At 46.8% G+C, this 144,179-nt stretch overlaps 2 protein-coding genes across 11 annotated transcripts in view; both read left to right on the top strand.

The window, feature by feature from the left end:
- Positions 1-14,150, top strand: part of LOC134945649 (uncharacterized) — a 77,559-nt gene extending 63,409 nt beyond the window's left edge. For 8 of the 9 annotated variants that reach the window (XM_063935087.1, XM_063935086.1, XM_063935085.1 and 5 more), the window contains exons 10-12: positions 9,981-10,012; positions 11,177-11,235; positions 12,647-14,150. In XM_063935087.1, the coding sequence (XP_063791157.1) occupies positions 9,981-10,012; positions 11,177-11,235; positions 12,647-12,680 (125 nt within the window). In that variant the 3' untranslated portion in view covers positions 12,681-14,150. The remainder of the gene's footprint in view (positions 1-9,980; positions 10,013-11,176; positions 11,236-12,646) is intronic. The other variant, XR_010182138.1, reaches the window with a different exon arrangement.
- Positions 14,151-55,766: 41,616 nt separating this feature from the next.
- Positions 55,767-117,523, top strand: LOC134945648 (uncharacterized). Of its 2 annotated transcripts, XM_063935078.1 has the most exons (11): positions 55,767-55,944; positions 66,134-66,172; positions 83,812-83,850; positions 85,692-85,732; positions 86,069-86,131; positions 89,417-89,699; positions 96,295-96,480; positions 104,224-104,258; positions 104,744-104,773; positions 111,440-111,490; positions 115,738-117,523. In XM_063935078.1, exons 1-11 carry the CDS (start codon positions 55,926-55,928, stop codon positions 115,750-115,752), a joined length of 801 nt encoding a protein of 266 aa, XP_063791148.1. In that variant the 5' UTR covers positions 55,767-55,925; the 3' UTR covers positions 115,753-117,523. The 2 variants fall into 2 exon arrangements, with proteins under 2 accessions (XP_063791148.1, XP_063791149.1); XM_063935079.1 differs by lacking the exon at positions 115,738-117,523 and having other exon boundaries at positions 104,744-104,778.
- Positions 117,524-144,179: the final 26,656 nt, after the last annotated feature.

Genomic DNA, 144,179 nt, shown 5'->3' with positions numbered 1-144,179 from the left:
AATGTTTAGGTCGACCACTATAGGTCGACAGTCACTAGGTCGACATGGATGGAAGGTCAACAGGGTTTCTAGGTCGACATGTGCTAGGTCGACAGGTCTAAAGGTCGACATGAGGATTTTTTTTTTGATGTCGTTTTCTTCGTAAAGTGACCGGGATCCCAAATTAGTGCACCGCGTCCCCTCGCATGGCTCGCTTCGCTCACCATGCTTCGGGCATGGTGCCTTCGCTCCGCTACCGCTTCCCTCGGCACACTTTACCGTTCCAATCGTAGTCCACGTGGATCGTTGAGTATGGAAAAAAAAAAAATAATGTAAAAAACTCATGTCGACCTTTAGACCTGTCGAGCTAGCACATGTCGACCTAGAAACCCTGTCGACCTTCCATCCATGTCGACCTAGTGACTGTCGATCTATAGTGGTCGACCTAAACATTGTCGACCTAGACACTGTCGATCTTCAGACCGGATCCCGTTTAAATATGTAGAACCGCGCACATGAGAGGCCATGGGGGTCATTCCGAGTTGTTTGCTCGCAGCCGTTTTTCACAGCACAGCGAACAGGTTACTACGCGCATGCGTATGCACCGCAATGCGCAGGTGCGTCGTGCAGGTACAAAGCGGATCGTTGCTGGGCGATGAATTTAATGAAGAATCCATTCACAGTCTGGTCTTGTTTTACACAAAACTTTTTTGCATATCAGGTCTGCACAAATGATTGCAGCCTTGCTATGGAAAAAACCCACCCCCATAGGCGGTGTCTAGTTGATCGCACGGGCTACAAAAAGTTGCAGCGTGCGATAAACACGGAATGACCCCTCCTTGTCCAGATGAGGATTTGCCTCTGCCATAGGGCTGTAACGCTTTCTGATGATGCGTCTGATGGTGCATTTAAAGACACACCGAGGCGGATTTACAGTGCTGCTAGAGGGCGTCTCACTATGGACACAATCAGCCACAGCATTAGCATAAGAACTCAGAATCAGGACCATTGGCCCTCATTCCGAGTTGTTCGCTCGCAAGCTGCTTTTAGCAGCTTTGCACACGCTAAGCCGCCGCCTACTGGGAGTGAATCTTAGCTTATCAAAATTGCGAACGAAAGATTCGCAATATTGCGAAAAGACTTCTCTGTGCAGTTTCTGAGTAGCTCCAGACTTACTCGGCATCTGCGATCAGTTCAGTGCTTGTCGTTCCTGGTTTGACGTCACAAACACACCCAGCGTTCGCCCAGACACTCCTCCGTTTCTCCAGCCACTCCCGCGTTTTTCCCAGAAACGGTAGCGTTTTTTCCCACACGCCCATAAAACGGCCTGTTTCCGCCCAGAAACACCCACTTCCTGTCAATCACACTCCGATCGCCTGAACGAAGAAAAAAGCCGTGAGTAAAATACCTAACTGCATAGCAAATTTACTTGGCGCAGTCGCAGTGCGAACATTGCGCATGCGCACTAAGCGGAAAATCGCTGCGATGCGAAAAAATTTAACGAGCGAACAACTCGGAATGACCCCCACGGTGTTTTTCGGTGAGGAACCATTAGGATGATGGATGCTGCTTAGCCCAACAGCCACATATACTGTAGCTCTAACGTGATGGCGTCACAAGAACTGATTCTCACTCCAGGGTCATTACTAATGCTGCTCCAGGTCTGGGAACGTGCTGTGCTCGTTCTCGTATCCTTGTCTTAGCACTTGTTACATTATGTGGTCAGCAGAAAAGACTGGGATAGTTCCAGCGCATTCACTTGAATTTTTTTATGATAAATTGTAAATAAAGTATTTGGCCTGATTGGGAGTCACATGCAGTGACAATGGAGCTCATTCCGAGTTGATCGCTAGCTGCTGATGTTCGCAGCCCAGCGATCAGGCAGAAAATCAGCATTTGTGCGACGTACGGGTACAAAGCCGTTTGTGGTTTTGCACAGGTTCTAGCAAAGTTTTCCTTCGCACTGGTGGCCGCAAGAAGATTGACAGGAAGGGGGTGTTTCTGGGTGTCAACTGACCGTTTTCAGGGAGTGTTTGGAAAAATGCAGGTGTGTCTGAGAAAACGCAGGCGTGGCTGGGCGTTCGCTGGGCGGGTGTATCACGTCAAATCCGGACACGAATTGGCTGAAGTGATCGCAAGCACTGAGTAGGTTCAGAGCTACTCTGAAACTGCACAAACTGATTTTGCACAGCTCGGCTGCACAAGCGTTCGCACTTCTGCTGAGCTAAGAGGGCGGCGGCATAGTGTTTGCACGGCTGCTAAAAACTGCTAGCGAGCGATCAACTCGGAATGACCCCAAAGTTCACTTCTGCTCACAAGCTCAGCTCTGTTCTCTCCTGCTCACTCCTGCTTGCTATTGATCCCTCTTGTTTGCAGCTGCTCCCACCTGCTCTTTCATGAGCCCTACCACTCCCTCCTGTTCTTTCCTGGTCTCTTCTACTCTCTCCTGCTCGCTACTACTCCTTTATGCTTCCCCTGCTCGCTTTTGCTCCCTACTATTCCCTCCTGCGCTCTCCAGATCCCTCCTGCTCCCTACTATTCTCCATATCTATACTGCTTTCTCCAGATCCCTCCTGCTCGCACCTGCTCGCTCTTGCTCCCTACTATTCCCTCCTGCTCTCTCCAGATCCTACCTGCTCCTCACTATTCCCTCCTGCTCTATCCAGATCCCAACTGCTCCCTACTATTCTCTCCAGATCCCACCTGCTCGAACCAGCTCCCTATTTTTCCATCCTGTTCTCTCCAGATCCTTCCTGCTCTCCTGCTCCCTACTATTCCATCCTACTCTCTACTATTCCCTCCTGCTCTCTCCCCATCCCACATGCTCCCTACTATTCCATCCTGCTCTCTCCAGATCCCTCCTGCTCACTTCTGCTACATACTATTTCCTTCTGCTCTCTCCAGATCCCTCCTGCTCCCTACTATTCTATCCTGCTCTCTCCTGTTCCTTAATACTCCATCCTGCTCTCTCCAGATCTCTCCTGCTACCTACTATTCCATCCTGCTCTCTCCAGATCCCACGTGCTCCATACGATTCTCTCCAGATCACACCTGCTGGATCCAGCTCCCTACTATTCCCTCCTGCACTCTATACAGATCCTTCCTGCTCGCTCCTGCTCTCTCATATTCCATTCTAGTCACTCCAGATCCCTCCTGCTCTCTCCTGCTCCCTACTATTCCCTCCTGCTCTCTCCAGATCCTTCCTGCTTGCTCCAGCTCCCTACTATACCACCCTGCTCTCTCCAGATCCCACCTGCTCCCTATTATTCCCACCTGCTCCCTACTATTCCCTCCTGCTCTCTCCAGATCCTAACTGCTCCCAACTATTCTCTCCAGATCCTTCCTGCTCACTCCAGCTCCCTATTATTCCATTCTGCTCTCTCCAGATCCCACCTGCTCCCTACTATTCCCTCCTGCTCTCTCCAGATCCCACCTGCTGCCTACTATTCCCTCCTGCTATCTCCAGATCCCACCTGCTCGATCCAGCTCCCTACTATTCCATCCTTCTCTCTCCAGATCCCTCCTGCTCCGTACTATTCCATCCTGCGCTCTCCAGATCCCTCCTGCTCCCTACTATTCCTTCCTGCTCTCTCCAGATCCCACCTGCTCCCAACTATTGCATCCTGCTCTCTCCAGATCCCTCCTGCTCACTCCTGATCCCTACTATTCTATCTTACTATCTCTAGATCCCACCTGCTCCCTACTTTTCCATCCTGCTCTCTCCAGATCTTTCCTGCTCCCTACTGTTCTCTCCAGATCCCACCTGCCTAATCCAGCTCCCTACTATACCCTCCTGGTATCTACAGATCCCACCTGCTTGCTCCCGCAACCTACTATTCCATCCTGCTCACTCCTGCTCCCTACTATTGCCTCCTGCTCCCAGCTAATCCATCCTGCTCTCTACAGATCCCACCTGATCCCTACTATTCTCTCCAGATCCCACCTGCTCGATCCAGCTCCCTACTTTTCCTTCCAGCTCTCTCCAGATCCTTCATGCTCGCTCCTGCTCCCTACTATTCCCTCCTGCACTCTACAGATCCTTTCTGTTCCCTCCTGCTCCCTACTATACTTTACTGTGCTCACCAGATCCCTCCTGTACCCTACTATTCCCTCCTCCTCTCTTTAGATCCCACCTGCTCCCTACTATTCTTTCCAGATCCAACCTGCTTGCTCTTGCTCCCTACTATTCCCTCCTGCTCTCTCCAGATCCCTCCTGCTCTCTCCAGATCCCTCCTGCTCCCTGCTAATCCATCCTGCTCTCTCCAGATCCCACCTGCTCCCTACTATTCTCTCCAGATCCCACCTGCTTGATCCAGCTCCCTACTTTTCCTTCCAGCTCTCTCCAGATCCTTCATGCTCGCTCCTGCTCCCTACTATTCCCTCCTGCACTCTACAGATCCATTCTGTTCCCTCCTGCTCCCTACTATACTTTACTGTGCTCACCAGATCCCTCCTGTACCCTACTATTCCCTCCTCCTCTCTTTAGATCCCACCTGCTCCCTACTATTCTTTCCAGATCCAACCTGCTTGCTCTTGCTCCCTACTATTCCCTCCTGCTCTCTCCAGATCCCTCCTGCTCTCTCCAGATCCCTCCTGCTCCCTGCTAATCCATCCTGCTATCTCCAGATCCCACCTGCTCCCTACTATTCTCTCCAGATCCCACCTGCTTGATCCAGCTCCCTACTTTTCCTTCCAGCTCTCTCCAGATCCTTCATGCTCGCTCCTGCTCCCTACTATTCCCTCCTGCACTCTACAGATCCTTCCTGTTCCCTCCTGCTCCCTACTATTCTATACTGTGCCCTCCAGATCTCTCCTGTACCCTACTATTCCCTCCTCCTCTCTTCAGATCCCACCTGCTCCCTGCTATTCTTTCCAGATCCAACCTGCTCGCTCCTGCTCACTACTATTCCCTCCTGCACTCTACAGATCCAACCTGCTCGCTCCTGCTCCCTACTATTGACTCCTGCACTCTCCAGATCCCTCCTGCTCCTTACTTTTCCCTCCTGAACTCTACAGATCTAACCTGCTCGCTCCTGCTACCTACTATTTCCTCCTGCACTCTACAGATCCTTCCTGCTCGCTATTGCTCCCTACTATTCCCTACTGCACTCTACAGATCCAACATGCTCGCTCCTGCTCCCTACTAATCCCTCCTGCACTCTACAGATCCTTCCTGCTTGCTGTTGCTCCCTACTAGTCCCTCCTGCACTCTACAGATCCAACCTGCTCTCTCCTGCTCCCTACTATTCCCTCCTGCACTCTACAGATCCTTCCTGCTCGCTATTGCTCCCTACTATTCCCTCCTGCACTCTACAGATCCTTCCTGCTCGCTCCTGCTCCCTACTATTCCCTCCTGCACTCTACAGATCCAACATGCTCGCTCCTGCTCCCTACTATTCCCTCCTGCACTCTACAGATCCTTCCTGCTTGCTCCTGCTCCCTACTATTCCCTCCTGCACTCTACAGATCCTTCCTGCTCGCTTTTGCTCCCTACTATTCCCTCCTGCACTCTACAGATCCTTCCTGCTCGCTTTTGCTCCCTACTATTCCCTCCTGCACTCTACAGATCCAACATGCTCGCTCCTGCTCCCTACTATTCCCTCCTGCACTCTACAGATCCTTCCTGCTTGCTGTTGCTCCCTACTAGTCCCTCCTGCACTCTACAGATCCAACCTGCTCTCTCCTGCTCCCTACTATTCCCTCCTGCACTCTACAGATCCTTCCTGCTCGCTATTGCTCCCTACTATTCCCTCCTGCACTCTACAGATCCTTCCTGCTCGCTCCTGCTCCCTACTATTCCCTCCTGCACTCTACAGATCCAACATGCTCGCTCCTGCTCCCTACTATTCCCTCCTGCACTCTACAGATCCTTCCTGCTTGCTCCTGCTCCCTACTATTCCCTCCTGCACTCTACAGATCCTTCCTGCTCGCTCCTGCTCCCTACTATTCCCTCCTGCACTCTACAGATCCAACATGCTCGCTCCTGCTCCCTACTATTCCCTCCTGCACTCTACAGATCCTTCCTGCTCGCTATTGCTCCCTACTAGTCCCTCCTGCACTCTACAGATCCTTCCTGCTCGCTATTGCTCCCTACTATTCCCTCCTGCACTCTACAGATCCTTCCTGCTCGCTATTGCTCCCTACTATTCCCTCCTGCACTCTACAGATCCTTCCTGCTCGCTCCTGCTTGCTACTATTCCCTCCTGCACTCTACAGATCCAACATGCTCGCTCCTGCTCCCTACTATTCCCTCCTGCACTCTACAGATCCTTCCTGCTTGCTCCTGCTCCCTACTATTCCCTCCTGCACTCTACAGATCCTTCCTGCTCGCTCCTGCTCCCTACTATTCCCTCCTGCACTCTACAGATCCAACATGCTCGCTCCTGCTCCCTACTATTCCCTCCTGCACTCTACAGATCCTTCCTGCTTGCTGTTGCTCCCTACTAGTCCCTCCTGCACTCTACAGATCCAACCTGCTCTCTCCTGCTCCCTACTATTCCCTCCTGCACTCTACAGATCCTTCCTGCTCGCTATTGCTCCCTACTATTCCCTCCTGCACTCTACAGATCCTTCCTGCTCGCACCTGCTCCCTACTATTCCCTCCTGCACTCTACAGATCCAACATGCTCGCTCCTGCTCCCTACTATTCCCTCCTGCACTCTACAGATCCTTCCTGCTTGCTCCTGCTCCCTACTATTCCCTCCTGCACTCTACAGATCCTTCCTGCTCGCTCCTGCTCCCTACTATTCCCTCCTGCACTCTACAGATCCAACATGCTCGCTCCTGCTCCCTACTATTCCCTCCTGCACTCTACAGATCCTTCCTGCTCGCTATTGCTCCCTACTAGTCCCTCCTGCACTCTACAGATCCTTCCTGCTCGCTATTGCTCCCTACTATTCCCTCCTGCATTCTACAGATCCTTCCTGCTCACTCCTGCTCCCTACTATTTCCTCCTGCGCTATACAGATCCTTCCTGCTCCTTACTTTTCCCTCCTGCTATTGCCAGATCCCACCTGCTCCCTACTATTCCATCCTGCTCTCTCCAGATCCCTCATGCTTGCAGCTTGTCATTGGTGAACCTGTTACTGTTTCCATGGTGTGTGCACGATGGGGCAATGTAACAAGAACAGAGTTGTATAATACCACATAACGGGGTATATTTACTAAGGTCCCGATTTTGACCGAGATGCCGTTTTTTCTTCAAAGTGTCATCTCGGTAATTTACTAAGCAAAAATCACGGCAGTGATGAGGGCATTCGTAATATTTTGGAAGTCCTAGGAAAAAATCACGAATCAATACACCATCGGTCAAATACGCCTGCAATTTGCTAGAAATCAGGAATTTACTAAAAAGTGCAAAACACAAACACTGCCGACAATAGCCAAACACTGCCGTGATAAAATACAAATCGTGAAAAAGTGCTAAAAAAAAACAGACCTGCTTTTTTATCCCGTGTTTGTATAGGCATGCACGGATCCATGAGATCCGTGCATGTTTTTCAGTGGGAAGGGGGGGGAAATGTTATAAATTTTCTGAAAAAAAATTGCGTGGGGTCCCCCCTCCTAAGACAAACCAGCCTCGGGCTCTTTGAGCCGATCCTGGTTGCAGAAATATGGGGAAAAAATGGACAGTGGTTCCCCCATATTTAAGCAACCAGCATCGGGCTCTGCGCCTGGTCCTGGTTCCAAAAATACGGGGGACAAAAAGAGTAGGGGTCCCCCGTATTTTTGAAACCAGCACCGGGCTCCACTAGCTGGACAGATAATGCCACAGCCGGGGGTCACTTTTATACAGTGCCTTGCGGCCGTGGCATCAAATATCCAACTAGTCACCCCTGGCCGGGGTACCCTGGGGTAGTGGGGACCCCTTCAATCAAGGGGTCCCCCCCCCAGCCACCCAAGGGCCAGGGGTGAAGCCCGAGGCTGTCCCCCCCATCCAATGGGCTGCGGATGGGGGGCTGATAGCCTTTGTGATAAGTGTTTGATATTGTTTTTAGTAGCAGTACTACAAGGCCCAGCAAGCCTCCCCCGCAAGCTGGTACTTGGAGAACCACAAGTACCAGCATGCGGCGGAAAAATGGGCCGCTGGTACCTGTAGTACTACTACTAAAAAAATACCACAATAAAGACATTACACACTCACCTTGACAGTATAACTTTAATACATCCATCCACACCTCCATATACACATACTTACCTTATGTTCCCACGCAGGTCGGTCCTCTTCTCCAGTAGAATCCATGGTGTACCTGTGGAAAAAATTATACTCACATAATCCATGGCTGAAGGCTCCTCGGTAACTCCTTTTGTAATCCACGTACTTGAAAAAATAAAAAAACGGATACCCGACCACGAACTGAAAGGGGACCCATGTTTTCACATGGGCCCCCTTTCCCCGAATGCCAGAAACCCACTCTGACTGATGTCTAAGTGGGTTTCTTCAGCCAATCAGGGAGCGCCACGTTGTGGCACCCTCCTTATCGGCTGTGTGCTCCTGTACTGTCTGACAGGCGGCACACGGCAGTGTTACAATGTAGCGCCTATGCGCTCCATTGTAACCAATGGTGGGAACTTTCTGCTCAGCGGTGAGGTCACTTTCGGTCAACCGCTGACCTGAAAGTTCCCACCATTGGTTACAATGGAGCGCATAGGCGCTACATTGTAACACTGCCGTGTGCCGCCTGTCAGACAGTACAGGAGCACACAGCCGATCAGGAGGGTGCTACAACGTGGCGCTCCCTGATTGGCTGAAGAAACCCACTTAGACAGAAGTCAAAGTGGGTTTCTGGCATTCGGGGAAAGGGGTCCCATGTGAAAACATGGGGCCCCTTTCAGTGCGAGGTCGGGTCTGCGTTTTTTTATTTTTTTCAAGTACGTGGATTACAATTGGATTATCCGAGGAGCCATCTACACAGGATTTGGTGAGTATAATTTTTTCAACAGGTACACCATGGATTCTACTGGAGAAGAGGACCGACCTGCGTGTGAACATAAGGTAAGTATGTGTATATGTTTGTGTGGATGGATGTATTAAAACTTTACTTTCAAGGTGTGTGTGTTTTGTCTTTTTTGGGGTATTTTTTTAGTAGTAGTTCTACAGGTATCAGCGGCCCAGTTTTTCCGCCGCATGCTGGTACTTGTGGTTCTCCAAGTACCAGCTTGCGGGGGAGGCTTGCTGGGACTTGTAGTACTGCTACTAAAAACAATATTCATTACTTCAAACAAAGGCTATCAGCCCCCCATCCGCAGCCCATTGGATGGGGGGGGACAGCCTCGGGCTTCACCCCTGGCCCTTGGGTGGCTGGGGGGACACCCCTTGATTGAAGGGGTTCCCACTCCCCCAGGGTACCCCGGCCAGGGGTGACTAGTTGGATATTTGATGCCACGGCCGCAAGGCACTGTATAAAAGTGACCCCCGGCTGTGGCATTATCTGTCCAGCTAGTGGAGCCCGGTGCTGGTTTCAAAAATACGGGGGACCCCTACTCTTTTTGTCCCCCGTATTTTTGGAAACAGGACCAGGCGCAGAGCCCGATGCTGGTTGCTTAAATATGGGGGAACCCCTGTCCATTTTTTCCCCATATTTCTGCAACCAGGATCGGCTCAAAGAGCCCGAGGCTGGTTTGGCTTAGAAGGGGGGACCCCACGCAATTTTTTTTTTAACATTTAAACTATTTTTTATTTTTTAACAAGGTGCACAATGAAGCCCAGCACGGATCTCTCAGATCCGGCTGAGATTCATTGTATTAAAGTCGGCAGTGTTTTACAATTCACTCACGTAAAACACTGCCAAAAAAAACGAATGACATCGACATCGGAAAACCCGAAAATGCAGAATACGGCAGCTTAGTAAATTAGTCGTAATCAATTCAAAAAGTTGCAATTTTACACTTTCGATGTCATTCGTGATTGAACTTTGACCTCAAACGGGAAAATACGAATCTTAGTAAATTTACCCCAACGTGTCTTACATTGATATCACACATTTCCTTCTGATCTGCAGAGTCACACAAGCAGGATGAGATTCCTATATTGGTGAGTTGGAGACACATTTTTCACTTGTGTATGTCTAACTACAGTATCATTTCAGGAATATCCATAATTATGTACAGTAATGTGTATATGAGTACCACTGCTATACCTGTTGTCTGTATGTAGAAATAGTGACTAGTGATGTCATCAACTAATATATAATATATGTGACCAGTGAATGTCCAGTATATATTCAGTGATGTCACCACCTAATATACAGTACGTACACAGTGATGTCATCACTTATCATACATATATACTCAGTGATGACTCCCTATATACAGTACGTAGTGATGTCAAACCTAATATACATTCAGTGATGTCACCACCTAATATTTATATCCTCAGTGAGTAGATTTTGGTATTAAAGAATAAAGTACATAAATATAAACTTTAATACTTGGACGGAGATATCAATCATCCAGTGAATACTTTATTTTGGGCACTGTAACAAGTGACCGGTATATAAGACAATCTCCGTATAGGCTCCTATACCGTCCCGTGTGCCCTGTTATTACACTATATCATTAGAAGGAGCTTCTATCCTGGAAATTATTCACTCCAAGATGAAAACAATAATGACATTACATAGGACATTTATGTCTGTAGGAGAGATATACTGTAATATATACTGTAATATATTGTATATAGACACCCATCAATATAATGTATACATGAACCAGTAACATAAATATATGTAAAATGTCCTGAAAAGTATATCCACCTATATTCTAGTTCCCAGGAATCACTGTGTCTGTCCGCACGGTGTCCACAGCTGGAGAGGAGGTGATCATGTCTCCGCCTGCACACGCGTGTATCATGTCAGGGGGCACCGGTTACAGTAAATTCTGCCTCGGTGATGAGGACAGAAGGATGATGTCACTGAGGCACAGTCATAGGGGTAAATTTACTAAGATTGGAGTTCTATTTAAGATGGGATGTTGCCCATAGCAACCAATCACATTCTACTTCTTATTTATCTAGCACCTTCTAGACGATAATGCCTGGAATTTCATTGGTTGTCATGGGCAACATCCCATCTTAAATAGAACTCCCATCCTTGTAAATTTACCCCATACAGCGTGTTATACAGTCTTACTGACGTATCGGGCATTTCACTCCTCCATAATCACATGACATTTACACTTTTATTATTGTGTTTTATAGACTCCGTTGGCTGTGCGCATACTTCAGCATATTGCTCATGTGACTGAGCACACTGTCAGGTAAGTAAGAGGTGCACAGTGTGATATATAGCTGCCATATGTATAGCCAGGCTGTGTATGGAATCAGTAAGAAGCTGAAACTATTCAATATTCTTATATCCGATAGCTGACAGATGCATAGACCACACAATGGGGGAAATTCAGACCTGATCGCTCACTAGGGGTTTTTTGCACTGCTGCTAACAGATAGTTGGCGCCTACAAGGGGAGTGTATTTTCACTTTGCAAGGGTGCGATCGCGTGTGCAGCCGAGCTGTACAAACAGATCTTGTGCAGAGTCTGCGCAGCCCAGAACTTACTCACCCTCTGTGATCACATCAGCCTGTCCGGGACTGAAATTGACGTCAGACACCCGCCCTACAAACGCTTGGACATGCCTACGTTTTTCCAACCACTCCCTGTAAACAGTCAGTTGATACCCACAAACGCCCTCTTCCTGTCAATCTCCTTGCAATTGGCTGTGCGAATGGATTCTTCACACAAACCCATCGCTGAGCGGCGATCCGCTTTGTACCTGTGCGACGCGCCTGCGCATTGCGGTGCATACGCATGCGCAGTTCTGACCTGATCACAGCGCTGCAAAAAACGGCAGATGTAACATGTGCAGAGAGAGTTAGATTTGGGTGGGTATATTGTTTCTGTGCAGGGTAAATACTGGCTGCTTTATTTTTACACTGCAATTTAGATTTCAGTTTGAAAACACCCTACCCTAATCTAACTCTCTCTGCACATGTTACATATGCACCCCTGCAGTGCACATGGTTTTGCCCAAATGCTAACAAACTTGCAGCTACGATCAGGTCTGAATTACCCCCTAAGAGGTGCCCTGCTGCCATAGGGGAATGCACAGCTCCATAACTCGGGACCTAGGCCCGGTGAAAAAGATACATAGTATTTCTTCACTGTGTCAGGGGATCCATCTACTAACTTCCGTTACATGAAGAGATCCTCAGGCTTTATACCTGGGGCAGCTGTTTGGCATCGATAATATGCCCAATATATATCTCTATAATACAGTGTATATTAAAGTCTTTGGCATCATTTTCTGCTAAAGATATATAGGTCCCATTAGTCCGAGCTGCCAGAGGACACACAGGGAAGTGAGCATCTTTACTTAGCACAATTTCAGTGTCCTTGTGTCCAGAGGCCACACAATATATCCCCACCCAAATGTAATATTGTGCAAGAATGAGTCTTGATGGCTATAAAGTAACACAACGAGATAATGGATTCATCTATGGTTAGCTACCACATACATGTAAGACGTTAGTGCATTCTTGGGTGTTAACATTGGATTCTTCACAAAAAATCTGTCTCTAACCCAAGTTAATGGCTCAGTATGTGCCGAGTGGAAATAATGTTTCCTTTTTGTGTTTAAGATTTCTGGAAATGCTTTACAATCTGTTTTTCAGGCCTATTGCGGAGCGTTTGCAGATCCTCCAGTGACGGAGTGCGTTGCGTTGGACGAGTTTATACCATTCAGCATTACGGACCAAGAAAACCACGTTATTCACTGGACCGATGCCTGCTTTACCTGCCCTGGACTGATCAGTGGTTTATCACTCCCAGAACAATGCTTTATATATATACCTTCACGTATATTGGACCTGATTCAGTAAGGATTGCAAATTCTGGTAAGTAGCAGAATTTGCAATCCTTTCGATCGCATGCTGGGGGCCGCCCATCTTGCTATCACCCCCCTTTCCTGCCCTGATCGGCGCTGTCCCGATCACACCCACGCCACGCCCCTCGTTCTTGCTGTCATGCTTTCGTTGCCCAGTCGCCGCCACCGCAAAGCTCCGTCTCCACCTTGGAAACTGAGTATTGCCGCCCTTCTCCCACGGGGGCCCTGCGTATGCGCCCATGGGGAAATTGTAAAATTCCGGTTGGATCACTATTTGCGATCCAACTTGAATTAGCCCCATTATGTGTCGCTAGGTCCCAGGCAGTATAATAAATCCCCTGTAATTCTATGTATCTGAGGGGTTTGTGACAAGAAATCATTATTTGGAAATTGTAAAGACGCATTCTAAGAACCAGGGAAAGGATGTAATGTGCCAGTGGGTTATTAATGAAATGATTTACTGTGGGCAATACAGTAACCTGTGCGGTGTCTGTACCATAAACCATATAACGTGGAGGGTGTCACTGTATGAACAATGTGGGTCATTCCGAGTTGATCACTAGCTGAAAATGTTCGCTGCGCTGCGATTAAGTAAAAAACCGGCACTTATGCGTGCGACGTACTTTCACAATGGCCGATGTTTTTTCACACAAGGTCTAGCGAAGCTTTTCAGTCGCACTGCTGGCCGCAGAGTGATTGACAGGAAGAGGGCGTTTCTGGGTGTCAACTGACCGTTTTCAGGGAGTGGTCGAAAAAAACGCAGGCATGCCAGGAAAATCGCAGGCGTGTCTGCGCGAACGCAGGGCGTGTTTGTGACGTCAAATCCGGAACTGAACGGTCTGAAGTGATTGCAAGCGCGGAGTAGGTCTGAAGCTACTCAGAAATTGCACAATAATTTTTTGTAGCCGCTCTGCGATCCTTTCGTTCGCACTTCTGCTAAGCTAAAATACACTGCCAGAGGGTGGCGGCTTAGCGATTGCACGACTGCTTAAAACTGCTAGCGAGCGATCAACACGGAATGACCCCCAGTAAACCTTGATTTAGCCATGACATTTTTGTTTTGTTTTTTGTGTGTTAGGATTATTTAGAAACTTCAGATGCGTCCTCATACACCTACAGTAGCCGCAATATGTCATGTGGTGCAAACACCGCGTGCAGCAGAGACGAGAGGTCACTCACAGCACTGTACAGACGCCGGACTGCATTGCTAATGAATATTCTTATACAATATGTACAAGTTCAGTAACTTTATATAATAGCAAAAGGAACCAATAAATCATCAAAACTACAAACATTCTGGCAGGTGTGAGTTCTTTTTATTTTTTATTTTAAAAAATATATATTTTTGTTGAATTTTCAGCAGTTTTCAAAAAAGGAAGAGATGCGATTGTACAATACAGTAGGTAGATACAGAGTCATCATCTAGAAAGAAGTCCATGTTACATTTTATAACAATGTTAACACACAGATTTTTAAAGATAAGGGTAAACAACGTACATTGGCAATTAAATCATTAGAAATCAGGATGATGAGGATAGTAATTATGGAATATGCTCATCAAGGTTCATTGATCCAGAGAAAACACTGCAGGACCAAACCATGTGCAATTCTAGAATCAATAAGAGAACACAGAAAAAGAATATTGGGAGGGGGAGATGGGGGCAGGCGAAGGGAAATACGGAAGGGGGGTGAGGTAGTAAAACATAAAGGACTGAGGTTCAGATGAATAAGCATATGCATTACATCGCCAGTGTGTAATGTAGCCATAGAAGCGCCCCCCCCCCCCCCTCCTGAGGTGAGAATCAGGGGCACAACCCGTCAGAAGATGAGGAATAATTTTAATTACGGAGCATCTGACCGTTTTCTCAGCTACAACCAGTCGTCGTCTTCCAAAATGTTTGTAATATGATTTTGAGCAGATAAATCTAACTTATAATATTCCCATTTTCCATAGAACTTCTCCAACCCTTTTGTTGATATCAAAAAGAGTAGAACATCCATAAATGTAACTTTGGAAACACCTAAAATCCCATTGAAAAATCAGTAAATTTGTAGACAAACCCCTTTTTGAAGAGAAGAAAAGTATCAATTCCTGCTAACACTGTAATGAATAAATGTAGCAGGGTGTTCAATGATGATACATAAGTGTCTCGATCAGTTCCTGATATAAGCTGCAGAAAGTATTATCATCACATATATTGACCAGTGTGTGTTTTCCAGTAATAAAAATCCCCATTGCAGGGTAAGGTAGTCAGACAGCTGAGATTTTATTGCTGTGTCATAGTATTGGCCATGCTATGCTAGACCTCCACCAGTTGTTAGCAATTGCTCACCATGGGAAGTCATCTGCTCAAGCAGTTACCTGCGACGGACAGCAGATTACACCCCCCCCCCCCCCCCCCCGGCCAGTGTCTAGCATTACTAACCAGGACTTGCTATGTTACCACATGATGTGTCTGATTGGGCAATAAACAGCTGACTCTACAACTTGTGGATGGAAAAGGAATCACATAACCTTATTTCAAAAATCTTTAATTTTTACAACAAATCCCACATGCAAGGCATACTGTAAGGTTAGCTTTAGACAGAGAACATTTTTTCCAGATTCCCTTGGGACCATGTAACTACGCTGAGCCAGAGTGATGTAAGCTCTGGAATGTCAGCTTTACATTTCATAGGCTAACTATACTGAATCAGAGCCAGATCTATGAAGCTTTAAAAGAGAAGTGATAGACTTTCGGTGGGCGGACCCCCAGCTGGCCGCATTTTACAGGAGCTCTCCGTTCCCTGACACTCTGAACCCGATTTGAGGGGCTATATACTGGGACCTGCGCCCCAAAAACTACACCAGGGGCCAGCGGAGATACTGGTGGGCAAGAGGAGACCATCTTCCCGGCTTCCCACCGCCTCTTTTCCCCGGAGTTTGAGTGCCAGTTGTGGCGCCAATTGCCCGCAGCCGCCATCTTGGTAGAGGCCGGGCGCTCTGAACCTTCCCTCCCCACCCCGACTACCCGCGTGAGACGGCTGCGGCTGGAGGCCTCGATCGGCTCGCCGCCCATCGAGCCCTGTGCCGCTGGTGCTGGCGGAGAATAGCGCAGCGGAAAGACGCCGCGGGTGCCCGTCTGAAGAGAGGACGTGAGTGCACCACGCCGGATCCCCCCCTTCCCCGCTACCTCCACTGAGTGACAGACCCAAACACGACATACTGCACCCCCGGACCATCGGACGCCTGGAGTCAGCTGTTGTTGCACAAGGTGGAACTGGGCTCATCTTTACCCACTAGCCGGTCCCGATTAACGCTGTGGTAGTTCCCGGGAGCCACTGCATAAGTTCCCGCGGCCATTTCTCTGCACCCCAGATGATACCAGTTCTTAGTGACTGCACACTCGCATCTACTCCCTGCAGGGCAGGATATTTTATTAAACCTACTTTCTCACTGAGACATACCACTACTGTGCTTACATGGATAAATACGTGGCTAAGCCTCAGAGAGGGGGTCGCAGCTTCGCACCAGCAAAGACTAAAGATACCAGGGCATCTGTCTCAGCTGCCATTAATTCACCGCCCTCATCGCCTAATGCTAGTGTCTTAGATGGCGTACCAGATTCTGCTAGATACACTATGGATGCGGTGGCCAGGGCGCAGGAAATCTCTGATATACTCTCGCCGCTGCTAGACAAGAAACTCGCGGGGTTGAAGGACGCCATCGATTCCACCATGACGCAGATAAAGGAACATAGCACACGGCTAGATGAAGTCGAACAACGGGTCTCGAACCTAGAGGATGATCTGACCAATGCCGCTCCGTCATGGAGTCCCAAGCGTCTTCCATTTCCGCGATACAGGAGAAGCTGGAAGATTTAGAAAATCGTAATCGTCGAAATAATCTTCGCATGGTAGGCCTACCCGAATCCGTTAGACCTAAAGAATTGATGGCTCTTGTCTCCTCCTGGCTGCCAATTGAGTTGGGCTGCTTGGCAAATGATGAATCCTTGGTAATTGAAAGGGCGCACCGAATTGGTCCTGACTTCCAGACAGACCGTCGTAGACCTAGACCGGTCATATTCAAATTCCACAATTATACTAAAAAAGCCAAGGTGATGGACGCGTACCGCAAAGCTCAGGAACTTTTTTACCATGGAGACAAGCTACTCCTGTTCCAGGACTTTTCTTATGGTGTGGCCATGAAGAGGAGGGAATTCTCTCCCACTTGCAAGATCTTGTTTGACGAGGGCATACGATTCGCCCTGCTCTATCCGGCGAAGCTCCGTGCTCAACATAACGGCAATACATATCTGTTCGACTTACCCTCGGAAGCAAAGACATTTGCAGAATCCGTACGGAGCCACTCTTCATCCGCCTCCAAAGACAGAGACTGATCACAAACTTCATCATAGAATAAACACCTGTATCATCTCCCTTATGGAGGTAGTGATTGTTAATGTATGGCTGACCACTAATGTTCTTTATGTTCTGTTTACCAAAGTACTACTTGTTTTTGAACATGAAAATTGCTGGGCCTCTCCGCCCTTTCTTCTTTTCCTCATTATTTTTCTCTTTTTGTCCCCTCTTTTCTTTCCTCTCCCCTTCTCTCCTCTCCTTCCCCTTACTCTGACCGGAGTTATATTAATAGTTTATAGTGAGTCACCAGGACCACTGTTGTGGGTTCAAAAAAGTATGGAAAATGGATTTACTGTATCACAATGTTTGCAACTACTCTTGTTATCAATGATAGGGCACAGGTTCATCGCCCCTGTTATAGGCTGGGCTTCCCTACTCGCTGGGATATGGGGAGCCCCACGATTGATTTTATTGCTGCTTTATTTGTCCGACAGGACGGGTATAGGTTAGATTTGGAACTAATATGGCGGTCTCCACAGAGATTAAGATGAGTCTAAAATTCCTTACTTGGAATATGGAAGGTCTTAATACCCCGATTAAACGAAGGAAGATATTGCAGCACCTTAAACGCCTGCGGCCGGATGTGGCGATGTTGCAAGAAACCCATTGGAAATCGGGGGACCCCAATGTGCTTAGAGACAGTTGGATCCAGGGTTTTAATTCAGCATCATTTACCTCCAAGAAGCGGGGGGTGGTGATTATATTCCACAAATCCCTTAGATACAACATATTAGATACTTTGGAGGATGCGGAGGGTCGGTTCCTGTTCCTAAAAATACAATTAGAGGGGGAGCTGTACACCTTAGTGACCATATATGCACCGAACTCGGACCATAATGCTTTCTTTACTGACATTTATGTCTGACTTCAGGAGTGGGCTGAGGGTCACCTAATCATCGGAGGCGATTTTAATTCCACATTGCAGCCGGCCCTGGATAGGTCAGGCACTCTTAGTGGACACAATTATTCCATACCAGCTTCTTTGCAATTCTTGCTGTCCTCACTTCATTTAATTGACCCATGGTGACACCAACACCCTGCTGGTAGAGAATACACCTTCTATTCCCATCCACACGCCACGTCAACTAGAATAGACTATTGGCTGCTCCCAGCAGGACTGCTCTCAAGGTTATGTGAATCCAAAGTAGAAAATATTGCCATTTCTGACCACGCACCTACATGGTTCACACTTGAACTGAAATCTCCTAAGACGACCTCCTTTAATTGGAGATTTCCCTCCCACCTATATAACTCCCCTGACTTCAAGTCATATTTGGAGACTAACTTTCTTAACTACACCAAAGACAACGCACAACACATGGATGATATCGGTCTTTTCTGGTCTGCCTCCAAGCCGGTAGTGTGAGGTTATATCATTGCGTATGTCGCTGCTAAGCGTAAACGTCTCAATCAAAGGTTTCGTGATCTCGGCCTGGCATTAACAAATTCTGACGCAACGCTGTTAACTTCCCCGACAGAAGACAACCGCAGAATCTACATAGAGACTAAACATCTTCTTTATGACACCCTTTGTACAGAGAGAGCCCAATATGCTTTAGATTTTCAAAAACACAAATACTTTAGGTGGGAAAATAAAGCCGGCAAACTCCTAGCGAGTGTGATTCGTAGCCAGATCCCCACTTCACACATTCTCTCTCTACAATCAAGTACCCAGCTATCCTCTGACCCGGCAGTCATTGCTGACTCCTTTTTATCCTACTACAAGGGATTATATACGGCACCGCCAGATGATGCTATTAGCGGCATGAACTTCTTGAGATCGGCAGGGTCCCCCACGCTGACGGCAGAGGATCGAAGCTCCCTTATGGCCCCTATTACTGAACTGGAATTGTTGACGGTAATTAAACAATTAGCTAACGGAAAATCCCCAGGCCCAGATGGACTGAGTGCAGAGTATTACAAACTACTGATACCCCACATCACACCCCACCTTCTGACCATACTTAATTCCATTTTGGCCGGCAATGCTGCCCCGCCCACCTTTAATCATGCGTGCGTGATAGTATTGCCGAAACCAGGGAAAGACCCTACCTTAGTTCAATCGTACCGCCCGATCTCCCTCTTAAACCAAGATTTTTAAATCTTAACAACACTCATGGCACACAGGCTACAAGTAGTGCTGCCCACGCTACTACATCCGTCACAGACTGGTTTTGTGAAGGGGAGGACGTCAGTACACAATATAAGACAGCTGGTTGCCGTTTTGACCATGTCGGCCCAATTGCCGGGTGGGGCTTCCTTGGTAGTGAGCTGTGACGCTGATAAAGCGTTTGATCGCATGTCGTGGTCTCACTTGCTGAGGGTGCTTCACTGGCAAAGATTTGGAGCTGATTTCGTCAAAATTTTCCGTACCATCTATGACTCGCCTTCCGCGTTTATCACTGTGAATGGACTAAACACGGACACATTTACGCTACACAGAGGCACGAGACAGGGGTGCCCCCTATCCCTGCTCATTTTTGACCTAGCATTAGATCCGCTCATCAGGCACTGTCACCTGAGTTCTGACTGGCACGGGATTGGAATTGTTGGTCATGACCTTAAGGTCACGGCATATGCGGACGACTTGTCATTGTATTTCTCAAACCCTCAAAACGCATTCCCCAGTCTGTTATCGCTGTTGGCGACCTTTGAATCGATCTCAGGGTTTAAGATTAAGAAATCCAAGACAGAAGCTTTGGCGCTGCATCCAAAGGCCACATACGGATGGAACTCTCAGTTCCCCTTCCGATGGGCGAACCGATCAATTAAATACTTAGGTCTCCAGATACCTGTTCATCCATCTGATCTGTACAGATACAATTTTCCACGAATAATAGCACGTACGTTAACTGATTTTCAGGCATGGAAACATCTGCCCCTGTCTTATTTAGGACGCTGCCAATTAATCAAAATGATCTCCTTCCCGAGACTGCTATACCCAATCCAAATGCTGCCTTTATTAATATCAGAAGCAGACATAAAGACTCTAAATAAAGCCTTTAGTGAATTTATATGGGCATGTAAAAAAACGAGAATTTCACTGTTTAAATTGAGCCAATCACAAAAATTGGAGGGTGTTAACCTGCCCTGCATTAGAAGTTACATGTTGGCTGCGAACTACCGATACACTATTGATTGGATACATGAGACAGAGACCTTTGCTAATACTGGCTTGGAGCAGGCCTTCTGTCCTGGGCTCAGTCTTGTCAGCTTGCTGCACATGCGTCCATCGGCCTTTCCTCCCCTGGTTAAAAGTAATATATTGCTGACTTCGACTTGCGCGGCTTGGAGGCAGACACGCTCAAGGATGGGTGTCTTCAGCTATAACACAACTTTTCTTCCCCTGACTCACAACCCAGACTTTCGTGGGACTGCGGCACGCACCACATTGACCGCCCTGTCGGGCGGCGGCGTTAGGTTGCTATACCAGTTGATTTGTAGAGATACTCGCCAGGTATACACATACTCACACCTCTGCAAAAGTTTCCCACAATTTAAAATTCCGTTATTTATATACTTCCAGATCCGTAGTTACATAAACAACCATAGCCTTGATGTCCACAGAAGACAGGACTAACGCCCTAGACATTACTTTGCAACTGACGCCTACCGTGCATCCCTCCACTGCATTGCTCTATACGTACATTAAAAAGCCCATCGAATGGGAGTCTACCCAGACGGGATTGGTAAAGTGGTTATCAGACTTCCCAACTATTGATGTCTCCACTATGCTTATTGCCTTTAATAGGATCAATAAAACTCTCATATCAGCATCTTACGCTGAGATGAATTACCAGATCTTGCACCGATCCTACATCACACCAAAATTACGGCTTCAAATAGGAGCAGCCCCTGATTCTAAATGCTTCAAGTGTGGCATGATAGATGCCGACATTTACCATTGTATGTGGAGCTGCCTTGAAGTACGCAAATTCTGGGGACTAATTCAAACCTATGCTAAAGACAGACTACATCTCAACATAGATGTCTCCCCGGAGTGGGTTATTTGGGATTTACACTTGACACCCTCTGCCTCCAAGCCACCGTTTGGCCAGCGCCAATTGTTAACTAAAATAGCAGCAGCAGGCAAGAAAACGATACTGTCGCAATGGATAGCTACCGACTCCCTATCCCTAGCTTTATTCTTGCCAAGACTGTCATACTTATTCCACATGGAATGGCTAGAAATGCTACTTGATTAAGAGAATAAAATAACTAAGTTCTTTGACATATGGCTCCCTTATGTACAGATACTAGAGGACCCTGTTAAAATCCCTTTACGCCAAGCCATATCGCATACTACATGGTATAACCTTGAAATTTTAGATAAGGGACATCCGCCCTTTTAAAATGATAACTGTTATGATACCTTATGATCTGACTTGACCTGACCTAATCCGATTGTTCTGTTATATTTGGCCTATCTCAGCTATATGTAGGCTGATGTGATACTGTGTCTATATGTCTTACGAAATTGTATGTAAACGTTATACAGTTGTCCAATAAAATATAAAAAATAAAAAAAAGAGAAGTGATATAAAACACGTTTTCACTTTTTGTGAAGAGTGGTGATCACCCAATTCAATTGCAGGTGAAGATAATATACGATAATTCTCCATGGGAGAAGGTGAAAAGTTGTGGAAAATCCCTATTTTAAGGTAAAAATGTTGGGACCTGGGTCAGAACCACCGGGATACCCCCATTATGACTATTTGGCCACTTAGAATTTTTTGATAGTCTTAATTTGACCAATAATGATGACATGTCATTTTGGGGGTCAAAATGTGCAGGAAAGTGTGTTCATTGATGTGAGTAAGGAATATAGAGGTGTTGTATGAATGGGACAGGTGTTTTTAAGATTTCAGGTGGGCAATAGAGGTGTTTTTTGAAAAATTTTAAACAGTGGCTTCCAATTATACAAATACATATTCTTACACATTCTTATGCATCACAAATTTAAGCAGAGCATTTCTTGTGCAGAAAAAAACACTTTCTATTATTGTTTTGCTATTTTAGAAAAATGCTTAAAACAGCCAGTTGACACAATTAAAAAAAACAAACCTCTTGTATTATGGCAACTACAGTGCCTTGCTAAATTATTCACCCCCCCTTGGCTTTTTACCTATTTTGTTACATAACAACTTGTAATTTAATTTTTTAATTTTCATTTTAATTTAATTTTTTTTTAATCTGAATGTTATGTGATGAATATGCACAAAATAGTCTAAGTTGGTGAAGTGAAATAAGAAAATTTTATATAAAAAAATATTTTTTTAAATAAAAATGTGAACATTGGCCCTTTGCTATGAAACCCCACAAAAGTTCTGGTGCAACCAATTACCTTCAGAAGTCACATAATTAGTGAAATGAAGTCCACCTGTGTGCAATCTAAGTGTCACATGATCTGTCAGTATAAACACACCTTTTCTGAAAGGCCCCAGGGGCTACAACACCACTAAGCAAGAGGCATCACACCATGAAGACCAAGGAGCTCTCCAAACAAGTCAGGGACAAAGTTGTTAAGAAGTACAAGTCAGGGTTGGATTATAATAAAATATCCAAATCTTTGATGATCCCCCGGAGCACCATCAAATCCATCATCTTCAAATGGAAAGAGCATGGTACCACAACAATCCTGCCAAGAGAGGGCCGGCCACCAAAACTCACAGACCGGGCAAGGAGGGCATTAATCAGAGCTGCAGCACAGAGACCAAAGGAAGGTAACCCTGAAGGAGCTGCAGAGTTCCACAGCAGAGACTGGTGTATCAGCGCATGTGACCACAATAAGCCGTACACTCCATAGAGCTGGCCCTTATGGAAGAGTGACCAGAAAATAGCCATTAAGTGTTAAAAATAAGAAGGCACGTTTTGAGTTTGCCAAAAGGCATGTGGACAACTCCCCAAATGTATGGAGGAAGGTGCTCTGGTCAGATGAGACTAAAATTATCTTTTCAGCCACCAAGGAAAACACTATGTCTGGCGCAAACCCAACACATCCCATCACCCCAAGAACACCATCCCCACAGTGAAACATGGTGGTGGCAGCATCATGCTGTGGGGATGTTTTTCAGCAGCAGGGACTGGGAAACTGTTTCGAGTCGAGGGGAAGATGGATGGTGCTAAATACAGGGATATTCTTGAGCAAAGCCTGTTTCAGTCTGCCTGTGATTTGAGACTGGTTCACCTTCCAGCAGGACAATGACCCGAAGCATACTGCTAAAGCAACACTCGAGTGGTTTAAGGGGAAATATTTAAATGTGTTGGAAAGGCCTAGTCAAAGCCCAAATCTCAATCCAAGTGAGAATCTGTGGTCAGACTTGAAGATTGCTGTTCACAAGCGGAAACCATACAACATGAAGGAGCTGGAGCAGTTTTGCCTTGAGGAATGGGCAAAAATCCCAGTGGCAAGATGTGTCAAGCTCATAGAGACTTATCCAAAGCAACTTGCAGCTGTAATTTCCGCAAAAGTTGGCTCTACAAAGTACTGACTTTAGGGGGGGGGTGAATAGTTATGCACGCTGAAGATTTCTGTTATTTTGTCCTATTTGTTATTTGCTTCACAATAAAAAAAAAAAAAAACATCTTCAAAGTTGTAGCCGTGTTCTGTGAATGAAATGATGCAAACCTTCAAACAATATATTTTAATTCCAGGTTGTGAGGCAACAAAACATGATAAATGCAAAGGGGGGTGAATACTTGAGCAAGGCACTATAATACTCTGCTATCTTGTTATCCAACATTATTATTTTTTTGGGGGGGGGGGGGCACAGACAGATTTCCTCATTTTCACATATACTCAGCACATGACAAACCAGCAATAAGTATCTTATGAACTGCTTAACACCCATTTTCTAATTAGATTGCACGATAAGTTAACACCCTATAACAGGCGATAAGTGAGATGATCGCACAATAGGTCTATGAGGTTAACACTTGAAAACCTATCACATCTAACTGAATTCCCCTCAATGTAGTTGTGGCCGAGGCCACAGTCGTGTTTGAAGATACATATAGAGGAGCTGTCAGGGAAGGTGACATAGTGGTAGATCTGTGTAGGAAAGGAATCTACCACCAAGGTCAAATACTTTAGAGCAGGGATGGGGAACCTTCGGCCCTCCAGCTGTTCTTGAACTACACATACCAGCATGCCTTGCTACAGTTTTTTTTTATTTGGTCATGCTAAAACTGTTGCAGGGCATGCTGGGATGTGTAGTTCAACAACAGCTGGAGTGCCGAAGGTGCCCCATCCTTGCTTTAGAGGAAGAAGATAAACCTTTAGGTAGAAAGTTAGTTAGAGAGGAATTCCCCCATAACGGAACGCAGGGAGAAGACAGGTGATCCGTATGAAGGGATTTACGGATTGTGACACGAGTGTAATAAGTAGCCTTAAAAATAATGTGATTAAGAAAATGGCCAGGGATATTTTTGGGGTCTAAGGCCCTCATTCCGAGTTGATCGCTCGCTACAGATTTTCGCAGCACAGCGATTATGGCAGAACGGGGCTAGTCTGCGCATGCGTATGCACCGCAATGTGCTCGCGTGTCGTACGGGTACAAAGGGCATCGTGGTTTTGCACAGGTTCTACCGACGCTTTCAGTCACACTGGCGGACGCAAGGAGATTAACAGGAAGTGGGAGATTCTGGGTGTCAACTGACCGTTTTCTGGGAGTGTTTTGAAAAACGCAGGCGTGGCCGGGCGTTTGCAGGGCGGGTATCTGATGTCATTACTGCATCACTCTTCGCAGCAATCATCGCACAGAATAAGTAACCACAGGGCTGGTCTAGTTCTGCACAAAATGTGTTTGCTGCCGCGCGCCTGTACAAGCGTTCGCACTCCTGCCAAGCAAAAATACACTCCCCCGTGGGCGGGGATTATGCGTTTGCACAGCTGCTAAAAGTAGATAGCGAGTGATCAACTCGGAATGAGGGCCTATGTACTAAGCCTTGGGGAGAGATAAAGTGAGTGAACGGAGATATAGTACCAGCCAATCAGCTTCTGTCATGTTACAGGCTGTATATGAAAAATGACAGGAGCTGGTTGGCTGTCACCATTATAGAATGAATTGTTGCACCTAAATAATCAGACACTTCCATCAGATAACAATATTTGCTTTGTTCCCTGAACGTTGGAACCGATATTTACAGCAGCCAACAAAATGCTGATTGTGTTTTAAATGCAAATAGATGTGAACAATATACATATTTATTATGGAGATGGAGACGTCTTCCCCTTCCTCATTCTTCTGTCACTTCCCCTCTGGTTTCTTTTTTTTTCTTCTTCTTCAGACAAACAGTACTACAGATCTTCACCCCTACACACTTACCTGTACTGTACACACTTACCTGTACTGTACACACTTACTTGTACTGTACACACTTACCTGTACTGTACACACTCACCTGTACTGTACACACTTACCTGTACTGTACACACTTACCTGTACTGTACACACTCACCTGCACTGTACACACTTACCTGTACTGTACACACTTACCTGTACTGTACACACTCACCTGTACTGTACACACTTACCTGTACTGTACACACGTACCTGTACTGTACACACTCACCTGTACTGTACACACTTACCTGTACTGTACACACTCACCTGTACTGTACACACTTACCTGTACTGTACACACTCACCTGTACTGTACACACTCACCTGTACTGTACACACGTACCTGTACTGTACACACTCACCTGTACTGTACACACGTACCTGTACTGTACACACTCACCTGTACTGTACACACTTACCTGTACTGTACACACTCACCTGTACTGTACACACTTACTTGTACTGTACACACTTACCTGTACTGTACACACTCACCTGTACTGTACACACTTACTTGTACTGTACACACTTACCTGTACTGTACACACTCACCTGTACTGTACCCACTTACCTGTACTGTACACACGTACCTGTACTGTACACACTTACCTGTACTGTACACACTCACCTGTACTGTACACACTTACCTGTACTGTACACACTTACCTGTACTGCACACACTCACCTGTACTGTACACACTTACTTGTACTGTACACACTTACCTGTACTGTACACACTCACCTGTACTGTACACACTTACTTGTACTGTACACACGTACCTGTACTGTACACACTCACCTGTACTGTACACACTTACCTGTACTGTACACACTCACCTGTACTGTACACACTTACTTGGACTGTACACACTTACCTGTACTGTACACACTCACCTGTACTGTACACACTTACCTGTACTGTACACACGTACCTGTACTGTACACACTTACCTGTACTGTACACACTCACCTGTACTGTACACACTCACCTGTACTGTACACACTTACCTGTACTGTACACACTCACCTGTACTGTACACACTTACCTGTACTGTACACACGTACCTGTACTGTACACACTTACCTGTACTGTACACACTCACCTGTACTGTACACACTCACCTGTACTGTACACACTTACTTGTACTGTACACACGTACCTGTACTGTACACACTCACCTGTACTGTACACACTTACTTGTACTGTACACACTCACCTGTACTGTACACACTTACCTGTACTGTACACACTCACATGTACTGTACACACTTACTTGTACTGTACACACTTACCTGTACTGTACACACTCACCTGTACTGTACACACTTACCTGTACTGTACACACCTACTTGTACTGTACACACTTACCGGTACTGTACACACTCACCTGTACTGTACACACGTACTTGTACTGTACACACGTACCTGTACTGTACACACTTACCTGTACTGTACACACTCACCTGTACTGTACACACTTACCTGTACTGTACACACTCACCTGTACTGTACACACTTACCTGTACTGTACACACGTACCTGTACTGTACACACTCACCTGTACTGTACACACTTACCTGTACTGTACACACTCACCTGTACTGTACACACTTACCTGTACTGTACACACTCACCTGTACAGTACACACTTACTTGTACTGTACACACTTAACTGTACTGTACACACTCACCTGTACTGTACACACTCACCTGTACTGTACACACTTACTTGTACTGTACACACGTACCTGTACTGTACACACTTACCTGTACTGTACACACTCACCTGTACTGTACACACTTACTTGTACTGTACACACTTACCTGTACTGTACACATGTACCTGTACTGTACACACTTACCTGTACTGTACACACTCACCTGTACTGTACACACTTACCTGTACTGTACACACTCACCTGTACTGTACACACTTACTTGTACTGTACACACTCACCTGTACTGTACACACTTACTTGTACTGTACACACGTACCTGTACTGTACACACTCACCTGTACTGTACACACTTACTTGTACTGTACACACTTACCTGTACTGTACACACTCACCTGTACTGTACACACTCACCTGTACTGTACACACTCACCTGTACTGTACACACTCACCTGTACTGTACACAACTTATTACCACACACATCAGGGGTTGAAATGATCAATCAGTGGCTTTGGCTTAATACAGACTTTCACAAACGCCGCCATTACTGTCCAGGTATTAAGGATATTTATAATGAGCACAGCTGACTAAGGGGGAGATGTACTAAGCAGAGATAAAAGTGGAGAAGTGAGCCAGTGGAGAAGTGGCCTATAGAAACCAATCAGCTGCTCTGTATATTTTTGTTGACTGCAAATTAGAAATGTTACGTCAATGCTGATTGGTTGCAATGGGCCACTTCTCCACTGACTCACTTCTCCACATTTATCACTGCTTAGTACATCTCCCCCTTACTTAGTACCTCATTCAATTTGATTTACTCATTGAGACTCAAACATGGATATCCTTAAAACCTGGACTGTAATGGTGGAGTTTTGGAAACCCTGGCTTAATACATATACTCATATACATAACTAAATGACACTCTCGAAAAAAAATACTAGCGGTTCCAGCGCCACAGTTACCCGGCTAGGATTGGATGATATAATTATGAGGTAACCTACACTGCTAGATTGCCTACTATAGTAATCCCTGTGGCAATCCCCTCTGGTTATGGATTCGGGGGTCACACGCCCCATTTTTATTTAATGCTGTATCTCTTACCGAGTCTTGATGTAATTTCAGTGCTGTTGAAATGACAATGAGACATCTGGTGGTAAGAAAAGGGTACTACACGTACAAAAACAAATACGTGTGTCCCCATACAGCCAGCCTGTATTCGCCACGCCGCGCAGGATGCCTGACATGAGTGAGCAAAAATGCATCTTAGTCGCAACGATGTGACTACTGTTAGAGAGAAAACCCAAGTGCCAAAATATTTCATTTTTGCCTATACAGCAGAGGTTCCCAAACTGTGTGCCGTAGCTCCCTGGGGTGCCTCGGGACACTTGCAGGGGTTCCCTGGGTTGGTGGTCCAGGACCAATTCAAATTATTCATGGTCAATATAATAGGCAAAACCAGTGCTGGTGGCTGCCAGTCATAAAATATGTGGCCAAACAGAAGCAAATCTTGTCCCTCGCCACACAACTGACCCTAAGGATGACATATAAACACGATCTACTTAATGTAATATTTCTTTCTAACCTTCTCAATAACACATTTTTGGCCTAGGGGTGTTGTGAAAAAAATTCTGATATTCTAGGGCGCGTGATTCAAAAAAGTTTGGAAACCACTGCTATACAGTATAAGTCTTTTTAACCTCTCCAGGTCTATTTTCATAGCAGGAGGACCAAACCAATCCTAGGTTTCCACAGTCTCAGGGATCACAACGATACATGGAGTAGACGCAACAATATATGAAGTAACATGTTTAAAACAAATTTATTACACATTCATACAAAAACATTTCCAAAAATGAACCGCTTATTCAAGTATAAGCAGTGATCTGTACAAGGGTAATACTATGCATTACAGGTATCTCTGGGTGTTCCCCAGGTTTCTATTCCACCTTGTAGCCACAGGCCGGTCTTCTGTACACCCGTGTCTGTATTCTTACTGGCACCGTCAGTACCCTGGCAGCTAGTGGCAGTGTCCTGCTGCATAAACGCTACTCCTGATAGGAGGGCACCCAGAAAGCAAGGCAACCTGTTGGGGGGGGGGGCAGATATGGGACCGCTTTCCTTCCTTTCAGTCATTGTTACTGGTGCTCATCTATCCCGGGATCCTGCGCTGCCACGTCTGTAACCCTTATCTCACTCACCCCAATAAGTGAGCAGCAATGTCCACTGTGTGTTGTCTATGGTGTAGGAAGGGGAGTGCTCCGCGCTGTCTCCCTTTGTTACATTCCATGACCTCTGACCCCGATTCCTAGTGCGCTACATTGCCTGCGCTGCGTCTGTGCGCTTCTTCTTAGTATTTCCTCCATGGTGAGAGGACCTGAGCATCTGTGCCACATACCGGAGACTGTGCTGTGTACCGGAGATAGTGCTGTGTACCGGAGACTGTGCTGTGTACCGGAGACTGTGCTGTGTGCCGGAGACTGTGCTGTGTACCGGAGACTGTGCTGTGTGCCGGAGACTGTGCTGTGTACCGGAGACTGTGCTGTGTACCGGAGACTGTGCTGTGTACCGGAGACTGTGCTGTGTGCCGGAGACTGTGCTGTGTACAGGAGACTGTGCTGTGTGCCGGAGACTGTGCTGTGTACCGGAGACTGTGCTGTGTGCCGGAGACTGTGCTGTGTACCGGAGACTGTGCTGTGTACAGGAGACTGTGCTGTGTGCCGGAGACTGTGCTGTGTACAGGAGACTGTGCTGTGTGCCGGAGACTGTGCTGTGTACAGGAGACTGTGCTGTGTGCCGGAGACTGTGCTGTGTGCCGGAGACTGTGCTGTGTACAGGAGACTGTGCTGTGTACAGGAGACTGTGCTGTGTACCGGAGACTGTGCTGTGTACAGGAGACTGTGCTGTGTACCGGAGACTGTGCTGTGTACAGGAGACTGTGCTGTGTACCAGAGACTGTGCTGTGTACAGGAGACTGTGCTGTGTACAGGAGACTGTGCTGTGTACCGGAGACTGTGCTGTGTACAGGAGACTGTGCTGTGTACCGGAGACTGTGCTGTGTACCGGAGACTGTGCTGTGTGACAGAGACTGTGCTGTGTACAGGAGACTGTGCTGTGTACAGGAGACTGTGCTGTGTGCCGGAGACTGTGCTGTGTACCGGAGACTGTGCCACATACCGGAGACTGTGCTGTGTACAGGAGACTGTGCTGTGTACAGGAGACTGTGCTGTGTGCCGGAGACTGTGCTGTGTACAGGAGACTGTGCTGTGTACCGGAGACTGTGCTGTGTACCGGAGACTGTGCTGTGTACCGGAGACTGTGCCACATACCGGAGACTGTGCTGTGTGCCGGAGACTGTGCTGTGTGCCGGAGACTGTGCTGTGTACAGGAGACTGTGCTGTGTGCCGGAGACTGTGCTGTGTACAGGAGACTGTGCTGTGTGCCGGAGACTGTGCTGTGTACCGGAGACTGTGCTGTGTGCCGGAGACTGTGCTGTGTGCCGGAGACTGTGCTGTGTGCCGGAGACTGTGCTGTGTGCCGGAGACTGTGCTGTGTACAGGAGACTGTGCTGTGTACAGGAGACTGTGCTGTGTGCCGGACACTGTGCTGTGTGCCGGAGACTGTGCTGTGTACCGGAGACTGTGCCACATACCGGAGACTGTGCTGTGTACCGGAGACTGTGCTGTGTACTGGAGACTGTGCTGTGTGCCGGAGACTGTGCTGTGTGCCGGAGACTGTGCTGTGTGCCGGAGACTGTGCTGTGTACAGGAGACTGTGCTGTGTACAGGAGACTGTGCTGTGTGCCGGAGACTGTGCTGTGTACCGGAGACTGTGCTGTGTGACGGAGACTGTGCTGTGTACCGGAGACTGTGCTGTGTACAGGAGACTGTGCTGTGTACCAGAGACTGTGCTGTGTACCGGAGACTGTGCTGTGTACCGGAGACTGTGCTGTGTGCCGGACACTGTGCTGTGTACCGGAGACTGTGCTGTGTACCGGAGATAGTGCTGTGTACCGGAGACTGTGCTGTGTACCGGAGACTGTGCTGTGTACCGGAGACTGTGCTGTGTACCGGAGACTGTGCTGTGTGCCGGAGACTGTGCTGTGTGCCGGAGACTGTGCTGTGTACAGGAGACTGTGCTGTGTACAGGAGACTGTGCTGTGTGCCGGAGACTGTGCTGTGTACCGGAGACTGTGCTGTGTGACGGAGACTGTGCTGTGTACCGGAGACTGTGCTGTGTACAGGAGACTGTGCTGTGTACCAGAGACTGTGCTGTGTACCGGAGACTGTGCTGTGTACCGGAGACTGTGCTGTGTGCCGGACACTGTGCTGTGTACCGGAGACTGTGCTGTGTACCGGAGATAGTGCTGTGTACCGGAGACTGTGCTGTGTACCGGAGACTGTGCTGTGTACCGGAGACTGTGCTGTGTACCGGAGACTGTGCTGTGTGACGGAGACTGTGCTGTGTACCGGAGACTGTGCTGTGTACCGGAGACTGTGCTGTGTGCCGGACACTGTGCTGTGTACCGGAGACTGTGCTGTGTACCGGAGATAGTGCTGTGTACCGGAGACTGTGCTGTGTACCGGAGACTGTGCTGTGTACCGGAGACTGTGCTGTGTACCGGAGATAGTGCTGTGTACCGGAGACTGTGCTGTGTACCGGAGACTGTGCTGTGTGCCGGAGACTGTGCTGTGTACCGGAGACTGTGCTGTGTGCCGGAGACTGTGCTGTGTACCGGAGACTGTGCTGTGTACCGGAGACTGTGCTGTGTACCGGAGACTGTGCTGTGTGCCGGAGACTGTGCTGTGTACAGGAGACTGTGCTGTGTGCCGGAGACTGTGCTGTGTACCGGAGACTGTGCTGTGTGCCGGAGACTGTGCTGTGTACCGGAGACTGTGCTGTGTGCCGGAGACTGTGCTGTGTACCGGAGACTGTGCTGTGTGCCGGAGACTGTGCTGTGTACCGGAGACTGTGCTGTGTACAGGAGACTGTGCTGTGTACCGGAGACTGTGCTGTGTGCCGGAGACTGTGCTGTGTACCGGAGACTGTGCTGTGTACAGGAGACTGTGCTGTGTACCGGAGACTGTGCTGTGTACCGGAGACTGTGCTGTGTACAGGAGACTGTGCTGTGTACCGGAGACTGTGCTGTGTGCCGGAGACTGTGCTGTGTACAGGAGACTGTGCTGTGTACAGGAGACTGTGCTGTGTGCCGGAGACTGTGCTGTGTACAGGAGACTGTGCTGTGTGCCGGAGACTGTGCTGTGTACAGGAGACTGTGCTGTGTGCCGGAGACTGTGCTGTGTACAGGAGACTGTGCTGTGTACAGGAGACTGTGCTGTGTACCGGAGACTGTGCTGTGTACAGGAGACTGTGCTGTGTGCCAGAGACTGTGCTGTGTACCGGAGACTGTGCTGTGTGACAGAGACTGTGCTGTGTACAGGAGACTGTGCTGTGTACAGGAGACTGTGCTGTGTGCCGGAGACTGTGCTGTGTACCGGAGACTGTGCCACATACCGGAGACTGTGCTGTGTACAGGAGACTGTGCTGTGTACAGGAGACTGTGCTGTGTGCCGGAGACTGTGCTGTGTACAGGAGACTGTGCTGTGTACCGGAGACTGTGCTGTGTACCGGAGACTGTGCTGTGTACCGGAGACTGTGCCACATACCGGAGACTGTGCTGTGTGCCGGAGACTGTGCTGTGTGCCGGAGACTGTGCTGTGTGCCGGAGACTGTGCTGTGTACAGGAGACTGTGCTGTGTGCCGGAGACTGTGCTGTGTACCGGAGACTGTGCTGTGTGCCGGAGACTGTGCTGTGTGCCGGAGACTGTGCTGTGTGCCGGAGACTGTGCTGTGTGCCGGAGACTGTGCTGTGTGCCGGAGACTGTGCTGTGTACAGGAGACTGTGCTGTGTACAGGAGACTGTGCTGTGTGCCGGACACTGTGCTGTGTGCCGGAGACTGTGCTGTGTACCGGAGACTGTGCCACATACCGGAGACTGTGCTGTGTACTGGAGACTGTGCTGTGTACAGGAGACTGTGCTGTGTACAGGAGACTGTGCTGTGTGCCGGAGACTGTGCTGTGTGCCGGAGACTGTGCTGTGTGCCGGAGACTGTGCTGTGTACAGGAGACTGTGCTGTGTACAGGAGACTGTGCTGTGTGCCGGAGACTGTGCTGTGTACCGGAGACTGTGCTGTGTGACGGAGACTGTGCTGTGTACCGGAGACTGTGCTGTGTACAGGAGACTGTGCTGTGTACCAGAGACTGTGCTGTGTGCCGGAGACTGTGCTGTGTGCCGGAGACTGTGCTGTGTACAGGAGACTGTGCTGTGTGCCGGAGACTGTGCCACATACCGGAGACTGTGCTGTGTACCGGAGACTGTGCTGTGTACAGGAGACTGTGCTGTGTGCCAGAGACTGTGCTGTGTGCCGGAGACTGTGCTGTGTGCCGGAGACTGTGCTATGTACAGGAGACTGTGCTGTGTACCGGAGACTGTGCTGTGTACAGGAGACTGTGCTGTGTACAGGAGACTGTGCTGTGTGCCGGAGACTGTGCTGTGTACCGGAGACTGTGCTGTGTACCGGAGACTGTGCTGTGTGCCGGAGACTGTGCTGTGTGCCGGAGACTGTGCTGTGTGCCGGAGACTGTGCTGTGTACCGGAGACTGTGCTGTGTGCCGGAGACTGTGCTGTGTACAGGAGACTGTGCTGTGTGCCGGAGACTGTGCTGTGTACAGGAGACTGTGCTGTGTACAGGAGACTGTGCTGTGTACAGGAGACTGTGCTGTGTGCCGGAGACTGTGCTGTGTACAGGAGACTGTGCTGTGTACAGGAGACTGTGCTGTGTGCCGGAGACTGTGCTGTGTGCCGGAGACTGTGCTGTGTGCCGGAGACTGTGCTGTGTGCCGGAGACTGTGCTGTGTGCCGGAGACTGTGCTGTGTACAGGAGACTGTGCTGTGTGCCGGAGACTGTGCTGTGTACCGGAGACTGTGCTGTGTGCCGGAGACTGTGCTGTGTGCCGGAGACTGTGCTGTGTACAGGAGACTGTGCTGTGTACCGGAGACTGTGCTGTGTACAGGAGACTGTGCTGTGTGCCGGAGACTGTGCTGTGTGCCGGAGACTGTGCTGTGTACAGGAGACTGTGCTGTGTGCCGGAGACTGTGCTGTGTACCGGAGACTGTGCTGTGTACAGGAGACTGTGCTGTGTGCCGGAGACTGTGCTGTGTACAGGAGACTGTGCTGTGTACAGGAGACTGTGCTGTGTACAGGAGACTGTGCTGTGTGCCGGAGACTGTGCTGTGTACAGGAGACTGTGCTGTGTACCGGAGACTGTGCTGTGTACCGGAGACTGTGCTGTGTACCGGAGACTGTGCCACATACCGGAGACTGTGTTGTGTGCCGGAGACTGTGCTGTGTGCCGGAGACTGTGCTGTGTGCCGGAGACTGTGCTGTGTACAGGAGACTGTGCTGTGTGCCGGAGACTGTGCTGTGTACCGGAGACTGTGCTGTGTGCCGGAGACTGTGCTGTGTGCCGGAGACTGTGCTGTGTGCCGGAGACTGTGCTGTGTGCCGGAGACTGTGCTGTGTGCCGGAGACTGTGCTGTGTACAGGAGACTGTGCTGTGTACAGGAGACTGTGCTGTGTGCCGGACACTGTGCTGTGTGCCGGAGACTGTGCTGTGTACCGGAGACTGTGCCACATACCGGAGACTGTGCTGTGTACTGGAGACTGTGCTGTGTACAGGAGACTGTGCTGTGTACAGGAGACTGTGCTGTGTGCCGGAGACTGTGCTGTGTGCCGGAGACTGTGCTGTGTGCCGGAGACTGTGCTGTGTACAGGAGACTGTGCTGTGTACAGGAGACTGTGCTGTGTGCCGGAGACTGTGCTGTGTACCGGAGACTGTGCTGTGTGACGGAGACTGTGCTGTGTACCGGAGACTGTGCTGTGTACAGGAGACTGTGCTGTGTACCAGAGACTGTGCTGTGTGCCGGAGACTGTGCTGTGTGCCGGAGACTGTGCTGTGTACAGGAGACTGTGCTGTGTGCCGGAGACTGTGCCACATACCGGAGACTGTGCTGTGTACCGGAGACTGTGCTGTGTACAGGAGACTGTGCTGTGTACCGGAGACTGTGCTGTGTGCCGGAGACTGTGCTGTGTGCCGGAGACTGTGCTATGTACAGGAGACTGTGCTGTGTACCGGAGACTGTGCTGTGTACAGGAGACTGTGCTGTGTACAGGAGACTGTGCTGTGTGCCGGAGACTGTGCTGTGTACCGGAGACTGTGCTGTGTACCGGAGACTGTGCTGTGTGCCGGAGACTGTGCTGTGTGCCGGAGACTGTGCTGTGTGCCGGAGACTGTGCTGTGTACCGGAGACTGTGCTGTGTGCCGGAGACTGTGCTGTGTACAGGAGACTGTGCTGTGTGCCGGAGACTGTGCTGTGTACAGGAGACTGTGCTGTGTACAGGAGACTGTGCTGTGTACAGGAGACTGTGCTGTGTGCCGGAGACTGTGCTGTGTACAGGAGACTGTGCTGTGTACAGGAGACTGTGCTGTGTGCCGGAGACTGTGCTGTGTGCCGGAGACTGTGCTGTGTGCCGGAGACTGTGCTGTGTGCCGGAGACTGTGCTGTGTGCCGGAGACTGTGCTGTGTGCCGGAGACTGTGCTGTGTACAGGAGACTGTGCTGTGTGCCGGAGACTGTGCTGTGTACCGGAGACTGTGCTGTGTGCCGGAGACTGTGCTGTGTGCCGGAGACTGTGCTGTGTACAGGAGACTGTGCTGTGTACCGGAGACTGTGCTGTGTACAGGAGACTGTGCTGTGTGCCGGAGACTGTGCTGTGTGCCGGAGACTGTGCTGTGTACAGGAGACTGTGCTGTGTGCCGGAGACTGTGCTGTGTACCGGAGACTGTGCTGTGTACAGGAGACTGTGCTGTGTGCCGGAGACTGTGCTGTGTACCGGAGACTGTGCTGTGTACCGGAGACTGTGCTGTGTGCCGGAGACTGTGCTGTGTACAGGAGACTGTGCTGTGTACCGGAGACTGTGCTGTGTACAGGAGACTGTGCTGTGTACAGGAGACTGTGCTGTGTACAGGAGACTGTGCTGTGTGCCGGAGACTGTGCTGTGTGCCGGAGACTGTGCTGTGTGCCGGAGACTGTGCTGTGTACAGGAGACTGTGCTGTGTGCCGGAGACTGTGCTGTGTACCGGAGACTGTGCTGTGTACAGGAGACTGTGCTGTGTACCGGAGACTGTGCTGTGTACCGGAGACTGTGCTGTGTGCCGGAGACTGTGCTGTGTACAGGAGACTGTGCTGTGTACAGGAGACTGTGCTGTGTACCGGAGACTGTGCTGTGTACAGGAGACTGTGCTGTGTACCGGAGACTGTGCTGTGTACCGGAGACTGTGCTGTGTACAGGAGACTGTGCTGTGTACAGGAGACTGTGCTGTGTACAGGAGACTGTGCTGTGTACAGGAGACTGTGCTGTGTACCGGAGACTGTGCTGTGTACCGGAGACTGTGCTGTGTACCGGAGATAGTGCTGTGTACCGGAGACTGTGCTGTGTACCGGAGACTGTGCTGTGTACCGGAGACTGTGCTGTGTACCGGAGATAGTGCTGTGTACCGGAGACTGTGCTGTGTACCGGAGACTGTGCTGTGTGCCGGAGACTGTGCTGTGTACCGGAGACTGTGCTGTGTGCCGGAGACTGTGCTGTGTACCGGAGACTGTGCTGTGTACCGGAGACTGTGCTGTGTACCGGAGACTGTGCTGTGTGCCGGAGACTGTGCTGTGTACAGGAGACTGTGCTGTGTGCCGGAGACTGTGCTGTGTACCGGAGACTGTGCTGTGTGCCGGAGACTGTGCTGTGTACCGGAGACTGTGCTGTGTGCCGGAGACTGTGCTGTGTACCGGAGACTGTGCTGTGTGCCGGAGACTGTGCTGTGTACCGGAGACTGTGCTGTGTACAGGAGACTGTGCTGTGTACCGGAGACTGTGCTGTGTGCCGGAGACTGTGCTGTGTACCGGAGACTGTGCTGTGTACCGGAGACTGTGCTGTGTACAGGAGACTGTGCTGTGTACCGGAGACTGTGCTGTGTACCGGAGACTGTGCTGTGTACAGGAGACTGTGCTGTGTACCGGAGACTGTGCTGTGTGCCGGAGACTGTGCTGTGTACAGGAGACTGTGCTGTGTACAGGAGACTGTGCTGTGTGCCGGAGACTGTGCTGTGTACAGGAGACTGTGCTGTGTGCCGGAGACTGTGCTGTGTACAGGAGACTGTGCTGTGTGCCGGAGACTGTGCTGTGTACAGGAGACTGTGCTGTGTACAGGAGACTGTGCTGTGTGCCGGACACTGTGCTGTGTGCCGGAGACTGTGCTGTGTACCGGAGACTGTGCCACATACCGGAGACTGTGCTGTGTACTGGAGACTGTGCTGTGTACAGGAGACTGTGCTGTGTACAGGAGACTGTGCTGTGTGCCGGAGACTGTGCTGTGTGCCGGAGACTGTGCTGTGTGCCGGAGACTGTGCTGTGTACAGGAGACTGTGCTGTGTACAGGAGACTGTGCTGTGTGCCGGAGACTGTGCTGTGTACCGGAGACTGTGCTGTGTGACGGAGACTGTGCTGTGTACCGGAGACTGTGCTGTGTACAGGAGACTGTGCTGTGTACCAGAGACTGTGCTGTGTGCCGGAGACTGTGCTGTGTGCCGGAGACTGTGCTGTGTACAGGAGACTGTGCTGTGTGCCGGAGACTGTGCCACATACCGGAGACTGTGCTGTGTACCGGAGACTGTGCTGTGTACAGGAGACTGTGCTGGGTGCCAGAGACTGTGCTGTGTGCCGGAGACTGTGCTGTGTGCCGGAGACTGTGCTATGTACAGGAGACTGTGCTGTGTACCGGAGACTGTGCTGTGTACAGGAGACTGTGCTGTGTACAGGAGACTGTGCTGTGTGCCGGAGACTGTGCTGTGTACCGGAGACTGTGCTGTGTACCGGAGACTGTGCTGTGTGCCGGAGACTGTGCTGTGTGCCGGAGACTGTGCTGTGTGCCGGAGACTGTGCTGTGTACCGGAGACTGTGCTGTGTGCCGGAGACTGTGCTGTGTACAGGAGACTGTGCTGTGTGCCGGAGACTGTGCTGTGTACAGGAGACTGTGCTGTGTACAGGAGACTGTGCTGTGTACAGGAGACTGTGCTGTGTGCCGGAGACTGTGCTGTGTACAGGAGACTGTGCTGTGTACAGGAGACTGTGCTGTGTGCCGGAGACTGTGCTGTGTGCCGGAGACTGTGCTGTGTGCCGGAGACTGTGCTGTGTGCCGGAGACTGTGCTGTGTGCCGGAGACTGTGCTGTGTACCAGAGACTGTGCTGTGTACAGGAGACTGTGCTGTGTGCCGGAGACTGTGCTGTGTACAGGAGACTGTGCTGTGTGCCGGAGACTGTGCTGTGTGCCGGAGACTGTGCTGTGTGCCGGAGACTGTGCTGTGTACCAGAGACTGTGCTGTGTGCCGGAGACTGTGCTGTGTGCCGGAGACTGTGCTGTGTACAGGAGACTGTGCTGTGTGCCGGAGACTGTGCTGTGTACCGGAGACTGTGCTGTGTGCCGGAGACTGTGCTGTGTGCCGGAGACTGTGCTGTGTACAGGAGACTGTGCTGTGTACCGGAGACTGTGCTGTGTACAGGAGACTGTGCTGTGTGCCGGAGACTGTGCTGTGTGCCGGAGACTGTGCTGTGTACAGGAGACTGTGCTGTGTGCCGGAGACTGTGCTGTGTACCGGAGACTGTGCTGTGTACAGGAGACTGTGCTGTGTGCCGGAGACTGTGCTGTGTACCGGAGACTGTGCTGTGTACCGGAGACTGTGCTGTGTGCCGGAGACTGTGCTGTGTACAGGAGACTGTGCTGTGTACCGGAGACTGTGCTGTGTACAGGAGACTGTGCTGTGTACAGGAGACTGTGCTGTGTACAGGAGACTGTGCTGTGTACCAGAGACTGTGCTGTGTGCCGGAGACTGTGCTGTGTGCCGGAGACTGTGCTGTGTACAGGAGACTGTGCTGTGTACCGGAGACTGTGCTGTGTACAGGAGACTGTGCTGTGTACAGGAGACTGTGCTGTGTACAGGAGACTGTGCTGTGTGCCGGAGACTGTGCTGTGTGCCGGAGACTGTGCTGTGTACAGGAGACTGTGCTGTGTGCCGGAGACTGTGCTGTGTACCGGAGACTGTGCTGTGTACAGGAGACTGTGCTGTGTGCCGGAGACTGTGCTGTGTACCGGAGACTGTGCTGTGTACCGGAGACTGTGCTGTGTGCCGGAGACTGTGCTGTGTACAGGAGACTGTGCTGTGTACCGGAGACTGTGCTGTGTACAGGAGACTGTGCTGTGTACAGGAGACTGTGCTGTGTACAGGAGACTGTGCTGTGTACCAGAGACTGTGCTGTGTGCCGGAGACTGTGCTGTGTGCCGGAGACTGTGCTGTGTACAGGAGACTGTGCTGTGTGCCGGAGACTGTGCTGTGTACCGGAGACTGTGCTGTGTACAGGAGACTGTGCTGTGTACCGGAGACTGTGCTGTGTACCGGAGACTGTGCTGTGTGCCGGAGACTGTGCTGTGTACAGGAGACTGTGCTGTGTACAGGAGACTGTGCTGTGTACCGGAGACTGTGCTGTGTACAGGAGACTGTGCTGTGTACCGGAGACTGTGCTGTGTACCGGAGACTGTGCTGTGTACAGGAGACTGTGCTGTGTACAGGAGACTGTGCTGTGTACAGGAGACTGTGCTGTGTACAGGAGACTGTGCTGTGTACCGGAGACTGTGCTGTGTACAGGAGACTGTGCTGTGTACAGGAGACTGTGCTGTGTGCCGGAGACTGTGCTGTGTACCGGAGACTGTGCTGTGTGCCGGAGACTGTGCTGTGTACAGGAGACTGTGCTGTGTACCGGAGACTGTGCTGTGTACAGGAGACTGTGCTGTGTACAGGAGACTGTGCTGTGTACAGGAGACTGTGCTGTGTGCCGGAGACTGTGCTGTGTGCCGGAGACTGTGCTGTGTACAGGAGACTGTGCTGTGTGCCGGAGACTGTGCTGTGTACCGGAGACTGTGCTGTGTACAGGAGACTGTGCTGTGTGCCGGAGACTGTGCTGTGTACCGGAGACTGTGCTGTGTACCGGAGACTGTGCTGTGTGCCGGAGACTGTGCTGTGTACAGGAGACTGTGCTGTGTACCGGAGACTGTGCTGTGTACAGGAGACTGTGCTGTGTACAGGAGACTGTGCTGTGTACAGGAGACTGTGCTGTGTACCAGAGACTGTGCTGTGTGCCGGAGACTGTGCTGTGTGCCGGAGACTGTGCTGTGTACAGGAGACTGTGCTGTGTGCCGGAGACTGTGCTGTGTACCGGAGACTGTGCTGTGTACAGGAGACTGTGCTGTGTACCGGAGACTGTGCTGTGTACCGGAGACTGTGCTGTGTGCCGGAGACTGTGCTGTGTACAGGAGACTGTGCTGTGTACAGGAGACTGTGCTGTGTACCGGAGACTGTGCTGTGTACAGGAGACTGTGCTGTGTACCGGAGACTGTGCTGTGTACCGGAGACTGTGCTGTGTACAGGAGACTGTGCTGTGTACAGGAGACTGTGCTGTGTACAGGAGACTGTGCTGTGTACAGGAGACTGTGCTGTGTACCGGAGACTGTGCTGTGTACAGGAGACTGTGCTGTGTACAGGAGACTGTGCTGTGTGCCGGAGACTGTGCTGTGTGCCGGAGACTGTGCTGTGTGCCGGAGACTGTGCTGTGTGCCGGAGACTGTGCTGTGTGCCGGAGACTGTGCTGTGTGCCGGAGACTGTGCTGTGTACAGGAGACTGTGCTGTGTACCGGAGACTGTGCTGTGTACAGGAGACTGTGCTGTGTACCGGAGACTGTGCTGTGTACCGGAGACTGTGCTGTGTACAGGAGACTGTGCTGTGTACCGGAGACTGTGCTGTGTACAGGAGACTGTGCTGTGTGCCGGAGACTGTGCTGTGTACAGGAGACTGTGCTGTGTGCCGGAGACTGTGCTGTGTGCCGGAGACTGTGCTGTGTACAGGAGACTGTGCTGTGTACAGGAGACTGTGCTGTGTACCGGAGACTGTGCTGTGTACCGGAGACTGTGCTGTGTACCGGAGACTGTGCTGTGTGCCGGAGACTGTGCTGTGTACAGGAGACTGTGCTGTGTACAGGAGACTGTGCTGTGTACCAGAGACTGTGCTGTGTACAGGAGACTGTGCTGTGTACAGGAGACTGTGCTGTGTACCGGAGACTGTGCTGTGTACAGGAGACTGTGCTGTGTACAGGAGACTGTGCTGTGTGCCGGAGACTGTGCTGTGTACCGGAGACTGTGCTGTGTACAGGAGACTGTGCTGTGTACCAGAGACTGTGCTGTGTACAGGAGACTGTGCTGTGTACAGGAGACTGTGCTGTGTACAGGAGACTGTGCTGTGTACCAGAGACTGTGCTGTGTACAGGAGACTGTGCTGTGTGCCTGAGACTGTGCTGTGTACAGGAGACTGTGCTGTGTGCCGGAGACTGTGCTGTGTACAGGAGACTGTGCTGTGTACAGGAGACTGTGCTGTGTACAGGAGACTGTGCTGTGTACAGGAGACTGTGCTGTGTACCAGAGACTGTGCTGTGTGCCGGACACTGTGCTGTGTACCGGAGACTGTGCTGTGTACAGGAGACTGTGCTGTGTACCGGAGACTGTGCTGTGTGCCGGAGACTGTGCTGTGTACCGGAGACTGTGCCGTGTGCCGGAGACTGTGCTGTGTACAGGAGACTGTGCTGTGTACAGGAGACTGTGCTGTGTACCGGAGACTGTGCTGTGTACAGGAGACTGTGCTGTGTACAGGAGACTGTGCTGTGTGCCGGAGACTGTGCTGTGTACCGGAGACTGTGCTGTGTGCCGGAGACTGTGCTGTGTACAGGAGACTGTGCTGTGTACCAGAGACTGTGCTGTGTGCCGGAGACTGTGCTGTGTACAGGAGACTGTGCTGTGTGCCGGAGACTGTGCTGTGTACCGGAGACTGTGCTGTGTGCCGGAGACTGTGCTGTGTACCGGAGACTGTGCCGTGTACCGGAGACTGTGCTGTGTACAGGAGACTGTGCAGTGTGCCAGGATCTGGACTAGAACCCCACTGTATCACCACTGATTACAGTCACCACCAATGTATGTACTGTATATATAGTTGTGCGCTACTCTATCTACTTGCACCAGCTCATACTTGCCACTCTCTATGAGTGTTAGGGAGACTCCCTGACATAGCAGCAGTCTCCCTGACATAGCAGCAGTCTCCCTGACATAGCAGCAGTCTCCCTGACTTAGCAGCAGACTCTATGACCTAGCAGCAGTCTCACTGACATAGCAGCAGTTTCCCTGACATAGCAGCAGTCTTCCTGATGTAGCAGCAGTCTTGCTGATATACAGTAGCAGCAGACTCCATGACATAGCAGCAGTCTCCCTGACATAGCAGCAGTCTCGCTGATATCCCAGTAGCAGCAGACTCCATGACATGACAGCAGTCTCCGTGACATAGCAGCAGTCTCCCTGATGTGGCAGCAGTCTTCCTGACGTAGCAGCAGACTCCATAATCTAGCAGCAGACTCTATGACCTAGCAGCAGTCTCCCTGACATAGCAGCAGTCTCCCTGACATAGCAGCAGTCTCCATGATGTAGCAGCAGTTTTGCTGATATACAGTAGCAGTAGACTCCATGACAAAGCAGCAGTCTCCTTGATGTAGCAGCAGTATCGCTGACATAGCAGCAGTCTCACTGAAGAGTTCAGCAATCTCCCTGATTGCACCTTACCGCCATTATTGCAGACACTTGCTGGCCTGGTTCTGGAACAACAAAGATGGCTCATCATCTGGGACTTCAATGCAAGGGTGGATGATGAGCTCTCACGCCTTGGCCAAGACCTCCTGTGCACAATGAATGGTCATTCCTTCTGCCACACATAAAAGTGGTCGCACTCTTGATCTTGTCTTTCAGATTGGATTAGAAGTCACTGACCTAAAAATAAACCCAGTCCTCTGGTCAGACCACCACTCCCTTTGGTTCTCAGTTGCAACCCCTCAAATAAGATCTCTGCCCATGGAGTTGACCAGGTATCGTCCAAAGAGGGATATGACTCCCGAGGCTCTTGCAGAAAATCTGGATTTCTCTGCTATACTGGGTGCCTGTGAAGACCCCTGTTCCCTAGTCCGTTATTATAATAGGGATGTTATGGCTGCAATTGATATTATTACCCCTGTGCATATATGACCTCGTAAACCACAACATCGAGCTCCCTGTTTCAACAAAACTGTTAGTAAGCTCAAGAAAAGGGGGCAATGACTGGAAAGACAATGGAGGAAGACTAACCTAGTGGATGACAAAATAAAACTAATAAAGCATAACGAAGAATATCAATCGACAATCACCCGTAAGAAATCTCAGTTCCTGTCAAATGAGATCACAGCAGCAAACAATAGGCCAGCTCAACTTTTCCGCACAGTGGAGATGCTTTGCAAGCCAGCATGCCTTCAGACTGATGAAACACTCTCCAAGGCAAGATGCAACGAGTTTGCAAACTTCTTTGCAGATAAAATATCCACCATCCGGGCTGGAATCTCCACAGTGCCATCAAAGGAGTGCCAAACTACAAAGCATGCCAATACAAACCACCTGCCTTCATGGACCAACTTTGACCCAGTGGATGTAAAGGACATTGCTGAAATTGCTTGGATTTTGCGTCCCACCACCTGTGAGCTGGACCCATCCTCAACCAAGCTTCTAATTGGTTGTATGGATATAATTGGTCCTGTCTTTGCAAAAATTGTTCAATGCTCTTTGCAGACAGGCATTTTTCCTGGACCCCTAAAGGAAGCAATTGTTAGACCGCTTCTTAAAAAAACTAATTTAGATCCTGACTGCATGACCAACTACAGACCGGTATCAAACCTTCCTTTCCTAGGAAAGTTTATTGAGAAAGTGGTTGCAAATCAACTGGAAACCCGCCTGACAACCCATGATATTTCTGATCCACTCCAATCAGGATTCAGTAGAAGACATAGCAACTGAAACAGCGCTGGTGTGTTTGTTAAATGATCTTCTGAAGGCAAGAGACAGAGGTGACTGTTCAATATTAATCCTTCTGGATCTCTCGGCAGCATCTGATACCGTGGACCATGGGCTTCTGATTGAGCGACTGATACATTTCTGTGGTCTGGATGGCACAGTCCTAAAATGGTTCAAATCATTTCTCACAGGCAGGTCACAGAGAGTATCATCTGGATTATACTCATCACCACCAGTGCCATTGCCATGTGGTGTCCCACAAGGTTCTATACTATCCCCCATGCTGTTAGGCGCCGGGGTCCGCTCGTCGGTGCGGCCCGGCGCCTAGCAACCAGGGACGCCGTGCGCGTACAGCCGCCGGCTCCCTGGCAACGCTAGACGCCGGGCGCACGGAGCCGCTCTGACCTTAGCAACGGGGACGCCACGTTCGGCCGCGTTCCCCGTTGCTGGGTCTGTTCTAATTATATTATGGTGTGCTGGCCGTGCAGCATGCAAGCTGCACGGCATTACCTGAGATTACCTTGTCTGGGTCCTGATTGGAGGGTTCCTGAATAAAGGCACTCTCAGGACTTCTTACAGACGCCGGTGATAGCTTCCTGTTTGCCTGTGTCAGCTACAGAGAGTTTCCAGTCCTGCTCAATCCGGTTGTTCCTGTCCTCAGTGATTCTGTACTCGGAAGTTTGTCATCTTTTCCTGGAGTCTGACCGAGCACCTTTAACATCCTGTGGTGTTCGTGAGTCGCGGCGCAGCCGTGTGTTGCGGCTTGTCCGCTTACTGTTTATTATTTAGTTTATTGGTGTTCTGGAGCTTTTGCGGAGGATTCCGCTCCCACAGATCCACTCTGGTATCCAGCGGTGCTGGATAGGAGTAACGGATCAGTGGATCTTTGGTTGTCCTTTTCCCTGGCGGCTAGTCCGCACATACCTTTGGTTTAAGTTAGTTAGCTTGTAACCCCTGGCCTGGTTGCTTAGTCAGAGGGCCCCTTGTTATCACCCTGTCTCGGATTTCCCTTTGTCTCCCATTAAGACCTGCGGGGGCATCGGGGTTGGGCAGACATAATCCGCCCTTCGAACGCGGCTGCCATGGGCTCAAGCAACCATAGTCTCGCAGGGGATTTCTGATAACACGGGCGAGACAACGGAGTTAGGGCGCCAGGGGTTACTAGGCTCTCCTGCTCCCACAACCAGCATATCTTCCCAGTACTCAGACCTCTGCCATAAGATCTCCTCTGGTCTGGAGTACGGGAATCATAACATTATCACCGGCCAGACAAAAGAAAAAAATTAAATTAACAGGAGTTAATTTTTTTTTCCACTTATTCAGTTGGGAGATTTTGTCGGCCTCATGAATCCCGCCGGTGTTGGGCCAAATCCTGGCCAGCTTCTAGTTAGTCAGATTCAAGAACTTACTCAGATGGTTCAGGATCTGTCCCTCCGGGTGAGGTCACAGGAAGATCTGTTACGGACTTCCCCGAGGGTCATCCCTGAACCAAAAATGCATCTGCCTGACCGTTTTTCTGGGGATAGAAAACAGTTTTTTAATTTTAAAGAGTCTTGTAAACTTTATTTTCGTTTAAGACCAGTCTCCTCAGGTACGGAGGCTCAGCGGGTTGGAATTATTATTTCTCTGCTTCAGGGGGATCCTCAGACCTGGGCTTTTGGTTTAAAGACAGACGATCCGGCCTTATCGTCTGTAGACGCCTTTTTAAAATCTTTAGGGCTATTGTATGACGACCCTGATAGAGAGGCGTCCGCTGAGAGTCAGTTGCGTGCTCTTAGACAGGGTAGGAATCCCGCAGAGAATTATTGTACGGAGTTTCGCCGTTGGTCGAACGACTGTGGATGGAATGACCCAGCCCTACGCAGTCAGTTTCGCCTCGGCTTATCTGAATCTATAAAAGACAGTCTCCTTCAGTATCCCGCTCCTGAGACTCTCGATAAACTCATGGAGCTCTCTATTAAAATAGATCGTCGGCTCAGAGAGCGGAGGGCTGAAAAAGGGGCATCTGTCGGGTCTACTCCTAGTGTTCTTTCCATTCCTGTAGACATGGAGGAGCCTATGCAGATAGGTCTCTCCAAATTGTCTCCTGAAGAAAGAACCAGGAGGCAAAATTCTGGCCTTTGTTTATACTGTGGAGGTAAGGGACATTTTGCCCGTAGTTGTCCGAACAAGTCGGGAAACTTCCTGACCAAGTGAGTTGTGAGGGGGTTCACTTTGGTCTGCAGCTTATCTCCTCAAATAATTCACTGTTAGTTCCTGCTAAAGTTTCCTTTGGCAGCCTCTGTTCCTCAGTCTCTGCTTTTGTGGACAGTGGAGCTGCAGGGAACTTTATGGATTTAACATGGGCCAAGGCCTTAGGTATTCCTCAGTTAACCTTGGGTAGGTGTGTCACCATGCATGGTTTAGATGGGATTCCCTTGTCCAATGGGGTTATTTCTCTATGTACACCTCCTGTTTTACTCTCGGTAGGAGCTCTGCATTCTGAAAAGATTGAGTTTTTCCTTACCCATTGTCCAGCAGTTCCTGTGGTTCTGGGTCACCCTTGGCTGGCCTTTCATAATCCCATCATTGATTGGCAGTCGGGGGAGATCTTACAATGGGGTACCATCTGTAATAAAGAATGTATTACGCTTCCTATCCGAGTAGCTGCCGCCGTTCCCGCACCCATTCCTGGGGAATACCAGGATTTTGTTGATGTATTTTCCAAGGGCAATGCGGATATTCTGCCTCCCCATAGGCCTTATGATTGTGCCATTGAGCTAATTCCTGGTGCCACGTTGCCTAAAGGAAGGTTATATGCATTGTCTGGTCCTGAAACTGTGGCCATGAATGAGTATGTGAAAGAAAGCCTTGGGAAAGGATTTATCAGGCCATCTAAATCCCCTTTAAGTGCAGGTGTCTTCTTCGTAGAGAAGAAGGATGGTTCACTCAGACCCTGCATTGACTTTAGAGCTTTGAATAAAATCTCGGTAAAGAATACTTACCCTCTGCCGCTGATCTCTGTCCTCTTTGATCAGCTACGTTCGGCTGTGATTTTTTCTAAGATTGACCTGAGAGGAGCATATAACCTCATCAGAATCAAGTCAGGGGATGAGTGGAAAACGGCATTCAGTACTCAGTCAGGCCACTATGAGTATCTGGTTATGCCATTCGGCCTGTCTAACGCTCCGGCAGTTTTCCAGGATCTCATTAACGATGTGCTCCGTGAATTTCTTGGAAGATTCGTTGTAGTCTACTTAGACGATATTTTGATATATTCTGACTCTGTAGAACAACATGTTACCCAGGTGCGTCAGGTTCTAAAGAAATTACGTGAAAATCACCTATATGCCAAGCTGGAGAAGTGTGAATTTCATGTCACGGAGGTATCCTTTTTAGGGTACATTATTTCCCCTCGGGGATTCCGTATGGAACCAAAGAAGCTCCAAGCCATCCTTAGTTGGGCGCAACCCACCAACTTAAAAGCAATTCAGCGCTTTTTAGGGTTTGCGAACTACTATAGAAGATTTATTCACTCTTTCTCTGACCTAGTTGCTCCCATTGTGGCACTGACTAAGAAGGGAGCAGATCCTACCAATTGGTCACGTGAAGCTGAGTTATCTTTTCAGGCCTTGAAACAAGCCTTTGTCTCAGCCCCTGTCCTTAGACATCCCAACCCAGAATTGCCTTTCATTGTTGAGGTTGATGCCTCGGAGGTTGGAGTAGGGGCTATCCTTTCTCAGAAGGATCCGGATTCCCTTGAATTACATCCTTGTGCCTTTATGTCCAGGAAATTCTCATCTGCAGAATCCAACTACGATGTTGGTAACCGGGAATTGCTGGCTATTAAATGGGCTTTCGAGGAGTGGAGGCATTGGCTTGAAGGAGCGACTCATACCATTTCAGTTTTGACTGATCACAAAAATCTTCAATATATTGAATCAGCTAAACGACTGAATGCCCGGCAGGCTCGTTGGGCTTTATTTTTTACTCGTTTCAAATTCATTATCACCTTCAGGCCAGGTTCCAAGAATACTAAGGCAGATGCCCTGTCACGCAGTTTTCTTCCAGTTCAAGACAACAGTCCTGTTACTCCCATACTTCCGTCTTCAGTCATTCGGGCAGGCCTCACACAGGATGTATTTACCCAGTTAAAGCTGCTTCAACATCAAGCTCCTGGAAATACTCCTGCTGGTCGCCTTTTTGTCCCTGAGTTTTTGAGAGCAACTGTTTTGACGGAGTTTCATGATAGCAAAGTTGCCGGGCATCCGGGAATCGCTAAGACTTTGGAATTAGTCTCCCGCTCAGTATGGTGGCCTGGTCTTTCCAAAGACATTAAAGAATTTGTTTTTTCGTGTCAGGTCTGTGCACAGCATAAAGTTCCCCGTTCTTTGCCTATAGGTCAACTTATGCCCTTGAATGTTCCTCTTAGGCCATGGTCGCATATCTCCATGGATTTTGTGGTGGACCTTCCTCTGTCAGCCGGATGCCGAGTCATATGGGTGGTAGTGGACCGTTTTAGCAAAATGGCCCATTTCATTGCTCTTCCCCGATTGCCATCTGCCCAGGGATTGGCAGTCTTGTTCCTCCGCCATGTTTTCAGACTCCATGGCTTACCCACTGATATTGTTTCTGATCGGGGTCCACAATTCATTGCACAATTTTGGAAGTCTTTTTGTGCTTCGTTAAAGATGAAATTATCTTTAACGTCCGGCTATCATCCCCAATACAATGGGCAGACTGAGCGAGTTAACCAATCTCTAAAACAATATTTGCGTTTGTACTCGGCCAAACTCCAAAATGACTGGTCTGAGTTTCTTCCATTGGCGGAGTTTGCTTATAATAATGCCTGTCATTCCTCCACCAATGTGTCTCCATTTTTTGCAGTTTTTGGTTTTCACCCCAGAGCTAATTCATTTTTTCAACATTCCTCTGTCTCCTCTCTGGCCCTGACCTCTCATCTTAAACTTATTTGGAGAAAAGTGCACCTGGCTCTCAGAAAAGCAGCATTCCGGGAAAAGAAATTTTCTGACAGGCTCCGGCGGCCGTGCACTTTTAAAGTAGGAGACAGGGTGTGGTTGTCGACTCGCAACATTAAACTTCGACAAACCTCAGCCAGATTGGGTCCTAGATTTATTGGACCATTTCACATTATCAAAAAAGTCAATCCAGTTGCTTTCCGGTTACGTTTACCAAAAACTTTACGGATCGGAAATACCTTCCATTGCTCATTGCTGAAACCATATGTTTCGTCTAGTAGATTTCCTCGTAAAATATCTCAGGGGAGATCACCAATAAATGTACAGGGTCAGCAGGAGTTCTTGGTGGAGAAGGTTCTCGATTCCAAGTTGTCCCGGGGTCGGCTTTTATTTTTTTGGTACATTGGAGAGGTTATGGGCCAGAGGAAAGGTCTTGGGTCCTGGATGAGGATCTTCATGCCCCGAGGCTCAAAAGGGCATTTTTTCGAGAATTTCCTCAGAAACCTGGCTTTAGGGGTTCCTTGACCCCCTCCTCAAGGGGGGGGTACTGTTAGGCGCTGGGGTCCGCTCGTCGGTGCGGCCCGGCGCCTAGCAACCAGGGACGCCGTGCGCGTACAGCCGCCGGCTCCCTGGCAACGCTAGACGCCGGGCGCACGGAGCCGCTCTGACCTTAGCAACGGGGACGCCACGTTCGGCCGCGTTCCCCGTTGCTGGGTCTGTTCTAATTATATTATGGTGTGCTGGCCGTGCAGCATGCAAGCTGCACGGCATTACCTGAGATTACCTTGTCTGGGTCCTGATTGGAGGGTTCCTGAATAAAGGCACTCTCAGGACTTCTTACAGACGCCGGTGATAGCTTCCTGTTTGCCTGTGTCAGCTACAGAGAGTTTCCAGTCCTGCTCAATCCGGTTGTTCCTGTCCTCAGTGATTCTGTACTCGGAAGTTTGTCATCTTTTCCTGGAGTCTGACCGAGCACCTTTAACATCCTGTGGTGTTCGTGAGTGCTTGTCCGCTTACTGTTTATTATTTAGTTTATTGGTGTTCTGGAGCTTTTGCGGAGGATTCCGCTCCCACAGATCCACTCTGGTATCCAGCGGTGCTGGATAGGAGTAACGGATCAGTGGATCTTTGGTTGTCCTTTTCCCTGGCGGCTAGTCCGCACATACCTTTGGTTTAAGTTAGTTAGCTTGTAACCCCTGGCCTGGTTGCTTAGTCAGAGGGCCCCTTGTTATCACCCTGTCTCGGATTTCCCTTTGTCTCCCATTAAGACCTGCGGGGGCATCGGGGTTGGGCAGACATAATCCGCCCTTCGAACGCGGCTGCCATGGGCTCAAGCAACCATAGTCTCGCAGGGGATTTCTGATAACACGGGCGAGACAACGGAGTTAGGGCGCCAGGGGTTACTAGGCTCTCCTGCTCCCACAACCAGCATATCTTCCCAGTACTCAGACCTCTGCCATAAGATCTCCTCTGGTCTGGAGTACGGGAATCATAACACATGCTTTTTGCAGAATACATGCTCCCGCTGGGTGAAATAATCAGGCGCCATGGCCTGGTCTACCACTGCTATGCAGATGATACACAACTGTACTTGTCCTTTGCTCCGGGCACTGATAACCCAATAGCAACCCAAAATGGCTGTCTTGCTGAACTACTGGAGTGGATGAGCGCCAGTTGTCTGTGACTGAACCCGGATAAAACAGAGGTCCTTATGATAGGACCGCAACATCAAAGGACAAGACTGCAGCATAGCCAAACAATTGGACTTACACTTGGGGATTCAGAATTACAAACTACTGATCGTGTGCGGAATCTTGGCGTTGTCCTGGATGGTGACTTGACACTTAAACATGAGATATTAGCCACAATCAAATCCTCATTCTTTCACCTGAGGAACATAGCGTAGAATCAAGCACTTAATTCCCTCAGATGATCTGCCAAAAGTCATACATGCATTTGTATCATCTCGTTTAGACTACTGTAATGCCCTCTACCTTGGTCTACCAGCAAAAGAATTGCAGCGCTTACAGCTGGTGCAAAACACAGCTGCCAGGCTATTAACCAACCAGCCCCGTTCTAGCCACATAACACCCATCCTCTACTCCGTTCATTGGCTGCCTGTACGATGGTGAATCATCTTCAAGATTGGCTTACTGAGTTTCAAAGCATTACATGACCAAGGCCCAAGGTACCTGAAACAGCTTCTGACCCCATACTGCCCCACTCGATTACTGCGATCTGTAGATGAAGGACTTTTAGCAGTACCTAGAATCTACCGTAATTCATCTGGGGGTGGAGCTTTTAGTCATGCGGCTCCGACTCTATGGAACTCACTTCCCCGCACAGTGCGAGAGGCCCCAACTATAGAATCCTTCAAAAGTAGACTCAAGACTTTTCTGTTTACTCAGCATTTCCATAATGTCCCTTTCAGTATCTCCATGCTTCTGTATTGTATGAAAATGTACTTCATTAATTTCTGTACTATATTATGCTATGTATCTGTTAAGCGCCTTGAGTCCTATTGGAGAAAGAGCGCTATATAAATAAAATTATTATTATTATTATTATTATTATGTAGCTGAGATATGTACATTCATAAATGACCCTCAATAATCCCTATGGCCACATGTATTTTTAATTACGGTTTATTGTGGCAACTTACTGTATCAGGAACCTCTTGCTCAACACAATAGAGGAGCAATCCCTGACAACGTAGAAGTTACAGTACTGACTGCTTTGGGGCTCATTTACATTTGGATGCCAGTCATTGCTATGGAGATGTAGCTGCACACATCTGCGCTTATAGGTGTTACTGTCATAGGGGGTAATTCCAAGTTGATCGCAGCAGGATTTTTGTTAGCAATTGGGCAAAACCATGTGCACTGCAGGGGGGCAGATGTAACATGTGCAGAGAGAGATAGATTTGGGTGGGTTATATTGTTTCTGTGCAGGGTAAATACTGGCTGCTTTAATTTTACACTGCAAATTAGATTGCAGATTGAACACATCCCACCCAAATCTAACTCTCTCTGCACATGTTACATCCCCCCCCCCCCCCCCCCCCCCCCTGCAGTGCACATGGTTTTGCCCAACTGCTAACAAAGTTCCTGCTGCGGTCTACTCAGAATTACCCCCCTAGTCTCGCTGACACGCTTTCACAGGAGTAAGCGACTATGCACCACCTGCATTAACCCTGAAGCTCCTGTCTTGCCTTGCTGTTACAGGTGCATGCCTGCATTAACCCTGTGTTACCCTGCATCCTGTTACCTGCCAGATAATAAACCTACAACCTTGTTCTAGTTATCTGCCATACTGACTGATCTCCATCACACCGCCGCCACCTATCCGCACCATAGGTCCTGCCAATATAAGGAGCTGAGGGTGGCCAGCGGCTCACTGATGCAGAAATGGAATTCTCCCTCCCTCTCAGATACTGCGCTGCGTCTCTCTCACCCCCAAACAGCTGTGCCTGAAGTGCAGGCGTAAGGCAGGATGTACACAGGGTGGAGCTGCCAGCCGCAGACACATACTGACTGCAAAGTACCCACAGAGACTGGAAAGCACCAACAGAGTATGGCGACACTGGCACTGACATATAAACTCTGAGTATTAACTGGAGACAATGAATGCAATATGAGTTTAGTGCAAAAAGCAGAGATACAGTGATGTAAGATTACTCCCAGTGCACCAACAAAGACTTATACAGTGTGATAAAATATATATATATATATATATATATATATATATATATATACATATATAAAAGTACACACAAAGGAAACAGTATCACAACCTGTTACAGAACCTGTCTCTGAATAACATAATGAGTAGCACTGCATTTCCTGCTACCCGGAACTGCCCTATGGGCCTGATTCGGGTGTGGTTCGTTTTATCGACAGTGTCTAGGTCGACAATGTTTAGGTCGACCACTATAGGTCGACAGTCACTAGGTCGACATGTGCTAGGTCGACAGGTCTAAAGGTCGACATGAGGATTTTTTTTTTGTGTGTCGTTTTCTTCGTAGAGTGACCGGGATCCCAAATTAGTGCACCGCGTCCCCTCACATGGCTCGCTTCGCTCGCCATGCTTCGCTCGCCATGCTTCGGGCATGGTGCCTTCGCTCCGCTACCGCTTCGCTCGGCACACTTTACCGCTCCAATCATAGTCCACGTGGATCGTTAAGTATGAAAAAATCCCCCCCAAAATTATTTTTTTTTAAACTCATGTCGACCTTTAGACATGTCGACCTAGCACATGTCGACCTAGAAACCCTGTCGACCTTCCATCCATGTTGACCTAGTGACTGTCGACCTATAGTGGTCGACCTAAACATTGTCGACCTAGACACTGTCGATCTTCAGACCGGATCCCGCCTGATTCATACCTGATCACTGCCATGCGTTTTAACACAGCATGGCAATCAGGTACTAACTGCGCATGCGTATGCACCACAATGCGCACACGCGTCGGATAACAACAAAGGGCATCGCCTGTCAGTGATGGGATGGTGCAAAAAAATCCGATCGCACGGGCGTTTGACAGGAGGAAGCCATTTGTGGGTGGTAACTGAACATTTACTGGGAGTGTCTGGAAACATGCAGGCGTGCCCAAGCGTTTTCAGGAAGTGTGTCTGACGTCAGCTGCGGCCCTGATCAGCCTGATGTGATGGCACTGGAGGAGTAAGTCCTGGGCTGCGCAGAGACTGCACACAGTGGATTTTAGCAGCTCAGCGTACACAAACAATCGCACACTTGCACAGCGAATTTACACTCCCCCTGGAGGTGGCGACTATCTGATCGCAGTACGGCAAAGTTAGCAGCCCAGCGATCAGACCTGAATCACCTCTTATGTCCTTGCATTGAACTTTGGACCTAATTCAGACCAGATCGCTCCTCTGCGTTTTTGCAGAGGTCTGCGACCAGATAAAGTAGCCGCTGCCCATAGAGAGTGAAAACCTGCCCCGTGCAAGTGTGCGAATGCATGTGCGCAGCCCAGGACTTACTCCTAGAGTGCGATAGAATCAGGCTGATCGGGGCCGGAGCTGACATCACACACCCCCAGAAAACAGCCAGTTACTACCCACAAACGTCCTCTTCCTGTCAATCAGCCTGCGTTCCCCTAGAGATAAAAAAAAATGCAGCATTTTTTTGCTGTTTGGCGTCATGCCTGCGCATTACAATCCGTATGCATTTGCAGTCATTTGATAATCGTCCGCTGTGCGATTTTGTACAACAGCGATCAGGTCTGGGGTGGACATTCCGAGTTGTTCGCTCGCTAGCAGTTTTTAGCAGCCGTGCAAACGCTAAGCCGCCTCCCACTGGGAGTGTATTGTAGCTTAGCAGAAGTGCGAACGAAAGGATCGTAGAGCGGCTACAAAATAATTTTGTGCAGTCTCAGAGTAGCTCAAAACCTACTCAGCTCTTGCGATGACTTCAGACTGTTCAGTTCCTGATTTGATGTCACAAACACGCCCTGCGTTCTCCCAGCCACGCCTGCGTTTTTCCGAACACTCCCTGAAAACGGTCAGTTGCCACCCAGACACGCCCTCTTCCTGTCAATCACTCTGCGGCATCGCTAGACCCTGTGCAAAACTGCATTGTTCGCTGTAATAGTACGCTGCGCGTGTGCATTGCATCGCATACGCATGCGCAGAAGTGCCGGGTTTTTGCCTCATCGCTGCACAGCGAACGAATACAGCTAGCGATCAACTCGGAATGACCCCCTGAGTTAGGCCCTTTGCACTGGTCAGAATAAAATAAATGTAACACTGAGATCAATAAACTTTGGGGGTTATTCAGAGTTGTTAGCAAACCATGAAAGTTAGCTAATGGGTAAAACCATGCGCACTGCAGGTGTGGCAGATGTAACATGTGCAGAGAGAGTTAGATTTGGGTGGGTTATAGTGTTTCTGTGCAGGGTAAATACTGGCTGCTTTATTTTTACACTGCAATTTAGATTTCAGTTTGAACTCACCCCACCCTTTTGCGGGACGCACATCTGTGACGTTATGTAAATGCCGCTAACTGTTACACCCGTGCTTCCCAATGTTTAATGTCTGAGATGATGTCCCAATTTATCTGTGAAACTAAACATGTTGAAAATCCTGATTTAACAATCCCAATTGATTTGCAGCCAAAATCTGCGATCTGTGACCCCCATACATTGCAGATTTATTGACACAATCATCTGCAAGACGTCAGCTTGTCCCCATTTATCACAGGAATATGGGGGGCTTTACTCCTGTCCTTTGCTCCGCTCTCACCTCAGGATCAGCCCCTAACAGGGCGTCAGAAGAACATTGGAGCTGCGGCTTTAAGCTTTTATTAGTGCTGAGGGTGAGATAAGCTGCAGGTCTGGTTACTCATTGCTGTCCTCATACTTTCACTTTCTCTATCACACATCCTGTATTCCTGTAGCAGACGTAACATTACCAGTAAGAGCAGCTCGCGGTGAGTACAGAAACATGGAGTCTTATAATGATGGCGTGGGGAATAATGACTGCCCTATGTCTGTGCATTGCTGGGCTGCTATGTGTGGGCTGTGAGGTGACGGCGGAGAGGGTCGGGGAGATAAGTGACACTCGCTGCTAGTGTAAGTAGTGCTGACAGAGGGCCCGATGCAGCATAAAGCATACTGTAAGTATCATTTATTGCATAGAATCTACATTGTACAGCGCAGGATTCCAAGACATTTATATATATCCACCAGCGAGCATAGAGGTATGCCAGGCTACTCCGGCATAGAGGGGCAGAATGGAGGAGGGTGGGGACGTGCTAGAGGATGTTGAGCAGTGGTGGGATCCAGCCGGTTCACATCGGTTCCGCAGAACCGATACCTAATGTTAGGTATGGTTCTGCGAACCGTTTGCTAATGAGCACAATGAGGGCTATATTTTTGCCGGCATTCTGGAACCAGTGGCGGAGCCCTCTGTCATATCCTCAGCTGCCACCCACACACCCGCCCGCCAGCACAAACCGGCGACCGCAACAGGGCCGAGCGTCTGTTTGTGTACCACGGCAGATTTCCTCCGCGCCCGGCCCTGGCCTGCTGACTCCTCCTCTCCCTAGTGTCACGGGTCCTGACATGCGCAGTAAGTATGTCAAGACGCTGAGAGAGGGTGGGCCGTGCACGGAGGAACTCTGCAGTGCCACACAGAGACGCTCGGCCCTGTTGCGGTCTGTTCTGGCGGGCGGGTGTGACTGCGGGCGGCAGCTCAGGCTAAGCAGGCGTGACAGAGGTCTCCGCCACTGGTTCCAGAACACCTGTTCCTATCAGGCGCCATTTTTGCCATTTTGTGTAATATCCCCCTAGATATTACACAAAATGCCTGCACCAACCCTGCACTATGCTCACTGTGTGCTGTATTGTTTATTTTTATGTCTGTGTGGCTTGTCTATTGCTGTATTACCTACATCTTCTGTATTATGTGCACTGTGTTGTATTGTTTCTTTATGTCTGTGTGGCTTGTCTATTGCTGTATTACCTACATCTTCTGTATTATGTGCACTGTGTTGTATTGTTTCTTTATGTCTGTGTGGCTTGTCTATTGCTGTATTACCTACATCTTCTGTATTATGTGAACTGTATTTGATACCTAGAAAGCACCAAGAGTCCTGTTGGAGAAAGAGCCCTATATAAATAATAATAATAATAATAATAATAATAATAATAATAATAATAGTAATAATAATAATAATAATAATAATAATAATAATCATCATCATCATCATTTGGTGTCAGCATAATTAATGTTGACCTAATGACTTCATCCCAAGAACAGAAACTTAGGTCTGTTTGTTAGTAGGAGGATTCCCATGTGATGTCCTTAGAATGTAAGCTCTCACGAGCAGGGCCCTCTTCCCTCATGTGCTTATACTTTTCTTACTTTAATAATCCTCAACTGCCCCAAATCCAGCAGTCTTCTGCCACCTGATACTTGTTCCAGTGTCATCTGCTGATGTAACTATGTTTATTTACCCTGTACTTGTCCTATACCGTCGTCAACTGTAAGTCGCTGTTTTCCTGTTTTGATTATGTGCATATGTACTCTGTAATTGGGCGCTGCGGAACCCTTGTGGCGCCATATAAATAGAGGATAATAATAATAATAATAATAATAATAATGTTTGAAGGTGAAGAAACAAATGTTTGTGATACTTATATTTTGTACTTGTGCATGTATTTACTTGTAGTAGTTTCTGATAACACTGTGCAGACTCAGACAGACATTATCTACAGGCCGGTGCAAGGTTTCTGGGCGCTTCACATTGTTGCCCCTAATACACCAAGACATAGGGTTTCTATTTAATCCAGGACACCTGTGAGTTAAACAGGTTCTGTGGCTGATTAAAACCAGGTGAAATGCAGGCCTCCATTTATCCAGCCACCGAACCTGTGTAACTCATGTGTCCTGAATAAGAGGGATACCAATACGCACCATCAACCATTTACATAAAACCACACTTACGTGTTGACTGAAGTCTATAACAACGGGGGGAGTGATTTTTCGCATGCTCATCCATTCTGTAAATGTATTGCACTTTGTTGCAGAACCAGAGCACCTGACCCAATATGCCCATTCACCTTCACCCACATTAACCCCATTTACTAATTCACCCCCTACTCAACATCCTGCAACTGCTCTCATCCATTCATTAACCCATTCCCCTCCAAATCCTAATTAATTCACCCTCCCAGCACCCAATAACACATTCATCCAAACTATCAGCAACCATTAACCTATTTATCCATTCACCACCAGCACCCATTAACCCATTCTTCTCTAAGAATTTATTTATAACTTCACCCTATCAGCACCCAATTACACATTCATCCATGCTATCAGCACCCATTAACGTCCCGCCATCATGAACCCACTTATCCATTCACCACTAGCACCCGTTACCCCATTCCTCTCTAAGAATCCATTTATCAATTCACTCTCATGGCATATATTACTACTAGAGATGTGCACCGGACATTTTTCGGGTTTTGTGTTTTGGCTTTGGATTCGGTTCCGAGGCCGTGTTTTGGATTCGGACGCGTTTTGCCAAAACCTCCCTGAAATTTTTTTGTCGGATTCGGGTGTGTTTTGGATTCGGGTGTTTTTTTTCCAAAAACCCCTCAAAAACAGCTTAAATCATAGAATTTGGGGGTAATTTTGATCCTATAGTATTATTAACCTCAATAACCATAATTTCCACTCATTTCCAGTCTATTCTGAACACCTCACACCTCACAATATTATTTTTAGTCCTAAAATTTGCACCGAGGTCACTGGATGACTAAGCTAAGCGACCCAAGTGGGTGGCACAAACACCGGGCCCATCTAGGAGTGGCACTGCAGTGTCAGACAGGATGGCACTTAAAAAAATTGGCCCCAAACATCACATGATGCAAAGATAAATAAAAAAATAAAGAGGTGCAAGAGGGAATTGTCTTTGGGCCCTCCCACCCACCCGGGCCCTCCCACCCACCCTTATGTTGTATAAACAGGACATGCACACTTTAACAAACCCATCATTTCAGCCACAGGGTCTGCCACACGACTGTGGCTGAAATAACAGTTTGGATTGGCCCCCACCAAAAAAAGAAGCAATCAATCTCTCCTTGCTCAAACTGGCTCTACAGAGGCAAGATGTCCACCTCATCATCATCCTCCGATTCCTCACCCCTTTCACTGTGTACATCCCCCTCCTCACAGAATATTAATACGTCTCCACTGGAATCCACCATCTCAGGTCCCTGTGTACTTTCTGGAGTCAATTGCTGGTGAATGTCTTCACGGAGGAATTGATTATAATTCATTTTTATGAACATCATCTTCTCCACATTTTCTGGAAGTAACCTCGTACGCCAATCGCTGACAAGGTGACCGGCTGCACTAAACACTGTTTCGGAGTACACACTGGAGGGGGGGCAACTTAGGTAACATAAAGCCAGTTTGTGCAAGGGCCTCCAAATTGCCTCTTTTTCCTGCCAGTATACGTACGGACTGTCTGACGTGCCTACTTGGATGCTGTCACTCATATAATCCTCCACCATTCTTTCAATGGTGAGAGAATCATATGCAGTGACAGTAGACGACATGTAAGTAATCGTTGGCAGGTCATTCAGCCCGGACCAGATGTCAGTTTTCGCTCCTGACTACCCTGCATCACCGCCAGCGGGTGGTTTTGTAAATCTGATCCTTTTCCTGGCAGCTCCAGTGGCAGGAGAAAATGAAGGAGCAGCTGTTGGTGGGTCATGTTCCGCTTGACTTGACAAGTGTCTCACCAACAGGTCTTTGAACATGTGCAGACTTGTGTCTGCCGGAAAGAGAGATATAACGTAGGCTTTAAATCTAGGATCGAGCACGGTGGCCAAAATATAGTGCTCTGATTTCAACAGATTGACCACCCGTGAATCCTGATTAAGCGAATGAAGGGCTCCATCCACAAGTCCCACATGCCTAGCGGAATCGCTCCGTTTTAGCTCCTCCTTCAATATCTCCAGTTGCTTCTGCAAAAGTCTGATGAGGGGAATGACCTGACTCAGGCTGGCAGTGTCTGAACTGTCTTCACGTGTGGCAAGTTCAAAGGGTTGCAGAACCTTGCACAACGTTGAAATCATTCTCCACTGCGCTTGAGTCAGGTGCATTCCCCCTCCTTTGCCTATATCGTAGGCAGATGTATAGGCTTGAATGGCCTTTTGCTGCTCCTCCATCCTCTGAAGCATATAGAGTGTTGAATTCCACCTCGTTACCACCTCTTGCTTCAGCTGATGGCGGGGCAGGTTCAGGAGTGTTTGCTGGTGCTCCAGTCTTCGGCATGTGGTGGCTGAATGCTGAAAGTGGCCCGCAATTCTTCGGGACACCGACAGCATCTCTTACACGCCCCTGTCATTTTTGAAAAAATTCTGCACCACCAAATTCAATGTATGTGCAAAACATGGGACGTGCTGGAATTTGCCCACATGTAATGCACGCACAATATTGGTGGCGTTGTCCGATGTCACAAATACCCAGGAGAGTCCAATTGGGGTAAGCCATTCCGCGATGATGTTCCTCAGTTTCCGTAAGAGGTTGTCAGCTGTGTGCCTCTTATGGAAAGCTGTGATACAAAGCGTAGCCTGCCTAGGAACGAGTTGGCATTTGCGAGATACTGCTACTAGTGGTGCCGCCGCTGCTGTTGTTGCTGCGGGAGGCAATACATCTACCCAGTGGGCTGTCACAGTCATGTGACAGTGGGCTGTCACATGTCCGTGGTTAAGTGGACATTGGGTACAACTGCATTTTTTATGACACTGGTGAATCTTTTTCTGACATCTGTGTACATTCTCGGTATCGCCTGCCTAGAGAAGTGGAACCTAGATGGTATTTGGTACCGGGAACATACTACCTCAATAAATTCTCTAAGTCCCTGTGAACTAACACCGGATACCGGACGCATGTCTAACACCAACACAGCTGCCAAGGCCTGAGTTATCCGCTTTGCAACAGGATGACTGCTGTGATATTTCATCTTCCTCGCAAAGGACTGTTGGACAGTCAATTGCTTACTGGAAGTAGTACAAGTGGTCTTCCGAATTCCCCTCTGGGATGATGATCGACTCCCAGCAGCAACAACAGCAGCGCCAGCAGCAGTAGACGTTACACTCAAGAATCCATCGGAGGAATCCCAGTCAGGAGTGGACTCGTCAGACTTGCCAGTGACATGGCCTGCAGGATTATTGGCTTTCCTGTCTAAGGAGGTAATTGACACTGAGGGAGTTGGTGGTGTGGTTTGCAGGAGCTTGGGTACAACAGGAAGGGATTTAGTTGTCAGTGGACTGCTTCCGCTGTCACCCAAAGTTTTTGAACTTGTCAATGACTTCTGATAAATGCGCTCCAGATGACGTATAAGGGAGGATATTCCTAGGTGGTTAACGTCCTTACCCCTACTTATTACAGCTTGACAAAGGCACCACACGGCTTGACACCTGTTGTCCGCATTTGTGTTGAAATAATTCCACACCGAAGAGGTGATTTTTTTTGTATTTTGACCAGGCATGTCAATGGCCATATTCATCCCACGGTCAACAGGTGTCTCCCCGGGTGCCTGACTTAAACAAACCACCTCACCATCAGAATCCTCCTTGTCAATTTCCTCCTCAGCGCCAGCAACACCCATATCCTCATCCTGGTGTACTTCAACAGTGACATCTTCAATTTGACTATCAGGAACTGGACTGAGGGTGCTCCTTCCAGCACTTGCAGGGGGCGTGCAAAAGGTGGAAGGAGCCACCTCTTCCTGTCCAGTGTTGGGAAGGTCAGGCATCGCAACCGACACAATTGGACTCTCCTTGGGGATTTGTGATTTAGAAGAACGCACAGTTCTTTGCTGTGCTTTTGCCAGCTTAAGTCTTTCCATTTTTCTAGCGGGAGGATGAGTGCTTCCATCCTCATGTGAAGCTGAACCACTAGCCGCGAACATAGGCCAGGGCCTCAGCCGCTCCTTGCCACTCCGTGTCGTAATGGCATATTGGCAATTTTACGCTTCTCCTCAGACGCTTTTAATTTAGATTTTTGGGTCATCATTTGACTGAACTTTTGCTTTTTGGATTTTACACGCTCTCTACTATGACATTGGGCATCGGCCTTGGCAGACGACGTTGATAGCATTTCATCTTCTCTGCCATGACTAGTGGCCGCAGCTTCAGCACTAGGTGGAAGTGGATCTTGAGCTTTCTCTATTTTACCCTCCACATTTTTGTTCTCCATTTTTTAATGTGTGGAATTATATGCCAGTAATATTATTATATCAATAGCAATGGCCTACTGTACTGTACTACAGGTTGAGTATCCCATATCCAAATATTCCGAAATACGGAATATTCCGAAATACGGACTTTTTTGAGTGAGAGTGAGATAGTGAAACCTTTGTTTTTTGATGGCTCAGTGTACACAAACTTTGTTTAATACCCAAAGTTATTAAAAATATTATATTAAATGACCTGCAGGCTGTGTGTATAAGGTGTATATGTAACATAAATGAATTGTGTGAATATAGACACACTTTGTTTAATGGACAAAGTTATAAAAAATATTGGCTAAAATGACCTTCAGGCTGTGTGTATAAGGTGTATATGTAACATAAATGCATTCTGTGCTTAGATTTAGGTCCCATCGCCATGATATCTCATTATGGTATGCAATTATTCCAAAATACGGAAAAATCCCATATCCAAAATACCTCTGGTCCCAAGCATTTTGGATAAGGGAGACTCAACCTGTACTATATATACTGCTCACAAAAATGCAGCACAGATATGGAATGGATATTTGCAGTGACACGGAGCTGCAAGATACAGCAATGGCCAACTGTACTGTACAACTATATACTGTTGGTCACCAAAATGCTGCACTGTACTACTATATATGGGTGTAGTATGGTTTGCCGGCGGTCGGGCTCCCGGCGACCAGCATACCGGCGCCGGGAGCCCGACCGCCGAATACAGACAGTGTGGCGAGCGCAAATGAGCCCCTTGCGGACTCACTGCGCTCGCCACACTGCAGGCATGGTGGCGCGCTACGCGCGGCACGCTATTTTATTTTCCCTCCAGGGGGGACGTGGACCCCCACGAGGTAGAATAAGTGTCGGTATGCCGGCTGTCGGGAATCTGGCACCAGTATACTGTGCACCGGGATCCCGACAGCCGGCATACTGAAGACTACCCCTATATATACTGCTCACAAAAATGCAGCACAGATATGGAATGGATACTTGCAGTGACATGGAGCTGACAGATACAGCAATGGACTACTGTACTGTACAACTATATACTGTTGGTCACCAAAATGCTGCACTGTACTACTATATATACTGCTCACAAAAATGCAGCACAGATATGGAATGGATACTTGCAGTGTCACGGAGCTGCAAGATACAGCAATGGACTACTGTACTTTACAACTATATACTGTTGGTCACCAAAATGCTGCACTGTACTACTATATATACTGCTCACAAAAATGCAGCACAGATATGGAATGGATACTTGCAGTGATATGGAGCTGCAAGATACAGCAATGGCCTACTGTACAACTATATACTGTTGGTCACCAAAATGCAGCACACTGAGCACAGATATTTGCAGCACACTGAGCACAGATATGGAGCGTTTTCAGGCAGAGAACGTAGATATTTTCAGCACACTGAGCACAGATATTTGCAGCACACTGAGGACAGATATGGAGCGTTTTCAGGCAGAGAACGTAGATATTTTCAGCACACTGAGCACAGATATTTTCAGCACACTGAGCACAGATATTTGCAGCACACTGAGCACAGATATTTGCAGCACACTGAGCACAGATATGGAGCGTTTTCAGGCAGAGAACGTAGATATTTGCACACACTGAGCACAGATATTTGCCGCAAACTGATCAGATATTTGCAGCACACAGAGCACAGATATGGAGCTTTTCAGGCAGAGAACGTAGCCACGTCCTCTCCGTTCAATCTCCAATGCATGAGTGAAAATGGCGGCGACGTGCGGCTCTTTTTATAGAATACGAATCTCGCGAGAATCCGACAGCAGGATGATGACGTTCGTCCTCGTTCGGGTTAACCGAGCATGGCGGGAAAATCCGAGGCTGCCTCGGACCCGTGTAAAATAGGTGAAGTTCGAGGGGGTTCGGATCTCGACGAACCGAACCCGCTCATCTGTAATTACTACTTTCACTCTCAATACCCACATTGCCTGGAAAGGAGAAGCAGGTAGATGGCGATGGGGTGGGAACAGGCTCTTATGCCATTAGGCCCCGCCCCCTAGTGGGAAAAATGCGCCGATTTGCTCATATTTGCATAGTGGGTAGGGCTAAATTGATGAGATTGGCATAGAATGACATTATTAGGTGCTGCCCCCTCTGCAGGGACTGCAGATTTGCTGTGTTTATCTCCATATTATGCCCACTTAAGTAGGAAGTGGGCACAATGTGGCAGGGATGTGAATGTCATCAGCAGCAACATAATAAAGATTTCAGAGACATCCTTCATATTTCTCCCAGGTAGCCCCAGCAGTCCTCCCCCTCAGGTCCCAGCGCCCTTAGGCAGCTGTCTAAAGCTGGCCTTGTATATCAATATATATTAAACCCTATGAAAGTGCTATATTGTGTATGAGTTGTGTCCTGTAACATTCGCATTTAACACTAATGCTGTCACCCACATGTCCTGGCGTAAGCCAGGTGCATATGCTGTTTTCTATTCTGGCATCAACCTGGTACATGAACTACTGTACTGCATTTTATCAAAGTAAGCCTGGGTGAAGTTTGAGGGAGGAGGGGTTCCACTAGCAGTCTCTGCGCCGGCCGCACTTCCTTGCATGGAGAATCTACTGCACATGTGCTGATCCCGGAAACATGCGTACACGCCATGTTCCTGGTGATTTCTATGCACCAATGCTTGAGAGCATGGGCACCCCCTGGTCCAGTACAGTATGCACCGCACATCCTGCAACTGTTATAGGTATGCCCATGCCTGGGACAAACATTGTCATGAGATACTTCTGCCTCAGCATGATCTTCAAAATGGGTCTGATTTTAGGCACCTTTTATTCCTGTGGTATACTAGTATATCAAACATGGGTCACCTCTGTCCTCCTGTTGATATGCCTCATCCTGACCTCCGCTGTCTCCAGTATTATCCCCACCTTATAGACATGTCCTCCCTCATCCATTTTGCCGCATGTGTGCAAATTGCGGTTGCGATTATTCACAATGTGAGGCCCATGGCCGGATTAAGGCTAGTGGGGGCCCAGGGCAATAAATGTGTGGGTTCCCCCACAAATAAAATTGACATTGCACCACACTGTTTTCACAAATGTGCCCCTTAGGAAAGCAGGAGAAAGAGTAAGGGGCATGAGAGACGAAGTTAGTGTCAGGGAGAGAAAGTAAGATAAAAAGGGGTGAGCAAGGGAGAGAGAGATGGAAGAGAGAGGGAGGGGTTGTGAACAGGAGAGATACAGGGTGCCAAGGAGAAAAAGAGAAGGGAGCAAGAGAAAGAATATGTCAGGCATAAAGTCAGTGGGAGGGGGAGCAAGCCGAGAGAGAGAGAGAGAGAGAGAGAGAGGGGGGGGGTCAGAGAGAGATAGAGAGAAAGCATGTCAGAGAAAGAGGGAGAGACAAAGAGAGGGAGAGAGTGAGGGAAGTAATGGAGAAAGTGGGAGCAAGCAGGAGATAGAGAGAGGGTGTCAGGGTGGGAGGGAGAGAGACAGAAAGAGAGGGGTACAAGAGAGAGGGAGAGAGAGTGTCGGGAGAGAACGAGGGAGAGATAAGGAGAGAGAGAGAGAGGGTTGCAAGAGTGAGTTGGAGAGAGAGGGGAGAGACACTACCTGTTACAGCCTGGCTAGGCTTCAGCAAAGGTCTCTGATGGGGTGGGCACTTCACAGCATTAGGCTCCACCCCCTTTCCACCTGATAATCATGGCACAGCAGTGCCCTGCTGCCGGGACCCGGACTGGTAGGGCTAGAGACACATTGGGGCTCCCCACACTGCATCAAATATTGGCCCGGCTCACTCCATGGTAGAGTGGGCAGAGCCTGGGCAATATTTTCTGCAGTGTGGGGCATCCCAATGTGTGGGGCCCCTGGACGACCGCTCCATCTGCCCCAGCTGACATACATTTGTAACCCTCTCTCCCTCAGTCTGTATGAAATAGAAGGGGTTACTATAATATAAAGTATAAGTGCCTCCACTCAAGCAGTAATATTCACGGGCTTGCTTGAGAAAGCCCTAAAGGCAATGATAATTACCCTTATTCAACCTATATATTTTACACTAACCTTTGGTTTTGTTTTCTCTTCCAGGGTTATCAGAGAGTTCTTCAGCTAGACTTTCATTTAAAGGTAAGTAAAGGTTTTATTATTTCTCCAATACCTTATCAAGAGGGTGATGCTACATGAGATCTGTGACGACATGTGATGACACAGCTGGCGCGTCGTGTCGCTCAGTGGTAAAAGACACGTGGTTACTTTCCTAGCCCTGGTCCTACACATGGACTTCACCAATTGCCAATATGTTATTAGTTATATGTTAGGCAATATTGTATTATATTGTATGATATTATTGTTACAAGGGTACTGTTATGTTTTCAATGTATATATATGAATGTATTGGTTATTCTGCTATAGTTTGTAAAATAATGTTTCCCCATGTGACGATCAGATAACCTGTGTATTTGCTCTGTCTGGGAAGATACAGCCAGTCTCAGATGTCAGGCCATTCACCCCCCTCATTCTTCCCCACACAATGGATTCCAGGCCACACAATCAGATTAAGTAAGGTTACTTTAGTTAACATCTATTGTGGCCTAGGGAACATGTCTGGACATGTGAAAGTAGTTCTGGGGGTGTCGCCTTATTGTAGAAAAGACAAAGGGTTTTGATAATAGCAAACAGGGGCGGTGAGAGTGATCTGAGACAGAAGTGGAGAGAGTGGCAGGGGACAGACTAAGAAGTAATGTTCTGTCAGGGCTCCAGGAGGGAATTGTCGTGTAGAATTGGATCACAGAAGTGTGCTGAACTGTGTTATAACCTATGCTGTTAATAAACCACTGTTGGTTTTTCATCTACCACCGTGACTGAGTGATTTTGAACCCGGTATCCTCACATTTGGCGGCAGCAGTGGGATCACTCAAGACACCAGCAGAAAGGTATAAACCACAGCAGGCAATGGATTCCGCCCCGCTATGCTACCGATACAACAAGAAGGATCAACTACAGGACCTCTGTCGAGCAAGACGGATTGAGTTTAATACAGTGGATATCAAGGAATCCCTGATTGGAAAACTGGCTCAATGGGACGTTGAGCACCCTTGTGATAAGGAGGAAGAGGAGGATATGGTCGAGGCCTCAGCGGAGGAGACCAGTAATGAAACCAGGGCAGTGGAGCTTGTGGTTGGAAGTTTGTCAGCATATCGGCAGGCTGAGAAGCCGGATCTTTTATTTATAGTTTCCAAAATGCAGTACATTTGGGAGTACTGGAATGAAGCTCAGTGGGAAATCAGCAGGTGGAGAGTATCCAGCATACAGGACAAGTTGTGTCATCTTGGGAATGCGTTCATGCACTGCAGAAGTGAAGCAGCCACATGGAATCTGCTGGGGGAGCCAGAGTTTGAGGAATTCAGGGAGGAAGTGATCGCCACAGTGGCCCAAATGACACAAAGGATACAATATACAGAGACGGAAGGGCAAGTGCAGAGTAAATTGCCTTCCCGGACAGAGCCAGAGGAAGTGGCATTGGATCGGGGGCCCCTGGATACCCCAGCATGGCGAGACCAGTGTTACAGGGTGGATGCAGAAAGGCACTGAAAGGATTTTTCCTTTTTTCTTTAACCCTCGATGTGATGGCCTTACAGACGTCTGGAGTGTAAACCCTTACGCTATCAGTTACATGCACAAACACAAGCAGTAAAAGTTCACACTGTTTATTTAATAAATTACAGAGTACTATATAGAAAAGAAACATGGGTGTATACAATATGTGCAAGCATATGATTGGATAAATAGAAGTAGCATACGACATTACATGCAGGATATTTTAGTAACACACAGAAGTAACAGTTTTGATCTGGTATGTAATTGTCCTTGAAGATAAGACACACACAAGCCTTATATTATATGAACAGACAAAGGCATCTTGTAGAGAGTGCGTACGTGTCTATTCAAACACATAACAATTCATATAGCATGTTTAACCCTTCATTAGGGAGGTAGAAATATTCACTTTTACACTATACTTATTATAAGGAAATTGATCATATAAAAAGTAATATGTACCAAGACAGAAGAGGTAACCCTTCAATCCCCTCTTAGAATCATGATTATTATATGACATGATTCTTGAGTGAGGCTCCTTTCTTGTTCCTCCAGTTCTTGAGATATTGGACATAATCGTCGGGTCCCTTACTATCAGAGGAGGTGACAGGACTGGTGGTTATATTATAGTACATCAGGGCCTTATCAATGCCTTTGGAGGTAAGTTTCTTTCCACTGGGGATTACACAATAAACTATAATGCCTACAAGAATTAAAGTTACAAGTATGAATATGCTTATTTGCACAATACCCTGTTTCCAATTTTCAAATCACCCAAAATATTGGCTCCATGGGTTATCAATACCTGAATTTTTCTTAAGTTCTATGGATAGGGTTTCTAACTTGTTTATGGCTAAAGTAACCTTACCATTGGGACCAGTGTTGTCAGGAATATATGTACAACAGCCTTCCACCTTACTAATGTAAACACATGTACCGCCTTTTTCTGCTAGGATCATGTCAAGGGCCATTCTATTTTGGAATGTCATTTGGGAAGTGGCTTCTAGCTGTTCAGCTATACCTTTAAGAGCATCTTTGGTATCATTAACAAATCTTTGTTGATTATAATATATATAATTAATCCAGGCTACGTTTTTATTTACAGTTACTATAGGGAACAATGACTCAAAACCCGCAGCCACTTCATCTCTAGCTTTGAACTCATTTGGAACACCTCTTGGGACCCCTATAGCATCAATGTATACGTGGGGGTCAAAGCTACCTCCTGGGAGTGCTCATTTCTTTCGATTAACAGGAGTATTAGAGGGAGGAGTGGGGTCATCGGTGATCATTAAAAAGGCTGAAAAAAAAACAATTTTCTTGTTCTAGGGGTATATTAAGGGGCACTGTACCTAGGTGGGGCCTAGATTTGCCACAGACATAACAGTTGCTTTTATTGTGTTTGTTAGCACTATACTTCATCCATTCCAACCAAAATTAATGTCAGAGAAACCATAGCTAGGGTGTCTTCAAAGGTAGGGTTAGTAATAGCCACCATATCTTTAAAAGTGGCAATATGGGGCTTTAAAGGTTTGTTTTGGGGATATTTGCTATATCTATTTTTTGCAAATGATGGGCCATATTTCCAATCTGCTCCTGTATTCCACCCCACAGCTTCCCAGGAATTACAATTAGATCCATAATATCTAATGTCATAGTACCATTCGTCAGTAACACAAATATATACTGTCTCAGACATTCCTGATTTCCTTTTCTGCTGTATGAAATGTTTGTTGTCAGCAAGTTTAGGGAACATGAAATAATCAAGGATATATGTGGCTACGTGTGTATTGGAGGAATTGTACCACAAGGTGGGGACCCCATCTGTTTGTGTGATGTCGACTTCACATATTGTGAGGTGAATGAGGGCCAGTAGGGCTATCGAGATAGTCCCCAGGATAAAGATAGGGGACAGGTTCCTCATCTTCTCCTGTTCTTCTTTCTTCGCTAGGTGGGAGGTCAGGGCTGTCTGCCCCGGTTCGTACCTCACTGGAATCACTTGCTTCCCTCTCTAGGTCTGGTCTAGGAACCTTTTTTACTCGGGATGCATGGATCCAGGCAGGACTTTCCTCTGTCAGGACTGCTGTCCGGGTAACTGCTACGACCTCTGTCTCTGGACCATAGGTGAAGTCTCCTGGGCTCTTGTTCCTGGGGAGCACCTTCACCACGACTCTGTCTCCGACTTTAAAGGGGTGTGTAGGTTCCTGTGGATTCAAAAGGGTTTTTACAAACAACCTCATGTTCAATTTCATTCAGTTTTGTTATCAGGGACCTGACATACTCTTCTCTGATGAGTTCTAGATCTCCTTCCTGTATTACTAGTGGTTTCTTAGCCCAGGGTGTAGGAAAAGGGTCTACCCATTAGTATTTCAAAGGGTGAGTAACCTAGAGTCTTTTGTGGGGTATTCAAGATGCTGGTGTTTAGCTTTATTAGGGTTGTTCCTGAGGCAAGTGATGCATCTGCTAACATACTGGTCCACAAGTGACCTGGCACTAGCAACACAAAAATCATTGGTTAGTAGGAGGAGTGTTGTGGCTTCACCACGGTGACCAACACCACGGCACTGGGCAACGAGCAAAGGGGCACTGGACTGGGGTATACAGGGTTTCCCCTCTTTGCAGATTAATCCTGATTTAGGATTTTTTCTGCAGAATTGGGTAAGTCCAGTCGGAGAGATCAGTATTAGTCGCAGCAGCTTGAAGTTGAGTGAGCAGATGGACGCTGTAAAGGGAGGGACATGCTCTAGTGAGTGCAATGAGTTCTGCAGCTTGCGCGGACTGATAAGGTATTGGTAGGGTTTCCAACACAGTATCAGGGAGGGTGACAATGGCATAGCCAGCCTGGTATGTATTGTCATTGGGCCTACTACATGAGCCGTCAACAAAAACTACGTCTGCGCCTGGTATGGGAACGGGAGACATGTCAAGTCTGGGAGAAGTTTCAGCTTCAATGGAAGCAGCACAGTCATGTAGGTCGGGTGGTTCATCCTCGGGACCTTTCAAGCCTAAAAGGGTATTGAGAATGGGTGCAGGGCCAGAAGAACTAGCAGTGTACTTGATGGTAAGGGTAGGGTTACTCAAAAGGAGTACTTCATATCCACTAAGGCGTTGTGCTGACATGTGCTGTGTGTAAGCCTTTAAGTATTGCCAGGACATCATGTGTGGTGTGGAGTACTGTGATGTGGCCTAAAGTGAGGGTAGTGGCCATTTCTGCAACCATTGCACAGGCTGCCAAAGCCCTGAGGCAGGCAGGCACACCTTGCACAGACACTGACATGACTTTGGGAAAAAAATGCCACGGGGCGCAACTTCCCTCCATGAAACTGTGTGAGCACCCCCGCCATGGTTTTACAATTGTCCCTTGCATATAGATGGAAAGGTAGTACATAATTGGGGAGGCCAAGTGCCGGACTTTTCATCAACATACATTTTAAACTTTCATATGCAGTTAACATTTCTTGTGACCATTGTACAGTTTTAGGCTTGTCCTTCAGTGTGGCTTGTCTCAAAATGTTATCATAATAAGAGCAATCAGATATCCACTGTCTGCAGTAATTTACCATACCCAGGAAGGACAGTAGTTCCTTCTGGGTAGTTGGGGTGACCAAGCCCAATACAGACTGTATGCGTTGTGGACTGACTTTCCTCTCTCCCTGAGTGAGCACAAAACCTAAGTAATCAACATGCTTTTTACACCATTGCATTTCTATTTTGGACACCTTGTGTCCACATTCACAAAGCCAGTTTAGTAATGAAACACCATCCTCTCGGCAGGCCTCCTCAGTTTGACTACAGAGCAGCAGATCATCTGCATACTGTAGCAGGATTGAACCATGGTGAGGTTGCCAGGGCCCCAATGTGGCCTGGAGTACAACAGGTGCGTCAATAATCTGCACCAGGTAAGTTGTTTACCCTCAAAAGAAAAGGCAAAAGTAATTGTGTCTGTGAATCTACAGGTATGCTGAAAAAAAAAGGGCATTCTTCAAATCAATTACAAAGAACGCAGCATCTGCAGGGATTGCAGAAATGAGTGAGTTTACATCTGGAACAATTGGTGCAATCGGGACAATTGGCTGATTGATCGCTCTGAGATTCTGTACAAATCTTATACTACCATCAGCTTTGGCAACAGGGTTCACAGGAGTACAGTATGGTGATACAATATGTCTGAGATACCCTGTTGTAAGAATTGCTGTATCATGGGGCGGAGACCTTCTATCTTTTCTGGTGAGAGGGGATACTACATAAGTCAGAACACAAAACACTGGTTGTTGCACCGCTGTCCACTAAAAAGGGAATTTTACTTCCATTTATAATAAGTGGCAGCAGAGGTGAATCTTTACTATGACGGGAGAGTTGAATAAAGGCTGGGATACCCTCCTCCGGGCCCCGTCAGTGCGCGGGGTCTTTGGAATGTTCCCTGACTGCGGGGTTGGTTCTGTCTGTCAAAGCGTCTGGAGTTCTGATAGTTATGAGTGACTTTCTGAGTTAAGCAAAGGTAAGCCAGCATCATCTGTCCAGCAGTCCTTTGCAAGCTTGGCGCAAATAAGATATACAGCCATCGAGGGTAATGGTGGGCTTGGGACAGTGTTTTACTATTATCTAAACTCTGGGTTATTGATGCGTTAGGGATAGAGCTAGTGGACGCACCCTCCAGCAGGCACCCTCCAGCAGTGAAGTTGGAGGCGATCCCATTTGGTGTGAAAGGGTTACTGCTGCCAAGAGATTTGTGTCTCTGAGCGCAGGATACATTGGAATGCAAGGGGGGGAGGCGAGAGGGATTTTCAAAGATTTACAGTTCTCTGCAGTTTCGCTTCTGTGCTAAACTGACATTTTTTCTTAAATCTCCATATAGAAAAGGTAATTACTGCCTTCCCGTAGGAATGGGTCCTGTCCTGCTTTCTCTGTCCATCCCGCTAAATTATCCACCCATGGGTTAACTAAATAATACTCTGAGGTAGAGTTACGGGCAACATACATCCTGCATGTCTCACCAGGGAGGGGCGGGGGATATGCAGTTTTTTACTCTGACTAGAGCCCATTGTCAGACAGTAATATAAATCAACAGTACAACTTTAAAGGAAAATATCTAAAATTTACAACTCTACTATACATGCATCAGCTAACCAGTTAATTAGTCATTGACAATATCACAATATTATCTGTACAGTGAGAACATGAAATCTTTTGACGGGTACGCTTACCTTCGTACAAGATGTCAGAAAAATACAGCGTTTTAGACAGGAAGCAAGAAAAGTGTTTGAGCATAGATATCTGGCAGACGAAAACTTACCAGCCGTCTGGACCAAATATAAGAACTTATCTCACTACAAACATACAAGAATATATAGGCGATCAAATCGGGGTATAATCTACGTTACGTATAGACCCCAGGTCTATGTTTTTTTTTTTTTAAGTATCCCAGATACTGACGTCTTTGGAGAATTGCGCTTGGACCCCGGGTCCTTTCTCAGACGTATTCTTTAAGTCCCAGACATTAAAGATTCTATGGTATCCCTGATACCTGTTTTATGCTATTACATAAAACTTCGTAATATTAAGTCCCGGACTTAAATATTACCTTGTCACGTGTTCCCGGAACACTGACACGGATTCAGCTTCAGTGTATGACCGCAATCCTGTATGGCAAAGACAGACAATAAATCCTCTATCTTTATCATTCAGGGACGATCACTGAATCGCGGACGTAGCCCCCAGCTGAAAGGATTTTTTCTTATTTTCTTTAACCCTCGATGTGATGGCCTTACAGACGTCTGGAGTGTAAACCCTTACGCTATCAGTTACATGCACAAACACAAGCAGTAAAAGTTCACACTGTTTATTTAATAAATTACAGAGTACTATATAGAAAAGAAACATGGGTGTATACAATATGTGCAAGCATATGATTGGATAAATAGAAGTAGCATACGACATTACATGCAGGATATTTTAGTAACACACAGAAGTAACAGTTTTGATCTGGTATGTAATTGTCCTTGAAGATAAGACACACACAAGCCTTATATTATATGAACAGACAAAGGCATCTTGTAGAGAGTGCGTACGTGTCTATTCAAACACATAACAATTCATATAGCATGTTTAACCCTTCATTAGGGAGGTAGAAATATTCACTTTTACACTATACTTATTATAAGGAAATTGATCATATAAAAAGTAATATGTACCAAGACAGAAGAGGTAACCCTTCAGGCACCACCTGCAACAGCTTCTCCCATACCCAAGGGAAGAAGTTGCCCAGTGGTCTATACGGAAGGAAGCACACGAAGTGAAGACAGCAGTGAGCACAATCCAGGCAGCCCAGGAGGAACTGCACTACAACTTCCCTGTTGCTGAGACGGAAGATGAGGACTTAGTGAGAGAGTGTCAAGAACTGTCTGCCCAGTATGTTACACTGGAAAAGGATGAGCTTGTCCAGGTGGATGCAAGGAAGCACTGTCTGCAACCCGTTCTCTTGTCCCTGGGGGAATGTCGCAGTAAAACACTTGGTGACCAGTCTGAGCTGTGTTACAAGTGGCCATTTGCGGGTCTGGAGGATATAGAAACCATCGCAGAGTGCCAGCGAGACATTGAGGAAGAAGTCGCTACTATCACCCGACCACCACTTCAGCAACAGAGCCTCCAAGGGAATCCTTCAGGTGAGCACCAACCAGTCCTGGCTATTGAGCCATTTACAGTGTTGTGTTTGGGGGAGTCTACTGAAAATGAGAAGGAAGTGGGGTCTGTCATCCAAACACCCCAGGAGAAGATGCACTATGCCTTCCCATTGGCAGAGGTGGAAGAGGAGATCTCTGCGAGGGCAGCAGTAGGTGGTAATGTCCCAACTATAAGCATGGCTAGTGCAGACAGGGTCGCACTTCAGGCTGATCAGCATATTCGGCTGAGGGAGGCCTATTGTGAAGCTATGTTCATGGCTGCCCCAGTTATTTTATCAGAAAAGGATGTTCAGGAAGGGCCCAGTGTACCCCCAGCTATTGTATCTCTCCCAGAAGATTCGGGAGGTCTGTTCCCATTCAGTGAACTTGATGGTAAGGAGCTGCAGTCTGAATGCCAGAATCTTCCCTATGACTCAGAGAAAATCCAGGTATCAGACCTGGTGGAAATAGCATCAGCTCAGGAACTGGAATGGAACATGTTGCTCTACTCTAGTGCACCTGAATGTGTTTTGGACTGGCAGTGTGTGCAAGGTGAATTGACTGACTCTAACCAGGACAATGGTGGTCAGCCAGGACATGTAGCAGTGAATGGAGAAGGTAATGCCACTGTCCCTGTGAACCTACATCCATGTTCCAGTACAACAATGGTCGAGTTGGTGGGTACACACAAGGAAGCTGAGCAGATTGTACTCCAGGCCAAAGCATACAAGACTCAGAGTAGGATCCCACAAGTTACCCAGCCAGCCAGGCTGGAGGAAGCATTTACCCAGGATAGCACAGAAGAAACTTCTGTCATGAAGGAATCCCCATTGTGCCCTGACATTTACCATACCCGTGGTTCATGTTTGGGGGAGGGAAGCCACTGTCCTGATGCACCAGAGGTGATGGAAGTGGGGTTCCCAGGGAATACATTGTTGGGGAGGGAGAGTGAGGGCCCCAGAGATCAAATTTTGTTTATGGAGGAAAATTGTGACTATCTGAACTATGAGGTTACCCAGTTGGGTGTAGGGGAATTATTAAGTCCCCAGGTGCAGTTATTGGACTTACTGAATTATACTGTTGCACATGCTGTTACCCCAACCCAGCGGCTGTCTACAAAGGGGACTTTGATTAATGTGTTTGGATTGGACACCGGGGGGAAATACAAGAACTATGGACTGCTGATCACGTTTCCACCGGACCCTGGTAAGACTGTATTGATCTATGTACTGTGGGCCACACACCCACCAGACTGGGGAAAGAAATTCCCACACAAGCCTCCTGACAATTACCACAGACTTTGGACCTGGGACGCTGGTGGGCTCCGTACAAACTGTAAAATGCTATTCACAAAAACCACCAGGCCCACAAGAGAAACCAGCCTGTCATTGTTATGATGGGGCACAGACTGTCTGATGTAGAAGAGCATCACTGCGCTCAGCAAGCTTAAGCTACTTAGGACACAGGGCGATAAAGTAGGGGAAAGTAATGTGACGACATGTGATGACACAGCTGGCGCGTCGTGTCGCTCAGTGGTAAAAGACACGTGGTTACTTTCCTAGCCCTGGTCCTACACATGGACTTCACCAATTGCCAATATGTTATTAGTTATATGTTAGGCAATATTGTATTATATTGTATGATATTATTGTTACAAGGGTACTGTTATGTTTTCAATGTATATATATGAATGTATTGGTTATTCTGCTATAGTTTGTAAAATAATGTTTCCCCATGTGACGATCAGATAACCTGTGTATTTGCTCTGTCTGGGAAGATACAGCCAGTCTCAGATGTCAGGCCATTCACCCCCCTCATTCTTCCCCACACAATGGATTCCAGGCCACACAATCAGATTAAGTAAGGTTACTTTAGTTAACATCTATTGTGGCCTAGGGAACATGTCTGGACATGTGAAAGTAGTTCTGGGGGTGTCGCCTTATTGTAGAAAAGACAAAGGGTTTTGATAATAGCAAACAGGGGCGGTGAGAGTGATCTGAGACAGAAGTGGAGAGAGTGGCAGGGGACTGACTAAGAAGTAATGTTCTGTCAGGGCTCCAGGAGGGAATTGTCGTGTAGAATTGGATCACAGAAGTGTGCTGAACTGTGTTATAACCTATGCTGTTAATAAACCACTGTTGGTTTTTCATCTACCACCGTGACTGAGTGATTTTGAACCCGGTATCCTCACAAGATCATAGGAACATTACATATTATTAAATGGTAGATACATGAAGTACATTGGTATAAATTAGTACAATGAATGAACGACATAGGTATAACTCAGTACAATTCAATTTATATATGGTGTTTTTCTATTTCACTGTAAATTGCATGCAAATGCAAAAAAAATATTTTAGACCCGGGTTAAAATTATAACCAATACCCCTTTCTTACTTTACCATAAGGGTGAGTTATAGTACTTTCACTAACACATGGAGTGGTATATCATAGTGGTGCGGCCATATATTATAATGAAGTAGACGTTGGTGCACGGTTGGGGCCCTTGACGTAGAGTTTTATCCTCTGATAAAGTCCAGATCAGTGACGCTAAAATAATGACTCCGGATTATATTATGATGATGGTTCTTAACCAAATTAATTAGTCTTTTAGTTTTAATTAATCGGGTCAGTCACAGAAATCCTTCTTATTTTCCCTGAAGGGCAGTCTATCTGGCTCATGCAATACTCCCCCAACTCTAGAGTGAATATATATGTATATATATATAGAGGATGGGTGACCTAAAGAACAGTGCGATGCTGAATTCTCGTACCTTTATCTTTCTCCGTAAGGAATAATGTATATATATATAGAAATATCCTGGTATTGAATTACCCTAACGGGTACGGCAGTCTCTTTGCAATTAAATAACCGGATCCATTATATCATCCAGCTGTATAATTATGATTTACTTGCTCTCTATCTTGCTTGGATATAGGGAGACGCTGTCATTAGTGATCTCTCCTCTTAATACTGTTCTGAATTACCAAATAGGAGGGATCTCAATGGGGGTGTTATTTCAGTGCGTCAATGCTACTCTTCACTTTTCTCAGTGGTCACTCACGAGTGATCCACCATACAGGCAAACCGAAGCCCCTGAATCCTGGCCGGCCACTAGGCAATAAGGTGACAGTTCTTGGTAGCTCTCTTTACCTCACAAAATCCTCCTCTATTAGTCTTGTGTCCTCAGGGGGACTATATGCTGTCACAAGGGGGGAGATGGAGATGCAATGCGGACACCCGGGGAGCTGCCGGCAATCACTCACCCCGTCGGCTCTATGCGCCGCAAGTTATCCTCCGGTACAGTCTCTATCCCTTGACAGGGGTGTCAGGATACCGCTTCCTCTCTCGCCTCCTCTCCGATCTATCTACAGGGGGATGGATGGAGCACAGTCCCAGCTGGGGAAAGTCTCTCGTAGCTGCCGTTCAGTCCGGAGTTGTACGAGTCCTCCCCTCTTCTCCTACCTCCGCTCCTGCTGCGTCACTCTCTCTCCCCTTCGTCCGCACGAGCACACTAACTGTCACCAACGATCTCTCATGCTCCCACTAGAAGCATCTATATTAGTCACGCTCTCTAGCACCACTGTATGCGAATACCACAATCCACTCTACACCACCAATACTAATATGACATGCTATATATGTCTATATATATTATAATATTATTAAAACCATGAACTGTTATTATATTACCTAGCTACTAACATATTATAACAATCACTACTCTAAGACCCCCCTTTTTCCAGGGTGGAAGGCCCTTTTTCTCAATACATATATATATTTTTATACAAAGGGCTACATTCTCCCCCTGGTGATTCTAATGACTGGAATTAGGACATCACCACTCCATATAGCCTATCTTGTTCAAAATAGGGCCAGGGTAACACGGGAGTGGAATGTACTACCAAAGGCACTTCCGTTGGAATCCCCAATTGGTCATATGTAAGTATCCGAGGGGGCTTCCGCATTCTTTGAGGCCTAGGTATAGGAAGATAACCCTTTTCTGCATCATGTATGTTCTCTCCCAAAACTTCATCACATAAAGGTTCTTCAATACATCTTTCCTCATTTATTTCATCAATCGTACCGCTGTCTTCCAGGCCCCAATCATTACCATACATGATGGAGGAATTATTCCCAATATCCCGCTGGTTAGTATCCTCAGTTGTTCCTTCACCCGGCATCGAAGGCTCCTCCTTATAGTACCTTCCACAATAATATTCATCATCATCTTCAGTTTCTCCTACTAACGTGTTGAGTTTCTTGGGTTCAGCACTCAGAGACCTCTTTCCCGGTGGGGACTTGACTATCTCTGTATGGCAATTACTATTTCTCCATCGGGTATCTTGTGATATGGGTAATAGATGCTGACGGTGATAAGTTACCTGAGGACCCATTCCATCTTCTGGTACTAGTTGATAGACTGGAAGGTCGGGAAGTTGTCTAATGATAATATATGGGTAGGGTCGCCACCGATTAGTAAGTTTTCGACGCCTTGGAACCCCAAATATTCGCAGCAATACTCTATCTCCAGGGAGCAACCTATGCTCTCTTACATGGCGATCATATTGAGTCTTGTTCTTTTCTCCTGATCTTTTTGCAGCTGCTTGAGCTAATTGATATGCATTATTTAGCTGTTGCTGAAGGCGCTTTACATATTGATTATGGGATGAGGCGTTGGTATTCGACTGGGTCCCCAAACAAACATCTATAGGTAGTCTAGCTTCTCTTCCAAACATTAAGAAATACGGTGTATACCCTGTAGATCCATTCTTAGTGCAGTTATATGCATGCACTAAAGAAGAAATATGTTGCTTCCACTGGTATTTCTGTGTGGGACTCAAGGTTCCTAGCATATTTAACAAAGTCCGATTGAACCTTTCAGGTTGCGGATCCCCTTGGGGGTGGTAGGGAGTCGTTCGGGATTTTCTTATCCCACAACACAGGCAGAGTTCTCTAATTAGTTGACTCTCGAATTCTCGTCCTTGATCCGAGTGGATTCTTGCTGGTAATCCATAATGCTGAAAAAACTTTTCCCATTATGTTCTAGCTACAGTCACAGCTTTCTGATTTGGTTTTACGTAGGCCTGCGCATACCTAGTGAAATGGTCTGTAATCACTAAGATGTTTCCATCCTTCCCTCCCGGTTCTTCCAAGCTTAAAAAGTCAATGCACACCAAGTCCATAGGCCCAGAGCTTTGAATGTTTACTAATGGAGCGGCCCTGGCTGGAAGGGTTTTCCTCAGTATACAGCTCCCACAGGTCTTGCAGTAATGTTCGATATCTTTGTTCATGAAAGGCCAGAAGAAGCGGTCAGCAATCAACCCCTGAGTTTTATCGTATCCCAAATGGCCATGCCTATCATGCAACTCTGACAGTACCAACTGGGTATAGTGGCTAGGTAATACCAGTTGTAATCTTTTGATGCCATCTGGCCGTATGCTGCTCCGATAAACTAGTCCATCTTGTAAGAGTAGTCGCTTCAATTGACGCATCAATATTCGGGATTTCACTGTAAGATTCTCCTCTTGGTCATGAAAAGGATGTCCCTCTAAAATACGTACTATAGGGGAAATATCCAGATCTGCTTTCTGTTCCCTGGCCATCTGTACAGAGCTGATCATTTCCATTCCCTCTAGTGCTGCTCGATTCAGCCTACAATAATGAGACGGTATGGTTTGCTCAGAAGCTCCGGTCAAAGTAATGGCAGCTACCATGTCCTTCCTGGTAATACTAATCTGATGACAGAGTACATTTACATCAGAAGCAGGAACTTCTACCCATTCCTGGAGATCTTCATTAACTAGCCGATGGGGCATTCGGGATAGAGCATCTGCATCCTGATTACTATTCCCGGGTCGGTATTTGATGGTGAAATTATAATTACTTAAAGATGCCAACCACCGGTGTCCTGTCGCATCAAGTTTGGCAGTTGTCTGGATGTATGTTAATGGGTTGTTATCAGTTTGGACTAAAAACCTAGCCCCATAAAGATAATCATGAAACTTCTCAGTTATTACCCACTTAAGGGCAAGGAACTCCAATTTATGCACAGGATATTTCTTCTCACTTTGAGATAGTCCCCGACTAACATACGCCACTGGCCTGAGTTGCTGATCTTGTTGTTGATATAAAACACCTCCCAAGCCATCAAACGACGCATCTATGTGGACTTCATAAGGAAGCTCCGGGTTTGCATAAGCTAATATGGTAGAATTCGTTAATCGCTCTTTTAATTTTTCAAAAGCTTCTTCACAAGCTACATTCCATCGACTTCCAAAAGGTTCTTTAGTTTTAAAATAATCTCGATCTGAGGGATTATGTCGGTGGTGGTAGTACTCCCCCTTCCGAGGAGGATATCCTCGAGTAAGGTCAGTGAGGGGCCGGGCAATTTGAGAATATTGAGGGACGAATTTGCGATAATACCCGCAAAATCCCAAAAATGATCGCAAATCCTTGAGATTCTCCGGTCGTGGCCAATTCTGGACAGTGTTTACCTTATCAGGGTCAGTGGCTATTCCCTGTCGACTTACGATATGCCCTAAATATTTAACCGATGAACGACAGAATTTGCACTTGTCAACCGACAGTTTAAGCCCTCTGGATTGTAAACGATCTAATACTTTCATCAATCTCTCATTGTGTTCTTGAAGAGTCTTACCAAAGACAATGATGTCATCCAAGTAAACCAAAACTTCACGGTAACACATGTCTCCCACTGTTTTTTCCATAGTCCTCTGGAATGTTGCTGGAGCTCCCGTTATACCTTGAGGCATCTTCAGGAATTCAAAAAAACCAATGGGACATATAAATGCAGTCTTGGATCGATCGGCTTGATTCATGGGAATCTGGTAGTACCCACAGCGGAGGTCCAACACTGAGAACCACCGGCTGCCCTGCAGACAATCTAGCGCTTCATCAACCTTAGGGACGGTGTATTGGTCAGGAACTGTTCGACGGTTCAACGTGCGGTAGTCTATACACAATCTAATTTCCCCATTTTTCTTTCTTGCTACAACAATAGGGGAGGCATATTGACTTTCGGAATCCGCAATTACATGATTCTCCAGTAGCCCCTTTAGATGACTCCTTACATCCTCAAAATCAGCGGGCGCCAGCCGCCTTGACCTTTCCCGGAAAGGTGTTTCATCCGTCAATTTAATATGGTGTTCCACTCCTATTGCTGACCCTAGATCCCATTCATCTTTTGAAAAAACTGCTTCCCTCTGTAGTAACTGTTCAATCAACAGTTGTTTACAGTCCTCCTGTATGTCACTTCCCTCGAAACAGGATTTTAGGTTGAGTCTTGATTTCACAGGCCCATTATCACAGATGTCGGTGGCATTTTTTTCTTTCATTAAACAGTCGTCTCCTTTTAGGGACATACATATTCCATCCATTTCCTCCTTTCCACGATGGACTCTTAGTTCCAGTTCTTGCTTCTCACACCACTTAATGAGATTTCGGTACATGTTAGTATTAGTACCCACAATAACGGGTAAATTTCCATTGTCCCCTGGTGAATCCGGACAAACTAGAGCTATCTATCTCATTAGGGGATCCCAAGCCTGGTTCAAAAGTAATTTGCGTGATAATATACCCTAGATAGGGATACCGCTGCTCACTTAATCCCCAGATAGTGAGTCCACTGAGAGGTTGAATGGGGATATCTGAAAGATGCTCCTTATACCAGGACTCAAAGACAATGGATACTTGCGACCCACTATCCATTAGAATAGTGCAGTATTTTCCATTAATGATAGCCCTCGTTAGTGGTGCATGTCCCAATAAATTATCTGGAAGATGATGAGACCACTGAGCACTCCCCATGGCTTGAACCTTTATGATTGGGGAGCCTGTGAGGGGTCCACAGGGCTCCCGTTCTCGTTTTCCTCCAGAGACTCCCTCCTCCTGTAGGGGTTACTTCCTCGGTTGTCATACCTATTGAGGGGACATTCAAACGACCGATGCCCGAGCTGTCCGCAACTATAACACTCTATATTGGTTCGAGGACCTCCCCTTCGGTTGATTCCTCTACCCCATCCAGAGGTGCGAGATGTTGTTATGGGTTGTTGAGGAGTCTGTAAAGCAATTAATTGATCGATTTTCTTGTTTTGCTCCTCAATTAATTTTAACAGTCGGTCATCTATATTAGGAGAAGGATTGTCAGCCGATGGTAGCACTACTTTAACTTTTCTTACCGACTTTTCCCTGTTTTCAATTTGTACCTCTTCCAACTTGACTTCCTTGACTAAATCTGTCAAATTAGGAGGGAGTGCGCTGGACATGGTGCATCTTAATCTCTGCGCTACAGGGTTATTGGTTAGAGCACCTTTTAATACTTGTTTTAACCTTCTTTCATTGACTATCTCGGGACTAAGTCCGCCTTTATCCACAATCTTATATATTAATCTGTCGACCCGGTAGATATAATGGGTCAATGTCTCTCCATATTCTTGATACGTGCCATTCAACCGGGCCAGAAGATCTCCCACATCTTCCAATGTCCCAAAAGAAAAATCCAAGGCTTCGATATAATCCCTCAGGGTGGCAGTAGGGTTACTCCGGCGAGTAGCCTGTATCACCCCCATGGCAGGTCCACGTAAGCTCTCCACCACCCTTTGTCGCCTTATGTGTTCTGGGCATTGCCATTCCTCGGAATGTTGGATTGCAGCTTCACGCCACATCTCATACGTCTCTTCCCCAGCGGGAACTGGCATAATTCCCGAAAATATTCGTAATCTTCGGTATCCTCCTTCATAATGCCATTTTTCAAGGTGGCTTACCACTTTATCCACTACCTTATCAACTGGATTATCAGAGAGACCCTTTGTGGTAGAATGAGAAGGATCCCCTCCTGGAACATAAGCCGGAAAACAACCTCCAGACATGGGTTCCCCCATTGATGGACCCCCCATGACTTCCCCTTGAGCAACTTCGGCCGCCTCCTCATCATTACTTTCTTCGGGCCACACTAGTTGTACTTTCCTTCCCATGGTGCCTTCTAATAATATCATACTAGGAAGGAGGGTTCGGTCCAAGGGATTGCCATTTTTAATGAGAACAGCACTAGCATCCCCATAGGGGCCTGTCCATTTATCAATGATACAGGGTAGTTTGACACCACATAAATTTCCCACGGTCTTTAACAGACCTTCATCAGTAACCGTGACCATATTTCCTCGCAACCCAAAACAGTTTCTAGGATCCACCCCTTTCTCTGAGCACCACCGCCCAATGTCAACGTCTGTAATTAGTTCCATACTGAGAATAATGATGGTAAACAGGAGATAACCGGAGTATAGTAATCTCAGCAGTGCCTCCACTTGTAACCCTCTCTCCCTCAGTCTGTATGAAATAGAAGGGGTTACTATAATATAAAGTATAAGTGCCTCCACTCAAGCAGTAATATTCACGGGCTTGCTTGAGAAAGCCCTAAAGGCAATGATAATTACCCTTATTCAACCTATATATTTTACACTAACCTTTGGTTTTGTTTTCTCTTCCAGGGTTATCAGAGAGTTCTTCAGCTAGACTTTCATTTAAAGGTAAGTAAAGGTTTTATAATTTCTCCAATACCTTATCAAGAGGGTGATGCTACATGAGATCATAGGAACATTACATATTATTAAATGGTAGATACATGAAGTACATTGGTATAAATTAGTACAATGAATGAACGACATAGGTATAACTCAGTACAATTCAATTTATATATGGTGTTTTTCTATTTCACTGTAAATTGCATGCAAATACAAAAAAAATATTTTAGACCCGGGTCAAAATTATAACCAATACCCCTTTCTTACTTTACCATAAGGGTGAGTTATAGTACTTTCACTAACACATGGAGTGGTATATCATAGTGGTGCGGCCATATATTATAATGAAGTAGACGTTGGTGCACGGTTGGGGCCCTTGACGTAGAGTTTTATCCTCTGATAAAGTCCAGATCAGTGACGCTAAAATAATGACTCCGGATTATATTATGATGATGGTTCTTAACCAAATTAATTAGTCTTTTAGTTTTAATTAATCGGGTCAGTCACAGAAATCCTTCTTATTTTCCCTGAAGGGCAGTCTATCTGGCTCATGCAATACTCCCCCAACTCTAGAGTGAATATATATGTATATATATATAGAGGATGGGTGACCTAAAGAACAGTGCGATGCTGAATTCTCGTACCTTTATCTTTCTCCATAAGGAATAATGTATGTATATATATATAGAAATATCCTGGTATTGAATTACCCTAACGGGTACGGCAGTCTCTTCGCAATTAAATAACCGGATCCATTATATCATCCAGCTGTATAATTATGATTTACTTGCTCTCTATCTTGCTTGGATATAGGGAGACGCTGTCATTAGTGATCTCTCCTCTTAATACTGTTCTGAATTACCAAATAGGAGGGATCTCAATGGGGGTGTTATTTCAGTGCGTCAATGCTACTCTTCACTTTTCTCAGTGGTCACTCACGAGTGATCCACCATACAGGCAAACCGAAGCCCCTGAATCCTGGCCGGCCACTAGGCAATAAGGTGACAGTTCTTGGTAGCTCTCTTTACCTCACAAAATCCTCCTCTATTAGTCTTGTGTCCTCAGGGGGACTATATGCTGTCACAGGGGGGGAGATGGAGATGCAATGCGGACACCCGGGGAGCAGCCGGCAATCACTCACCCCGTCGGCTCTATGCGCCGCAAGTTATCCTCCGGTACAGTCTCTATCCCTTGACAGGGGTGTCAGGATACCGCTTCCTCTCTCGCCTCCTCTCCGATCTATCTACAGGGGGATGGATGGAGCACAGTCCCAGCTGGGGAAAGTCTCTCGTAGCTGCCGTTCAGTCCGGAGTTGTACGAGTCCTCCCCTCTTCTCCTACCTCCGCTCCTGCTGCGTCACTCTCTCTCCCCTTCGTCCGCACGAGCACACTAACTGTCACCAACGATCTCTCATGCTCCCACTAGAAGCATCTATATTAGTCACGCTCTCTAGCACCACTGTATGCGAATACCACAATCCACTCTACACCACCAATACTAATATGACATGCTATATATGTCTATATATATTATAATATTATTAAAACCATGAACTGTTATTATATTACCTAGCTACTAACATATTATAACAATCACTACTCTAAGACCCCCCTTTTTCCAGGGTGGAAGGCCCTTTTTCTCAATACATATATCTATTTTTATACAAAGGGCTACACATTACTCACTGATGACTTTCTCCTCTAAACAACCTGCCAGCTTGTTACAATATTGTTTCATGAAATGACTGTAACAGTTGTAGCAGAGCAATCACTATGTAATAATGATGATACCGCTCATTGCTATTTATGTCATGATGGTGAGTTTTTGTTTCTCTCCATTCCTCACAGGTTGCAGAACAATTGTCATCATGTCTCTCATTATTTGTGTGGTAAGTCACCAAACACCAGCATCAACTACAGCATGGTGCGTGGTAATAGATGGGGGGGAGGAGGGGTATAGTGTGGTGGCGCAGAGAAAGTGTACTTACAGTATAAAGGAAATTATCTGTATTCTTTCAAAGTGATCAACACTTTCACCTCTATTAGGACGGAAACATTATAAGGACTTCACACACACACACACACACACACACACACACAGGCACACAAAGTACACACAATACACAGGCACACAAAGTACACACACTCTCAGACACACTCTCAGACACACACTGCCACTATCTCCAGCTGTCAGCAGGTAATCTCTGCTCATTGTGTTTTCTCAGATCTCATTGGTCCTTTACCCGTTTGCCTGTCTGGGGTTCACCATCAAATTCCTTCTGTCTCAGGTAAGCAGAAGATCCTGCAATGTGGAGCTATGTAATCTGTCTACACAATGTTCTTATTATAGATTATTAGTGAAACAGATTCAACCAATGACTACAATGAATCTCTGGACTACCACTAGCTGCTGGGTGTAACATTAGAGATGAGCATCAGCCCTCCCTTGGAACCAGTGCTGGTGGGGTGGAAGGGGTGACAGGCTCTATTCTCTTCTGGACATTTGCCCTCCTGCCCTCCATGCTGTTGTGGTATTGTGTAGTTTCAAAGTTTAGTTTGTGTCAGCTTTGTTAGGTGGCCGATGTCAGAACGAGCTTTTGATGATTTTGGTATAATTTCTGGGTATTTCCTTGGGAGGCCGTTCTGTCCATGGTGAAGGTTTTGGGCATGGATTTCAGTCTTAGACAGGAGCCACCACCGTGCCAGGTGGGGCCCTTCCTTCGCTGTGGATGGGTGGTCGCCTCAAGTCAATGGCAATGTAGGTGGATGGCCTCATTGCTTAGTGGTTATGCCCGCAAGGGATGGGCAGAAGGGCTTTCCCTTGCGAGTCATTGGAGGAAGGATGGTGACAGAAGGCCTCATCCTTGCTGAAGTGGGCAGTCGGCTCTTGTTGAGTTATTTGCTTACCACTAAGCTGTTCTCCCCCCCTCCCCCCACCATACTTCAATTCTTTAAATTTAATCTAAAACTATAATCCCTCTAAATATAAAGCCTTTCACCGCCAATTCAGTTGTCCATGTCATTATTTTAGTTGGTTAAGATCGCGTGAATGGAGTGTGAGTGTATCGGCCAATAGAGATTTCAGGATCTGCATATGATTCAGGAGACATCCACCGCACTTCCATTCACAGTTTCATGATCCTACAGAATTGTGGTGTGACTGTAAATTGCTGCACATAAGACAATTGGCGCGGTCTGTCCAATCACTGTCTGCAGCAGGTTACATTTGAGGTAAATTTACTAAGATTCATGTTTTGACTCTCTGGGCAGTGCTGGGATACGTGAGAGTTCTTTAAGATCATGCGCTCAGTTTCTGAGCCTCGTATTTCACTGAATCGTGTTTTTCTACGGTCTGTGCAGTTGTGTTTAGTCGTGTGTGAGTTCAGTCGTGTGTGAGTTCAGTCGTGTGTGAGTTTAGTTGTGTGTGAGTTCAGTCGTGTGTGAGTTCAGTCGTGTGTGAGTTCAGTCGTATTAGGCTGAAATCAGATAGTCCTGTCTGAGTAGCATGTTCTGCAGAAGCCTGCACAGGTCAGCGTGATCCGTGCAGCGCTTCTAGGAGGGGGATATGGTCAAAAGGTCGACAGTCATTAGGTCAACAGTCATTAGGTCGACCACTAGTGGTCAACATGCAGTAGATCAACAGGGTTGCTAGGTCGACATGTGCTAGGTCGACATGAGTTTTTCTAAAAAAAATAATTTTATCAACTTTTTCATACTTTACTATCCATGTGGACTACAAATGGAAACAGTAACCTGTGCTGAGCGCAGCGGTAGTGAAGCGAGCTATGCGAGGGGACACGGTGCACTAATTGGGGTTCCCGGTCACTGTACAAAGAAAACGACACTATTTAAAAAAAAAAAATCTCACGTCAACCTTTTTCATGTCGACCTAGCATGTGTCGACCTATAGACCATGTCGAGCTAGCAACCCTGCCGACCTACTGCATGTCAACCAATAGTGGTCGACCTAATGCCTGTCGACCTAAATGTGGTTGACCCAAAGACCCATACCCCTGGGAGGGATGTTCCACCCTGTTGCGGTACATCCCACCACACATTGCGCTGACACTAATCACATATGTACTAACAAATGCGATTAGTGTTGTGAAGCAAAGCTCTTGCGATCAGAGCTGTCCTTCACGAAGTGTTGCGGCTGCTTGACTTCTGGGTCTACATCACACTGACAGATCACACTGACAGATCACACTGACAGATCACATTCATAGATCACACTGATAGATCACACTGATAGATCACACTGACAGATCACACTGACAGATCACATTCATAGATCACACTGATAGATCACACTGATAGATCACACTGACAGATCACATTCATAGATCACACTGATAGATCACACTGATAGATCACACTGACAGATCACATTCATAGATCACACTGATAGATCACACTGACAGATCACACTGATAGATAACACTGACCGATCTCACTAATAGATAACACTGATAGATCATACCCATAAATCACACTGACAGATCACGCTGACAGATCACGCTGACAGATCACACTGACAGATCATACTGACAGATCACACTGATAGATCATACTCACAGATCACACTGATAGATCACACTGACAGATCACATTGATAGATCACGCTGATAGATCACGCTGACAAATCACACTTAGTTATTGATCATACTGACAGATCACACAGATAGATTACACTGACAGATCACACTGACAGATCACCCTGATAGATCACACTGACAGATCACACTCAGTTGTGCAGGCTTCTGCAGAACACGCAGCTCAAAGGTAAAGGTGTGTACACACGGTGAGATTTTTTTCTTACGATTTTGACTATATAGTCAATATCGTAAGAAAAGTTAGTGCAGATCACAAGGTGAAAGTCACCTTGCGATCCCGATTCGATGCCGATGCGCGGTCCCGCGCGGTCGGCATCGCAAGAATAGATAGACTGTGCAGGCAAGTCAATATTGACTATCTCTATAGAAGAGATAGTTGACACTTAGCCAAAATCGCACATAGTCAGTATCGCAAGCACACTCATTATGTGCTTGCGATACTGACTATGTGCCGACCTGGCCCCTGTCGCATAGCGAGAATCGGGCATATCCTGAATCTCACCATGTGCATGGGCCTTTAGTTTGATTTATTCTTTTATTTTGGTCCAAATTTGTTCCGTGTTTAGAAACACGATTCTTAGTAAATCTGGATGTTGTATTTCTGTCTATGGAAACTACTTGCGAGTTGGCTCAATGGTGTATTGACTACTTTTTGTGCTTTCGGCCATGTTTCCAGATAGAATTGTGTTTTTTCACCCCCGTATTTGGCTTTAGTAAATCTCTGAGTTTCAAAACCAGGCTAAACTCACACGAGAATACGTTCTCTACTAAACACGATTCTTAGAAAATTCACCCTTTACACGTCAGATTGAAGACTCATGAATTGGGGAAGTGAGGAGCAGACTTGGCTTTTATAATATAAGATAGTATAGAACAGTATTGTATGATATAGCATAGTGCACTCATGGGATACTTTTACACCTCATATTACATATTGTCTTTCTGTCCCATCCTATACAGAGATGTTTCCAGCCCACCAAACGGGTTATTGGAATCTTCTCCCGCTCGGATTCCAGTGACTACAAGTGGATCACCCAGGGCCTTACATCCCCAATGTTTAAAGGTCTGGTGGAAGAGACGAGGGCTGTCTATATCTCTAACAGTGACCATCAGTTCATACAAGCCGCCCGTGGCTGCGACTTTGCCGTGCTGTATCACACCAAAAACCGCGGGAGGGTCAATATTACCAACGTGACGGACTCTATCTACGATGAGCAACTACGGCATTTATCTGACAGTAAAGGTAAAGCTTAGATCACCCGTAGACCTTATATAGTAGCATGTATTTATATACTGTAGCACCAGCATATTTAGCAGTGTTGTACAAAAGGATTTTGTCATCTGTATGGTAATGATACATTAAATAAACTCATTCAATGTTTATATCAACATAAATTTAGTGGTTCCCAGTAATAAGTGGGTCCGGCTGACACAGACGTCTCTTCTCCGCCTGCACGCTGCCAGTGAGAGCTGAAGTCAACAGACACTTTTGGAAAGAGCCTCCTTGCAGTTGCCCCTATTGCCCCAGCTTCCTCATCTTCTCTCTTCTTCCCAGCAGCCGTTTCTCTTTTCTGTCCGACTTCCTTCTCCGGTCTTCCCAAGCTCTTTTCTTCTCACTCTCCACTGATGAACTGCCCTGCCACTGCTGCCTGACAATACAAAACGCAGCGTGGGGGTGGAGCTATAATGTAGTGAGCCGTGATTGGCTCATCGAGCCCATCCAATCCTCAAGCAACGATTGGCTTGCAACCAGTGCCAAAGTCAAATTGCCCCAGGTAAAGCATGACACGTGCCAGGCTGTATATAAAGCTACACTTACAGAATGTGCTACTTTCCATAAATGTTATCAGGAGGACAGCGATCAGAAGGACCATCTTCCATTATACCGTACAGTATATGCTCCTTGTATAGCCGTGGTCTGATGTCTGCACATGGGCAGTAAGTATGTCAGCTCCGACCCTGAAAGCAAAGTGATCACATAAGTGCTACATTTTCTTATTACACTTCACAGCGATGGGATCCTGCAGGTGTTCTTTCATTCACCGCCCTGCTAATTCCTTTCTTATTGCTGCTACGTACTGTATATGTGGTGATAAACTATAATTATGAGGGTTAAATTGGGACAATAGATAAAAATGCCCCTTAGTGACTTATTTCGAGAGTGTAGAAAAAGGACGTGTCTCCGTCCTCAGTGTCCTCAGTGTCCGTGTCTTGTGCTGCATCAGTCCAGTCACAGTGGTTGTGTTCTCTGCTGCCATACGCCCAGTGCTGCTGTATAAGTCCAGTCCAGTGCTGCTGTATAATCCATTGCAGTGGTTCTGTGTTGTGCTGCATCAGTCCAGTGGTGGTGTCCCTGTGCTGCATCAGTCCAGTCACAGTGGTGTCCTCTGCTGCCATATGTCCAGTGCTGCTGTATAAGTCCAGTCCATTGCAGTGGTGCTGTGTTGTGCTGCATCAGTTCAGTGGTGGTGCATTGTGCTGCATCAGTCCAGTCACAGTGGTGTCCTCTGCTGCCATATGTCCAGTGCTGCTGTATAAGTCCAGTCCATTGCAGTGGTGCTGTGTTGTCCTGCATCAGTCCAGTGGTGGTCTCCCTGTGCTGCTGTACATGTCCAGTGGTACTGCTGTATATGTCCAGTAATATTGCCGTATATGTCCATTGATACTGCCGTATATGTCCAGTGATCCTGCTATATAATTCCTGTGGTACTGGCGTATAAGTCCAGTGATCCTGCCGTATAATTCCAATGGTACTGGCGTATAAGTCCAGTCCAGTGATACTGCCGTATATGTCCAGTGATATTGCTGTATATGTCCATTAATACTGCCATATATGTCCAGCGGTACTGCCATATAAATCCAGTGATCCTGCCGTATAACTCCAGTGATCCTGCCGTATAATTCCAGTGGTACTGGCGTATAAGTCCAGTGACCCTGCCGTATAATTCCAGTGGTACTGGTGTATAAGTCAAGCCCAGTGATACTACCGTATATGTCCAGTGATACTGCCGTATATATGTCCATTGATACTACCGTATATATGTCCAGCAGTACTGGCGTATAAATCCAGTGATCCTGTCGTATAAGTCTAGTGGTACTGGCGTATAAGTCAAGCCCAGTGATACTACCATATATGTCCAGTGATACTGCCATATATATGTCCATTGATACTGCCGTATATGTCCACTGGTACTGCCGTATAAATCCAGTGAACCTGCCGTATAATTCCAGTGATCCTGCCGTATAATTCCAGTGGTACTGGCGTATAAATCCAGTGATCATGCCGTATAAATCCAGTGATCCTGCCGTACAATCCCAGTGATCCTGCCGTACAATTCCAGTGGTACTAGTGTATAAATCCAGTGATCCTGCCGTATAATTCCAGTGCTCCTGCCGTATAATTCCAGTGATCCTGCCATATAATTCCAGTGGTACTGGCGTATAAGTCCAGTGATCCTGCCGTATAATTCCAGTGATCCTGCCGTATAATTCCAGTGGTACTGGCGTATAAATGCAGTGATCCTGCCATATAATTCCAGTGCAGTATAATTCCATAAAAGTCCATATAATTCCGTATAAATCCAGTCCAGTGGTGCTGCCATATAAGTTCAGTGGTGCTGTCCTGTGCTGTATATTATTTACTCCAAATAAAGAGGTTATTAATATTTAATCCAAATAATTTTCACAGGGTTTGCCCTGTGTGGTATAGAGGTATGCACTCCTGTACTGCATAATGTTATATAACTACAGAAAAATAATGGAGAACAAAAATTTGGAGGATAAAATAGGGAAAGATCAAGAACCACTTCCTCCTAGTGCTGAAGCTGCTGCCACTAGTCATGACATAGACAATGAAATCTGCCAAAGCCAAGACACAATGTCATAGTAGAAGGCATGTAAAATCCAAAAAGCCAAGTTCAGTAAAAAGACCCAAAAAAAGAAATTGAAATGGTCTGAGGAGAAACGTAAACATGCCAATATGCCATTTACGACATGGAGTGGCAAGGAACAGCTAAGGCCCTGGCCTATGTTAATGACTAGTGGTTCAGCTTCACATGACGATGGAAGACCTCTTCCTCCCGCTAAAAAAATGATAAGAGTTAAGCTGGAAAAAGCACAGCAAAGAATTTTGCGTTCTGAGATGCTATCACAAATCCCCAAGGAGAGTTCAAGTGTGTCGGCGGTTGTGATACCTGACCTTCCCAAAACTGGACGGGAAGAGGTGGCTCCTTCCTCCATTTGCACGCCCTCTGCAAGTGCTGGAAGTAGCACCCACAGTCCAGTTTCTGATATTCAAATTGAAGATGTCACTGTTGAAGTACACCAGGATGAGGATATGGGTGTTGCTGGCCCTGAGGAAGAAGTTGACGATGAGGATTCCGATGGTGATGTGGTTTGTTTAAATCGGGCACCGGGGGAGACACCTGTTGTCCATGGGATAAATATGCCCATTGTGATGCCTGGGCAAAATATTAAAAAAGCAACCTCTTCCGTGAGGAATTATTTCTCCACAAATCCGGACAACAGGTGTCAAGCCGTGTGTTGTCTCGGTCAATCTGTAATAAGTAGGGGTAAGGATCTTAACCATCTAGGAACATCCTCACTTATAAATCACCTGCAGCGCATTCATCAGAAGTCAGTGTCAAGTTGTGAAACTTTGGGTAAGAGAGTAAGCAGTCCACTGACACCTAAATCCTTTCTTCCTGTTGTACCCAAGCTCCTGAAAGCCACACCACCAACTCCCTCAATTTAAACTTCCTCCTCAGTCATAAACGTCAGTAGTCCTGCAGGCCATGTCACTGGCAAGACTGAGTCCTCTCCTAACCAGGATTCCTCTGGAGGATCTTGAGTGGTATGCCTGCTGTTGCTGCCGCTGCTGTTGTTGCTGCTGGGAGTTGATCATCATCCCAGAGGGGAAGTCGGAAGACCACTTGTACTACTTCAAGTAAGCAATTGACTGTCCAACAGTTCTTTGTGAGGAAGATGAAATATGACAGCAGTCATAATTTTGCAAAGCGTATCACTGAGGCCTTCACAGCTATGTTGGTGTTAGACGTGCGTCCGGTATCTGCCATTGGTTCAGTGGGACTAAGAGAATTGTTTGAGGTACTGTGTCTCCGGTACCAAATCCCATCTGGGTTCCACTTCACTAGGCAGGGCGATACCGAGAATGTACAGACGTCAGAAAAAGTGTCCTCAGTGTCCTAAAAAATGCAGTTGTACCCACTGTCCACTTAACCACGGACATGTGGACAAGTGGAGCAGGGCAGAGTAAGGACTATATGACTGTGACAGCCCACTGGGTAGATGAATTGCATTCCACAGCAAATACAGCAGCGGCACCAGTAGCAGCATCTCGCAAACACCAACTCGTTCCTAGGCAGGCTACGCTATGTATCACCACTTTCTGTAAGAGGCACACCACTGACAATCTCTTATGGAAGCTGAGGGACATCAATGCACAATGGTTTACCCCAATAAGGCTCTCCCGGGGATTTGTGATATCAGGCAACGCCACCAATATTCTGCGTGCATTACATCTGGGCAAATTCCAGCACGTCCCATGTTTTGCACATACAATTAATTTGGTGGTGCAGAATTTTTTTAATAATGACAGGGGCGTGCAAGAGATGATGCTTGTGGCACGAAAAATTGAGGGCCACTTTTGGCATTCAGCGACCACGTGCTGAAGACTGGAGTGCCATCAAACACTCCTTAACCTGCCCTGTCATCACCTGAAGCAAGAGGTGCGAACGAGGTGTAATTCAATACTCTATATGCTTCAGAGGATGGAGGAGCAGCAAACGGCCATTCAAGCCTATACATCCACCTACGATATAGGCAAAGGAGGGGGAATGCACCTGACTCAAGTGCAGTGGAGAATGATTTCCATCTTATGCAAGGTTCTCCAACCCTTCGAAGTTGCCACACATAAAGTTAGTTCAGACACTGCCAGCTTGAGTCAGGTCATTCTCCTCATCAGGTTTTTGCAGAAGCAGCTGGAGAAATTGAAGGAGGAGCTAAGACAGAGCGATTCTGCAAAGTATGTGGGACTTATGGATGGAGCCTTTCATTCGCTTTGCCAGGATACAAGGGTGGTCAATCTGTTGAAATCAGAGCACTACATTTTGGCCACCGTGCTCTATCCCAGGTTTAAAGCCTACGTTGTATCTCCCTTTCCGGTAGACACAAGTGTGCAGAGGTTCAAAGACCTGCTGGTGAGACAATTGACAACTCAAGCGGTATGTGACCGGCCAACAGCTCCTCCTTAATTTTCTTCCACAACTGTGGCTGCCAGGAAAAGGATAAGATTTCCTAGCCCATCCGCTGTCGACGATGCAGGGCAGTTAGGAGCGAGTGCTGACATCTGGTCCAGACTGAAGGACCTGCCAACGATTACTGACATGTCTACTGTCACTGCATATGATTCTGTCACCATTGAAAGAATGGTGGGGGATTATATGAGTGACAGCATCCAAGTAGGCATGTCAGACAGTCCGTACTTATACTGACAGGAAAAAGAGGCAATTTGGATGCCCTTGCACAAACTGGCTTTATTTTACCTAAGTTGCCCCCCCCTCCAGTGTGTACTCTGAAAGAGTATTTAGTGCAGCCGGTAACCTAGTCAGCGATCGGCATAGGAGGTTACTTCCACAAGATGTGGAGAAGATGATGTTCATCAAAATAAATTATAAATTCCTCCGGGAAGACCTTTACCAGCAATTGCCTCCAGAAAGTACACAGGGACCTGAGACGGTGGATTCCAGTGGGGACGAATTAATACTCTGTGAGGAGGGGGATGTACACAGAGAATGGGGTGAGGAATCGGAATATGAGGATGAGGTTGACATCTTGCCTCTGTAGAGCCAGTGTGTGCAAGGAGCAATTGGATTGATTGCTTCTCTTTTGGTGGGGGACCAAACAAACCAGTCATCAAACAAACCAGTCATTTCAGCCACAGTCATGTGGCAGACCCTGTTGCTGAAATGATTGATTTGTTAAAGTGTGCATGTCCTGTTTATACAACATAAGGGTGGGTGGGAGGGGCTAAGGACAATTCCATCTTGCACCTCTTTTTCTTCTTTGCATGATGTGCTGTTTGGGGCCTAGTCTTTTTTAAGTGCCATCCTCTTTGCAACTGCAGTGCCACTTCTAGATGGGCCAGGTACTTGTGTCGCTTAGCTTAGTCACACAGCTACATCATTGCACCTCTTTTTTTCTTTGCATTTTGTGCTCCTTGGGGCCTAGTTTTTAAAACTGCCATCCTGTCTGCCACTGCAGTGCCACTCCTAGATAGGCCAGGTGTTTGTGCCGCAGACTTGTGTTGCTTGGCTCAGTCACCCATCTACTGTAACTCGGTGTAACTTTTTGGCCTAAAAACAATATTGTGAGGTGTAAGGTGTTCAGGAGAGACTGGAAATGAGTGGAAATGAATGTTATTGAGGTTAATAATACCGTAGGAGCAAAATTACCCCCAAATTCTGTGATTTGGCAGATTTTATCATAAATTATCCAAATCCAAAACCAAAACACGATAGGGTAGTTTTAACAAAACCAATCCAAAACCAAAACACGAGCGATGAATTAGAACCAAAACCAAATCACAAAACACAAAAAGTGCCCGCCTCATATCTCTAATTTCTAGTAGAGAAAGCAACGTGTAACTTAGACTCAGAAAAGGTATATACAGTATTTCACCTCTTTATTTCTTAGGATTGAAGCCCACAGGTTTTTACTAACTTTTCTGTTAATAAACTACAGTAGAAAGTCTAACGACTGCTCCTATCAAGTCCACACATTAGGACAATTTGTTATTTATGGTCGGTTTGACTTTACAGGTAAGGAGAATGTCGTTGTGGTGATAGATGACCTGGAGAAAAGTGACTTTGAGGAGAAGCACCGCATCCTGCTCCAGCAGCCTGACATTATGGAATGTTCCCGGGATCTGATACTCGTCACTCAGAGTGAGAAGGAGCAGCCACGTATGGTCAATCAGAAGTTGAAGTGGATTAAAGATCTCCTAGGTACCTGGTCTAACGTAAACCCCATTAATCAATGAGAGGAAATCCAGTTCTTCAACTCCTCTGTATGTAATATATATATATATATATAGGATACGTGGAAGGCGGCACTCAGGAGACTTTTAAAGATGTGAACAGCGTGCTTTATTTTCAACGTTTCGGGAGACGCACTCCCTTCCTCAAGATACAGCAAGACAAGTGACAAAATAGTGCAAATACAAACTTAAATACCTTACCTTCCCCTGGCTCGGTCATCTCCGTCGCAGCTGGCGTCGTCCCGGACCACGGAGTCCGCACTTCCGGTTTCGGCAAACCCGCCCCTTCCGGATGACGAACTTCCGCTGCCGGGCGCCGCAGCCGCTGGGAGAAGCCACGCTAGCAGGAGCCAGCGTTGTCATGGGGATATGTTACTATGACAACAAAACATAAACAAATAAAACATTGGTGCAACTCTGATCACAAAACGTGAATCTGCAAACAAATATGATAAATACATGTGAGACAACATAGATGACACACGCTGTACTGGCAGAGTGTGATATAAATCTTCCTGAAAAATCAGGACCTGTGTATACAAAGTTTAAAGTGTATCTAGAACACTCGTTCTAGAAAGTGTGTTGCTTCAAATACAGTGCTAAAATTTAAAATTTAAAAAAAAAAAAAAAAAAAAAAAAAAAAACTTTCAGGCACATCTTGTTAAATGTCATGTAGATACCTCTAAATATCTCAATGTGGCCGACAGCTACATGGACCTAACTCTATAGTCCACACCATCTGGTAGGTACCGGAGAGGGAGAACGAGACACACGGGAATGGGTAAAGAGTAATGAGTTGCAGGTAGCCCATGTCCACGAGGGGCCGCTGGCATTACGGGCATATAGAGGTTACCTGTCCTTGAGGTTCCTGAGACTATACCTATGTTCACAGGAAACAACTCAAGCTCAGGTATTCATTTAGGCCACGTGGATGGATCGTATCTAGCTTATGGATCCATCTTGCCTCCAATTGTAGCAGTTGTTTAGCTCGGTTGCCTCCACGTATAGAATCAGGCACCTGGTCCACTATTTTGTAGCGGACTGAAGCTAGACTGTGGCGCATCTGTGCGAAGTGACGCGCCACAGGTTGTTCGCTGGTCCCTGACACTAGTGCTGCTCTAATGGCTGACCTATGTTGGGCCATGCGTTCTTTAAATAAACATTGGGTTTTGCCTATATAGTACAGGCTGCAGGGACAAATTAGCACATAAATGACAAACATGGAGCTACATGTCAACGGTTTAAGGATTCTCACCTTTTTCCCAGTATGGGGATGTGGGATAGAATCCCCCGTCAGCATGTAGCTGCATGTGGTGCATCCCAAACATTTAAAACAGCCTGCCTTTCGTGTCAAGAAGTGTGTAGTAGGCCGTGCTTTCATAAACCCTGTAACATCATTCTTGACTACCAGGTCTTTGATGTTAGAGCTGCGTGTGTAACACGGCATTACTCGGCTATTCTTTAAGCTAGACAAATTGGGGTCTGAAGTAATCATGGGCCACCATTGTTTAACTCTTCTGGTGGTCCTTCTGCTGGAAGTATTAAACTGATTCACCCACGCCATCGTGGGAGCGGTAGGTGTTAACTCCTTGGCTTGTAGTAATTCCTGTCTATTGCAAGATAAGGCCCTTGCTCGTGCTTTTTTTAAAAGGTCATACGGGTAACCTCTCTGTAAGAAGCGGTTGGTCATTAATTCTAGCTGGGCCTCTAATTCCTCCGGGGCGCTGGTAATCCTGCATACCCTAAGGTACTGAGAGTATGGTAACCCCTGGATTAAAGCTGGGGGATGGAAGCTGTCGTACCTAAGGAGTGTGTTGCGGTCCGTAGGCTTTGAATATAATGTGGTATAATGTGGTATTCAAGGAGAAATGTTGCATACCACATTATATTCAAAGCCCACGGACCGCAACACACTCCTTAGGTACGACAGCTTCCATCCCCCAGCTTTAATCCAGGGGTTACCATACTCTCAGTACCTTAGGGTATGCAGGATTACCAGCGCCCCGGAGGAATTAGAGGCCCAGCTAGAATTAATGACCAACCGCTTCTTACAGAGAGGTTACCCGTATGACCTTTTAAAAAAAGCACGAGCAAGGGCCTTATCTTGCAATAGACAGGAATTACTACAAGCCAAGGAGTTAACACCTACCGCTCCCACGATGGCGTGGGTGAATCAGTTTAATACTTCCAGCAGAAGGACCACCAGAAGAGTTAAACAATGGTGGCCCATGATTACTTCAGACCCCAATTTGTCTAGCTTAAAGAATAGCCGAGTAATGCCGTGTTACACACGCAGCTCTAACATCAAAGACCTGGTAGTCAAGAATGATGTTACAGGGTTTATGAAAGCACGGCCTACTACACACTTCTTGACACGAAAGGCAGGCTGTTTTAAATGTTTGGGATGCACCACATGCAGCTACATGCTGACGGGGGATTCTATCCCACATCCCCATACTGGGAAAAAGGTGAGAATCCTTAAACCGTTGACATGTAGCTCCATGTTTGTCATTTATGTGCTAATTTGTCCCTGCAGCCTGTACTATATAGGCAAAACCCAATGTTTATTTAAAGAACGCATGGCCCAACATAGGTCAGCCATTAGAGCAGCACTAGTGTCAGGGACCAGCGAACAACCTGTGGCGCGTCACTTCGCACAGATGCGCCACAGTCTAGCTTCAGTCCGCTACAAAATAGTGGACCAGGTGCCTGATTCTATACGTGGAGGCAACCGAGCTAAACAACTGCTACAATTGGAGGCAAGATGGATCCATAAGCTAGATACGATCCATCCACGTGGCCTAAATGAATACCTGAGCTTGAGTTGTTTCCTGTGAACATAGGTATAGTCTCAGGAACCTCAAGGACAGGTAACCTCTATATGCCCGTAATGCCAGCGGCCCCTCGTGGACATGGGCTACCTGCAACTCATTACTCTTTACCCATTCCCGTGTGTCTCGTTCTCCCTCTCCGGTACCTACCAGATGGTGTGGACTATAGAGTTAGGTCCATGTAGCTGTTGGCCACATTGAGATATTTAGAGGTATCTACATGACATTTAACAAGATGTGCCTGAAAGTTTTTTTTTAAAATTTTAAATTTTAGCACTGTATTTGAAGCAACACACTTTCTAGAACGAGTGTTCTAGATACACTTTAAACTTTGTATACACAGGTCCTGATTTTTCAGGAAGATTTATATCACACTCTGCCAGTACAGCGTGTGTCATCTATGTTGTCTCACATGTATTTATCATATTTGTTTGCAGATTCACGTTTTGTGATCAGAGTTGCACCAATGTTTTATTTGTTTATGTTTTGTTGTCATAGTAACATATCCCCATGACAACGCTGGCTCCTGCTAGCGTGGCTTCTCCCAGCGGCTGCGGCGCCCGGCAGCGGAAGTTCGTCATCCGGAAGGGGCGGGTTTGCCGAAACCGGAAGTGCGGACTCCGTGGTCCGGGACGACGCCAGCTGCGACGGAGATGACCGAGCCAGGGGAAGGTAAGGTATTTAAGTTTGTATTTGCACTATTTTGTCACTTGTCTTGCTGTATCTTGAGGAAGGGAGTGCGTCTCCCGAAACGTTGAAAATAAAGCACGCTGTTCACATCTTTAAAAGTCTCCTGAGTGCCGCCTTCCACGTATCCTGTATAGAGCCACCCTGCTCAGGGAGGGCACCGGAGCAAATACCCAGCCGGGACGAGGAGTGCCAGACCCAACAGACTGGTATATATATATATATATATATATATGGAGAGAGAGAGAGAGAGAGAGAGAGAGAGAAAGAGAGCGAGAGAGAGAGAGGGGGGGGGGGTGCGGCTATTAAATAATGAGACGTCACTTGTAAAAAAAAATACCATACTTTGTGAGTTACAAGAGAGTGGGGAACATTGACCTTGGACTATTTCAAAACAGTTTTGCAAGTTCCGTCGCTCTCGCACAGATACTGTAGTTTGCTGTCACACAGCGCTCACAGAGGTTGTGTTCTTGCCATATGTTATAAAAATGCTTACTTCAAAAGTAGAGTAACGTGTTAGCTTAGAATTTTATGTTAAATTGAACAAAACACCCACCGAATCTTTCCGGGGCTCACTGGGCAGATTGTATGTAACATTCACATGTGTATGGGTGGCACAAAGTATTTAATGATGTTCATGAGGACGTCGAAGATGAGGAACATCCTGGAAGGTCTTGCACATTGAAATCATATTAATGTGGAAAAAAAATAGAAAATTGTTGGACATGACAGTTGACTTTGCATCCAAATGACAGCAGAAATGGTAAGCATTGACAAAGTAACTATTAGGGAAGTTTTGCATAAAAGTCTTGACATGACAAAAGTTTGTTCTAAGATTGTTCCATGGTTTATCACTGCTGAGCATGCACATATACATACAGGGTCATTATTGGGATTAGACATAGAGCAGCTGGTGGTGGGAGTGATGGTGATCATGATGGTAATGATGGTGGTAGTGGTGATGATGATGGCCTCATTCCAGGAGGGAGAAAATGCTCCACTCCTGTACTTCCTTGCCCGTAGAGGATCCAGAGGTGGGGCCAAAATTCAAACAGGGAAGCCACACCAACTGACAGTTAGTCCCTGCCGGCAATGTTTGGCAGCATTTGGGGTGGCAGTTGGTGTAACTCCCCTGATTGAAGTTTGGACGTCGCTGAAGCCCCATTTGTGCAACTGCCACTGGCAGGGAAGTCCAGGAGCAGAGAATTTTGTACCTAATAGATTGGGTCATGTTGAGAGGTATGTGGTAGTGGTGGTGATGTTGATAATAATGATGGTGATAGTAATGATGGTGCTGGTGGTAGTGGTGATAATGGTGGAGGTGATGATGATGATGAAGATGATGATAGTGATGGTAATGATGATGGTGGTAGTGATGATGATGGTGATGATGATTGTAGTGGTGGTTGTGATGATGATAATGATAGTGATGGTAATTATGGTGATGATGATTATGATGGTAGTGGTGGTGATGATGATGATGATGATGATTATGATGGTAGTGGGGGTGGTGATTATGATGATGTTAGTGGTGGTGATGATGGTAGTGACGTTGAGAATTATGATGGTGATAGTAATGATGATTATGTTGGTCATGATAATAATAGTGATGATGATAATGATGGTGGTGGTGGTTGCGATGATGATGATTTTGATGGTAGTGGTGGTTGTTGTTGTGATGAATAAAATTATGATTATAATAATGATAGTGATGGTAATGATGGTGGTGGTGAGGATGATGATGATTATATAGTACTAGTGAGGATGGTGGTGATGATGACTATTATGGTAGTGGTGGTGATTATGATAATGTTAGTGATAGTGATGATGATGATGATGATGATGGTAGTAGTGGTGGTGATTATGATGGTGATTATGATGCTAATTATGATGTTAGTGGTGATGATAATGATAGTGAAGGTAATGATGGTGGTAGTGAGAATGATGATGACTATATGGTAGTGATGATTATGATGGTGATGATGATTATGATGGTAGTGGTGGTTATTATATATTATGTTGGTGGTGGTGGTGATGATGATGATGATGATAGTGGTGGTGATTATGATGATGTTAATGGTAGTGATGATGATGATGATGATGATGATGATGATGATGATGATTATGATTATGATAGTAGTAGTGGTGGTGATTATGATGGTAGTGTTGGTGATGATGGTGATGCTAATTATGATGGTAGTGGTGGTTGTGATGATGATGATGATAGTGATGATGATGATGATAGTGATGGTAATGATGGTGGTGGTAGTGATGATGATGGTGATGATGATTGTAGTGGTGGTTGTGATGATGATAATGATAGTGATGGTAATTATGGTGATGATGATTATGATGGTAGTGGTGGTGATGATGATGATGATTATGATGGTAGTGGGGGTGGTGATTATGATTATGTTAGTGGTGGTGATGATGATGGTAGTGACGTTGAGAATTATGATGGTGATAGTAATGATGATTATGTTGGTCATGATAATAATAGTGATGATGATAATGATGGTGGTGGTGGTTGCGATGATGATGATTTTGATGGTAGTGGTGGTTGTTGTGATGATTAAAATTATGATTATAATAATGATAGTGATGGTAATGATGGTGGTGGTGAGGATGATGATGATTATATAGTACTAGTGAGTATGGTGGTGATGATGACTATTATGGTAGTGGTGGTGATTATGATGATGTTAGTGGTAGTGATGATGATGATGATGATGATGGTAGTAGTGGTGGTGATTATGATGGTAGTGTTGGAGATGATGGTGATGCTAATTAAGATGTTAGTGGTGATGATAATGATAGTGAAGGTAATGATGGTGGTAGTGAGAATGATGATGATTATATGGTAGTGATGATTATGATGGTGATGATGATTATGATGGTAGTGGTGGTTATTATATATTATGTTGGTGGTGGTGGTGGTGGTGGTGGTACTGGTGGTGGTGGTGATGATGATGATGATAGTGGTGGTGATTATGATGATGATTATGATGATGTTGATGGTAGTGATGATGATGATGATGATGATGATGATGATGATTATGATGGTAGTAGTGGTGGTGATTATGATGGTAGTGTTGGTGATGATGGTGATGCTAATTATGATGGTAGTGGTGGTTGTGATGATGATGATAGTGATGGTAATGATGGTGGTGGTGTACATGATCATGATTATATGGTAGTGATGATTATGATGGTAGTGGTGGCTATTATACTGTATATGATGTTAGTGGTGGTGATGGTGATCATGGTGATGGTGGTAGTGGTGGAGGTGATTATGATGATGATTATGTTGGTAGTGTTGGTGATGATGGTAATGCTAATTATGATGGTAGTGGTGGTTGTGATGATGATGATGATGATGATGATGATGATGATGATGATGATAGTGATGATAATGATGGTGGTGGTGAGGATGATGATGATGATGATTATATGGTAGTGGTGATTATGCTGGTGATGATTATGATAGTAGTGTAGGTGATTATAATGATGTTAGTGGTGGTGATGATCGTAGTGACATTGATAATAATGATGACAATAGTAATAATGATTATGATGTTGGTCATGGTAATTATGGTTATGATGATAGTGATAGTGATGGTGATGATGATAGTGATGGTAATGATGGTGGTGGTGATGGTAATGATGGAGGTGGTGGTGGTGATGATAATTGATGGTGATGGTAATGATGGTGGTGATGATGATGATGATGATGATGGTGGTGGTGGTGGTGGTGGTGGTGATGATGATGATGATAGTTTATTGTTATATTGATGAAGGAAAAGGCCAGGAATGATGAGATCAATTGCATGACTATCATTATAAATGGAGGGTTTAGTTGATGTCTAAAGAAAGAAGAAAATACAGAAGTACAGTATTTAAAAAATAGGAAAGCTACAGAGCTGTAATGTAATTAGGAGAGTGTGCATTTTACAGAACAGAAGATGGTCCTGTTATTGATGTGTAGAGTCAGGAAAATGACTACAACATGTATAGTGTCATATTAAATGTATATGCCTGCAAGAGTTGTTACATTGGGGTTTGTAATAGCTATTTAGAGTGGAGGGCACTTATCCCCTCCCAGTCCCAGACTTGGGAGTGTCAGCTCAATGGTCCAGCCTACATCTGGAGAAGAGCTAATATTCTGCCACCAATACTGTATTTTTTCTTGACAGGGTCACCAGGAACGGTGTACTTCTTCAGTTACCTGGTAAGAACCTGAGCAAACTAGAACTTGCGCCTCATTATTTAGTTTTTGCAAAAGTTTTCACTATAAAAACTCAGTTTAAAAAGGAAAAAGGAACCATCAACCAACATTTACAGCATGCAGCTGTGAACAGCATGACCAGGGCTTGCTGTCCCTTTACCTATCCTGTCCACTGTGGAGAACTGACGCGTTTCACTCTGTGCTGCAACTTGCTTTTATTTAATCATATTGTGCAGGCTACATCATTATTTAGTGATAGTGTATCCCATGAAATGGAGTTTTTTTATTTACCAGATTCCTGAATGTTTTTTCCTGTCCTGTCTTTAAAGTGAAGTTAGAAGCCTTATCACACTTTGCAATCGGACTGAACTTATTCACTCATGTTTTTGGAAACCATTAAGCTATAATCACAGTCTTGACACCGTGACCCCATTATATTATTGTCCCCAGGAGACTGATTTCTACCTGTGTTTATTTCTGCTTTTCAGGTGTCTATGACATGCTGGGCCACCAACAATGTGAGGTTATTTTTTTATTTATTTATGTTTGAGGAATATGTTGATGAGAATCGTATTATCATAAGACCAACCCTCTTCTGCCAGTGTTTGGATCAGTTTATATTTTTTTTCTGAAACTTTTTCACATTTTTGGACATTTTTTTCTCCCAGTCGTGTTCTTTTCTCTGAACCTCATGAACCAGTTACACAGTGTCAGTATTATACACTATGGTTATTTACTATGTCTGGGCGGCGACTATCCGATAGCAAACCTCTGTAAATTCGCAGAGGTACGATCATGTCTGCATTAGGACCTAAGTTCCTTTGAGTAGAGTATGCTGAGCAACATTCCACATAAAATACTATGCGGTAAATATACATAAAAAAAGCACTTGGAGCAGGGGCGTCGGAACTGGGGGGACAAGGGGGCAGCTGCCCCCCCCCCACACACACACACCAAACATACAGAGGCGCCGATCTGGACGGGAGGAGCGATGTGCGGTCAGATGAAAGACCGCACATTGCATCTCTCCGCTCCGTGCAGTGTATATGAACAGTAGCCACAGGCGCCACAGCATTGTGATCCCTCCTCCTACTCCCTGGTGATCCTGGTGCCAGGCTCACCTACAACGCGATGCACTGCTGCTGTGCATCGCTCCCAGGCTCCTCCTCCCGCCATCCACTCACAGAGAGGCGCCGGTCATGTATGGGACGGGAGGAGCGATGTGCGGTCAGGTGAAAGACTGCACATTGCATCCTCTGCTCAGTGAGTCAGTGTGGCAGTGCAGGGAATGTGTAGCCGGCCAGCCAGCCTCACATACAGTGGTTAAAGTGGGCCGGAACGGGGCGGAACTGCGTTCCGTCACCTCTAATTGCAGGCGGAACCAGTTCCGCCTCCGTCCGGCCACAGCATCAGGTCCTTGCTCCACTGTAAAGGTGGCAGCGGCCGCCAGCCAATCACGGCTCGCGGACCAGCTGCAGCACCAATCAAACAAAGGGGAGTTTTTTTTAAAATCTAGCATGAGCCAATCACGGCTCCCGGACCGCCAGCCAATGAGAAGCTGCCAAGTGGCAGCTTCTCATTAGCTGGCGGCCCGGGAGCCGTGAGTGGCGCACTATTCAAAGTGCCCTCTCCCCACCTGCCAGGGATGTTACAGTGCCTGATCTCCCCCGCTGCCGCATCCGCCGGAGTGTGAGCCGCGGGCTGTAACGCCCGATCCCCCCGCAGCCGCCGGAGTTTACAGTGAGGCCAGTAATGCACGTGCCCACTCCCCCTCTCCCTGCCAGCGCAGCAGCTTAAACCCCACTCCTAAGCCAGGCTTGCTAACCCTCCCGCGTTCAGCTCAGGTAAAAAAAATGTGAGCCTCCCGCTGCTCCACAAATGCTCTGGGTCCTCCCGAAAAAAAATAAAAATGCGGACTGTGCATGCATCAGTCTGTAGAGACAGGGGAAGGGTTTAAATATGGGGTTGTGATGCTGTTTCTTGCACAAAGCGCTAATGTATGGGCTCATGAGGAGAGTGACAGACAAAGGAAACAAGAAAGCAGAAGGGACAGATAGAAGACATAAGAGGTGAGCAAAGGTTGTTCAACATATACTGCTATATTGTAAATCAAATCTAAAATTAGGAGGGGGAGGGCACTGCTGTGGGCATTGTGTGTGTAAGAGGCTCTGCTATTGTGGGCATTGTGTGTGTAAAGGGCACTAGCATGTGGGGCGGGCAATGTGAATAAGATTGTGCTACTGTGAAGCATTATTTTGAATTGGTGGTACTTTGGTGTGGCCACGCCCCTTCCTTGTGAGGCCACACCCCTTTCCGCGCTAAGCAGGAGGAGTTGCTGGCGAGGTGAGTTCCCCCACCTCTCCAGGACCACTTTAAGCCCTGCTCACATATAACGCTGCGTTGCACCCAAGCTCCTCCTCCTGCTCCTGCCACCATACTGCCCCAGGCTCCATCCCTCGGACCCCCGATCTCTTCTCCATTATGCCACCAGCATTTTCTTCTCTTATCCTGGTACAGCTTCCTCGGTGGCTCCGCCCACAGGTCAGTTTGAGGACACCTCACAAGGCATATAAAAGGCAGGGTAAATGCTAGGTCCAAGTGACCTAAAGGACCTTTGATGTCAGGGGGAGGAGCCATGACACCACGGGGAGGAGCAAGACGAACGGGATATGTCCTCTGCTATCCACGCCACCAACTATTACCTTAATACCCCTTTCACATCGCACTAATAACCCGGTATCGACACGGCATATTGCCGTGTCGAAACGGGTCAGTGTGCAATGTGAAAGCTCCTTTGCTGAATTAGCGGGTCGCCTGACCAGGTAATTCAACCCGGTAAAAAAGAAGGGTTATTACCGGGTTGAATACCGGGTCAGGTGCAGTGTGAATGGGAGCCATTCCGATGCGACACGGCTCCCATTCACATCATAGGGAGAGGCGGCGCAGGAGATGAGCTCATCTCCCAGCGCCGCCTCCACCCCCGCCCCTGCAGCGCCCCCCACTGCTATGGCAGTCGACCTGGTATATTGCCGTGTCAGAAAGCCAGCAACGGAGCGCAAATGCCGGATCCCAATGCCGGCGTTTGCGATCTGAAAGCAGCATTAGTAACCCGGAGGCGAGCAAACTTTTCGGGGCACCCTGTTTGGCCATAGCTCCTCTCTCTGGTAACGTGGCTCCTCCCCTAGTGACATCAGAGGTCCCTTTTCCCACTCGGATTTAGAACCAACCCTAAAGGCAGGTACCACTGCCCTTGGCTGCAGCAGGAGTACCATAGCAACACCACAGAAAGATATTCTGACCCATGCTGTCCCAACTACAGGTATGTTGAAAGGGTGGTTGGTTAAAGGATAAATAATAAATATAAATAAACATAAGGGGCTTATTAGTATTATTAGTATTATTCGTATTATTATTATTATTATGTGGGTAATGAGGGGGTTAATATATGAATTAAATTAATTGATTCATGAGGGCTAATGTTAGTAATGAGACAGGATGTAGTTAATATCCCGGCTCTCGGGATGCTGGCTTTCAGGATCCCGACGCTGAAATCCGGACAGCCGGGAATGCCAACAGTGCTCACCACGGGTATTCCCACTTGTGGGTGTCCATGACACCCATAGAGTGGGAATAAAAAAAGTGGACTCTTTGCGCTTGCCCGGTATTCTGGCAGCTGGAATGCTGCTGTCGGTTTATTGACCGCCGGCATCTCGTCCGCCAGGATATCATTACCATCCCAATGAGATAACTAGTTAAGAAGTTTTAAAAAATCATTTTATTATATGGTGGTTCCACTACTGTTCTTTAAGGGGGTGATAAGGATATACAGATGTACACACACACTCATCGTTGCCGCAATGTGTACGCGCTGTACTGTGACTAACTGCAGTCAGCAATCACACGATTGAAGTCTATGGCATGTGCATGCATACGTACACGTGCGCCATAGACGTGGGCACACCAGTCGCGCCACACATCACGGCAACGGTGAGTGTGGCTACATCTGTAGGGTAATGATTGCTCAGGTTCTTTCAAAAAAAGTGTAGTGTAAAATATATGTTTATGTATATGCTGTGATGGCACCTGTAAGAAAGAAAAAAAGTTGCGGCAACTTACAGTAGTTGTTCAGTGCCGCTCGTTTTCCCCACCAGTCCTCATACCAGCAGAAACAGGTGGTGACACTAGCCATAGCTGACCGTACCGCATGTGGTAGTTTAAGAGCGTTAGCCCCCGTCTTATGTGACCGGTAGCTAATTCAAGTATTTGCGCAACTAGCCCCGTGTCAGATCGCGGTGGCAGTATTCATTTCAGGAAATTAGCTGCGTTAAGCGGCTTCTCTCTTCTAAGTGATGGACATGCTGCAGTTACAGAACACCCAACAGTTGGTGCAGGTCTAACCAGCCATGGCCGCTACTGTCAGTCACCTCGGCGCCAGCACTGCACTGGTCACTGCTAGTGCTTGATCTACTCTCCCTGCTACATGGGGAACGTGGTGGGAAACTAGAGTGACATCAAACAACCAGATATTCAGCTAGTGATTGCACAATTGAAGTGAATGGCGTGCACGCCATAGATGCAGGCATACTAGTCACGCCATCCATGTTGTGATGATGAGTGTGGCTAAATTTGTACATGAGGCAGCCAAAAAAATAGCATGTACTGTGTTCTGCTTTTCTGGGTGTGGGAATTTAAGGGTAAATGTATTACCTTGCGATATAGAGGAGAAGCGGTATAGCGCCAGTTATGCGCCATACGACCTTGTCCATATCGGCACTGCCATCTGAAGATAGCAGGCCGATATGCGCGGGCTGTGCGATGCTGACCGTTCCGACACCTGCAGCTGTCTATTTTGACAGCTGTAGGTGGTGATGCCCATAGACCACAGCAGGGACAGAGCTGTCCCTGACTGTGGCGGGTGCCGACTCCGGAGTGCGCCGGGGATCCCGTGTGAGTAGCGAGATCCTGCACATGCGCAGAGGAGTTGTCTGGGAAGGAGATACAGCACGTCAGCTCTGAGCTGATTAGTTGTGAGCTCAGAGGGACATCGCCGGAGGCGTGAGCTTTCACTCCCCCGCTTCGTCAGACAAGGTGTTCATACATCTTGTTCATGTCTCTTCCTGCTTTGCCTCTGTAATGAGGCGACACAGGAAGTATTATAGCGGCACGATGCATGCCGCTATAATACATTTACCTATTAGTGTGGATCTGGCATTTTTTATGTATTTTGTGTGGACCTAATAGCAAAACGATGGCAGGGCATGTTGGGAACTGTAGTTCCTCAACAGCTGGAGGGCCACATGTGGAATACCCGTGCTGTATTGTATGTCAGTGTCAAACACTTACCTACATTTAATTTTGTATGGCAGTCACCCAAAGGCACTCTTTGGGGGGAGGGGAGTGACATTTAGCGATTCAGCAATTTAGGGGTGCCGAAATGAGATTATATCTTGCCCCACCCCCCCCAACTAAAAATGTTCTGACACCCCTGATTTGGAGCTTGATTGAATCTGCAGAAAATTGTTGTCAGTTTTGACCTCCGGGTTGGAGGGTGATTGTGAATCTGCCTGTGATAGGGTGGTATTCATGTGACCGCTGGTCAGCTGACCGACAGTCACATGACCTCCTCCACGAGCCCGACGGCTCACTATCCCGATGGTCGGCATGCCGACTAACAGGGCCTATTTTCACTTGTGGGTGTCCACCACACCCATAGAGGGGGAATATAACCCGTGGCGACCTCAGGTCGCCACCAAGCCCGCAGCGTGGCGAGCGCAGGGAGCCCGCAAGGGGCTTGCTGCACTCACCTCTCCCCGCTGGGATCCCGGCGTCTGTATGCTGCCGGGGTCCCGGGCGTCGGTAAACTGACCGGCGGTCAGGAGACCACCGGTCACCAGTACTACACCCCTGTGATATACAATATGGTAGATTTTAAATGGACAAACAACTAGTGGTTTAGAGGAAACAGGAACCAGATGACAGAAGCTGCTTCTGATTGTCTGCACAGCTATTATAGTACATAGACACCTGGCAATAAATTCATTTTTCAGCAAGGAGCTTTATTGCCTGATTTTGAGAGATACGAATCTGTAGCCGCTTTTGCTATGTCATTCTGCTTCCTTTCTTATGCTAACGCCAGAAGAGTGCAGAAAATCTGTGTAACTGGAAGGGAAAGCCTGTCCCGCCCACTGCGTTTCAGTCTGCAGTAGTTGATGGTTTTTGCACCAGCCACATTCTACTGTAGGTGCAAATGATCCATCAGAAATAGATGTCAGTGGGCTGTGTGGAAGTTGTATCATCCTCACATGACAGTTCCACGGCACTGGCGCTGCTCCTTGTAAATACTTCGTCACTACAGTTAGTGTTCATACCTTTCACATATTTTATCAGCCCTTAAAGGTCAGTTTATTCAGTTAGAGAATTGGATTCTATTATTAAAATGTGGCTGTTTATTAATATATAAATAATAATTATTATTATTGCAATATGTGTGCAAGAAATTCTCAATGTCACTTGCATGTACAATATATATAACAGAGATTTTGGACACTAGTGTCTGTGAAGACTATATAGGGAGGTTTTCAATTGAATTCGGAAAATGCTGTCTTGGTAGAAAGACGGCAGTTTCCTACTGTTTTAGATCAGAAGGGATTCCGACCTATTCAATGCTGCCTCCGTTTTTCCAACAAGTCTGGAATTCCGATTTGTCATAAAGCACGCGAATCGGTGGCTTCATGTGTATTGTCGGAAACGCAGCCAAATCCAACAGGTTTTAGCCCCATTTCTGACAGTGTCAATCCGACTTTAAAAAAAGTCAGGATGGCAATGTCGGGAACCGGCAAATCCTGTTTGGCCGCTCATTGGATACTGTGATGTTGGATCCTTTCAGTCGGAAAGGATTCAACATCTGTTGAATACACCCCATAATGTCTCTGACTGCTGTCACACTAACACTAAACTAACACTAAACTACAGTAAAACCTCAGAAAACTTTCATTTTGGAAGGTTTGCCACATTTCTAATATTGTATGTATCAACCGCATTGTAATGTAACTTTCTGAAGCTTGTGCAAATAGAAGCCTAGGGGCTTCGTGCTGCAGCAAGACCCCGTAGAGGGGTCCGATGTAACGGGGAGAGGAAAGACTTTGGTGGTAAATAAATATGTTCATGTTTTATTGTTTTTCTAGGTGATAATCTGCTACTGCTGGGGTAGAGCCAGAAGAGGAGTGACGTATGAGGTAGGTCTCATTACTACTGTGCTGTCCTGGCCACGACCAGTCCTGTAGTGAGTGTAGGTTTGGGGCACTTGGTTAGTGAGCCCGCATCTAAATGTGTTATTATCATCAATTGAACAGACCCAATAATATAATAAACTAGAGATGTGCGGCTCAGTTATCCTGAAATCTGAATCCACCTCAATTTTGTGTATGCGGACTGTACCAAACCCCCGGTCCGGCACTCCCAAGGAGATCTGATCCGAATCGAGTCCCAGTCCGGATCTTTCTGTGGTTCGGAATTCGGATTTTAAATCCAAATTTCAGGTTTTGGATTTTAAAAGATTACATGATTTTAGCCATTTGTAACGATTATTATAGATTTTTTTTTGTAATCAATATTAAAGGAATCCAAATCTGAACCAAAAACCGAATCTGGACCAAGACAGTTGAGGGTGGTTTTGCAAAAATCAAAACACAATGATGAATTACAGTAGAACCAAAACCAAAACAAGACGTCCGCGCTCATCTCTGTAATAAGCAGTGGCTTATACAGTACTGTATTATATCTTAGGGGTTTGATTAGCAGAAAATGTATATATATATATATATATATATATATATATATATACACACACACACACACACAATACTGTTCTGAGGACGCTAGTCTTTGTTAATCTAGACAGTATAATGTCTCAATTATATATGACATAAAAACTGTTATAAACATCAATTAAAATGTATTCACAATTCCATTTAAGATGGCAAGCACGACTACAAATACACATTTTCATAAAAATGCAAGGTAAATCATTCCAGTTGGATGTGGTGTTTATCTTAGCCGGAATATTGCTTCAATTGTTAGAGAGAAAGCATAGAACCAACGCGTTTCACCCCAAAAGACTTCCTCAGGTGTTCATTATCTGAATAGCAAACAGAGCAACTCAGTACAACAAACAGTGATAATATTTTTTTTTATATTTACAGGTAAATGTAAATACATACCAATTATTTTGAAAAAAATATGGTATACAGAGATGTTTCACTACAAATGCCGACTTGAAGCAATCTGGATCCTGACACATAAATTCTTATTACTAAAATAATTAACAATTAGATAGTCACATAGGAGAAGAGCAGGTATAGTTTAATAGTACATACCAAATAGGTGTAATGCACATAAAATAATCAGTAATGATTTCAGATAAGATTCTTCAAACTGAAAATAATCCTTGGAAGGAACTGTGGTATAAAAAGGCCAACAATATTGTTGGACCTAGAAGGAAAAATGTTGGAGTAATTAGAAAAGTTTTCCGCTAAAAAACTTCCATATAGCTTATGGTGACTGACACAAACGTTTATACATAACAACCGTGCATGGACATAGAGAACACTACTGGGGGACAGGAAAACCTAGCCAAAAGTGTTATGCCTACAATACTAACCTAAACCTTAATGGTTCACCACTAATTGGTGGAGTTTATTAGTACTAGAGTCTCATAGAATATAGTAATATGGTGTTGTTAAATGCTCCCATATTTACAAACATGAGGAAATATCTCAACACATAAACATAAGAACACATAAGGATAACAAATGATCATCTTCCCTCGTAAATGTATCTTTATCTCGTACCAGGTCATCCCTACCTCTACACTATAAACCGTTGATCCCTTAAACAGGGATACCACTATATTATTGATATATAAAATCTAGAACGGTGCACCTGTCAATGCCTACAGTATTGATACATACAATATTATGTAGGTAGGGGTGAAATATATACATAGAATCACTACCAATGATACTTTCAAAGCCTCATGAGGTGTAAAAGAATTTAAAGTGTAAATCCAGAAACTCTCTTTTCTGGCTAGGGCTAGATCCCTACTGCCTCCTCTAGATGGCTCTACAACCGATTCAAGTATGGTGAATCGGAATGTTGAAGGGTGTATCCACAGGTGACTTTGTAGATAACATATTCTGAATTACATGATACAGGTTGGGGTAATGTATACATTTTCCCAATGTCTAGCCTCCAACAGAACTTTGATCTGTCTAAAAATTTGCAACAAATGCATCTGTTGCATGGTAGGCATCCTGGTTTCTTGGACATCAAGAACTTTTGAGGATCGGGATCTTCAGTTTTACCAGGTTGTAATCTACTGGGAGCAAGTTGGTTTTTGAGATTGGATGATTTTCGAAATACCAGATTTGGTTTTGGTGGAATATAAGGGCCCAGAATGGGACCTTTTCGAATTAACCCCCAATGGTGGTCAAGAATTTTACGTATGAGATGATTTTCTCTGTTATACTTAGTAAAGAATGGTCTATGGTGACAGTCCCTCTTGACTTTAGGTTTTGAAACTAGAAGATCTTCTCTATTTCTAGATGCAGCCCTGGATCTAGCATCATTAATAAGTTTATGATCATACCCTCTTTCTAAAAATCGATCATGGAGTAGTTGGGATTGGATCCAATATTCTTCCACGTCACTACAGTTTCTTCTCACTCGGAGAAATTGTGAGAAGGGCACGCCCTTTTTCCAGACAGGATGATGGCAGCTAGAAAAGGGGATGAAACTGTATGAGAGATTAGTTTATTTTAATATGGAGAATCAATGAGGTACACCCACCGCTTTTCGTCTGTCTGACTTCATCAAAGGGTCCCCTTGATGAAGTCAGACAGATGAAACGCATTGGAGGTACCTCATTGACTCTCCATATTAAGATAAGCTAATCTCTCATATAAAGCCCTTATTTTAGATCTTAAAAAAAGTTTACATGTTTTTTATAGTTTACATTTTTTGTGAATTTTTCTAATGAATTCCTGTATGTACTTTTAGATTGTTTTCTTAATAAATTTGTTGTAGAAACTTTTTATTTGAAAGCTGACAGTCCCCCCACCCCCTTCTTTCTTACATTATAGATTTTTTTATTATTTTCTTAAAAATATTTTTTATATAAACACCGTTGGTCATGGATACCCCTATTTCTCCATAGCAATTTCCATTTAGGCAGCACTTTACCCATGCTGAATGCCTAGGGGCTAGCTGACACCCTATAGCAGTGGTTTCCAAACTTTTTGGAATCACGGCGCCCTAGAATATCAGAATTTTTTTAACGGCAACCCTAGGCCAAACATTTCTTATCGAGAAATTTGGAAATAAATATTACATTAAGTAGATTGCATTTATATATCATCCTTAGGGTCAGTTGTGTGGTGAGGGACAAGATTTGCTTCTGTTTGGCCACATATTTTATGACTGGCAGCCACCAGCACTGGTTTTGCCTATTATATTGACCATGACTAATTTGAATTTGTCCTGGACCACCAACCCAGGGCACCCCTGCAAGTGTCCTGAGGCACCCCAGAGAGCCATGGCACACAGTTTGGGAACCTCTGCACTATAGTAATAAGGGAGTGTTTGCTTGTAGTCAATAGTGACCATTTACATTGTTTTTTTACACTCACGTGTGGCGCTATACTTCTATTAATTATATGTATGTATATATATATATATATATATATATATATATGTGTGTGTGTGTGTGTATTTTTCAAAAGATATTTCCAGTTTGTATTTCTGAGCAAGTTCCTTCCCCTCCAACGTTTGAATCTGTGGGGTCCTATTGGTACTTTACTGGTGCTGCCTTGGAATCTCTCTCCACAACATTGGAGGATTCAAGAGCAAATTTCAGCAATCCTTGCCTCAACAGACCCACCACCCACACAGTTCACCACCCACACAGTTCACCACCCATACAGTGCACCACCCATACAGTACACCACCCATGCCCATACAGCACAGATACAGTGCACCACCTATATAGTGTACCACCCACACAGTGCACCACCCACACAGTGCACCACCCATGCCCATACACCACCCATACCCTGCTTAAATATTAGGTGACAGATATGACCTTATGAATGTCATACAAACGTATCTTACATTTGGCTGGAATAATAGTCTTGAGTGTGATTGAAGTTCTCCCAATCATTGCAGCTATAGAGTAGACGCAGAGCCAATTGGATTTGATGGGTCACTTCATGAAACCTATGTTACTAGAACATCCACACATCATACCTTGGTGTAATTGCAACATACTCATTAACACAAATGTTACAGTAGCGTGTATTTTACATCATTTTTTGTTTCTACCATTTTTGACTTGTTATGTGACTGGATACATACATTTGGGCTTATCATGGCCTAGGTTGGTGAACCTTAGACAATGTTATCAGTATTGTGGTCTCTGTACTTTCAGCCATTGCTTGTGTAAAGCCATCACCCTCAGGAGCAGATGGGACCCGGTGTCTTCTCACACGCAGCGTCCAGCTGCCTGTGCGTTGGTCATTAATGCTGAAGATTTCGAAGACAGTTGTGTTAATATTTCCCCCCGAGAAGATGATACTAAGAAACATAGCTGGGATCTAAGCACTGTCGAGATTGGATCATTTATAGTTCTAGAATGTTCTCAATGTACTCTGGACAAAAACTGACGTTTGTTTAAATGCAAATTTACTCCAATCAGCATCAGGTTTATTCAGCAGTAAAACTGTTTGTCCTCTCTTGATGCTGTATATCCAAACTCATTAGATGTTACCCTGCAATCTACACTGGTGGTATCCAAAGCTATGTCTCATTTTTACTGTCTACTACGGGTACCAATCTATGAGCATCACAGGAGATCTGGGCTCACCAAGTGGACCTTGCAGTTCCTTGATCTCACTGAACATCAATTGATCAATTTGTTATTTTATGCAAATAAAGTTCTGTTCTCTGCTATGTACAGGTAATGCTATGTACAGGGAATGCTATGTACAGGGAATGCGCTTTGCATATTGGACCATTATATTATAGTGGTGACCTCTCTCCAACTAGACGCTGCTTGATTAGTCTGAGCCCTCAACCGTCTTGTCCCAATTGTTCCTGTCCTGATGTCTCCTTATATCACTGTTTATGGGACTGCCACATATTGGGGAATAGTCAAATGTGTGAAAAGTCGGTTGGGTGTCTGTCTATTAGATAGGAAAAAACAGTCTCCCAACTGACTTTTCAAACAATTGAATCTCTCCCATAGAGAACATTTGGATTCAAATAAAAACTTTTACAATTACACATCTTATGCTCTGTCTTCCCCAGAATGGGCTGTTTTAGGCGTCCCACTTCTCACTGCCAGATTTACTAAAAGGAATAGGAATATTCGATTGACTGTGTCTGCGGCTGCAAAAAAATTATTTGACAACACTGGATTCATACCAGCCTACTAACATTGTCCATATTTACTGTAAGGAAGACATGTTTGTCTTCTTCATATGGACTGTCCTGAGACCTCCCTACAAAGAGGACAGAGCGCAGTCTTTTTTGGAAACATGGGAAAGGTTTATTGACCCTTTGTTTCAATCCGTCAAATCACAGATCACACAATGTTTTCACAGCGCTGGCTGGTATGTACTTAGAATACTCCTACAGGACTTTCCTATTACATTGTGATATACATTAATTCCTGCGCATATCTGTTGGAATCAGTATGATTTACCGGTGGGCCCGACATCGTCATCCCGCCCGCCAGAATGCCGGCAGTGGGACGAGCACAAAGAGTGTACTGGACACCCACGAGTGGGAACAGTCCTGTTTTGCCGGGATTCCAGCTGCCGCTATTTTCAGCTGTCGGGATTCCGGCATTGGTATCCTGAGCATTGGGACAGCTGGCAAATTGAACGCATCGCCATCTATTCTTCCTGGAGGACCCCTCCCCCCCACCCCCCCATTCCCATTGGTCCTTCCTATTTAGCCATTTCCCATTGTATAAAACCAATGTGTTTGATGTTCGGTTTCCGCCGCTAGTTCTGAGCTGAGCGGCTCCTTTCCTTCCGGTTTTCTATTCAATGTTTATGGTGCGAGCTGTTTATTCCCTATAACCATTTATATGTTCTCATGCTGTATTCTTGTCTTCTCAATGATTCCTGTCACTATCCATGTGCAAATGTTTTCTATGCTTGTGTGCTGACATATTTGCTGTGTTGAATAAAAAATACTGTTAATAAAAACTGGGAAGCCACAGTGCATAATTATTTATGTTTAACAGGAGTTCTCGATTCCAGTCCTCTGGGCCCAACAACAGTCCATGTTTCATGGATGTCTTTTATCATGCACAGGTGAGATCCTCTATGTCGCTCAGTCAGTACAAGGCCTGCGCTACCATTAGGCGACTGCCTAGGGGTGCCAGCCACTGGAGGGTGCCACTGAATTCATCTAGCAAAAAACTGAATAAAACCTACAGATGGAGGGATGGAGCACAATAAGGAGCATACAAATATATGTATGGCGAGTGTTGTCCCTTTTCTCTTTATATGTATAATGATGCAATTCACCCCAGCCCACTTAGTGGCCACCTGCATCTTCCCTCCGAGAACTGTTGGTGGTATTGGTGGGGGTCTACAGGTTAGGGGGCACTAGGCTGAAGATTTGCCTAAGGTGAAGCGTGACCTTGCACCGGCCCTGAGTCAGTAGTTATCCCATCTACTTCCACAGACAGTAATACTCAATGCATGACCTGTTGGACTCGGTACTTGAGGGTTGAGGTTCAGAACCACTGAATGAATATCCTGGACTGACTTCCTCTACAGTATAAGTGAGTGCAATGTGAAAACATCAACAGAGTTTTCACATCTTCTGAAAATGGTCCACACTAGTGTTTGCACTTCTTGTGGAACATGTGAGGGTCACGTCAAGACTAGGACTTGCTCACCTTTCATCTATGAAACTCTATTCTCGCCTTGTTTTCTTCAGAAGCTCTGGGATACTTTTCTGCTCATCCCCAGGTCCCCATACAAGTCCGTTAGATTAATCCACAACACATCAGCCCAGTTGTGGCAACGTAAAAAATTGTTAGACACAGTATGAAACGATAGGGGTCATTCAGACCTGAACGCCACCGTGCATCTGTACGCAGCGGCTGCATTCAGAGAGTCTGTGCACATGCACCGTCCACAGTGCGCTTGACCAACCCTACACCTTGTGGCTGCAGTCTGGAAGGATGCGTCCACAAGGCGATTGACAGCTGCAGCCATCAGGGTGGGCATCGACACAGTCTTTCGACATCGACACAGTCCAGACAACACAGGCCCATCCGGACCGTTAGGACGGCAGTGTAGCGTCACACGCAACCGCTCTTTTTTAAAAAAATGGTGCCCGACCGCCTGTCAGCGCAGCCAGGTAGCACAGGCAAGAATCAACCTTAAATCAATGTGTCTGCAATTAAATTGTGGACATGTTGCGTGCTGGCACCACACACAAGCTGGACGACCATGCCCTGTGCGGGGCGGCCCCCAGCATGTGAGTAGATGGACGCAGATCTTACTGCGGCAAACAAGATCTGCATCCATCTTTGAATAACCCTCAGTATACCTTATTCAGCAAGGTTTCATGAGCGTCATTACAATCTGCAAAGGCAACAGCAATTCTCTGGGTTGTTGTTTTTTTTCCATCCATGACACTTCCCTTTCCAGTACAGTATATACAATACAGGATAAATATGTAGCATGATTTGTAGTCACCAAGCCTATAGCATGTCCCCCCCGTCAGTGTGCCTGTGTATAGTAGCAGACTTTCATCAATACAGGAATCGTGTTCTGGCCTACTAGTAACGGGTCTATGTATTAGGATGGGACTCTATCTGCCGTAATGTGTAAAAGGGAGCTCTACCTGGTGTAATGTGCGATGGGGCTTTACCTGGAGTAATGTGTAAAACAGGGCTCTAAATGGCATAATGTGTGACAGGGGCTCTACCTGGCGTAATGTGTGCAAGTGGTGCTACTGTGCAGCGTAGTCTGAATAATGGAGAATACTTTACAGCGTAATAAGAATTCCCATTATTTTGTGGCCACGCCCCTTCCTCATGAAGCCACACCCCTATGGGGGGGCGCCGATACTATTTCTTGCACACAGCGCTAAAATGCCTAGTTACGGCACTGGTTTTGTATTTTGGTTATGGATCTAGATCCTCGCTGGTGTTTTGGATCTGGACTGGTTTTGCCAAAACCACCCTTTCGGGTTTTGGTTTTGGATCTGGATCATTTTTTAAATAAACACTAAAACAGGTAAAATCACAGAATTTGGGGGTAATTTTGATCCTACGGTATTATTAACCTCAATAACATTAATTTCCACTAAATTACAGTCTATTCTGAACACCTCACACCTCACAATATTGTTTTAGGCCAAAATGTTGCACTGAGGTTGCTGGATGACTAAGTTAAGTGACCCAAGTGGGCAAAACAAACACCTGGCCCATCTAGGAGTGGCACTGCAGTGTCAGACAGGATGGCACTTGAAAAAAATAGTCCCCAAACAGCACATGATGCAAAGAAAAAAAGAGGCGCAATGAGGTAGCTGTGTGACTAAGCTAAGCGGCACAAACACCTGGCTCATCTAGGAGTGGCACTGCAGTGTCAGACAGGTTGGCACTTAAAAAAACTTGTCCCCAAACAGCACATGATGCAAAGAAAAAAAGCGGTCCAATGAGGTAGCTGTGTGACTAAGCTAAGCGACCCAAGTGGCCGACACAAACACCTGGCCCATCTAGGAGTGGCACTGCAGTGTCAGACAGGTTGGCACTTAAAAAAACTAGTCCCCAAACAGCACATGATGCAAAGAAAAAAAGAGGTGCAATGAGGTAGCTGTGTGACTAAGCTAAGCGACCCAAGTGGCCGACACAAACACCTGGCCCATCTAGGAGTGGCACTGCAGTTTTCTAGCGAGAGGATGAGTGCTTCCATCCTCATGTGAATCTGAACCACTAGCCATGAACATAGGCCAGGGCCTCAGCCGTTCCTTGCCACTCCGTGCCGTAAATGGCATATTGGCAAGTTTACGCTTTTCATCAGACGCTTTTAATTTTGATTTTTGGGTCATTTTACTGAACTTTTGTAGTATACTTGACAACACAGAGGTAGAGCAGTGGGCTACTGTACCGTACTGCTAAATATATATATATACTGGTGGTCACAGCAACATTCTGCACTGTCCCCTCCTACTATATACTGCGCACAACTAAAATGCAGCACAGGTATGGATGCATAGTATACTTGACGACACAGAGGTAGAACAGAGGACTACTGTACCGTACTGCTATATGTATGTATATATATATATATATATATATATATATATATATATATACACTGGTGGTCACAGCAACATTCTGCACTGTCCCCTCCTACTATATACTGCGCACAACTAAAATGCAGCACAGGTATGGATGGATAGTATACTTGACGACACAGAGGTAGGTAGAGCAGTTGACTACTGTACCGTACTGCTATATATATACTGATGGTCAGCAAAATTCTGCACTGTCCTCCTACTATATACTACAATGCAGCACAGATATGGATCGTTTTCAGGCAGAGAACGTAGTTATGAACATCTTAGTGATATTTGGTGGACCCCTTTCTTTGAAAGTAAAGCATTCATAACATAGAACCAGAAATAACGACACTGAGACTTGAATTTTGGCAGAAAATTGCTAGCTATTTATTTGTCCCTATCCATTAGGAAACCTGTAATAAAGAAATTAATTTAATATGCCGCTCCAGCTGGCATATGGTGGCGGCCCAAAAGAACGGCTCAATTAATCTGAATTAACTTTAAATAACTAACCCTATAAATTTACTAAAACTTACTATAAACCGGTAATAGGTGACAACTCAACCCCCACAGTGACTACCCACCGCTCCTGGGTGCCCTGCCGCTGCCTTCCCGGACGGGTGGTCAAGCGGCCATAAGACGATGGAGGTGAGTGCACCTAAACCACAACAAACTGTAAAAACACTACAGTTTTCCCTAAAATACAAAACTGCCGTTCTTTTCCGCCAATAAATAGCCAACGAAAACAGCCAACAACTTAAAGCCAAAGCCCACGTGCCACAAATTCTTAATACCAGGGCGGGAGGGTGGGAAAGCAAATCACCAAGAGACTTAAGATGGCCTCTCCTTCCCTATATATAGCAAACCCTCCTCCTAAAGAAGGCTGTACTTTCCTCACAGCTAGGTCCACCCCTCCCCAGATGTTTAACTCTTTCCTCTCCTATGCAGTCAATACTCTCTCCTAAACATCTTAGTGATATTTGGTGGACCCCTTTCTTTGAAAGTAAAGCATTCATAACCTAGAACCAGAAATAACGACACTGAGACTTGAATTTTGGCAGAAAATTGCTAGCTATTTATTTGTCCCTATCCATTAGGAAACCTGTAATAAAGAAATTAATTTAATATGCCGCTCCAGCTGGCATATGGTGGCGGCCCAAAAGAACGGCTCAATTAATCTGAATTAACTTTAAATAACTAACCCTATAAATTTACTAAAACATACTATAAACCGGTAATAGGTGACAACTCAACCCCCACAGTGACTACCCACCGCTCCTGGGTGCCCTGCCGCTGCCTTCCCGGACGGGTGGTCAAGCGGCCATAAGTCGATGGAGGTGAGTGCACCTAAACCACAACAAACTGTAAAAACACTACAGTTTTCCCTACAATACAAAACTGCTGTTCTTTTCCGCCAATAGCGAAAGACTCATCCCCAAAGTCTTTCGCACCGCCACCATAAACCTACCCTAACTCCTGCAAAGCGAAACCTAGATCCTCCAGAAAAAACATCATCCCCTCATTGGATAGATGTACTCCATCGCGCCGGAAAAGGTGGCTGTCTCTGAACCGTATCCTCGGGTGGCGAACCACCCTCCCACCGTGGGACAGCACCCACTTTGCCCCCGCTCCGTTCACCTTTTTCCGGGCCTCATCAATCTGGCGACCATCCGCCACACCCCTCCAACACAATCTTGGCACCATCATGGAAAAAACCAACACACAATTGGTCCATGCCGCGGTCACACTTGCCAGATCCTGTATCATGGCCCACCGCAGATCCAAGGATGTCCTCTTCCCCAGGTCGTTGCCACCTAGATGGACAACCAAAACCCTAGGGACTCCATGCTTGCTGGCCTGACTCACTAACCTACTCCTCAGCTCACCCCACATCATTCCTCGCCAGCCAAGCCATCTGACACCCTGTGTTCCTAGCAATGCCTGAGACCCTTCCGAGGCCACAAACCTGGCCGCCCAGTAAATGTAAGAGTGGCCAACCACCCAAATGGGCAAATAGTCTTCGAACCATCCTGAAGGGAAAAAGAGGGGTAGAATTGATTACTAAGAGGCTTATTAATTGTTTATACTGAAGGATCTGCCAAAAAAGAAAACTTTAGATCTCGCCATTGCAGCAGTCACGGCCTAGCCGACTGCACCATGTTCCGTTGCCAATTTAAAGCGCAATTAAAGACACAAAGGGGAAGGATCAAATAAAACAAACGAAATAAAAAAAGGGGGGGGGGGTATAAAATGGGAAACACATGTAATAACTCAGCTGGAGATGAAACGTAAAGACCTGCTGAGGGACTCTGATTAGACCAAATTAGCCGAATTATAGATTAGAATTCAGTCCGTCAAGTCAGGCAAAAAATCGCAAATAACTCCAGACCCCCGCTGCCGACTCATGCCAGCAACGGCGAGTAGCTAATCCCTGAGTAGGATAAAAAAGGGGGAACACCAACAGACGCACAACACCATAAAATCACAGAACTGGAACAACGTAATACATTGCCATTTAAACAAAGCACCAAGCGCAAACCGACCTCTCATGTGACGGGGCGAATATATCGTCTGTATCTTGACGACTTCCATCGCCCCACCGCTTGGATTTCAGTTCTGGAGCAACCCGCCGCAGCAGCCGACGTCGCTGCGCCTATGCGAAAGGAATGGGTACCGAAAGCAGTGGGTGGGAGGCCCAAGCCCGCCAAACAACGACTCAGCATCCAACGAAACTGGTATTTCGTGACTGGCTGCCCATTATAATGCAACAGCCAAGACCCCTCCTTAACGGGTCGCACCACCACATATTGCCTTGCCAGACCAACTGGGCAAACGCTCTCCTCTAGCGCTGGAACCATTGTAACCCAGCGCCCTCTCCCCACTTGATCCGTCTTGGAGCGTCGCAACCTGCACAGCAAGGACCTCTCACCCACTACCACGTCCCCGACCAGCATGCGCGAATCTGGTCTCTTGGAAGGCGCTACCAACTCAGAAACTCGAAAGGCCCCGTGGTAAGCCATTGAGAACGCCAAACTAAACAAAAGCGTCTCAAACCTGGACGACGCGACTCGCCCTACCGCCTCGATGACGGCTGGCAACAAAGCCGCATCGATGGGCCGCCTCCTATCCGGTGGCGACGGCGCAACTCGCGCCCACCTTTTCATTGCCTTCCGCAGAACCTCGCTTTTCGTTACGTCAGGGACGCCTCGCAGCTTGCAGAAAATTGAGATGCCTGCCAAATACCGCGATACCACTGCTCGTGACCTACCGGAGACGTAAAGCTGCCACATAAAAGAAAGCATCAGCCGATGCCTACTCTTACCTTGATGCTGACGCCCTTGGACAAACTCCTCCCATTCACTCCAAGCTTGTTCGTAAGCCTTGAGCGTGGCCGGCGCGATCGACCGCAACGCTAGACCCTCCAGTCCGGCCCGATCACCTGCCAAACATAACCAGGACAGTGAAAACCTTGCACTTCGGCCTCAGGTGCCAAATCCCAAAATCTCTCCCACTGTCCACGCGACAACGCGTCTGCGATTCCGTTTTCCAAACCGGGCACGTGTTGCGCCCGGAACCATAGGTTCCTACGCAAGCACGTCAAAAGCAATTGTCCGAGCACCCGCAGCACCACTAGCGATTTCGCCCTCTGGTTGTTAATCGCATGCACCACGCCCAGATTATCGCACCTGAACACTATGCTGCGGTTAGCCAACCGATCGCCCCAAACTTCCAACGCTACCATAATGGGAAAAAGCTCCAGCAGGACCAGATCTCTTGTAAGACCCTCGCTATGCCAGTTTCCCGGCCAAGATGCCGCACACCACGATCCCTCCAAAAAACCACCGAATCCAGAGGCACCTGCAGCATCGGTAAAAAGCTGCAAACTCTCGCTGTCAACGGCTGGCGCTTGCCATATGTTCACCCCGTTGAAATCCTCCAGGAACGAAGCCCAGACGGCCAAATCCCTTTTTAATTCAGAGGACAATCGAACGAAATGATGTGGCCTGGCACACCCCGCCGTTGCCCTTTCGAGCTTTCGACAGAAAACCCTGCCCATCGGTATTACCCGACAAGCAAAGTTCAGCATGCCCAGCAAGGACTGCGCCTGCCGCAGCGTGACTTTACGCGAGCCGTTGAAACGGCAAATAGTTTCGCGGAGCTTAGACACTTTGTCCTGGGGCAGGCGACACTCTACCGCCACGGTGTCAATTTCAATCCCCAAAAATGATAGGCAGGAGGCCGGACCCTCCGTTTTATCCCTGGCTACCGGGACACCGAAGTGGTAAAAAAGAGCCCGCGTGCTAAACAGCAAGTCGCCGCACCTTGTGTCATTAGCCGGTCCTGCACACAGGAAATCATCGAGGTAATGTGCAACCCCGTGACCGCCTGACGTCGACTCCACGCACCAATGAAGAAAAGTGCTAAAGCGCTCGAAAAACGAGCATGAAACGGAACATCCCATCGGCTGACATTTGTCGATGAAATACCCCGTCCCAATCCGGAAACCCATAAAACGGAATGAGTCCGGATGCAATGGCAGTAATCTAAAAGCTGACTCAACATCGATCTTAGCCATGAGGGCCCCGCTCCCGTAGCCGCGGACCATCTCCAGCGCCTCGTCAAATGACTGATACACCACCGAGCAATAAGCCGGTGGTATTGCGTCGTTGACCGATGCCCCTGGCGGGTAAGAAAGATGCTGAATGAGCCGAAAAGATCCTGGAGTCTTCTTTGGTACCACCCCGACCGGGGAGATGACCAAGTCATCCACCGGGGGTGACTTAAACGGCCCCTCCATCCTACCCAACCTGACCTCCTTATCCACTTTCTCCCGTAACACCGTCGGCAAGGTTCGGGCAGACTGAAGGTTCCTGTGCGCGCGCACGGACACTTCGCTTGCAACAGGCAAGCGAAAACCGAACTTAAAACCGTCTAGCAAAAATTTTGCATCCCTTTTATTGGGATACAGACCCAACCATTTACCCATCGTTTCCAACTTAACTGGCGTTGGTGCTCTGCTGAGCGGTCCCGCTCGCGGCCTGCTTAGGGTATGGTTGTTTCCCCAGATTTCCCTGTCGTCCCACTTTGAAACAAGAGGAGGCTGGGTGGGTTCCACCGCACTGCTGGCAAGAGTGAAGAAAATGACACTGTTTGCCAAATGAACATGCTCCGCTGTTAAAAGCGAAGCATTTCCCTCGAGGGGCAGACCGCCCGCCCATGCGAACGGCCAATCCGCCTGTCTTGGCAAATCCTCCGTCCGCGCCCGTTCCCTGCGCTGAGGACCCCCTGCGACGCCCACCTGCTCCCTGTTTCTGGGTTTCCTCCTCCCGCTGGGATGCCCGGGTCACTTTGAGCCAGACCTCCACGTCTTTGAACCCAAAATCCATAACCCGTAGCCCGTCCTGCTTCTCCCGAAACTCTTGGTCATATTGCCGCCATTCCGAGCCCGAGGATGTGCGCTGCATGTCGTGCACGAGATGAAGGTACCGGATGATATTCATGTGCTCTTCTGGCCTGTCCTCCAAATAGCAAGCCGCAAACACCCAGAAACCGGCCAGCCAGTTATCAAAAGACCTGAAAGCTTCTGCCCCCATGCCCTTCGTGGCGGCCGCCGTTTTGTAATCTTTCTTCATGGCCTTAGTCAAACCGAATAAGTCCACAAAGTCACCCCTACGTATCTTCTTGCGGCAGCTGTCTCGCAGCCCCCGCATAACTGCGGTGTACTCGCAGCGCACTACCCCCGGCAGATCGCGCCGCTTCTTTGCCCTACGCTCCTCTTCACTAATTCGCCTGCGCCGCTTACGCCTCTTCTGCTGTTTTGCTGCCCTTTTGACAAGTTTCTCGGCCTCCTTCCTTGCCCTAGCAGTACTATCAGCGTCGGAAGCTTGCGACGCCAAAGAAGAGGATGAGGAGGAGGAGGACGAAGAGCTACGCGAACTCGAGCTTGCGGTGGAAATTTATATAGACTGTACCAACTCACCGGATGCCATCGACCTCTCCGACCCGGATTCTTCGTTTTCTTCATTCCAATCATCGTCCACCACGAAATCTGCCAAATCCCTTTCACCTCGGCCCTCTGTGGAAGACAAAACAGAAGAGGGCCCGGCCCGCGCTTGCGGCGCACGCCGGGCACCCCGCGTGGAATGCGCAGCGACCGTGCGCCCCTGCTGCTCCCGGTCTGGTCCTAGCTCCAGCTCCGCCGCGGCGGCCCTCAGCTCCCGGCAGGCTCGTCCCACTCGCTGCGCCGCTGATGCCCTTCGAATGCCAGACCCCCTGCGTCCCGCAGCCTGGCCGAAATCCGCCCTCGCCCTAGGGGAGGCCACTGCAGCTAATGGCCCCAGAGCCTCCACCACCGTGGCCAGAGCTGACGCTATGGCCCCAGGAGGATCCCGTGCGGCGCGACCCCCGGAAACGCCGCCCGAAGGACGACCGGTCCTTGGTTGGGCGCGAGCCCGCGCCCACCGACCGCCCGATGCGCCCCCCGGGGACCCTGCCCCTCATGTTCTAATCCGAAGGCAAGTGCCCCCCGGCCGGCCCAACTGCTCTCCATCTCCGATCCTTCGCCTTCCCTATCCAGGGAAGCAGAAGAATCCCCTGGTCCTGGGGAGGACCCGCTGTCGTGCGCAGCGGCCCGTGCCGCGGCCCTGCGGCCGCTGACCCATTCCCTGTCTCCCCTCCTGCCGCGGGACCCGCTGCGTCCTGCGGTAGTCACAGGGACCTGCTGCCCCCCCGCGCGTGCTCCCCCGCGTGTCACCGGACCCGCGGAAAGCGCACCCGCCTGCTGCTCCCGGCCACCCCTTGTAGTTCCTGCTGTGCCCCCCTCTCTTGTCGCCCTCTCCGTGCGCCCAGCGCTGCCTAACCGAGGCATACGCTGCAGCCCCCTAATGGGCTCTCTCCCCCTGCCAGATTCCGGCATCCGGGGAGAAGAAGCGGGTGGCCTGTGTGATGCTGGCGCCGCTGCGCGCGCACGTGTGCGGCCAGCGACGTCAGGAGCGAGCGTGGGCGCGCGCGCACGTCGAGCGCGCGTCCCACGCCCACCCGCCAACGGCCTCCCGCACTGTTCCTCCTCATCGGCCGCCGCGCGAGGTTCCTGCATAGGCCCCGCGCGGCGACCGCCAGCTCCCTCACCCGTCTTCTCCCCCCGCCCGGCGCGAACATTCGGCCGTGGCGAGGAAGGAGAGACAGTGCCTGCCACTCCCGGGCACCCCCCGCGGCCCGCACGCGCGCGCCCGACATGATCTCGGGCTCGGCGGCTCCCGGAGGGGACGGCCGCCGCCCGCCGATCCTCGAGCGGCCCGAGGGGACCCCTGGTCCCCCACGCCGCCCTCGTCCAGCCGGAGTGCCCGACCCGGCACCCGGCGGCGAGCCCGCCCGGGCCCTGTCCGTGCTGCCAGCGGCCGCGTTCGGCGAGGCCCTAGGGGACGGAGCCCCGTCCCTCATGCCGCCCACTGCCGCCTCAGGGCCCGCTCGGCCGTCCGACCCACGGTACCGAGCCGGGACCCTGAGCACGCGCTGGGGGCGAGACATGTCGGCAGACAATAAATACCAGGAAATTATAAGGGGTTACTGGAGAGGAGAATCCCAAAGTGAGGGTGAGTCTATGTATTTAATCGCACAGCAAGAAATCCCCTAATAAAACAAAGTTTTGCTTGCACTGCAGCACTCACCTAAAGCAAATCACCAAGAGACTTAAGATGGCCTCTCCTTCCCTATATATAGCAAACCCTCCTCCTAAAGAAGGCTGTACTTTCCTCACAGCTAGGTCCACCCCTCCCCAGATGTTTAACTCTTTCCTCTCCTATGCAGTCAATACTCTCTCCTTTGCAGCACACTGAGCACAGATATTTGCAGTACACTGAACACAGAAACTGAGAGAACGCAGCCACGTCCACTCGCTATCATCTCCAAAGCACGAGTGAAAATGGCGGCAACGCGTGGCTCCTTATATAGAATACGAATCTCGCGAGAATACGACAGCGGGATGATGACGTTCGGGCGCGCTCGGGTTAACCGAGCAAGGCGGGAAGATCCGAGGCTGCCTCGGAACCGTGTAAAATGGGTAAAGTTCGGGGGGGGGTCTCGGATCTCGAGGAACCGAACCCGCTCATCACTAATTATTACCCTCAATAACAGTCATTTCCAGTCAGCATTGACCACCTCACAGATCACAATATAGGGCCCGATTCACACCAGATCGCTGTTGTGTATTTTCGCACAGTGTGTGATTATCAAACTACTGCACATGTGTATGCGCCAAAATGCTCAGGCGTGTCGCCAAGCAGCGACAGGATGGTGTGAAAATTTAGATTGCGCGGGCGTTCACAAGCTGATTGACAGGAAGAGGACGTTTGTGGGTGGTAACTGCCCGTTTTCTGGGAGTGTCAGGAAAAACGCAGGGCGTGTGTGTGACGTCATCTCCGACCCCCATCAGCCTGATTTCTTCTCACTGGAGGAGTAAGTATTGGGCTACACACACACTGCACACACTGCACACACACTGCACACTCTGCACACTCTGCACACACTACACACTGCACACACACTGTACACACTGCACACACTACACACACTGCACACACCACACACACTGCACACACTGCACACACACTGCACACTCTGCACACTGCACACACTACACACTGCACACACTGCACACACTGCTCACACTGCACAGACTGCACACACTACACACACTGCACACACTACACACACTACACACACTGCACACACTGCACACACTACACATACTGCACACACTACAGACACTGCACACACTGCACATCACACACTGCCCACACTGCACACACTGCACACACACTGCACACACACTGCTCACACTGCACACAATGCACACAGTACACACACTGCACACAGTACACACACTGCACACACTGCACAGAATGGGAAACACATTGGCCCTCATTCCGAGTTGTTCGCTCAGAGTTTTTCATCGCATCGCAGTGAGAATTCTCTTAGTGCGCATGCGCAATGTTCGCACTGCGACTGCGCCAAGTAACTTTACTATGAAGAAAGTAAGTTTACTCACGGCTTTTTCATCGCTCCGACGTTCGCATTGTGATTGACAGGAAATGGGTGTTACTGGGCGGAAACACAGCGTTTTAGGGGCGTGTGGCTGAAAACGCTACCGTTTCCGGAAAAAACGCAGGAGTGGCCGGGGAAACGGTGGGAGTGCCTGGGCGAACGCTGGGTGTGTTTATGACGTCAGCCAGGAACGACAAGCACTGAACTGATCGCACAGGCAGAGTAAGTCTGGAGTTACTCAAAAACTGCTAACTCGTTTGTAATCGCAATATTGCGCATACGTCGGTCGCAATTTTAAGAAGCTAAGATTCACTCCCAGTAGGCGGCGGCTTAGCGTGTGTAACTCTGCTACATTCGCATTGCGACCGATCAACTCGGAATGAGGGCCATTAGCTGGTGAGTGTGATGTGAATGGTTTTGCAGCTGTCCGCTGACTGAGGGGAATTTTTGCACAGCGTTCACATGCAACCGCACACTTACAAGGGGCAATTTTTCACTGCCCATGGGCGACGATCTGACTGCAGGACAGTGTAGTTTGCAGCACAGTGATCAGGTGTGAATTAGGCCCAGTGTTCACCAACATAGGAGGTCATTTCGACCCGATCGCTCGCCAGCTACTTTTAGCAGCCGTGCAAACACATGGTCGCCGCACACGGGGGAGTGTATTTTCACTTTGCAAGAGTGTGAACGCCTGTGCAGCCAAGTGGGTACAAACACATTTTGTGCAGAACAAGACCAGCCCTGTAGTTACTTATTCTGTGCGATGATTGCTGCGATAAAGGTCCTGGAATTGACGTCAGATACCCGCCCAGCAAACGCCTAGCCATGCCTGCGTTTTTCCAAACACTCCCCGAAAATGGTCAGTTGACACCCAGAAACGCCCACTTCCTGTCAATCTCCTTGCGTTTGGCGGTGCGATTGGAATCGTCGCTAGAACCTGTGTAATACAACAATGCTCTTTGTACCCATACGACTCGCATGCGCATTGCGGTGCATACGCATGCGCAGTTTTGCCATTTTTTTAAAAGATCGCTGCACACTGAACAACGTCAGCTAGCGATCAACTTGGAATGACGCCCATAGGCTAAAGGCTGGCTGGCTACACGAAGCAGCGGCACAAACACACGACAGTTATTTCTGTTTAAAAATGTTTTGTATAATGGCCCTCATTCCGAGTGGATCGCTCGCTCGCTACTTTTAGCAGCCGTGCAAATGCATAGTCGCCGCCCACAGGGAAGTGTATTTTAGTATAGCAGGGCTGCGATCGCTTGTGCAGCACTGCTTTACAAAACAAGACTAGCCCTGTAGTTACTTATCCTGTGTGATGAATCCAGCGATGATGATGGTCTCGGGAATTGACGTCAGACACCTGCCCTGCAAACGCTTGGACACGCCTGCGTTTTTCCAACCACTACCAGAAAACGGTCAGTTGCCACCCACAAACGCCCTCTTCCTGTCAATCTCCTTGCGATCGGCTGTGCGAATGGATTCTTTGTTAATTCCGTCACCCAACAACGATCCGCTTTGTACCGTACGACGCGTGTGCGCATTACGGTGCATACGCATGCGCAGTTTCGCCATTTTTTTAAGTGATCGCTACCCAGTGAACAACGGCAGCTAGCGATCAATTCGGAATGATGGCCATTAGCAATAACCAATTGAACCAACCCGCAAGTACTTTCCGTACAAAACAAGACAACACAGAAATGTAGTGAGAATCATGTGTGGAATATCATTGCTCTGAAGTAGTTACCAAAAAGCAAAGAAACAATCCCTAAACCATGTGTAAAATAACAATAGCAGACATGCATGCCCCCTGCACATGCCTATTCTCAGTGCCCAGTCTGTACCTCTCTCCTGGGGGCTCAGGGTCACTGATGACTGGCACTCTGTACCCATGTAAATCCATTCGAAAGACAATTCAATAGCATCAATTAGCCTGATAGGGTATGTTAACCTATTCAGGTCTGGTCTATAAACTCTCTGCAGTCATCAGTCAGAATTCTGTTTCCCTTAGCAACCGGTTGGAGATCAGTGAATGAAAAGGTGACACAGGATCATTGTGTAACCTAAGCAGTTCATAGTTGATCTGTCTTAGGGGCCATATAAGGTTTATTTTATAGTAAAAGAACAAAGGATTCATGTGTGCCAATACATTTAGCCAATCAGAATACACCATGTATGTCTTGAAAACTGAAACACATCAATTGTCAAACAGGATTATAATTAGCAATTAGAATATATTTATTGCTTTGCGATTATCAGTTTTCCCGGAACATCCTCGCTGGAGGTCAGGACAGGTCAAAATCCTCCTCGATGTTCAGAACTTTTGGCGATATGCTTGACTGGCCTTGGATACATCTGGTGCTGTGACATTGACCAATTCATGCTTTGAATATAATTTTGAGCTTATGAAATATCTGTGAAGCTTTTAAGGAAACATGAACCTATATTTGTGAGCAGGAGTAAATATCTTAGTTAATGCGAAAAAGCTTGAATCAATATATAATTGCTATACTAAGAAAGCCCCTACACCATCATTTCCCCTCTTTTTGATTCCACTTTTTCTCCCTATTCTACCTACACTACACTACCTAGGCCTGAACTATTCCCTTTCAGTAAACCAGTCCCCTGGACTTATAGTCCAAACCTTGGGGATTACCCCTAACAACAACCAAAGGATAAGCAACTTCATTCTTCTGGCTGGAGAGTCACTGTCAACTTCTTCGAGTGGGATGCATGTAATCAGGTATCACGACCTTTCACCTTAATTTAAGGTAGACATGGTTAGCAGCACTTGATATGGACCATCATATCTTGGTTCAAAGGTCTTTCTCACATGTCTCTTTAAATAGACCCAATCTCCTGGATTTAACTTATGCGTAGCTGATCCTTCTGGGTCTGGAATGGAAGAAAACACTCGGCAATGGAGGTTAGTCAATGTTTTACAGACCTCCTGTACATAACCTGTAAAAATCACCATGATTATGTTGTTATTGTTGTGGATAATAACAACCTGTTCTTAGAGCTGACCCAAACAATATTTCATATGGAGTCAGTTTACTAGGTTTCATGGGTGTGGTCCTAATATTGAACAATACTATAGGTAGGCATTCTGGCCGTTCTTTTGGTTTCTGTCATCATTTTCTGTAGTTTTAGCTTAAGGTCAAAGTTCAAACGTTCCACCCTCCCACTCGCCTGGGCGCGGTAAGGCACGTGGAAGGCCTGCTGTACCCCCAAATCTTTCATTATATGCTGCATGACTTCTCCTGTGAAATGTGTACCTCTATCTGATTCTATAACCTCAGGTATCCCAAATCTACATACTACTTCTGCTATCAGTTTTTTTGCAGTGGTTTTTGCTGTGGCTTTGCTTACTGGCCGGGCTTCGGCCCAGCGACTAAACATGTCCGTTGCTACTAGTACATATTCATATGGACCGCTTCGTGGCCACTGTATATAGTCAATTTGTAGTCTTTCAAATGGGTAAGAGGCTTTGGGTATAGTTCCTAGAGGTGTCTTGGTTCTTTGTCCTGGATTGCTGATTCCACAGATCCAGCATCCTGCTACAAAGTTTGTTGCAGCTTTATTGAAGCCAGGAGCCATGGCTTCCTTTGAATGATGTACTTGTCCATGAGCTACTTGTAACATAGGTGGAAATAGAGCTGCTGGTAGACAGTACTTTAATTCTCTTGACTTCCAAAGTCCATGTTCATCTTCTTCTGCCCCCAATCATCTCCATTTCTCCTTTTCTCCTTGTGATGTTTGTTGTTGAATTTTGATCAACTCCTCTCACTGGGCATTTGCTTCACATCTTGAGCTACTAAGACTTGCTCAAGTTCTTTTGATTGTAAGGCAATTCTCTTGGCTTCTGCATCTGCAAATGCATTTCCTTTAGCTTCCATGGTTTGGCTCTTAGTATGTGCTTGTACCTTGATTATGCCAATCCTTTTAGGTAGTTCCAATGCTCTGAAGAGTTCCATAATCAAACTGGCATGTTTGATAGGTTTTCCATTTGCACCTTTGAAGTCCCTACTTTTCCAAATAACAGCGTAATCCTGGGACTAGATGTTAGCTGTCATGTTTTCAGCATGTATGCAGGCTCTGGTCATTGCTATGAGTTCTGCTTCTTGTGCTGTCATTCTTGGTAGCAATGGTCCAGAGTCTATGACTTAAGTTTCAGTTGTTACTGCATATCCTGTCCTTGGGGATCCATTATCATAATATCTTGATCCATCAACGAACAGGTTCATGTCTGGATTGTCCAGTGGTGTATCTTGGACATTAGGAAGAGGTAAAATCTCTAATTCCATGAGGGCTAGGCAATCACTTCATATTTGGTAAGTCTGGCTGCAGAAAGATGCTTGCTTTTTTCTTGACTTAGTATTTCTGTTACAGCGTGCGGTACTTGTATACACAGTGGATGATCAAGCACAATGATGTCTGTCACCTTTTCCTTCGTTATTGCTGCTGCTGCCACTGCTCGGACACAGGATGGTGCTCCTCTGATAATCGGATCCAGCTGGGCTGAATAGTATGCCACTGGTATTTGTTTTGGTCCATATTTCTGGGTGAGCACCCCTAAAGAATGCCCTCTGTTTTCATGGCAGAATAGGTTAAAAGGCTTTTTGTAATCAGGCAATCCCAATGCTGGGGCTGTTATTATGGCTTGCTTTAGTTTTTTTTTACTGCTTCTTCAATGGTGTCCCTGTTTTCTGCTGACGCCTCCTTTTTTGTTAATTCATATAGAGGTTGCATCAGTAATGAAGCTGAGGGTATCCATTCTCTGCAATAACCAATAAGGCCCAGAAAAGCTCTGATTTCATTTAATGTTCTTGGGGTTTTTGCTTGAGTTATTGCTTTTGTTCTTTCATCAGTAAGATGCCTTGTTCCTTGAGATATGCAGTGTCCTAAGAAGACAACTTTTTTCTGTACTAGCTGAAGATTGTCTTTTGACACTCTGCAATCTTCTTCTGCCAAAAAGATGAGCAGTGATGCTGTTTTCCTTTTTTTCACTTCTCTTCTGTCTGTGCAGCAATAAGCAGATCATCGACATATTGAACTAACTGGATGTCTGTAAAGTGCGGTCTCCATTTCTGCAGGATTAATGCCATTGCCTCTGAGAAATCTGATGGACTGGTTGCTCCCCCTTGGAGTAATCGTGTCCAACAATATTGTTTACCTTCGTGAGTGAATGTTAGAAACTCCTGGCTTTCCCATTCATCAGTAGATAATGTGTTTTTCCCTCCTTTTGAATCTTGAGATTCAACACCTTTATTGATTAATGTTGGAAAAGGGTTGCTGCGTTGAGGGTAATACATCTTCTGATGGTTACTTGTCGCACTTTGGCAGTGCTACTTCATACATGGTCAGCCTTGCCACTGACAGGTGTTTGGTTCTTGCTTGTTGAAGCTTATCTGTACCTGCATGTGGACCCTGGATGATAAGTTCATGATTCAGCACTATGCCTGTGCTCTTGTCCTCTTCTAGGACTTCTGATTCATCACTGTCTCTGTGCTCTTATACTCTTCTAGGACTGTTGCTGCTATTACTGCTCTGATGCCGGTAGGTGCTCTTTGATTACCACTGTCAAGCTTGCTTGAGTTGTAGGCCACTGGTCTTCACCTCAGTCCATGATTTTGCATAAGGACTTCTATGTGTGGCCTCCTTCTTTAATAGTCAGGTAGTTCTAGGGCTTGACATGAGGCAACTGCTAATTTATCTGTTGCTGTATGTAGGATGCGGACCCTCCTCCCTTTAAGTGTTGTCATACAATGCTTGCATGTAGACTGGTGCTAGAGGTATCCGTGTTCTGTAGTGTCCTACTAGGCCCAGGAATGATCATCTGATTTGCTTGACACTAGTTGGCATCTTAGCTTGCAGTCTGAATCTTTTCCTTCTCACTTTTGTTAGATGTCGGGTACCTTGGGTGTCCTAGGAAGATTAACTCTTGCTTGACTAGCTGCAATTTCTCCTTCTGAGGCTCTGCAGTCTTGTTCTTCCAGAAACTTCACTAAGGACACTGCCCCTTCTTGGTACTTCTTTTAGTGGTGGTGGCAATCAACAGTTCATTCACATCCTGTATTTAGCTATGTGTTTTGTGGATAAATCACTTGGTGATATAGCCCCTCCACAAAGCTATCCTGGTCCAGTAGTATTGCTTCCTTTCTTCTACAACTGGTACTGCGGGAGTGAGCCAATACTGAACTTCTGTTTTAACTTGCTTCTAAATGGCTTTTTGTTCTTTCCTTTGATAAGTTGCTGGAAAGTTAAACTTCTGCTGGTGTGTACTGTATTTTCCTTGGATAAGCTTTAGTACATTGTGCTTCAGCAAAGTCACTGGACATGTACTCCGAGGTCAAGAACTGGGCTGGTATTGGTGACTGCATTTCTCTCATCTCCTGTCCCTTTAAGAATTTCTGATATCACCAGTTCTTGTGGTATCTCCCTCTGCTGTCTTCTGCGTGTGCCGGCTCCAGCATTCATTAGGCACAAACGTATTTCTCCAGTGGACAAGGTGACTGTAATCATACCTTCTGCTGTTTCCTCTGGAGACATTATGTTCACTGGGGAGTACCCGAAGAAGCCCGTACCTCATATTGGCAGAAGAAGCATCATTCATTTGTCTTCTGGAACTTTTTCTGTCTTGTTCCTTATTATTTGCTTTAAACCCCGGAGCTTCTGTTGCTTTAAATCATGGCATTATCTCTGTAATCTTGCCAGGTAGTACTGACCACTTGTCAGATGTCTTTCTTTGTCCTTCTTAAAGCAGACTTCCTTTAGTCTCCAAACTTTCATGCAACCTTCATATTGTTTCTCAACTTTTCTTTTTCCAATCACCTCTCTTTATGATTCATTCATTATTCTTCATACTTTGTCCTTTCTTCACTTGCATATTCTTTCTCACTGCTGCTGGCATGTCATTTTCTTAGTCCAAGTCCACCCAGGCTGGTGTTTAACATAATGATGTTTATGCTGGGAGTTGTTGTTCCTCTTTGTCTTACTTTTCCTGTGAGAGATAGTCTTGTATAGCAGCTTGTATTTCAGGTTACATCGTTGCTTTCTTGCAGGGGTAGGGCTTAACCTCCCAATCCAGTCGTTGCAATGGCTTGATCTGTAAGTAAACGTAGAGGAATCTGGTTGTGCATAAAAACAGCTCTTGAAACCCTTGGGTCTCCTGTGGGTAAAGTCACTTTTATCGAACTGCCAGTGGTGACTGAGTACACTGTTGCCGACACAGGAGTTGCACACCTTCATATTCTATCATCTTGTGTGTCGTATAGTGACTTTATCATAGTAAGTTCTGATGGACTCAGTCTTTTCCTGTTTCAAATCTGGGACTGCTGGTGCCCTGAGTGTCTGTGCATGACACCATCTCTTAAGTCTTGTCATGTACATCTTTCCACTTTCAAACGTTGTTCTATTTTTCTCTGTTGGAACGTCCGTTATGGCTGGGCAATCATCTACTGCATCTGCTTTTAACATGGTGCTTACTGTTTGGGCAGTTGCTGGTCCTAGTATAGCCTCACACAACTGGTGGTAGTCGACCCATGCCGGTGTCCATATGGTTTGAATTCTTTCCATATAGGCATAAACTGCTATTGGGTTTTTTCTAGGATCTGGGGACTCTGCAACTATATTTGCGAGGCCATTGCCATACCATGGTTTGTGGTGTTGGCTCTGTACGATGTATGGTTCGTTCGTCCTGGCTGCATTATCTGGGTTGCGTATTCTCTGTACTTGTGCTGGATACAGAGAAATAGGCAATGATGACCGTCTTTCAGTATTTCTAGTCGCATAGATATCTTGGCATGGCGGTTCATGGGGTGAAATCCAGTTTCCACAATTTGGGCAATGTTCATATCCTTCTGGAACGCAAAACTGGCATACCGGACACAATCTTTCTGGAAAATATGTCAGTTTATTCTGTACATTATGCACCTGGGCATGAAAAGCTGTAGAGGCTGTGTCTTGACCCCTTGCTTCTCCTCTTCACTTGATTTGCACCCTTTCGCCTATAGTTCCTGATTGTGGACAATTGTTTACTGGACTCATAGCTCGATTCCAGGTGTCCACCACTCGTTTAAACATGAGGGGAACTTTAGCTGCCCAGTTTCTTTGGTTGGTCTTGTTGGGGTTTCTTGTGATAAAGTATCAGGACACTGGGGCATACTCTGTACACATAGCTCAGGTAAATCATTCGGATTTTCAACCACAGATCCTTCTAAGATAGGGCTGATTATTCGTCACTCTTTTCCTGGCTCAGCTTTTTTTCAATTTTACTGTTAGTGAGCTTGCAGATGATTTCATTCTGTTCATACTATGGGTACCTTGGTGTGCATGCATGTCTGGGTATAGGGGTGGGGTATAGTGTGCAGGTGCTGTTGCTGAAATTACAGGCAGTGAGTTTAACGCTGGTTGTGGTGCTATTGAGTACTCTGGTACAATGGGGAAATCATTTTCCTCATCTCTTCTTCTATTCTCTGCTCCTAATTCTTTTGCTACAGTGATCCAGATGGATGCTTGATCTCTACTATTATGCTTAATAATCCAACTCTTGTTACAGGAGGCAAATTTTTCCCATTTCTCTAGGTCAAGTGTCCCTTCTGACGGGAAGCCTGCTCTTTTGAAAATTTTACTTATTCCTTTCAGAACTTTACTGCCCTCCCTGTTATTAACAATATCCACGAGTTTGTCGGGCCCTGACATCTTTACAGACCGCGCTCCCATGCCTGGGTGAACGTGCGCGGAACCCCTCCTGATGTGGTATTTTAGTAACTCCTTATGAGGGACTTAAAAATCTCCTTTTAAAGCTTTTCTTACCCTCCCTGTTACTAACAATATCCACGGGTTTGAACCCATCCTGATGTGGTATTTTAGTAACTCCTTATGAGGGACTTAAAATCTCCTTTTAAAGCTTTTCTTACCCTCCCTGTTACTAACAATATCCACGGGTTTGAACCCATCCTGATGTGGTATTTTAGTAACTCCTTATGAGGTAATTAAAATCTCCTTTTAAAGCTTTTCTTACCCTCCCTGTTACTAACAATATCCACGGGTTTGAACCCATCCTGATGTGGTATTTTAGCAACTCCTTATGAGGGAATTAAAATCTCCTTTTAAAGCTTTTCTTACCCTCCCTGTTACTAACAATATCCACGGGTTTGAACCCATCCTGATGTGGTATTTTAGCAACCCCTTATGAGGGAATTAAAATCTCCTTGTGAGACGCTGACTCTGAAGAATCTCTTCTATCCTTGTACCTAAAAAGCTCCTTAAATCCGTCTGTGGACAAATGACTGGGGTTGTAGTGTTGCCCCTTCCTCCCTGCTTTTGTGGAAAATCTGTTAGTACTGCTCCCCAAGTGAGACCTGCATAATAGATTATTTCTTCTGGTTCACTGAGATACGTCCCTAATATTATTGTTAAGTTACTCCAAGGGTCTATCCCCCTGCCTATATAGACTCCTGCTTGTACCTTGTGTTCTTGGTAAACTCCCCACTATTCTTGGAATACGTTCACCTTGTGTCTCTTTCAGACAGTAGCTGTTTTTTATTACTGACCCAATTCTACCCCTTAACTGTCTTGCATAGGGACATACAATATATACAGTACAATGTGTGCAGGAGAATCTAGTTACACTGGTTTCATTATTCAGCAGACAACCCGACTCCCCCCCACCTTTTCAAAAGCATATTGACAGAGTACATATAACAGTACAAGGATACAAAAACAAGGATGACAGTAAATGCTATATCTGTTATCTGTGTGCACGGCAGCTGTTTGAGGCTGCACGGGCAAATGGGTCTTAGACCTGGGATTATGTGGTTCCTGGGCCAATAGGTTATGATGTTAGACCAATCATTCTCAATGTAATGTTCCAACAATTCCCTTTTTAAAATGACAACCTTTTGTACAATAAAATTCATCATCATTTTCCACATAACCAAATGAGACTTCAGTGCTTGTAATTGCCACCAATCTCGGTGCTACGGACCCTTTGTATTTTCTTAACACAACAACACAGGTACACAGGTACATATACCTCTTTGGTTATTTATCAATTCAAACTGGTTATCAGCATTAGAACATATCTTGGCCATGCGCCACCTTTATAAAACGGCTCTATTTTCTTAATAAACATGTATTAGTACTTTCACAATTTAAAAGTTTTCTGCATATTTGATTAATTCCCCCTGTGCACTTGTGACAAATTATCTGAAATTATTTACCCACAATTCAACAATATAACATAAATGTATGGTACCTTTAAAGAATTTCTTCTGACTGACACTGGGTTCTTTAAGATATTCTCTGACCTTCCCGACTGGACTTCCCCAGATTTCAAGAAACGCTGAGTTCAAGTGAGCAGGTAGAAATCTACACATTAAATCTCACTTACCGGTTTTTTTTATCAGCGGTTCCTGAAAGATCAGAGGATTTGTTGCCAGTGGGGGAGATGCTGGAAGATCTCCGGACGAGGTCCCAAAATGATAGGGTATGTTAACCTATTCAGGTCTGGTCTATAAACTCTCTGCAGTCATCAGTCAGAATTCTGTTTCCCTTAGCAACCGGTTGGAGATCAGTGAATGAAAAGGTGACACAGGATCATTGTGTAACCTAAGCAGTTCATAGTTGATCTGTCTTAGGGGCCATATAAGGTTTATTTTATAGTAAAAGAACAAAGGATTCATGTGTGCCAATACATTTAGCCAATCAGAATACACCATGTATGTCTTGAAAACTGAAACACATCAATTGTCAAACAGGATTATAATTAGCAATTAGAATATATTTATTGCTTTGCGATTATCAGTTTTCCAGGAACATCCTCTCTGGAGGTCAGGACAGGTCAAAATCCTCCTCGATGTTCAGAACTTTTGGCGATATGCTTGACTGGCCTTGGATACATCTGGTGCTGTGACATTGACCAATTCATGCTTTGAATATAATTTTGAGCTTATGAAATATCTGTGAAGCTTTTAAGGAAACATGAACCTATATTTGTGAGCAGGAGTAAATATCTTAGTTAATGCGAAAAAGCTTGAATCAATATATATTTGCTATACTAAGAAAGCCCCTACACCATCAGCCTTAAACCTCATATAGTCTGAGGATTGTCCTGTATACCTTAACCATAACCATCTTAACACTTCAAAAATAAATAAAGACATGGAGACTTAAATTTGGCAGAAAAATGTTAGCTATTTATTTAAATGAGCTAATAACTGTTTTAAACATCCTAATGATATTTGGTGGACCCTTTCATTCGAAGTAAAGCATTCGTTACCTATAATACCAAGAAATAAAGACACGGAGACTTGAATTTGACAGAAAAATTGCTAGCTATTTATTTGACCCTAACCATAGCTCTATTAAACTAACGCTATCCTTAAAATGCTAAAATTCGAAACCATCCTAATTTAACTACAAACTAGCAAAATCGGTAATAGGTGACAACTCAACCCCCACAGTGACTGCCCACCGCTCCTGGGTGCCCTGCCCCTGCCTCCCGGACGGGTGGTCGAGCGGCCAATAAGTCGATGGAGGTGAGTGCACCTAAACCACACCAAACAGTAAATCACTACAGCTTTCCATACAACTACAAACTGCCGTTCTTTTCCGCCAATAAATAGCCAACGATAAACCCAGCCAACAATTCAACGCCAAGGCACTCCGTGCCAGAACCTCTACCAACAGGGCGGGAGGGCGGGAAGGCAATTCACCAACAAGAGAGAGCAAAATGGCCTAGCCTTCCCTATATATATTAACCATCCCCTTTTCCCAAAGGCTTTACTTTCCTCACAGCTAGGTCCACCCCTCACAAGATGTTTAACTCATTCCTTTCCTATGCAGTCAATTCTCTCTCTGAATAATTAATTTAAAGTATGGTGGCCTGAAAGAATGGCTAAAGCAACCCTAACCCGTGAACAAAACCTATCCTATAAAACTGAAGTAAACCATCGAACACACAATACGTATCCGCTCAACCTCCATCTTGACTACCCACCCGTGAAGGTGATGAGGCTGCCCCCGTGAAGGTGGTCTAGCAGATGTATACCAGCCAACAAAGGTGAGCGCACCTAAAAACCAACCACCAAACGACCTCCAAGCAACTTCTTTAATCCAACAAACAGGTAACTTGCCATTCTTTCCCACCAAAATAATTTTGTCGCGCTACTAGCTGCTGATGCCCCCTGTGTGCCTCTGCCCCTCTTCATCTGTAAGGACCAAGAGAGAAGAGTGAGGGCCCCCTGCGAGCAGGGAGGAAGGCGGCAGTTGGAGGGAGCAGTTGGTGCCGCAGCAGCTGGAGTGAGGCAAGGCACAGAGACTGGGGGAGTGAAGGTGTCCAGTGCCAGTGTCTACGGGACCGGATTGATCGCCACTGGTCGGAGGTGGCAGCGGCGTGGTGACGGAGGTTGGTGAACCGACCCGGGGTCCTCCGGAGGCAAGCCGGTGACAGGCAGCGAGGAGTGAGTGAGGGCTGGTGACAGGAGAGAGGCAGCGCTATGCAGTGATACTACAGGGATCGGAGTAAGTGATTACTGATGTCAGCGTCTGGCTGGAGCTGGTGTGCAGCACTGCTTTCGGGATCCAAAGGTGGCTGTGAGGAGATAATAGGAACAGCCTGAGGGAGGAGAGTCCCAGCCTATAAACCCAGCAGTGGGTGGCTCACAGAGTCCCCTGCTTGAGTTAACCCCATTCAGCTACTAATAATCTGGGTTGCCCTGCCTGAGAGAGGGGACTAGAGACTGTGTCAGTAAAGGGATCGTAACCAGTCCCCTTAGCCCAGTATGGCTGAACTCTGTTTTGCATCTGCCTACTCAGTACTACAAGAGAGATAACCGACTGCCCAGGGGCCGGGGGAGTGCGCCCGAGTTATACCCCTTAAGCTTCACAGTATTACAAAGTGATATATTATTAGCTGAGACAGCATTACAGCACAATCTGCCACTATTATATAAGGATGGATAGTATGTAAAAAGAGTAGCTACGGCTCTATGAAAAGTACCATAATGAGACCGCATAAGTACTTAATGTATCATGTCCCACATTAGTTGCACTGTACGTGGGGAATTGCCTGAAATTTTGACTCAGGAGAGGTGATAGGTATCCGCACCTACCCTAATAAACTGGAGGCTAACTGATCAACAGGCCGTTATATCAGGACAGGTGAGCAGAGACCCTGTATTACCGGTGTACAGACTAGAAATACATGCAGGATAGAGCGGGGAGTGCCTGTTCTATCTGCACAGGACATAGAAAAGCCAAGACTTTACTAGTGTAGGGATGAATACAGTAATTTTGTAAACATATATGGTGTCTGAAATATAAGAATGTATATGTGTATATGTGAAGATTAATATATATATATGAATTGTAATGTCAAGATAATCAATAGGGTACTGATAGTATTGGTAATGCACAAATAGGATGTAGAGGGTTAACTTGGGGATTGGGTCCCTATTGAGCTCGGGGACAGTGGATGCACGGGTGCGGGCCGCGAGAAGGGAGATGACAGTTGAAGAAAGGGTTGGTGCGTCAGACGGAGCGGGGAAGAGAGACGGAGCGGTGAAGAGAGACGGAGCCGGGGAGAGAGACGGAGCGGAAGGTGCAGCGGCTGGAGACTCGAAAAAAGGACCCGGGGGTGTTAAGAGAGAAGAGCCGTTCATCTAATTACCGGGGATCCGCTGACCACAGCTTACCCGGAGGAAGTCGCTACACTCAGCGGTGACAGGATCAGCACGGTCATCGCGTCGAGACTACAGCGCTGGGGGAGCGGAGGCACTCACATCCCTAGATTGTAATTATAACACTGAAAGGAGTACTTAAATAATAAAAGACTATTCCTAAATACTTACCCAAAGGAGAGACTGCATTTACCTAGAGGGGACGAAAGGATTTGATGCCTATTAGAGAGACTGAGTAGTTACCTACCTGGGGCATTGCTGAGTTGTGCTTGAACTGAGCCAGGGAAGGTTGATTGGTGTCCCGGTTCATATATGGAGATCCTCCTGAAATACAGTAGTGACCCAGAGATATAGATGATTTTATTTACAACACGGTAACCTTGCTTCTAATGAATTACATGGGCATCAACAAGTAAAAGAAGGGTAAATTGACTTTAGAATACATCTCATCGGGTTTACTACAACCGGGATATCCGAAGAGTTCAGGCTAATTAATTATCAGCCAGTTAATAGACTAGGATTAAAGTGTGAACTGAACAGAGTGGACACGAATACTGGATTTAGCATCTTATTCTTCCAATCCACATTTATATTTCAAGACGTCCCAGACTATTTATTCCAACGTTGTTGGGTTATTTTACATTTACCAAAGGAGTCTGACTATTGGGCTTGAGGGAACGAGATAGACGGTAACAGTGCACTGACTTAAATATATATATATATTTGCAAATATATGAGTATTCTGGTAAATTGTTGTGGAGAAATTCTCCCCAGACTGTTAGTAAATGTAATTTAGTAAATTGCTGTAAGTGAGTCAATTGTT

This window comes from Pseudophryne corroboree, chromosome 7, assembly GCF_028390025.1.
Source record: "Pseudophryne corroboree isolate aPseCor3 chromosome 7, aPseCor3.hap2, whole genome shotgun sequence".
Taxonomy (NCBI): domain Eukaryota; kingdom Metazoa; phylum Chordata; class Amphibia; order Anura; family Myobatrachidae; genus Pseudophryne; species Pseudophryne corroboree.
The sequence above is the reverse complement of the archived record's forward strand: the minus strand, read 5'-3'. Positions and strand labels throughout refer to the sequence as shown.

Excerpts from the sequence above, each read along its gene's own strand:
- LOC134945648 (XM_063935078.1), top strand. Across the intron at positions 86,132-89,416 it reads TCAAATTCCTTCTGTCTCAG|AGATGTTTCCAGCCCACCAA; the intron begins GTAAGCAGAAGA and ends CATCCTATACAG. Across the intron at positions 104,774-111,439 it reads CATGCTGGGCCACCAACAAT|GTGATAATCTGCTACTGCTG; the intron begins GTGAGGTTATTT and ends TTGTTTTTCTAG.